Consider the following 129,672-nt stretch of genomic DNA (forward strand, 5'->3'; position numbering starts at 1 on the left):
CATATGACCCAGCAATCCCACTACTGGGCATATACCCTGAGAAAGCCATAATTCAAATAGAGTCATGTACCAAAATGTTCATTGCAGCTCTTTTTACAATAGCCAGGATATGGAAGCAACCTAAGTGTCCATCAACAGATGAATGGATAAAGAAGATGTGGCACATATATACAATGGAATATTACTCAGCCATAAAAAGGAACGAAGCTGAGTTATTTGTAGTGAGGTGGATGGACCTAGAGATTGTCATACAGAGTGAAGTCAGTCAGAAATAGAAAAACAAATATCATATGCTAACACATATATGGAATCTAAAAAAAGAAAAAAATCAGAAGAACCTAGGGGCAAGACGGGAATAAAGATGCGGACCTACTAGAGAATCGACTTGAGGATACGGGGAGGGGGGAAGGGTAAGCTGTGACAAAGTGAGAGAGTGGCATGGACATATATACACTACCAAACGTAAAATAGATAGCTAGTGGGAAGCAGCCATATAGAACAGGGAGATCAGCTCGGTGCTTTGTGACCACGTATAGGGGTGGGATAGCAAGGGTGGGAGGGAGGAAGATGCAAGAGGGAAGAGATATGGGCCGTATGTATATGTATAACTGATTCACTTTGTTATAAAGCAGAAACTAACACACCACTGTAAAGCAATTATACTCCAATAAAGATGTTAAAAAGAAAAAAAAAAAGAATGAATGGTGACCAGCTCTACATGTCAAGACAGTGAATGTATACTATTATGGACAGAATAAATGCACTGGATTATGCAGTGGACAGGGACATGACATTGCCGTGATTTGGAAAGATTCCCAAATTCCTTCCCCACTTCCTACCTTCTCTGCTTGGTTGTTGATGATGACCAGATGAGCACACTCCTCAGCCCAGTGATTCTTGGCCTTGATCCAGAAGTTTTTGCTTGTAGAAAAGTTACATCAGGAGACACCAAATTCAAGAAAGTCCTTGGGGCAGACGTCTCAGGAGACTCCTTGGGGATGGGAAACAGGTCAGCTCTGCTGAGACTGGTAGCTGTGCTGGCCACTGAATCGAGCTTTCAGTCAGGCAAAATGGTTTGAATACAACCCACCTCCTGCATCCTTGACACTTTGCAACAGGGAGCACGCTAGCTTCCCATGTATCCATTCCAGAGATGGGCATTATCAGAAGGTAACATAATGCAATGTAGCATGCCTCAAACTTTGTGTTAACATCAACTATAACGGGGGCAGGGGGGAGGCATTGGTTAAAATGTCCATCACACACTGACATACTGCCAGGACTGGTACTGTTAACCGTGGTGAAGAAAACCCAATATCCATCTCCCGAACCTTACTCCCCATCATCCAACTCTGTCCCCTGACTGCTTACCATTACCTGCCCACACATACTCCATCTGTTGGAACATTTCTCCCAAATGATGTCCCATTTACATCCAGCATCTGCCAGCTCTTGTAAGACTAACAGACTCATGAAGAAAAGCTGGTTAAGAACCAGGAAGGAGAAAAGGTTGATATGTGGGGCGGGGGGAAGGGAGTAATCCCATCATTCCTATCAGCACTCACATTTGATGTCCAGTTGCTTCAGTTCATTCTGCATCTGACATATGGACAGCAAGAGTGGGGGAAGCAAAGTGATATGTTCTAGACCTTTGGACCACTTCTTGGTTCTTCCTGCCACCCTAAAAATCCTCCAGGCTGAGAGGGGGAAGATAGTTTACTTCTAAAATCCTGCTGACCAGGAATGCAACCCACCCACCGCTGCTACTCCTTCTCTACCCTAGCCCCGTAAGACCCATGTCTGTAGACTGAAGACTATGGGCCTGTTTCCTTCTGATCCCAATGGTCTGGCCACCTCACCCTTGGCAAGGACCAAACCAAGGATAATGAACCACAGAAGCAGCACCAAGGTCGTTGCCAGGCAACAAGACTTCCAGAGCTCATCCCGGGGCAGGTTTTCATTCTGCTGAGCAGTGGGCAATGGGTCTAGGATCGATATACACAGACTCACAAGGGTGCTATGAGAGTCAAAGCTTCTAGGACTGGGGAGTGATGAGGTTGAATCACTCATCACTTTAGGGGTGAGATGGCGAATGACCATGAGAGTCCAGGAGGGGTCCCAAGGGTTATGAGGATCCTAAGCTTCCTCTCCCCACTATCGGTCAAACTACTCAAGTGTACCTAGTACCCAGCACATGAGAGTGGATAAAGATACTTTACCCTGGGCTTCCCTGGTGGCGCAGTGGTTGAGAGTCCGCCTGCCGATGCGGGGGACGCGGGTTTGTGCCCCGGTCCGGGAGGATCCCACATGCCACGGAGCGGCTGGGCCCGTGAGCCATGGCCGCTGCGCCTGCGCGTCCGGAGCCTGTGCTCCGCAACGGGAGAGGACACAGCAGTGAGAGGCCCGCATACCGCAAAAAAAAAAAAAAAAAAAGATACTTTACCCTGAGATTCTCGACTCACCTGATTACCTGGGCATGGGCAGAGATTGTCCCCCACTGGTGTGAGGTCTTGCGAAGCCTGCCACCCACTGTGCCCGCTCCATCACCAACATGCCATTCACCTCAGAGAAAAGTTACTCAAACTTCTAAACTTCCATTTCTTCATCTACAAGCTGGGTGTAATAACAGAGTTTAGCTGCCAGGGTGGTTCTGGTGATTAATTGTGTTCATATGAACACAATATATGCCACTTACTATGCCACCAGAAACTCTGTGTGTTACTATAGGACATTCAACCTCAGGCTTGAGAGTCTGGACTCTGGACAATAGGACAATTCTTGCCATGGAACTCTTGTAAGACAAGAGACATATACTGAGTCACTACTGTGTGTCCAGCACTGTTATTAGGCCCTGGGGACACAGAGGTGAATCACGCCCAGTCCCACATGCATAGTCCAGCAGCCAAAGCACGATGTGAAAGGCTGTGATGGAGACATCTACTGGTCACTAATGGAAAATGTGGAGGAAGAAATGTTCACCCAGGGAATGAATTTTTTTTTTTTTTTTTAAGCATGGATCATTCTTTTTTTTTTTTTTTAATTTTATTTATTTATTTATTTATGGCTGTGTTGGGTCTTCGTTTCTGTGCGAGGGCTTTCTCTAGTTGCGGCAAGTGGGGGCCACTCTTCATCGCGGTGCGCGGGCCTCTGACTATCGCGGCCTCTCTTGTTGCAGAGCACAGGCTCCAGACGCGCAGGCTCAGTAATCGTGGCTCACGGACCTAGTTGCTCCGCGGCACGTGGGATCTTCCCAGAGCAGGGCTCGAACCCGTGTCCCCTGCATTGGCAGGTAGATTCTCAACCACTGCGCCACTAAGGAAGCCCGGGAACGAAGATGTTTGAAAACATGTGATTTCAGAGAGAAAAGTAAGAGAGTGGAGGGGAAGTTCACTTACTGAATATGTGCTAACTGGCAATATCTGCGCTCACACATTGTTGCTAATTATCTCAGAAATCCAGGTTTCTGTCCCAAAAGCCTGCAACTTTGTCCTGCTACCCATGCTGAGTACTAGATCCTGCCTCAGAGCTCTGCTCCTATTCCCACTAAGCAGTAATGACAGAATCCACAAAAATATTTTCTCTCTTCCCCAGCCAGGGAGCAAGGCCAATGAGAGGGGCTCATAAAAACACCAGGAGGACTTGCACTCACCATTCAATCTCCTTAGGCTCACGGTTCCTGAGGAGCTCTCCCACCTCCTGCTGGCAGCGTTCCTGGTATTCTTGGTGCTTTACAAGGTTGCACAGGATCCAGGAGAGGCCGCTGGCTGTGGTGTCATGGCCTGAAGAGCATCCGGAAAGGCTTGGATATCTGGGCTACTTCAGCACCAGAGGGTGGACAGCACCTTCACAGTAAGGCCCATGGGGAGGATGGGGAGGGATGGCGTGGTCCAGGGTCCACACACCAAGTCCCTGGGATGGAGAGACACATGTCTCCTCTGTAGTCCCACACTGGGACCCTCACCCTCAAACATGAAGGTGTCAGCTTCAGCTCGGATATCTTCGTCTGACAATCCCTTCCCATCTTCATCCTGGAGAGAAAGCAAGATCCTCAGAATCACACTAGCATGGAGGGTCCCTGAGCCTAAACTGGGAAAATCTCTGAACCTCCATCATCCACCCAGAACCCCAAGCCCACCCTGAAATCCTAGACTTCCCTCTGTCACCAGAGGCCCCACCCCGTAGGTCTCCTCCTTGATCTCCTCGTCTCCTGTGTTTTCCCTGGCGAAAGGAATCAATGATCCATAAATATTTTCATGTTTCTTCATGATGAGGAATTTCTGAGAAAAAAGTTGCTGGCAACCTGGGTTACGGGATGATTGAATGGCAACTTGCCTTGGAAGCTAGAAATTGAGCATTGCCCCAAAGCCATTTGCTCACATGCTAGGATAGTAAATACAGAGATTCTTTATGTCTCCTGGAGATAAGGAATGGGTTATAAACCTATAGAACCTATAGACTTTGCCTTCTCACCACAGAGGATTTGTTTAAGCTCCAGAACAATCTCTCTCTCCTCTTCTCTTCTCTTCTCTTTCTTTTCTCCTCTCCTCTCCTCTCCTCTCCTCCCTCCCCTCTACTCTCCTCTTCTCTTCTCTTCCCTTCTCTACTCTCTCCATACCTCTATCCCTATCCCTATCCCTATTATCCATACAGAAAAATGGGCAGATATATCAGCTGTCCTGTATAAGTTCCAAATTTCAATATCTGGAGGTAATTCTCCTGTGATGCAACCATGGCTGCGTGGACAAATAAAAGCAGCATGGAGCCCTCAGAAGAATTCGGGAATGGGGGAAAAGAGCTAAATGCTACTCTGGCTACTGTTACTGCTGGGAGAAATAAATGCTCTGCTCTGATCCAGGGTTCTGTATGTATACTACTACAACAACACACACACACACACACACACACAGACACACACACACACGTAGACTAACTTATTAACTTGGAAGTAGAGTAAAATCTCAGGCCTTCAAGTTTCAGACTCAGCCATCCCCTGCAGGGGGATTCCACACACTCACCTCTAAAACTTATCTCTGACCCATCCCTCCCTCAAGCACCTCACATGGCTCCCCAGTACCCTCTGCATCCTGTCCAAGCTCTTTGATCAAATCGAGGTCCATTCTCATACTTCTGCTCAGATACTAGAGGAGCCTACCTTGGTCAGCAGGAGCACATCAATGAAGTCCAAGGTCTTGGACTTAGCCGTGGCCTTGAGGAAGTCATCAATGCCTTGACTGGGGAGGGTAGGCTGCCACTCCCGGATAACAGCATCTGTGAAGTCGTGAACCAGGCGGCAGGCCCTGCGGAAGCACCGCCCGTCGGGGGTGAGGTAGTACAGGAGGTCTACGTTCAGGAAGATCTGCTGGTGCCGCTTTGCCACTAGGGCACTGAGCTCCAAGATGGCAGCGATATATTCACTGGGCTTCCTGCAGGATGAGAGCATGAAGGAAGCCAACAACATAAAACACCTGAAACCCAGAAGCCAGGAGCCACCTCCCTTCAGGAAACTGAGTCTCCAAGAACAGATGGCCCACAGACACAGTGTGGGGTGGAGCCAGGACATGAGACTCTCCAGACTCTTCTCTCCTACATCCCATCTCTGTGAGCTGCCTCCATGCCCCAGGCACCCAGAGCACAGCTTAGATATCATGCTTCTCCCCTCTGTCTCTCAGCCAGTACCTGCCCCTTCTCCTTCCCCAAACTGTCCACATGGCTCAGAACTTACCCTCTGCTAGCTGGTCAATGGCCCAGTCCCTTCTCTATTCTCCTTACATCCAATGTCAACACCGTCCACTGTCTACATTATGGTCATTTTTCTCTTGAGTCAGATGTCCAAGCTTAGCTTTGACCACGACCCTCATTTGATCAAACACCTTCCATGGCTCCCTGGAAACCTCGGAATAAAGTTCATATCTTCTTTGTCTGGCTTCAGAATGTCCTTAAGATATAACCCTGCCCACTCTTCCAAACTTATTTCCAAGGTGCCTCCTCATTGTTGCACACACTTTGATCGTTCTAGGCTCCTGGCCTTTATCAAACAGTTCTACCTACCTGAAATGATCACTCCTCTTTCCCTTTCCCTGTCCTTCAATATCGAGCTTTGACCCACCTCCTCCAGGAAGGCCCTCCTGATAGCCCTGGTCAGTCCTCCCTCCCCCATCTACTCCCTTGGATCTATGGCTCATGTACCCAGGCCCTGGGCCAAGACTCACTCCTGGCAATTGCTGTCGAAACTGAAGACGCATTTCTGCAGACTGTCCAGGGTCATGAGGCTGATGTGTTCAAACACGTCCAGATGGGTGTGGCCCTCCGTGAGTAAGCGCTGCCACTTGGCCTGGACAGAGAAGGGGACAGGGTTAGGACTGGGAATTGCCTCCTCTGAGCCCCTACCCAATCCCAACCACCTGATGGGCTACCCCAGACCCTGCCTCTTGGCCCCAGGCAGCCATCCCCAGGGAAGACCAGGCTTGGGTAGGAGTAAAAGTTGTTACTGTTAGGACATGAAGTCCCCATGGCTCAGAGTTAGGAGATGTGGATTTTTGATCTTGGCTCTTCCCTCTACACTCTGTGTATCCTTGGTAAAGTTAATGAATAAAGTAAGTGCACAACAAATGTTAGCTTTCATCATCATCATTTTTATAAATTAATTAGGAAAATATCCCCTATATGGAGAGAGGTTGTTTTCCATGCGCCCTGAGCACCCCTGCCCTTTAATGCTGGGTATGCCAAAAAAAATTGCAAGACTCCTATGTTCTTTACCTGGGCCATTTCTCAGAGTTGTATTTGTAGAAAACAACCTCGAGGAGTGAGGTTATGTCTCCCCTTGGACAAATATCAAGCTCGCTTCTAATAACTATAAAAGTCACAGAGTCCCTAAACCTATACTCCTCCCTGCTATAACACAACATGCTACATGACTGGCATCTATAGAAGCCCACCTGTGTCATCCGCATGGGATTTGGTGACTTGGAGGAAGAATGCAAACCAATGAGAAGCACGTGCTCTTTGTTGCGCTGAGGGTAATAAACTGTCCTTGGTTTCTGACCCAGGAGTCTCATGTCTTCTGGCCAAATCGATGAAACAGTAACAAGCTCACTTGCAGCTCCCAAGTATGAAAAAAATCCCAACCTTCACTGTGTGTGTGTGTGTGTGTGTGTGTGTGTGTGTGTGTGTGTGTGTGTGTGTGTGTGTGTTTACTTACCACTGGTATCCATTCATTTCCCAGGCCAGTTCATTCCCTGGAACCACTGTCTTGGGCAGTGGGCTTCCCCACCCGAGGCTATGACCCCCAGCCCCTTGACCCCCAGCTTGGCACCTTCTGTCAAGAGCCGCTTATCCCATACAACTTCCTCTGCCCTCCTCCTGGGAGGCCTTTTTCCCTGGCTCGACCTCTGAACGAGGGGAGGCTGGGCTTAGCTGAGTCAGCCAACTCCCACAGTCTCTTTACCTCCTCCCCACCTGGCAGCTGTCCAAATAGATGGTGAGAAGAAGGGAGCTAGACTGTTATTGAGAGAGGACTGTAAACCAGCTCAGGGTCACAGTGTGAAAATTAGATCCTCAGGGCTCAACACCTCCCATGTTAACAAGTTAGGGGGTGGGCAAAGGTGACTCCGGATGCCAAGTTCACAGCCAGCCCTGCCCTTCCAAGGCCAGGGTACAGCAGGTAAAAGCATGAACATTCAGGTGCCAGGTGAGCAGGGCAAACATCTCCGGTGCTCATTTCCACATGTGGGCCAGGAGGACGTCATACACCATTTCTTGGCATAGAATCAAGAAAAGCTCAGAACCACGAAGCCTCTGGCCTCTGGGGCGCACAGCCTGGCGGGAGTTCGAGCCCTGCCTCCAAGCAACCGAAAGCCTGGATTGAGACATGACTGCTGGGAGCAGAAACAGAGACTCCAGCCTGGCAGGGGGTTACCTGCATCAGCTTCAGGGGATAAAGGGCCCAATCGGAAGAGGGCACCTGGAGCCAGGAGGGGTAAGGCTGCGAGGGGCTGAGAGAACAGGGTCCACACAGGGAAGAGCAGAGCTGGGAGACCCTGAGTGGGCAACCTCACTGTGACTGTGGGCTGTCCCGACCCTCTCTGGGCTCAGTCTTCCTATCTGGGAAATGGGACCTCAGATGAAATCCTGAGAGGTGGACAGCGGAGGATTGCATGGAAAGATGGGAAGAATCAGGAGCCCCAAAAAAGATGGAGTGAAGGAAAAGGGCTGGCAGTTAGTATTCTTGCTATTGTATGCCAGTACTCCACATAAAGTAAACCTAGTCTGTGCAGACAACTGTATGTAAAGAGGGCCTACTGTGTGCTGGGTACCTCAGAAAAACATGCCCCCAGTGTGTCAGAAACTACATAAATTGTGCCTACTATGTTCCAGGTATGCTACAGAAAGTGCATCTACTGTGTGTCAAGTACTCTGCATAAATCTTGTCTACTTTATGCCAGATGTTCTACATAAAGCACACCTACTATGTGCCAGGAACTCTATGTAAAGCGTACCTACTATGTGCTGGGTACTCTATGTAAAATGCACCTACTGTGTGCTGGATTCTGTATGTAAGGTATGCCTACTCTGTGCCAGGTGCCCTACATAAAGCACACCTACTGTGTGTCAGGTACTCTACATAAAGTAATCCTACTCTGTGAGAAGTAACTTTACATAAAGCATGCCTACTATATGCCAGGTCCTCTACATAAAGTGTAACCACTCTACATTGGGTACTATACACAAATCCTGTCTCCTGTATCCCAGGTGTTCAACATAAAGCATGCCTACTGAGTGCCCAACGTACTATGCAAAGAGCATCTACTATGACCTGGGTGCTGCATGAAGCATTTCTACTGTGTGCCAGATATCGTCCATAGAATACTCTGTGTGCCGGGTGCTCTACATAAAGTAATCCACTGTGTGCCAGATGTTCTGCCTGCAAGATAATATATCACCCTCCCCTCAGTGCTCTGGGCCAGAACCCTGGGATCAGGCAGAGAGATGCAAGTGATAGCAAGAGGAAAGATACCTATTTAACAGAAGAGCAAACTGAGGCTCAAAGAGAACAAGCCTCTAATCTAAGTTGCAGAGCTGGAAGGTACCCAGGTCTGTCCTACCACCAAGCCTAAGCCTCTTCCCTCTGCCAAGCTGCTCCCCTCCAACCATAAGGGACGATGCCCTATTAATCCAGGGACATTTACAATGGTGGAATCTCAGGCCATACGGTGACCCCAGTGGGGAGATGCCTTGAGGTCCTTGTATCGTCGCATGGATCATCTTCCCACATCCAGGATGCACCACCCAATGGATCTAGAGCTCCCCTCCTGGCCCTCTCTGGATCCTGTCCAGAACTGCCCTGTGGGGTAGTCTCCGGTGACAGAGAGCTTGAAGGATGGGGCTCCTGGCAGAGCTACTGAGCAGGAGAGTGGGGGAAGGACAGTCTTCCTTACACTGGTAGGATGCTGGGGAGACCCTGAAACTCCTTCCACCTCGATACTGGCTGGGGGATTGAGGTGGAGGATCCTAAAGCCCTCAGTGTGGTGGGGTGCACCCTCCCCCTAGAATCTCGTCCCCCTTCGCAGGGGTAGACTTTGCCTCCCGGCAGGTCCATTTCACATCAGGGTCAGGCAGGCAAGGCCATAATATAATAAATCAGGCAGAGTCCTGGGACACAGAGGAGAAAGAGTCCCAGTGCCCAGAGAGGTTCAGCTCACTTCAGACCTACTGTGTGCCGGGAACAGGCAGGCAGGCAGCCTAGAGCAGGAACGGCAACCACCGGACCCGCATTTGCCAACATAAGTCACTAAGCTGTTTTAAGTCTTTAAAGTATACGAACATTTTTTTTTCATTTTACAGATGAGAAACTGAGACTGAAAACTACACGAGTGAATCACCCAAAGTCACACAGGTGATGGAAACGGGCTGTGCCCCAGACTTCACACTGGGTACCCTGAACCATGAAGCTCTCCCTTCATATCTGTAAATGGGCATTTCATGAGCACCACCTCCCAAGATGGTGGGAATCATTAAAAGAGACAATGCATGGAAAACACATAAGACAGAGGAAGAGCTCAATAAATGCAAGTCATTGTTATTGTTGCTGTTGTTGTCGTTGTTGATGTAATCATCCAACAGCCCTGCAAGATCAATTTCATGAGCCCATTTTTACAGAAGAAGAGCCGGAGATTCAGAGAGGTGAAGCAACTTGCTCCAGCCTCCCAACGAATTAGGTAAATATGACAGTACAGGTGACAGCAAAGCCTGGCACATAGTACGTGCTCATTAAATATCTGGGGAAGAGAGAAAGGTTTGCAGCAGGGGGTTTTAAGGTTCTGGTGCTAATATTGTGTTCCTCTCTACCATCCCACCATCTGCATCACCTGACAGTTTGCATCAAATGCAGAATCTCACATCCTCACCCAAAATACTGACTCAGAATTGCATCTAAACAGGTCTGCAGGGGAACTGTGTGCACTTCTTCAAGTTTTAGCAAGTGTTGCTTTAAGACTCCTGAGTCTGGATTCTGCAAAGGAGGCAGGGAGCACAATGCCTTCACCTCTCTAATTCTCAGAGGGTTTTTTCGGTGATAAAATAAAGAGAAACATCTATACCTTCCAGAGCTGTTCATACATACAACCATGATTACTGATCATTTATTATGTACTGGACACTATTTTAGGCACTAGGAATGCAGTAGTGAGCACTGCAGACCTCTTCCTGCTGTCAAGGGGCTTACATCTTGTGAGGAGATGGGTGGTGATCGATAAATAATCAATGACTTGTCAGACAGTGGTGAGTTATGTGCCTGGAGAACATCCTACCTTAGTCCAGGGGTCAGGGTGGGCAGAGACCTGAATGAGGAGGGAGAGACTCCAAGAACAGACACTGGGTGGAACACCCAGGCTACACAGAAAGACGAGCGGTTTTTGACCCTGGGGCTAACATGCGAGATCATGCAATTGCTCCTTGGGGAGGCCAAAGTGGTCAGCAAATTCTGGCCCCATATGGAAGCTATAAGCAGCTTTGGAGCTTTCGCTAACTGTGACCAGATACTCAAACCCTAGCAGGTCTCTGCAGCCATTACTAGGGCAGGGTCTACCTCTGATTCCTAGATCAGGTGGTAGTGATAGGGACAGAGTAGGTTAGTTGCACAGCTAGTTTAGAAATCCTACTAGGGGAAGATAGATAGAGAAGGACTTTGGGAGATCACCGTAAGTTAGACATCAACCAGGAAATGCCCAGAACATCTGGTAGCTAAACAACGAGCGTAACACTTTAAAACTAAACAGACTTACTTAGGTCACTAATCTATATGATTAGGAACGAGGTGTACCACAGAACAATGGTAACAAGACTGCATTCGGCCTTGTGAGGTCTGCAAGACAATGGACCCTGAAAAACTGCTTTCTTGCACGTAGCTTACATAGGAATATGGGGGAAAGGTGAAAGAAACTAGGGGAAAGGTGACCTTATACTGAAACCTGAGATGACTCACCGTAAATTTGTATATGTTGCCACCCTTCTGCTCATTTACATAGCTCTATGACAGTCCCAGTTGGGCCATATAGGGTCAAAAACTCCCCCACCCGATATGTAGGAGGAGTTAATGATGAAAGCTTGATGTCTACTCAAAAAATGAGGAAGAAGGTGGTCTTCTCCCCATCCCCACTTTTCTTTCATTTATAAAAACTACTTAGTTGTCGGGACAGTTGCCTCTCACTGAATTCTTTCTGCACTGAGACAAAAGAACCTATGTTTCAGTAAGTCCTGACACAAGGTGTGTGGTTTCAGTAGAAGGGAAAAGGGAACCAGCACTGGAGCAGGAAACCATAGGTGGGGACCTTCTGTTCATCATTGGGGATGTTCTAGAGCATCATCAAACAAGTAATATCCCAGATGCCAAATCACACAAGCCTGCCTTATGGAATGTCCCCCAGCCAGTGCTGGAAGGAGGGGAGCCACTCACCCCCTGCCCCTTCTCCAGTGGTCCTTCCACCCAAACCCAGAGTCAGGCAGTGGGCAAGCCTGTGCCAGACCAGCGACGGTGGTCACTGTGAGTCACTAGCTTGGGCACAGCCCATCAACCCTTTAAACCTCACTCTTCATGTCTGTCAAATGGGCCTGATAAGACCTCACAGAGAGTTGCAAGCGTCCTATTAGACACAGGCAGAGAGAGTAGGGAAAAGTATGTTTCAAAATAGTATGTACATAAAGTTTGCATTTATAAACAAAACTTACAAATGTTTGTGTGCACATGTGTGTATATGCATTGAAAAACAATCCAGAAGAATCCACATGCCATGGTGGAATTGGAGGAAGTAGAATCGGAGTCTCTATAACTAAAACACAATTTAAGAAATAAGGATTTGGCACAGTGAGGAACACATAACTGGCACACAAAACAGATGAGCAGTTATTTAGTGTCATCATAAAGACACGCCTCCCAGGAATCCACGTGGGGTCTCTAGAACAAGCATGCAGGCTGCCTGCTGGCTGGAGTTTTACCTTTCCTTTCCTCAGCTGTTAGGAAGGAAAGGAACAAGTTCTGGATTCAGCAGAACTAAGTTCAAATCCCAACTCTGCCATTTCCTGGCTGTGTCACCTTGGGCAAGTCAATTGCCCTCTCTAAGCCTCATGTCCCCCTCTGTAAATGGAGAGGTGGATTTATACCTCCCAGGTAGTTCATTACTCAACAACAAACTGTGCTTGACCACCCAATCTGTACCAGGCACACTGCTGGGGCCCAAAACACGAGATGAACAAGACAGACAAGGTCTCTGGATTATGTGCTCATGTCTCATGGGAGAAGCCAATTGGAAATAAGCACGTCGGGTGGTGGCAGATATGAAGGAAATGAACAGCATGAGACATGCTAGAAAGTGACCAAGGGGGCTGTTCTGGACAGGGCAATCAGGGAGGGCCTCCCTGAGGAGGTGGCCTTACTACCGAGTCCAAGCTCATACTGCTTGATGCATGACAGGCATCAAGAGGAGTTTTGGGGCAAGGAACGGTAACCTTATTCCGAAAGCCAGAAGACCAAGGAATTGGTGGACTAGTGTCCCAAAGAACCATTCTAACCAAGATAGAATTCAGGCTTCTTTCATATTAAAAGGGGGGTTGGGGGTGTGACGGGTTGTTGCAGGCTTCTTGATGCCGGAATCCTTTGCTCTTGCAGCTGTCTACAGAGGTCCAGTCACAATGTTCCTGTAAACCTCTAATAAAACAAATGTTATTCTTTGTGCCACAACTTTTTATCTCTATATGAATAAAAAGTTTTATACCTTTAAAAGTCAAGCCTGGGAGGCACAGCATTGAGAATGGCTAGCATGTACATTTCAGGCTATAGGCAACATTCTTTTACAAAGGTGCAGAGCCAGCACCGACTAAGCACAGGCAACAGAGTACAAAGGTTAGAGACAAAGGACTAGATCCAATGTGGAGTCAGGTTTGTTCTTCCCAGTTTTAATAGGAGTCTGGCCACCTACCTGCAGCCCGAGTCATATAAGGAGATGATGTTTGGTCAATGGAAGGCACCTGCAGGCAGTCGGAGGGGATTAGAGGACAGACATCCATCCTCTGCCAAAGGCCACTGCTGCTTTCAGCTTCAGCTAATCCCTCTGGGTTCCAGGAACAGCTACTACCTGGCCTGGGGGTGGTGTCAGCTCTCAGCTGATGCTAGGCCCCAGGGGGCTGTACTAGCCTTGATGGTTTCCCTTGGCCCACTGTCAACTGAAATAAAAAATGCACAACGTCAGAGCAGTGAGATTCAGTTTTATTCAGGGACATTACTGAGGACTGTCGCCCAGGAGACAGCCTCTCAGATAGTTCTGAGGAACTGCTCCAAAGAGGTAAGGAAGGAGGTCAGCATATATGTGATTTTGGCTAAGGGGTATGTTGCAATCCAATATACAGCATGGTAGTCGTCGTGAGGAACAGATTTCTCAGTAATTTTAGTACTTTTCTAAGCATGGGAGGATGCAAGAATTCAGGCTCATAAAATTTTTCCTAAATATCTAAACTATCTAAAGGCCTGTTTTCCCAATGTGCAGAGTGCCTCATCCTGGTCTCTGTCCTGAATTAGCAACTGCAGTGGCTAATGATTTAATCCTCGTAGAACTAGATGGCAGGCAACATTCCTTATTTACACAGTCAATACTTTGTAAATGGCCCCTACTTAATGCCACTCTCATGTAGCCCATCTGAGGTCTCTGCCGGGACCTGACTATTACATTCCACAAATGGATGGGACACCTCAGCAATCCAGTTATGTGAGTGTTGATGTTTGTGTAGGCACAGAAAAAAATTGAAAAATTATACCCAACACCTGGAATGGGAGGGCAGAGTAGGAGGAAGAATGGTTCTGCTAAATGTCTACATTTACCCAACTGTTTCCTTTTCTTAGATGAAGTCTGCAAAGCATTTTTCGTTATAATTACTAATCTATGTAATTACAAATTATATATTTATATTTTTTAGATTTATTATTTATTCATTTTATTTGTTTTTGGCTGCATCGGGTCTTAGTTGAGGCATGCAGGATCTTCGTTAAGGCTCATGGGCTCTTCGTTGCGGCACTCGGGCTTTTCTGTAGTTGTGGCGCGCAGGTTCCAGAGCTTGTGGGCTCTGTAATTTGAGACACAGAGGCTCTCTAGTTGAGGCATGTGAGCTCAGTAGTTGTGGCGTACAGGCTTAGTTTTCCTGCAGCATGTGGGATCTTAGTTCCCTGACCAGGGATTGAACCCGCATCCCCTGCATTGTAAGGTGGATTATTTACCACTGGACCACCAGGGAGGTCCCACAAATTATATTTCTTTTTAAAAAATGCTTAGTGTTATATGCTTGCTGCATGCTTAGTGCCATGCCTGGCATGCAGCAGCACTCAAAATATACGACCTGTGAGAAGCCAGAAGGCATCGTGGTTAAGAACAAGGACTCCAAGTACCAGGGTTCAAATCAGGACCAGCTGAGATACTTTGGCAGGTGTCTTTACCTTTATGTGCCTCAGTTTTCTTGCCTGAAAATTGAGGGTTTTGACAAAGTGGTTGTGAAAATCAAATGAATTGAAATGAGAAAAGGGCTAACGGCACTCCCTGGCTCAGGGTCAGCACCAAGCATGAATAATTGGCATTTTCTCTTATTTTGTGACAGAATGAGGACAGGGCACCAACCATGAGCCCTAAGTCCCCCTGGCAGAGACATCAGCTATCTTGCAGGCTAGGAACATCCCCTGTTCTTTCCCTCCTCCCTTAGCAAGGAAGAGGCTCCCAGGAGAGGAGTAAGCACTGGGCTTGGGGTAAGATGGCTCATGGTCAAACCTGGGCTTTGCCACTCTCCAGCTGTGTGACCTTGGGCAAGTAAATTGCCCTCTCTGTGCCTCACATTCCTTCTCAGCAGAAAGGGAATAATAACAGGCCTTTGGGGATGGCAGGAGCAAGTTTTTGTGTGTGTCTTAGTTTGCGTTCTCTGGAAGTAGACCCCAGTGCAAGGACTCAAGTGCAAATACCTTATTTGGAGGTGACCCTGAGGCAAGAATTCAACTGCAAGTTGTTTCTTGGGGAAGTAATCCCAGGAAATGCCAGTTGAACACTGTGGAAGTGAGACTGGGAAGGGAAGGCAGCAGGAAAAGGGTACTTTAGCCAGAAAGCTCACACCTGGGGGCACCTGGGGCTCAGTCCCCCTGGGGGACAGCAGAGAACACACACCCACCAGTCCTTAGTCAGAGCTGCTTACAAGGGCATTACTTCTGGAGAATGTCCTGCCTGCACTGCACGGCTGAGGTCTGGGGACAGGGCCAGAGGCCTCCCACAGTAGTTGTTGCAAGGAACACAACTGGTGCAGACAGTTACAGCGGTTCAGTGACTTCAAAACACATACACTCCCACCCTTACCAATATACATACACCCACACATGCACACAATTGCATATACACTGTGTGCACATGGTCACACATAAGCACAATTACACGCACCCACATGTGCTTGCAGTTAGATACACACTCTTACACCCATGTTCATGTAAACACACATGCATGCACGTGCACACATACATGCATGTACGTGCACATGCAATTACATGCATACACTCACATATACACATGCTCACACATGTGTGCACACAGTCACACATACACTTACACACAATCACACACAGTCACATAGCCACACACACACACATTGAACTAATGGAGACCGAATTTCTTAGAGCCTGTTGTTTCTGAATCTTCCAGCAGAAGGAGCCTCCAACACACTCAGGAGAGGAACAGACACCCCCACAGCAGCCAGTGACTGGACCAGGCCTGGGGTGTGTATAGAGAATTAAACACACAGGTGCAGCAGCATCTGGGGCCCCACAGGCTCCATGCCTCCCCTCCTCCCTCTCTCTCATTCATTCACTATCATGGCCCTTAGTGGAAAGTCAAAGCCCTTTTCTAGTGAAAGAGGAGACATTTGACACCCAAGTATGGATAACTCTTGAAGGGGTTAGCTCCATGGTGGGGGAAAAAATCATGTATTAATTGATGGGAAAATGGGGTCAAGGGAAGGTTTCTTTTTTTAAGATTGAGGTAATAAAAACATTATTTTTATTACGATGAAAATGATCCAATAGACTCCAGGATACATGGTCAACATACAAAAATTAATTCTATTTTTATATTCCAGAGGTCAGCAAACTATGGTCTATGGACGAAATCTGGCCTATGGCCTGTCTTTGTAAGATATGCAAGCAAAGAATTGTTCTATATTTTTAAAGGATTGTAAAAGAGGGGGAGGAAGAGGATAAGGAGTTCCTGAATATGGCCTGCAGCCAATAAAGTATTTCTTATACGGGTCTTCACAGAAAAAATATGCCAACCCTGCTGTACAATAGCAATAAACAATTGGGAAATGTTTTCAAATACCATTTTTCAAGTGTCATTCACCACAAAAAGTGGAATACTCAGGTATAAATCTAACAATATGTGCATGATTTCTAGGATGAAAATTTCAAGACACTGGTGAAAGAAATCCAACAAGACCCAAATTAGTGGAGAGATATACAATGTTCATGGAGTGAAAAACTCAATATTGTTAAGATGTTAAGTCTCCTCAAATTGATCTACAAATTCAAGAAGTCACAATCCCAGGAGGACTTTTTGTAGAAATAGAGAAGCTGATCACAAAATTTACATGAAAATGCAAAGGACTTTAGAATAACCAAAATTTTCTGAAAAGGAAAAATGTAGTTGAAGGATTTACAAGACCCCTTTCAAGACATACTATAAAACAACAGTAATCATGACGGTGCAATATTGGTCAAAGACTGGACATATAAATCATTCGAACAGAATAGAGAGTCCAGAAATTTTAAAAAAAAATCATGCAGGGCAAATCAATGCACAAAGTATAGCCTTCTCAATAAATGGTACTGGAAAAATTAGATACCCACATGCAAAATTAAAAAGTCAACACATACCTCACACCTTATACAAATTTAACAGAACTAAATGATGTAAAATTGTAAAGTTTTTAGATGAAAAAATAGAAGAGAATCTTTGTAACCTTAGTTTAGACAAAGAGTTCTTATGTATAACACCATAAGCATAATCATAAAAAGAAAACATTGATAAACTGCACTTTAAAAACCTTTTAAAATTTTGCTCTGTGAAAGAAATTTAAGATAAAGACCAGCCATACACTAGGAAAAAAGACTTGCAAATCACATATCTGACAAAGGATTTGTATGTAAAACCCAACAATAGAAGGTAAAAATCCAAGGAAAATTAATGGGCAGAAGACTTGAACAGGTGCTTTACCACAGTAGGTATATGTATGGCAAATAGGCACATGAAAAAATGTTCAACATCATTAGTTATTAGGAAATGCCAACTAAAATCACAGTGATATATCATTGCCCACCCATAAGAATGGCTGGGGAAAAACTGACACCTCCAGGTGCCAGTGAGTATGGGCAGCAATCAGAACTCTCACACATTAACGATAGGAATTTTAAATGACACGGACACCTATGGAAAACAGTATGGAGGTTCCTCAAAAGTTAAAAATAATGCCGCCATATGATCCAGCAAAATGGAAATCAGGATCTCATAGAGATATCTGCACTCCCATCTTCACTGCAGCATTATTCACAATAGCCAAGATATGGAAACAACCTAACTGCATCAATGGATGAAGAAGATGTGGTGTACATATACAATGGGATACTCTTCAGCCAGGAGAAAGAAGGAAAACCTGCTTGCTTGTGACAACATGGGTGGACCCTGAGAGCATTATGCTAAGGGAAATAAGTGAGAGAAAGACAAATACAGGCAGAATTCCATGTCTGTGGGTTCTGCATCTGCAGATTCAACCAACCCCAGTTCAGAAATATTTCTTCCCCGGATATTTAATGATCATGTCCTGTGTGCCAGGCTTTGCTGTCACCTGTACTGTTGTATTTACCTAATTTGCTCTTGGGGGGTGGAGCAAGTTGCTTCAGCTCTCTGAATCTCCTGCTCCTCTTCTGTAAAAACAGGTCATGAGTCTGATCTTGCAGCGCTGTTGAATGTTTACAACAAAAACAATGACAACAGCAATAATGATTGTGTTTATTGAACCCTTCCTCTGTCCTGTGTGTTTTACATGCATTGTCTCTTTTAAGGATTCCCACCGTCTTGGGAGGTGTTGCTAATGAAATGCACATTTATAGATACAGAAGGAGCAGAGCGTAGTTGTTCAGGGTATTCAATGTAAAGCCTGGGGCACAGACTAATTCCAAGAGCTCTGTGGCTTTGGGTGAGTCACTCATATGATTTTCAGTCTCAGTTTCCTCATCTGTAAAATGAAAAAAAAAATTAATATACCTAAGGGGCTTAAACAGCTTCAGTGGCTTATGTGGGAAATGCTGGTGCGGTGGCTGCGGTTCCTGATCCAGGCTGCCTGCCTATTCCCGGCACACAGTAGGTCTGAAGTGAGCTGAACCCATCTGGGCACTGGGGATCTTTCTCCTCTGTGTCCCAGCACCCTGCCTGGTTTATTATATTCTGGTCATGCCCGCCTGACCATGATGTGGACGGACCTGCCAGGAGGCTAAGTCTACCCCTGCGGAGGTGGTAGAGATTTGGCGGGGATGGTGCACCTCACTCCACTAAGGTTTTTAGGATCCTCCATCTGAATCTCCCAGCCAGTGTCGAGGTGGAAGGAGTTTCGGGGTCTCCCCAGCATCCTACCAGTGTCAGGAAGACTGTCCTTCCCCCACTCTCCTGCTCAGTAGCTCTGCCAGGAGCCCCATCCTTCAAGTTCTTTGTCACCGGAGACCACCCCACAGGGCAGTTCTGGACAGGATCCAGAGAGGGCCAGGAGGGGAGCTCTAGATCCATTGGGTGGTGCATCCTGGATGTGGGAAGATGATCCAACTGATGATACAAGGACCTCAAGGAATCTCCCCACTGGGGTCACCGTATTGCCTGAGATTCCACCATTATAAATGTCCCTGGATTAATAGGGCATCGTCCCTTATGGTTGGGGGTGAGGCAGCTTGGCAGAGGGAAAAGGCTTAGGCTTGGTGGTATGACAGACCTGGGTATCTTCCAGCTCTGCAACTTAGGTTAGAGGTTTGCCCTCTTTGAGCTTCTGTTTTCTCTTCTGTTGAATAGGTATCTTCCCTCCTGCCATCACTTGCGTCTCTCTGCCTGATCCCAGAGTTCTGACCCAGTGAGGGGAGGGTGATTTATTATCTTGCTGGCAGAATATCTGACACACAGTGGGTTTACTTTACGTCGTGCACCTGACAAACACAGAGCACTTTATGTATAGTACTGGCACAGAGCAGGCATGATTTTTGTAGACTGCCCAGCACATAGTAGGCGTTCTTTGTGTAGTATGTCTGGCACTCAGTAGGCATGTTTTATGTAGAACACCTGGGATACAATAGACGGGATTTGTTTAGAGTACCCAGCTTATAGTAGGTACACTTTAGGTAGAGTATCTAGCATATAGTAGCATGCTTTATGCAAAGTACTTGGAACAGAGTCGGTTTATTTTATGTAGAGCACTTGACACACAGCAGGTATGCTTTATGTAGGGCACCTGGCACACAGTAGACATATTTACATAGAGCACCCAACACACAAGAGGTGTGCTTTGCATAGATTACCCAGCACACAGGAGGCATGCTTTATGCACAAGACCTAGCATAAAGTAGATAGGATTTATGCATAGTACTTCACACACAGTAGATGCACTTTACATAGAGCACCGGACACATAGTAGGCATGCTTAATCTAGCGTTTGTCACACACTTTAGGCATGCTTCTTGAGGTACCCAGCCCAGAGTAGGCACTTTACATACAGTTGTCTGCACAGAGTAGGCTTACTCTATGTGGAGTACGGGCACTCAGTAGCACGAGTACTAGTTGCCAGCACTTTTCCTTCCTTCCATCTTTTTGGGGCTCCAGATCCTTCCCATCTTCCAGTGGAACCCTCCCCAGTCCCTCCTCAGTCTCTCATCCAACATGCCATTTACCAGATGGGAAGACTGAGCCCAGAGAGGGTCGGCACAGCCCCCAGTCACAGTGAGGCTGCCCACTCAGGATCTCCCAGCTCTGCCCTCCCCTGTCTAGACCCTGTTCTCTCTCAGCCCCTTGCAGGCTTACCCCTTATGCCACGAGGTGCCCTCTTCCGACTGCGCCCTTTATTCCCTGATTCTGATGCAGTTAATCCCCAACCAGCCTGGGTTCTCTGTTCTCGCTCCCAGCAGTCATGTCTCCACCCAGGCCCTGGGCTGCTTGGAGAAAAGACTTGAACTCCTGCCAGGCTGTGTGCCCCAGAGGGCAGAGGCTTCACAGTTCTGAGCTTCCTGATTCTATGACAAGAAATGGTGCAGACACACTCCTGGCCCACGTTTGCCCCACTCACCTGGCACCTGAATGTTCATGCTTTTACCTGCTGCACCCTGGCCTAGGAAGGGCAGGGCTGGCTGTGAACTTGGGGTCCAGAGTCACCTTTGCCCACACCCCAACTTGCCAATGTAGGAGGTGCTGAGTCCTGAGGATCCAGTGTCCACACCGTGTGATCCTGAGCTGGTTCACAGGCTTCTCTCAACAACACTGTAACCCCTTCCCTCCACCTTCTATTTGGGCAGCTGCCAGGTGGGGAGGAGGTAAGCAGGCTGCAGGGATTGGCTGGCTTAGCCCGGCCCCTGGAAGCTTCCTCTAGGTCAGGGGTCAGCCAAAGCCTTCCCCAGAGGAGGGGAGAGGAAGTTGTGTGGGACAAGGCACTCCTGACAGAAGGTGCCAGGCTGGGGGTCTAAGGGCTGGGGGTCCTGGCCCGGGGCGCGGAAGGCCACTGCTCAAGGCAGCGTGGCTCCAGGGAAGGAGCTGGCCTGGGAGATGAGTGGATACTAGTTGGTTACTAACTCCTCTGACCGTCTCTGTCTCTCCTCCTCTGGATTTCTCTGGGTCTCCCTCCCCTCTCTGAGCCCTTCTTGCCCTGCCCCCAGCACTCACCATCCCTGCCCCTCACTCCCTCGTTCCTGTCCCTCTATTTGTCTCTGCCTCACAGCTCACCATCATCGCCCCCCCGCCGCCCATCCCTTCATCCTCAGGAGCTCACCCTCCACTGCGTCTGCCCTACAGGATGCTGCAGCTGAGCCTGTCCTGGCTGGGACTCGGGCCCGTGACAGCCTCCCCATGGCTACTCCTGCTGCTGGTCGGGGCCTCCCGCCTACTGGCCTGAGTCCTGGCCTGGACCTACAATTTACAAAATTTACTAAAAGTAAAGTTAGCTCTATTTGGTGTACAGTTCTGAGATTTGAAATGTCTAGCGTTGTGTAACCACCACTACCATAGTCACCCTTGATAGTCAAAAACTTTTCACCCCACCTCCTGCCAAACACTCATCTATTCTCCATCCCTGTAGTCTGGCTTCTTTCACGTTACAACACATTTATGATCCATTCATGTTGCACGCATCAATACTTTTTGCTTTTGTTTTTTTTTTGGTACGCGGGCCTCTCACTGTTGCGGACTCCCAACCACTGCACCACCAGGGAAACCCCAATACTTTGTCTTTTTATGGCTAAGTAATATTCCATAGTATGGTGAGCCACATTTTCTTCCCCAGTTGGAGGACATGTGGATTGTTTTCAATGTTGTGCTGTCATGAATAAAGCTACTATGAATATTTGTGTACAACCGTTCACTGCTCTTGGAATGGGAGGGCTGGGTCATATTACATGGGGACGTTTAACATTAGAAAAAACAACCAAACTTTTTCCAAAGTGTGCCACTTAAAATTTTTAATTTCATTAAAATTCCCAGCTTTATTGAGATATAACTGACACATACCATTTCCGTGTAAGGCGTACAACACGTTGATTTAATACATTTATACCTTAGAAAGTGATGCTACCTAGTATTAGCTACCACCTCTACCCCATCACATACTTACCATTTATTTTCTGCGGTCAGAACATTTAAGATCTACTCTTTCAGGAACATTCAAGTTTCTGACACAGTACCATTAGCTGTAGTCACCATACTGTACATTAGATCCCCAAACTTGTTAATCTTATAACTGGAAGTTTGTATTCTTTGACCAGTATCTCCCCGTTTCCCCAACCCCTGGTAACCATCACTGTCTACTCTGTTTCTTTGAGTTTGTCTTTTTTAGAATCCACATATAAGTAATATCATACAGTACAGTTATCCCTCGGTATCTGCGAGGGATGGCGGGATTGGTTCCAGGACTCCCCGTAGATACCAATAATTGGGGATGCTCAAATCCCTCATATAAAATAGTGTAGCATTTGCATACAACCTACACATATCCTCCTGTACACTTTAACTCATCTCTAGATTACTTATAATGCCAAATACAATGTAAATGTTATGTAAATAGTTTCTGGTACACAGCAAATTCAAGTTTTGCTTTTTGGAATTTTTTGGACTTCCCCCTCCCCCGAATCTTTTTGACCTGGGACTTGTTGAATCTGCAGGTGCAGAACCCGCAGATAGGGAAGGCTGCCTGTGTTTGTCTTTCTCTCACTTACTTCACTTAGCATAACGCGCTCAAGGTCCAACCACGTTGTCACAAACGAGCAGGTTTTCCTTCTTTCTACTGCTGAATAATATTCCATTGTGTGTGTGTATGTATGTGTGTATATATATATATATATATATATATATATATATATATATATCACATCCTCTTCATCCATTCTTCCACTTATGGACAGTAAGGTCGTTTCAATATCTGGGATATTGTGAATAATGCTGCAGTGAACATGGGAGTGCAGATATCTCTATGAGATCCAGATATCAATTATGCTGGATCATATGGTAGTTTTATTTTTAATTTTTTGAGGAACCTCCATACTGTTTTCCATAGGTGTCTATATCATTTAAAATTCCAATCATTGGGCTTCCCTGGTGGCGCAGTGGTTGAGAGTCCGCCTGCCGATGCAGGGGACACGGGGTTCGTGCCCCGGTCCGGGAAGATCCCACATGCCGCAGAGCGGCTGGGCCCGTGAGCCATGGCCGCTGAGCCAGCGCGTCTGGAGCCTGTGCTCCGCAGCGGGAGAGGCCACAACAGTGAGAGGCCCGCGTACCGCAAAAAAAAAAAAAAAAAATTCCGATCATTAATGTGTGAGAGTTCTGGTTGCTGCCCATACTCACTGGCACCTGGAGGTGTCAGTTTTTCCCCAGCCATTCTTATGGGTGTGCAATGATATGTCCCTGTGATTTTAGTTTGCATTTTCTAATGACTAATGATGTTGAACAATTTTTCATGTGCCTATTTGCCATCCATATATCTTCTGTGGTAAAGCACCTGTTCAAATCTTTTGCCCATTAATTTTCCTTGGATTTTTACCTTCCACTGTTGCATTTTACATACAAATCCTTTGTCAGATATGCGATTTGCAAGTCTTTTTTCCTAGTGTGTGGTTGGTCTTTATCTTAAATTTCTTTCACAGAGCAAAATTTTAAAATGTTTATAAAGTGCAGTTTATCCATTTTTTTGTTTTATGATTATGCTATTGGTGTTATATATAAGAACTCTCTGTTTAACCTAAGACCACAAAGATTCTCTTCCATTTTTTCTTCTAAAAGTTTTACATTTTTACATCATTTAGTTCTATGATTCGTATTAAGTTATATTTTGTATAAGGTGTGAGGTATGGGTTGACTTTTTTTTTTACATGTGGATGTCCAATTTTTCCAGTACCATTTATTGAAAAGACTGTCCTTTGTACATTAACTTACCCTGCATGTTTTTTTTTTTTTTTAAATTTCTGGACTCTCTATTCTATTCCACTTATTTATGTGTCTAGTCTTTGATCAGTATCGCACCGTCATGATTACTGTTATTTTATACTATGTGTTGAAAGGGGTCTTGTAAATCCTTCAGCTATATTTTTCCTTTTCAGAACAATTTTGGCTACTCTAAGTCCTTTGCATTTTCATGTAGATTTTTTAATCAGCTTATTTCTACAAAAACTCCTCCAGGGACTGTGATTTCTTTGAATTTGTAGATCAATTTGAGGACACAACATCTTAACAATATTGAGTCTTCTACTCCATGAACATTGTATATCTCTCCATTAATTTGGGTATTCTTGGATTTCTTTCATCAGTGTCTTGTTCATCCTAGAAACCATGCACACATTTTGTTAGATTTATACCTGAATATTTCACTTTTTCTGGTACATGAATGAGAGAGAGGGAGGAGGGGCGGCATGGACCCCATGAGTCCCTTGCTTAATTCTCAAGACACACCCAGGCCTGTTCTAGTTGCTGGCTGCTGTGGGGTGTCTGTATCTCTCCTTCTGCTTGAAGATTCAGAGACAACAAGCTCTAAGACATTTGGTCTCCATTGGTTCAATGTGTATGTGTGGCTATGTGACTGTAGGGGGGATTGTGTGTAAGTGTATGTGTGACTGTGTGCACACATGTGTGACTGTGTGCACACATGTGTGTATGTCAGTGTATGCATGTAACTGTGTGTGCAGGTACATGCATTGTGTGCGCATGTGCACACGTGTGTGTGCATGTGTATGTAAGAGTGTGTATGTGACTGCAAGCACACGTGGGTGCGTGTAACTGTGCTTGTGTGTGGCTGTGTGCACACTGTGGGTGTGTATATGTGATTGTGTATGCAATTGTGTGCATGTGTATCTGTGTGCGTATGTGTTTAAGGGTGTAAATGTATGTGTCTTGAAGTCACTGAACCACTGTGACGGTCTGCACCAGGCTGTGTTCCTGAAAACAACTGCTGTGGAAGGCTCCTGCCTCTGTCCCCAGACCTCAACCGTGCAGTGCAGGCAGGACATTCTGGAGAAATAATGCCTTTGGAAGCAGCCCTGACTAAGGACTTGTGGGTGTATGTTCTCTGCTGTCCCCGAGAGGGACTGAGCCCCAGGTGCCACAGTGTGAGCTTTCTGGCTAAAGTACCCTTTTCCTGCTGCCTTCCCTTCCCAGTCTCACTTCCACAGTGCCCTACTGGCATTTCCTGAGATTATTTCCCAAGGAAACAACTTGCAGTTGAATTCTTGCCTCAGGGTCACCTCCAAATAAAGGATTTGCACTTGAATCCTTGCATGAGGATCTACTTCCAGAGGATGCAAACTAAGACACACATAGGCTCGCTCCTCCAATCCCCAAGGGTCTGTTATTATTCCCTTTTTACAGAGGAGGAATGTGAGTCTCAGAGAGGGCAATTTACTTGCCCAAGGTCACACAGCTGGCGAGTGGCAAAGCCTAACGTTGACAAGGAGCCCTCTGATCCCAAGCCAGTGATTGCTACTTTCTAGGGAGCTTCTTCCCTGCTAAGGTCAGAGGGAATGAATAGGGGATGTTCATAGCCTGCAAGATTGCTGGTGTGTGTGCTAGTGCAGCCTAATGCTCATGGCTGGTGCCCATGTCCTCATACTGTCATAAAGTAATGGCAGTTATTCGTGTTGGTGCTGACTCTGAGCCATGGAGTGTTGTTACCACTTTACTCATTCCAATTCACTTGATTTTCACAACCACCTTGTCATTACCCTCAATTTTCAGGCAAGAAAACTGAGGTACAGAAAGGGAAAGAGACATGCCCAAATTCACTCAGCTGGTGCTGATTTGAACCCTGGCACCTGGAGTCCTTGTTCTTAACCATGATGCCCTCTGGCTTCTCACAATTCGTACGTATTGAGTCCTGCTGCCCAGCAGGCATGGCACTCAGCATGGTACTATGTATGGCACTAAGCATTTTTCCTTTTGAAAATATAATTTGTAATCACATAGATTAGCAATTATAATGAAAAATGCTTTGAAGGCTTCATCTAAGAAAAGGAAACAATTGGTTCCATGTAAACATTTGACAGAACCATTCTTCTTCCTACTCTGCCCTCCCATTCCAGAAAAAGTTTTCAACTTTTTCTGTGCCTACAGAAACATCGACACTCACATAACTAGATTGCTGAGGTGTCCCATCCCTCTGCAGAATGTAACAGTCGGGTCCTGGCAGCGGCCTCAGATGGGCTACATGAGAGTGGCTTTAAGTAGGGGCCATTTACAATGTACAGGCTTTGTAAACAAGAAATGTTGCTTGCCATCTAGTTCTACAAAGATTAAGGCATTAGCCATTGTAGTTGCTAATTCAGGACAGACACCAGGGTGAGGTACTCTGTACATTGGGAAAACAGGCTTTTAGATAGATATATTTAGGAAAAATTTTATGAGCCAGAATTCTTGCATCTTCCCGTGCTTAGAAAAGTACTAAAATTATTAACTGAGAAATCTGTTCCTCATGACGACTAGCAGTAACCATCTACCATGATGTATGTTGGATTGCACATCCCCCTTATCTAAAATCACAGACAACTGAGCCAAGGGAAACCATCAAGGCTAGTGTAGCCCCCTGGGGCCTAGCACCAGCTGAGAGCTGACACCACCCCCGGGCCAGGTAGTAGCTGTTCCTGGAACCCAGAGAATTAGCTGAAGGTGGAAGCAGCAGTGGCCTTTGGCAGAGGATGGATGTCTGTCCTCTAATCCCCTCTGACAGCCTGCAGGTGCCTTCCACTGACCAAACATCATCTCCTTCTCTGACTTGGGCTGCAGAAGGTGGCCAGACTCCTATTGTAACAGGGAAGAACAAACCTCACTCCACAGTGGATCTATTCTAACCTTTGTGCTCCGTTGCCTGTGCTTAGTCATGCTGGCTCTGCACCTTTGTAAAAGAATGTTGCCTGTAGCCTGAAATATCCACGATACCCCTTTCTCAAGGCTCTACCTCCCAGGGTTGACCTTTAAGTGTGTAACGCTTTTCATTCATACAGAGATAAAGAGTTGCAGGACATAAAATAACATTGGCCTTGTTGGAGGTTTGCAGAAACATTGTGACCAGACCTACAGGGACAGTTGCTAGAACAAAGGATTATACCATCCATTCCAGGGATCTGGCTAGCACCAAGAAGTCTGCAACAACCAGCCACACCCCCTCCCTTTCAGTATAAAGGAAGCCTGAATTCTAACTCCAGTATGATGGTTCTTTGGGACACTAGTCCACCACCTCCTTGGTCTGCTGGGTTTCAGAATAAAGTCTTTTCCTTGTCCCAGCACCTCGTCTCTCGATTTATTGTCTTGTTCTGTGGCAAGCAGTACAAGTTTGGATTCGGTCACATTGCTGTAGCCCCTTTTCTCAACCTGGGTCAGTGTCAGCTCCACAATGTCCCCGCAGATGGGGATTCATGAACCTCCTGTGCACCTGGCCAGTCCCTTTGCTCACTGACTAAGCAGACCCCTGAATGGGGAGCAAAATTCTGTCTCTCCCCTTTCAGACTTTTTCTCTCCTTTGGAGTGATGTTCTTGGGGCCTCCTTCCATTGGTTTTTGGATGAGAACCCTCCTTTGCCCTCCACAGGGATGTTCTCTTTTGAGCCCCACCGCAATCCCCTCACTTCTCAGTGGAGGGGGTGGTCAGGCTACTTTTCAGAACTGGCATCACCCAATAGGTCCCATTTAGGGCAACTATCATAGGTCTTCCAGACTTTCCTGAAGTTTTCCTAGTGCCTTATTTTTTCCAAAACCAGCTCATCCGTTTTCCTGGTACCTCTGCCAAAACGTTGGCAGCCCCAGCTTACAGATATGGCCTGGCTCAATGTGTCTTCAGGGGCTGGTGAGATTTCCTGATCTTTATTATGGTAAGTGAAATACAGCAACTGCTTCCTGCCTGAGGTCTGGCCAGACTTCACCATCAATGTGGTCTCCAGCACGGGTATTTCCTGCCTTCCCCCATGGATAGACAAGGAGGGAAACTGCCCCACTTGCTCTGTTTAATTCATCGCCTTTGAGGAAGGAAGCAAGAATCACACATTTTTAAAGTCCATTTGTTTGCTCCACTCTGTGCTGGGTCTTTCCAGTGCTAGCCAGGCTTAAGGGGAGGGAGGTGGGGTGAGCTTTATTCACTCGCTACCCAATTCTCCACATCATTCGGGTTTCTGCTCAAAGGTTGTAACAGAGAAGAACAAACCTAACTCCATATTGGATCTACTCCATTATCTCTATATAACCTCTATGCTCTGTTGCCTGTGCTTGGTCATGCTGGCCCTGCACCTTCATAAAAGAATGTTGTCTGTAGGCTGAGCTATACGTGATAGCCCTTTCTCAAGGCTCTGCTTCCCAGGTCTGGCTTTTAAAGGTATAACGCTTTTCATTCATATAGAGATAAAAAGTTGTGGCACAAAGAATAACATTTGTCTTGTTGGAGGATTACAGGAGCAATGTGACTGGACCTCCTGGAGAGCTGCAAGAACAAAGAATTCCAGCAACCAGTCACACAGACCTTCACCCCACTTTTAGTATAAAAGAAGCCTGAATTCTAACTCAGGTAAGATGGTTCTTTGGGACCCTAGTCCACCAACTTCTTGGTCTGCTGACTTTACAAATAAGGTCACCCTTCCTTACCCCAAGAGCTCATCTCTCAATTCATTAAACTTTTTTGCGTGGAGCAGTACAAGCTTGGACTCAGTCACAAGGCCACCTTCTCAGGGAGGCCTTCCCTGATTGCCCTGTCCAAAACAGTCCCCTTGGTCACTTTCTATTCTGTCTCAGGCTGTTAATTTCCTTCATTACTGCCACTATCTGACCCTGTCTTATTTCCTGATGGCTTCCCCCATCACACATGAGCACCTCAATCCAGAGACCTTGTCTGTCTTGTTCCTCCAATGTCCTGGGTCCAAGCACTCTGCCTGATACAGAGTAGGTGTTCAAGAACAGTTTGTTGTTGAGGAGTGAACTACCTGAGAGATAGAAATCCATCTCTCCATTTACAGAAGAGGACATGAGGCTTAGAGAGGGCAAGTGACTAGCCCGTCACATAACCATCAGGTAGCAGAGCTTGGATTTGAACTCAGTTCTGCTGATCCAGAACTTGATCCTTTCCAACAGCCCAGGAAGGGAAGAGGAAATGCCAGCCAGCAGGCAGCCTGCATGCTTGTTGTAGAGACCTCACGTCGAATCCTGGGATGTATAGTAGGTACACATTATGTAAGCACCTGACACACAGTAAGCATATTTACATAGAGCACGCAGCACACAGTCGGTGTACTTTACATAGAGTACCTGGCACACAGTAGGTACGCTTTATGTAGAGCACCTGAAAAATAGTACGCACAGTTTATGTGGAGTAGCTGACACACTGAGGGGTGCTTTCTGAGGTATCCAGCCCAGAGTAGGCACTCTTTGCATATAGTTCTCTTCACAGAATAGGGACACTTTGCGTGGCATACTGCACAGAGTAACACAAGTACTACTTGCCAGCACTTTTCCCTCATTCCATCTTTCTAGGAGCTGTTGATCCCTACCATCTTCCTGCAGAACCCTCCTTGATCCCCCTCTCAGGCTCTCATCTAGCAACCCATTTCCCAGATAGGAAGACAGCCCAGAGAAGGTCGGCACAGCCCACAGTCACAGTGAGGATGCCCACTCAGGATCTCCCAGCTCTGCTCTTCCCTGTGTGGACCCTGTTCTCTCAGCCCCTCACAGCCTTACCCCTCGTGCCTCCAGGTGCCCTCTTCTAGCTGAGGACATTTTATCCCCTGAATCTGATGCAGGTAACCCCCGGCCAGGCTGGGTTCTCTGTTCTTGGTCCCAGCAATCATGTCTCCACTCAGGTCTTGGGCTTCCTGGAGGCAGGACTTGAACTCCTGCCAGGCTGCATGCCCCAGAGGCCAGAGGCTTCACGTCTCTGAGCTTCCTGATTCTATGACAAGAAATGGTGCAGACACCCTCCTGGCCCACGCATGGAGAGGAGCCCCGGAGATGTTTGCCCTGCTCACCTGGCACCTGAATGTTCATGCTTTTACCTGCTGCACCCTGGCCTAGGAAGGGCAGGGCTGGCTGTGAACTTGGGGTCCAGAGTCACCTTTGCCCGCACCCCAACTTGCCAATGTAGGAGGTGCTGAGTCCTGAGGATCCAGTGTCCACACCGTGTGATCCTGAGCTGGTTCACAGGCTTCTCTCAACAACACTGTAACCCTCTATTTGGGCAGCTGCCAGGTGGGGAGGAGGTAAGCAGGCTGCAGGGATTGGCTGGCTTAGCCCGGCCCCTGGAAGCTTCCTCTAGGTCAGGGGCCAGCCAAAGCCTTCCCCAGAGGAGGGGAGAGGAAGTTGTGTGGGACAAGGCACTCCTGATAGAAGGTGCCAGGCTGGGGGTCTAAGGGCTTGGGGTCCTGGCCCGGGGTGGGGAAGGCCACTGCTCAAGGGAATGAGTTGGCCTGGGAGATGAGTGGATACCAGTGGGTAACTAACACACACACTTTCTGTGTGTGTGTGTGTGTGTGTGTGTGTGTGTGTGTGTCTGTCTGTCTGTCTGTCTGTCTCTCTGTCTCCGTGTCTGTCTCTGTCTCTCTGTCTTCCCCTTGATTTCACTGGGTCTCCCTCCCCTCTCCCAGACCTTGTCTGCCTTCTCTGAGCCCTTCTTGCCCTGCCCCCAGCACTCACCATCCCTGCCCCTCTCTCCCTTGTTCCTGTCCCTCTATGTGTCTCTGCCTCACAGCTCACCATCATCGGCCCCCGTTCCTTCATCCTCAGGAGCTCACCCTCCACCGCGTCTGCCCTACAGGATGCTGCAGCTGAGCCTGTCCTGGCTGGGACTCGGGTTGGTGGCAGCCTCCCCATGGCTACTCCTGCTGCTGGTCGGGGCCTCCTGGCTACTGGCCCGCGTCCTGGCCTGGACCTACACCTCCTACAACAACTCTCGCCGCCTTCAATGTTTCCCGCAGCCCCCAAAACGCAACTGGTTCTTGGGTCACCTGGGCCTGGTGAGTGTGGATAGCAGGATGAGTCCGGAGCATCAGGGTGGGTGGACTTCCTGCAAGGTCAGGAACGGGGCTCAGGGGCTCTAGGACAGCAGAGAAGCCAGGGAGGATGAGAAGCCCCCTTTTTCCTCACTCCTTCATTCCTCTGCTCTGCCATCGAGACCTTCCCCACGTCCTGTCCTTCTATCCCTAGCCTGCTTTGGGGTCCATTTCCTGCCTGTCTTCCACACATGAGGTGCGCTGTCCAGGGTCTGCTCTGCATGTGGCCCACTTCCTTGTGTCTTATTCTGGGCTACATCTTCCCCACAGGAAATAGCTATCACCTCCCCATTCCCACCTACAGGTGCACAGCTACCCACCCCCTCCCCTCTCCAGGACCCCTCCTTCTAATCTTACTCCCTTCCCCCTGCTCCCGCCAAGATGTCCCAATGGGCGCCTTGACCAATCTGGATAAAGTTGGCCACTCACTTCCTCTTTCAGAAGCCTTCTTACACTTCTGCATCCTCCATGCCTGCCTACCTTGTGCCCCAGACTTTGACCTTTGACTTGGCCCCACTCATCATTAATTAAACAGTTAATTGTCCAATTACTTGTTAACCATCTTTCCAATTTGATGATAGTTCTGGGGAGCAGACACTACAGTGCCCAGTCCAGGACTGGCATACAGTAGGCATGCAAAATAAATGTTTGATGACCAAGGTGAGGAACTTGCCATCACCCCCCTCAGTCAAGGTCAAAGGGATGGGTGTCCTCCTCCTATCTCCCAGACAGCTTTCCTTTCCTGCCTGGGAGGAGAACTACAACTTGGGGCGGGACTTGCTGCAATCACTGTTCATTAAGGCAAAGTTCAGAACGGGGGCATTCCGAAGTTCACCGTGAAGGTGAGATTCACAGTGCTGAGATTCTAGGTCTTGGAAGGGTTTCAGGACATCCTGGAAGCAGGAGGAATGTTACAAAGTTGCTGTAGTTCTGCCTTCCCCTCCAAGGGCTTGTCTGTAAGGGGCCGGTCTTGGTCACTTTTCCTTCCTCCAGCCCCTTTTGCTGTGTGACCTTGGCTGAGTCACTCTCCCTCTCCGGACCAATCTCATCTAGTGCTTTGAATCCTCACCTCAAGGTCCTTGGGGAGACAGGAGCAAGTCACAAAGGTGCAAATGACTTATGTTCACTTGTCTAGAGCACCTGGGGGTATTTGTCAGGTTTGAGTGGGGCATCCTGGGGAGAGGATGCTTCACCAGGAGGCAACCCACACTTCTTCCCCTTTGGGGGCATATGGCCTCAGTTTCCTCATTTGTAGATGGCACAATTGAAAGGCATGTCCATAGCTTGCAGAGAAATAGACGCGCAGGATGCACTCTGCATAGAGCATGGCCAGCAGAGGGGGTTCAGAGGGCAGAATTGCTATATTGATTGATGGGCAGAATTCACGACCGTCCCCGGGGTTGGCCAGGGCTGGAAGGTCCCAGGTCTGCAGACCCTTTACCATGCAAGGAACCAGAGGCCATGTGGACCAGCCAGAATATGAAAGGATGTGGGACCAAAACCCAGTCCACAAGTCCTGAGGCCACCCTGCTACCCACAAACCTCACCACTGGGGATGTCCTCCTGTGGTCGCCCCTGGGGCTGGGACCACTCCCAGGACAAGAAAAATTTGTCTTCTCAAGCCAAGGTCACCCTCCCTGTGGGCAGAGAGCGTGTCTTCTCCCTGTGCCCTGGGATACACTCTGGGGACATGAAGAAGCCCCCAGGACCCTCCTGCCCTCAGAGAGAAGGAACAGGAGGAAGCAGAGATTCCCTCCATCTGTGCAGAATCCCACACACTGTCCACTGCAGCGGTTCCTTCTGGGAATTGATGGCCCTTACCTTCCTTGCAGTACCCCCCCACGGAGCAGGGCTTGAGGGGCTTAACTCAGCTGGTGGCCAACTACCCCCAGGGATACATGATCTGGATGGGCCCTATCACCCCCCTGGTCATTTTCTGCCATCCTGACTTGATCCGGAATGTCGCCAATGCCTCAGGTACCCATGCAGAGCTTGTGGTGGTGGTGCTATGACACATCTGAGGGCTTCCAGCTCCTCCCTGACAAGCTTCAATGTGGCCCCTACAGGACCCCGGCCCTTTCTCCCCTCTTCTCTCTCAGCCATCTTCCTCTTTCCTTCAAGTATTCACCAGCCCCCATCTCACTGCCTCCTTCCTCCTGTCACTGCTGTCTGCACCCCCACCCTGGTGTTCTGGGTGAAGGACACCCCCAATCTTGAGGACACAGGTCTGGACAGAGAGATCCCTGACCTGGTGTGGTCAGGAATTGGCCAGAGGGAGATGGGCTGTGGCAACCCAGAGGAGAAGCAAGGTTTTCTGCTGGGGCATCCCGGAAGGCTTCTTGGAGGAGGAGTTGCCGGAACTGTGTCTGGATCGATGAGCAGACATTTTTTAAAGCAGAGGGTAAAGTGGTGCAGTGGAAATCCATAGCATCCCAGGCCCCCTGCCAGGCCTGCCCTCAGTCCCACCCATCCCCAGGCCCAGAGCAATGAACACTCGTGGCGGGTGGAAGATCTGGGCTGCTATTTCCATGACATCCACCTCTCTGGTGGGTCAGTTTCTTTGACTCTATCCTGCAGCTCGACCACTTCTAGTTCAGTGCCCTCCTTCTCCAGTCCCCAGGAATCTCCCTGAGGAGACTCCACCGCACCCTGTCTCCCTCCTCTTGTCCCCTGTTCCTCCCATCCCCAGACAGACCTGGCAAGCAGAGGAATGAACAGGCAGCAACTGACAGAGACCTTGGTTGAAACACCAGGATGCTCAGTGACTCTGGGAAGATCCCTGGCTCTCTCTGGCTGCTGAAGTCTCTTTCAGCTGTTAGTGGTGGAAATGCAACCCTGTATGTTCTAAGGAAAGAAAGCGACTCAATCAATAGTAAAGTCCAAGGAGGGTGTCTTCAGGCCCAGCTGGATCCAGGTCTTAAACAATGTCATCAGAAATCTGTCTTCGTCTTTCAGTTCTGTGTTCATCTGTGACGGCTTCACTCTCATCATGGTAGAGATGAATGCCAGAAACTCAACCCCCATGGAAAAGTAACCTCATTCACAACATTTCCAGGGAAAGATACAGGATTCCCTTTAATTTCCCTTGCCTGGGTCATGGGACCAATCTCGGTGTCCCCGAGACGCTGAGTGCCCTGAGAAGCATAGGGTCCTCTGAGCTATTGTTTTGGGGCTCAGAGCAGCTGGATGGTTAAGAAGTCAGACCCTGGATTCAGACAGACCTGGGCTGGAGTCTTAGGCTTAGTGTCTGGGAGACTGTTGGCAAGTGACTTCATCATTCAGAGCCTCAGTTCCCGTACCTGGAATATGAGGATGGAAGAGAAGTCAGGTGAACGTGGTATTTGGGATCCAAACAGGGAAAAACCCTTTCTATCCTTGCACCTGAGGGACCCCAATTGTCATGTATGGAGAGTGTGGGGAGGGAGCCCAGGAGGAGGCTGAGGACAGACGAGCGGCTGCTGGAGGTGATTCATAGGTTCAGGTCTGGATCCCTTCCTTGCAAGTCCTTCCCTCTGGCAGCCTGGAAGAGTGTGAATTGGGTCGTTTTTGTGCCTGTCCAGATTCAGAGCTCGGAGGAAGGTCTCCTGTACACACAGGGCCAGGCCAGCACCTATGGGATGTGTGCCGTTGGTGGGTTGGACCCTAGCACGTGGTCACCCACATCTTCCACCCCACCTGCACCAAGCCTGTGCTCTTTGCTCCAGGTAGACACCTCCCTGGCCACAGCTTGCCCACTGCCATGGTCTCTGTGTTGCCTCCAGGTGGGCAGGTGACCAAGGTGCAGACAGAAGGGGCTGTGGCAGAGATGCCACTGCCTCCCTCTCACCCGGACTCCCACCTGCCTGACCTGAGGTCATGTCTGTGCAATGTCTGCTGTATAGCCATGTCTGGTCACGTATGTTTCTACCTGGATTCTGGTTACAGCTGGGGTATGTTATACCTGGTGACACCTTGTGTATGTTTATACCTGAGCTCAAATGGAGATGGTCTCAGTCATGTCTGGGGCTCAGCTGTGGCCAAGGACATCTGAGCCATCTTGGAGTCTCTGATTCTTATGTGAGATGCCATTAGAGATTGTCTGGTTCTCCTGCTGGTCACGTCTGGGCCACATTTGGAGTTTGTGTGAGATCTGGGACTCAGGGTCACTCTGAGAAATGCCTGAGACCTTATGTGAGTCGTGTCTGATGCAGGTCTTAGAGTATGTCTTGGTCTTGCCTGTTTCAGATCTGTGATATAAGTGTATTAGGTCCTGTCTGGGGCACACTGAGGCCATGTCAGATTGTCTTCAGGTCCATGGCAGAGCACGTGTTGTCATGTCAGGTTGTGTCATGCATGTTGGGGCCCTGTCAGGTGTCTCAGGAGAGGTCAGAGTGCTGGGGCAGATGTAACGTCCTAGGTCCCTGTAAAGGCATTTTGTAAAGTGCTGGGCTATGTTTCGGTGTTTATAAGGGGCCATGTCAAGTCATGTTGGGGTATGTTGTGTCATGTTGGGGTGTGTCTAAGCATATAGAGTTGTGTCTATGGGCTCTGTCTTGACCGTATTCTGTGCTGCAGCCTGGTCTGTTCCACCCTCCCTTCCCCCCTCCTCCCAGTTTCCTGTGCTCTTGGCCCCATTCCTGCTATGCTGGGCTTGGAGGAGGAACGCAGGTTCCTGGCTGGGAGCCTCCACTCCCCACCAAAATCCCTCCCCTCCCCTTCTTCCTGGCCCCTGATGATCCTCATTCATGTCAGCCACCGTCGCACCGAAGGACGTGCACTTCTACGACTTTCTGAAGCCCTGGCTGGGTGAGTAACTGTGAGTGAAGGGCGTTGGGGACAACCTTGGGGGCCCGGGGGAAGGTGCCATCCTTGCCCACTCCCCGTGGCTGCCTCGGCTAGGGGATGGGCTCCTGCTGAGTGCCGGTGACAAATGGAGCAGCCACCGTCGCATGCTGACACCCGCCTTCCACTTCAACATCCTGAAGCCCTATATGAAGATTTTCACCAAGAGTGCAGACATCATGCATGTGAGTATCTTGAACTCAGGGTCCCAGCTGGAGTCTTGGGGATGACGGGGACTCAGACACATCTTGTCTGTAATTCTGGCTCTTCTGCGTGGCTTGGGCCATTGTTCTTTCCTTCTGAGCCTCCATTTCCTTGGCTATAAAGTGAGTATAATGTGATCCCTGCTTTGCAGTGTGGTAGAGATAACATAACGGAGCCATGTCCCTGGCATGTAGTAGGTGCTGAGAAGGTCATAGTTTCTATTTTACCTTCACAGAAACCATGGAATCTTGAGGCACGTTTGATGATAACGATGAATATCATGTAGTAGTTATTCCTGAGTCACAAATCACTTCAAAACAATAAGGGTTTAGTATGGACAGCAAGTCTGTGAGTCAGTTGGCTGGTTCCTCTGAATGTAGATGGGGTCACTCACGTATCTATAATCAGCTGTGGGTCAGATAGTGTTGGGCTGCACCCCACAGGCCTGCAGCCTCAAGACTGGAGAAGGAGCTGGAGTCAGTAACAGAGACATCAGTGGTTTAATGGACGGGGGCATCTTACACGTCTGAAGCAAGGTCCTGGGGTGACACCCCACCATGTGCGGCCCACAGCGGGAAGGACATGGCAGCAGTCTTCCTATGGGGGTGGATGGGTGAGAGGTTACCAGTTGTAGGGGAATTGACAACAGGTTGGCTCATAAGTTACCAAGGAAACCAGCAGAGGAGCATACCCCTCACTACCCCTTTGATAAGCTATCATGGTGGAGATGTTTTGATCTAAATATTAGAACAATGACTATCTGGGGCTGGGGGCCAGTATTTAGGCAATTACTGATTAGGCTCTATGATTAAGAGGGAAGGTCAGCCACGTGAATAGGGTGTAGGTGAAACAAGGACTGGTCAAGCAAGGGATGTACAGAGAACAAGAGGACAACTATCTTGGGCAGCCTGACCATACAGATACGAAGCATTGCTGATCTGGGGTCAGTCCTCTCACATGTTTGGAGCTTGGTTGGATGCAAGCTGACCTAGGATGACCTCAGCTAGGGCAACTAGACTTCCTTTCATGTGATCCTCTCCCTTCAGAAGACATCTCAGGCTGGTTCAAATGGCAGAGGCAGGGTTTGAAAAGACTGAGAGGAAGCTGCAGTGCCCGTGGGGTCTAGGTTTGGGATGATCACCTCATTATTTTCACCATAGTCTATTGGCCAAAACAAGTCCAAGGCCAGCTCAGAATCGAAGAATGGTGAAGTAGGCTGCACCTCCTAATAGAAGTTACTGAAAAAATACATTGCAAAAGGTTTGGATATATACATGGGAATGGAGTAGTGGACGTAGGATTTTGTGAAGCACCTCAGATTTTTCCATACCTGCAAGCTGACAAGGGAGCTTGTTACTCTTTTGTGGCGTCTGCCAGAAGTCCTGAGACTCCTGGGTCAGAGACAAAGGACAATGTATTACTTTTGGCACAGAAAGCAGCCTGTGCTTCTTGTTGGTTTGCATTCTTCTTCCAAGTCACCAAATACTCTGAGGATGACACAGGTGGGCTTCAATAGATGCCTGCTCGTATAGTATGTTGTATTACAAGGGAAGGAGCCCTAGGTTTAGAGACTATGACTTTTATAGCAATGAAAAGCAAGCCTGGTATTTGTCCAGGGGGAGACATGGAAACAGGAGGGAAGGGGGCAGGGCACAACCTTTAAATGAATGACATAGCCAGAGGACATGACATAAACGGATTAGAACCAAATAGATCCAAGATGGCGGACGAGTCGACTTCCACTAGACCTTGAGCCTCAATATACGCTCATTGTAACACATCAGCTCGCTAAATGACACACCCACAAGTGCCATGACAGTTGGAAGCCTGACCATAAAGGTCAAAAAGTGAGAAGTAGCCCAATTTCTGGAAATCCCCACCCCTTCCCCCAAATAGCTGGAATACTCCTCCCACTCATTAGCCTATGAAATGACCCACCCCTATAAAAACTGACAACCCAATACCCTGGGGCCGCTCTCACCTTCTGAGATGGCTCACACTTTGTCTGTGGAGTGTGCTTCTCCCAAGGTCTCTTGCCTTCTGAGATGGCCCACACTCTGTGGAATGTGTTTCTCCCTAAATAAATCCTCTTCTTACCGATCACTTTGTCTCTCACTGAATTCTTTCTACAATGAGACATCAAGAACCTGAGCTTCATTAAGTCCTGAGACCAAGCGTGTGATTTCAGTTAAAAGACCATGGGTTCAATCTGGGTTACAAGGTTTCAACATGACCTCACTCCTCAAGGTTGTTTGCTACAAACACAACTCTGAGAAATAGCCCAGGTAAAGAACATCAGAGTCTTGCAATTTTTTGGCATACCCAGCAAAAATGTGCAGGGGTACTCAGGACCCATGGAGGACTACCTCTCTCAACATAGGGGACATTTTCCTAATCAACTTATAACAATGAAGATGATGGAAGCTAACATTTGTTGAGCACTTACTTTACGCAATAAGTTGACCAAGGGTACAAAGAGTATAGCGGGCAGAGCCAGGATTTAAAAACCCAGATCTCCTGACTCTCAGCCATGGTAACTTCATGCCCTAATAGTAACAGCTTTCACACCTACCCAGGTCTGGTCCTCCCTGGGGTTGTGTGCCTGGGCCCAGGAGTCAGAATCTGGGGGAGTGCATCTTGGTGTTTAGGGGTTAGGGAGGGGTCAGGGGAGTCAGTTCCCAGCCACAGCTCTGTCCCCTTCTTTGTCCAGGCCAAGTGGCAGCACCTGGTCACAGAGGGCCACACCCATCTGGACATGTTTGAACACATCAGCCTCATGACCCTGGACAGTCTGCAGAAATGCGTCTTCAGTTTCGACAGCAATTGCCAGGAGTGAGTCTCAGCCCAGGGCCCGGGAACATGAGCCATAGACCCAAGGGAGTAGATGGGGGAGGGAGGACTGACCAGGGAAATCAGAAGGGCCTTCCTGGAGGAGGTGGGTCAGAGCTGGACATTGAAGGACAGGGAAAGGGAAAGAAAAGGAGCTAACCTTTCAGGTAGGTAGAACTGTTTGATAAAGGCCAGGAGGGTAGGTTGAGCAAAGTGTGTGCAACAGTGAGGAGACACCATGGAAATAAGTTTGGAGGAGTGGGCAGGGTTATATCTTAAGGACATTCTGAAGTCAGACATAGAGGATATGAACTTTATCTGAAGTTTCCTGGGAGCCAGGGAGTGTGTTTGAGCAGATGAAGTTCTTGGTTAAATTTGAGCTTGGAAATCTGACTCAATAGAAGACCAACTGTCATGTAGACACTGAATGTTGTTGATATTGGATGTAAGGAGAATAGGGAAGGGCTGTTCCATTGACCAGCTAGCAGAGGATAAGTTCTGAGCCGTGTGGACAGTTTGGGGAAGGAGAAGGGGCAGGTACTGGCTGAGAGACAGAGGGGAGAAGCATGATATCTAAGCTGTGCTCTGGGTGCCTGGGGCATGGAGGCAGCTCACAGAGATGGGATGTAGAAGAGAAGAGTCTGGGGAGTCTCATGTCCTGGCTCCACCCCACACTGTGTCTGTGGGCCATCTGTTCTTGGAGACTCTGTTTCCTGAAGGGAGGTAGCTCTCGGCTTCTGGGTTTCAGGTGTTTTATGTTGTTGGCTTCCTTCATGCTCTCATCCTGCAGGAAGCCCAGTGAATATATCGCTGCCATCTTGGAGCTCAGTGCCCTAGTGGCAAAGCGGCACCAGCAGATCTTCCTGAACGTAGACCTCCTGTACTACCTCACCCCCGACGGGCGGTGCTTCCGCAGGGCCTGCCGCCTGGTGCACAACTTCACAGATGTTGTCATCCAGGAGCGGCGGCGTACCCTCCCCAGTCAGGGTATTGATGACTTCCTCAAGGCCAAGGCTAAGTCCAAGACCTTGGACTTCATTGATGTGCTCCTGCTGACCAAGGTAGGCTCCTCTGGTATCTGAGCAGAAGTATGAGAATGGACCTCGATTTGATCAAAGAGCTTGGACGGGATGCAGAGGGTACTGGGGAGCCATGTGAGGTGCTTGAGGGAGGGATGGGTCAGGGATAAGTTTTAGAGATGAGTGTGTGGAATCCCCCTGCAGGGGATTGCTGAGTCTGAAACTGTGAAGTCCTGAGATTTTACTCTACTTACAAGCTAATAAGTTAGTCTACCACAGAGGCAGACTGTATATATACATGTATGTATATATACAAAACTCTGGATCAGAGCAGCCCATTTATGGCTTATAGCAGTAACAGTAGCCAGAGTAGAATTGTAGCTATGGTTCCCCATTCTTAAATTTCTCTGAGGGCTCCATAATGTTTTACCTATACATGCAGCCATGCTTGCATTGCAGGATAAGTACCTCCAGGTTTTGAACTTCAGAATTTATGCAGGACATCTGCCCCTTCTTCCTTACCAGGGGGAAGGAGAGGGGGAGAGAGAGAGAGAAGGAAAGGGAACAGGAGGGGAGGGGAGGGGAGGGGAGAGGAGAGAAGAGAAGAGAAGAGAAGAGAAGAGAAGGGAAGAGAAGGGAAGAGAAGAGATTGTCCTTGAACTTGAACAAATCCTCGTGGGAGAGAAGGCAAAGTCTATAGATTCTACAGGTTTATAACCCGTTCCTTATTCCCAGGAGAGATAAGGAATCCCTGGATTTACTATGCTAACATATGAGCAAATGGCTTTGGGGCCATGCTCAAGCTATAGCTTCCAAGTCAAGTTGCCACTCAATCATCCTGTAACCCAGGTTGCATCATGTAGAGACATGAAAATATTTATAGATCATTGATTCCTTTCACCAGGGACAATACAGGAGGCAAAGAGGTCAAGAGGAGGCCTGTGGGGTGGGCCCTCGTGTGATAGCAAGCAAACGAGGTCTAGGAGTTCAGGGTGGGCTTGGGTTTCTGGATGGATAATGGAGGTTGAGATTGTCTCAGTTTAGGCTCAGGGGCCCTCAGTGATTCTGGAGATCTTGCTTTCTCTCCAGGATGAAGATGGGAAGGGATTATCAGACGAAGATATCCGAGCTGAAGCTGACACCTTCATGTTTGAGGGTGAGGGTCCCAGTGTGAGACTACAGACGGGAAGGGGTCTCTCCCCCACCAAGGAACTTGGCGAGTGGACCCTAGATCACCCCATCACGCCCCATCCTCCCCATGGGCCTTACTGTGAGGGTGCTGTCCGCCTTCTGGTGCTGAAGTAGCTCAGAGACCCAAGCTTTTCTGATGCCCCTCAGGCCATGATACCACAGCCAGCGGCCTCTCCTGGGTCCTGTACAACCTTGCAAAGCACCCAGAATACCAGGAGCGCTGCCGGCAGGAGGTGCAAGAACTCCTGAGGGACCGTGAGCCTAAGGAGATTGAATGGTGAGTGCAAGTCCTCCTGGTCTTTTTCTGAGCCCCTCACATTGGCCTTGCACCCTGGCTGGGGAAGATGGGAAATCTTTTTGTTGATTCTGTCATTATTGCTTAGTGGGAGTAGGATAAGATCCTGGAGGCAGGGTCTAGTACCCAGTATGTATAACAGGGGAAAGTTTGCAGGCTCTTGGGACAGAAAGACCTGGATTTCTGAGAGAATTAGTGACAATGTGTGAGGGCTGATGATGCCACTTAGCACATATTCAGTAAGTGAACTTCCTCTCCACTCCCTTACTTTTCTCTCTGAATCACATGTTTTCAAACATCTTCATCTCTGAGTGTTTTCTGATCTCCTGTCCCCTAATTCTTCATATTATTTAGTCCAGGATTCACAGGGAATACCTGAGGACTAAAGTCATTCAACTCCTGTCCAGGAACAAATGCATCTTCATCCATCCAGTTCCCATTTAGGAAACACTACCAAACTGCCTTCTATCCCCAATTCTATGCCATTTCCAACTCTTTCCAGCCCCATTCTGTGTCCTGGAGACTCAGGAAGGACCCAGACCCAGTCTTTGCCTTCCAGGAGCTCCCAGCCTGGTGAGGAATAGCCCCAGGTCAGGACACTCCCAGTGTACATGGGCAGTGCTGGCGTTTAGAGTAAGAGAGGCAAAGTCGAGGGTGGAAAAAAGTGCCTCAGCTGAGACCCTGAAAGATGATCAGTAGATATCTGGATGCATTTGACATGCAGTTAGGTCAAAGAGACAGCCGGGCAAAAATGAAGTGATGTGGGGAAGGGGAGAAAGAGACAGAGAAAGAGACAGAGAGAGAGAAATGAGTGAGGGAGGAGGTTTAAATGAACATATGATTGGCTTGTGGAAAACAGATTACATCATAATATTAACACACACTACCCCAGAGTGTGGAATGAATACCCATTTTTGTATATTCAAATAATCTTTAGGTTTTTAATAGAGTTTAAAATTTTAGTATAGAGATCTTATGCAGCTTTTGCTAAATTAACCCTTAGATACTCTGGTTGCTATGGTGAATCATCTAGTCTGTCTGTATTGAGAAATATTTATAAGTTCATTTGGAATACATTCACATTTCTTGTTAATTTTAATCCAGATATTTTATATCATCATCATCATTTCTTTCATCATCTATTCTTTCTAATACAAAAACTAATAATTTATGGATATAAATTTCTTGTGCAGTGAACGTAGTAAATGCTAAATATGGAGTCCCATATCAATAGGAAAAATAAAGATCATTTAATAAAAACTTGGAACAACTGGAGAGCTACCTGGAAAAAAGTGAATTCAACCTGCTCTTATGTCATAAGAAAATAACATCTACATGAATCAAATATTTAAAATAAAAACTAAAGGAGTCTTAAAGGCTCTAGAGGAAACCATGGGAAATTATTTTATAGCTCCAGAGGAGGAAAGGCCCTGTTTTGGACACTGGGCCCAAGAGATGTACAAGAAGAGATTGTTATGCTGTTACATGAAAAAGATACAGAGCAGTGTGTATAGTACATAGTATGCTACTATATATATATTTTTTTAATGCAAAAAAGTACCTCTGGAAGGATACATATAAAATAATCACTAGGCAAACTGTGAGGAGGGGAAATGAGGGCTGTTGGGCCATGGGGGTGGTGTTTTGTAGTTTTCCAATTTTGAACTAGTTAACTGTATCAACTATTAAGAATTTAAAACACCACACAAAATGAAGGGGACTAAAGAAAAAGAATTCAGTCCCCTTACTGAATCTTATCTTCGATGCTTATAAAAGCTTTCCAGTGAATTCTCTCGTTTTCTAAGTATAAAATCATTATCTGCCGAAAATGATGTATTTACCCCACATTTCAAATGGCATTGCTCTCCTTTTTCCTTTGTCTAACTGCATTAGCTAGTATCTCTAATGCTGTAATAAATAAGAGTCAACAGTGAATCCGATCTTTTGTTTCTTACTCATTTGCCTTTTGATTTTGCTATCTTGCCGTAAAGAATATTTTATTTTTATAAGAATTTGTAAACGTTTTTATGGTTGGCTTTTCGATGTTTTGCTTAGAAAAACTTCTAAAAATATCTCACTAAATTTTGTCTGGTTCTTCTGTGATATTGCTTTTCTTTCTTTCTTTCTAAGAACCATTTTATTGAGGTATGATGGACAAAGAAAAAACTGTACCTATCTAATGTATACAACTTAATGTGCTTGGAGATATTTGATCCATCTGCAATTTTGTTATAGGGAGAGAGGATCTCATGGGACAGCAGGAGGGCTGGGGTTGGGGGAGGCGATGTCTCTGTTTTTGCTCCCTGGATAATTGTCATGGGGATTCCTTAGGGACGATCTGGCCCAGTTGCCCTTCCTGACCATGTGCATCAAGGAGAGTCTGCGGTTGCACCCTCCAGTCACAGTCATCTCCCGCCGCTGTACCCAGGACACTGTGCTCCCAGATGGACGGGTCATCCCCAAAGGTGCCCACGATGACTAGGGGAGGAGGTTCCTGGTCAGAAAGAGGGGCCCAATCAGGTGGCATGGACCTAGTTCTGACTGGTCCCTCCTCTCCCACAGGTGTTATCTGCCTCATCAGTATTTTCGGGACCCATCACAACCCATCGGTGTGGCCAGACCCTGAGGTGCTGCCTCCCCTACCCCCCACCTCCCTCATCCTAGCCCACTCCCCTCGGGGGCCCTAGAGGAGGGCACAGGGTTCTGGCTTAGTAAATCAGACATCACCTCCCCCCATTATAGAAACATCTGCCAAGTAGCCCTGTCTTGCGTTGCCCCCAGGTCTATGACCCTTTCCGCTTTGACCCAGAAAACATCAAGGGGAGGTCACCTCTGGCTTTTATTCCCTTCTCCGCGGGGCCCAGGTGAGGACGGGGCATCTGAGGTGGGAATGGAGTGGTGGGCGCAGGGGTCTGGGACTGAAATTCCAGCCTTGATTTTGGGGGCCAGGAAGAGGGAAAATTTAAGATGTTCAGAGTTTCCCTCCGCTCCATTGGACGTTATGGGTAAGGGTCTGGGGAATGGTGGTGGGCCCGAGGAGGGGTCCGAGGTGTGTTGAGAGCCCTGTTCCCCTGTCTGCTGATCGGAGTTCAGGACTTGGAGTGTGGGCTAAGCTCTGGGGATATGTAAACCCACGTGGGGGTTCCAGGCACGGTTAGCCTCCTTCTCCATCCCTGTTGGTGGGGATGGGGGTTGTGGGCCAGATACCCGGTGCGGTGGGGCCCGGATGAGGGTTCCAGGCGCAGTCAGAGCTCCCGCTCTCGCCCACAGGAACTGCATTGGGCAGTCATTCGCCATGACAGAGATGAAGGTGGTCCTGGCGCTCACGCTGCTGCGCTTCCGTGTGCTGCCGGACAAGGAGGAGCCACGCAGGAAGCCGGAGCTGATCATGCGCGCGGAGGGCGGACTTTGGTTGCGTGTGGAGCCGCTGAGTGCAAGTCAGCAGTGACCCGCCACCGTCTGACCTGCGATCCACCCTGACCCTAGACAACTCACTTTGCAGATTCCTAGGAATAAAACTGTGCTGCCATGTCTGCCCCAGTCTCATTGAGAGGGGGGCTTGGGGCCTGGGGGGATCCAGGCGGGTCTGAGAGGCTATGAACCTGGGGGGGCGGGGGAAGGGGGTGGGGAGGGGGTGGATATTGATGTGGTAGCTTGAGCTCCATCTTGGATCACAAGGTCAAGGATACTCTTTAGGGAAGGTGGAGCAGAGAGCTAGATGCCATCAGGTTCAGATGACGCTGGATCCACCACTCCCTCCTATAGTGGTCACCATCCCAGTCTGCCATTTATTTACTAGCTGCTTGGCTTGGGGAAAATCATGTCTCTCTCTAAGCCTCAGTGCCTTTATTACATAATAGTAGCCTCCTTATTGCGGGTTGTGGAGATTTATAAGCAAGCATTAGCAAAATGACTGACTCAGTATCTGGTAAGCATCAGTACTCAATAAGGGTTCATTTCTTCCCTTCTTTTTGCATCACTTTCTCAAATTTAAAATGTTTTAAAGTTATAAAAGTTATATTTAAGTTTTGGGACGTGCGGAAACCTGCCGTTGAAGGTAACTGTCATTAGAAGATTCAGTAAATTCAAAATCTCCATAGTTACATCTGTTACATAGTTACAATGGGCTTTGATGTGAAGCTGGTCCGAAGCTAGGAACCGAAAAAAAATTTTTTCCCTCGGAGAGGCATGACCCAGGACTTTATTTTCATCTAGGAAGTGGAGGTCAAGAGGGTCCACAATAGTGAGAGGAGGTGGAGGGGGCAGGAGTGGGGGCCACTTCCTTCAGCACCTGGGACAGCAGCTGCCTCAGGACTTGCCCCAATCAGGCTGTAGGAGGTCCTGGGATAGAGTCCTAGTCTCAGAGCCTTTCAGGGGCCAGAAGACTTCCTGGTTGCAAAATTAGAAAGAAACACTGTAACATGAAATGAGGAAATATTTACTATATTCTAAGCTGAAAATCACATATGTTTTCCTTTGCCTTCAGAGTTCTTATTCAAAATGTTTTTCTTTTCCCCCAAATGATACCTTGCCATAGAAGAAAATACAAATAATAAAAAGTAAGAAATAAAAATCATATCCGTAATCTAAGCATGTCAAAGCAATCACTGTTCATATTCTCTCACATATACTGCCAAATTTTAATTTTATATGTAATTCTTATACAAGTAAAATTTTGAATTTACATCTAAATGTATCACATTTACATATAATCTCCTTTTTAAAATTACTATTATACTGACTAAAAAGCACATAGAAAGATACTCAACATCATTCGTCATTAGGGAAATGCAAATCAATGACACAGTGTGATATCACTTCACACCCAGTAGGACGGCAAGAATATAAAACAATGGAAAATAACAAGGGTTGGTGAGGATGTGGGGTAATTGGAACCCTCATACACTGCTGGTGGGGATGGAAAATGGTGCAGCCACTGTGGGAAACAGCCTGGTGTTTCCTCAATAAATTAAACCTAGAATTACCATATGACCCTGCCATCCTGTGCCTAGGTATGCACCCAAAAGAATTGAAAGCAGGGTTTAAAGAAAAAGTTGTACATGGCCCTTCATAGTGGCACCATCCACAATTGCCAAAAGTTGGATATTTGGGAAACAGTTCAAATATCTGTTAACAGATGAATGAATAAATAAAATGAGGTATATCCATAACAAGAAATATTATTGGGTCATAAAAAAGGAGTGAAGCACTCATGCATGCTACAACATGAATGAACTTTAAAAACATTATGGTAAGTGAAAGGAGTCGGACACAAAATGTCATATGATTCCATTTATATGAAATGTGCAGAGATAGATTCAGGAGCTGGAGGGTGGAGGAGGAAATAATGACTGCTAATGGGTACAGGTCTGCTTTGCAGGTGATGAAAATATTTTGGAACTAGATAGAGGAGAGGTGGTGGTTGCACACCGTTGTGAATGTACTAGATGCATGGAATCGACACTTTAATGTTATGAATTTTAGGAATGAATGAATTTTATGTTATGTGAGTTTTATCTCAACATAAAACATGTTATTTTATCTTACATTTTTCTTGTTAATCTGGGGTTTTCATATAATAATGTATTGTGGACGTCCTTCAACAGCATAAAATCATCTTGGGGGTCTTTAAAACCTTTGCGTTAAGTATTCAAGCCACGCTTTATTTTTGTAAATAGCATTATGTCAGGAAATCATTTAGTTTGTCTCACTTTGCAAGAATTCTCTTTATGCACCTTAATAAGCTTGAGATATCACAACCAATTACATATTGAGTTACTCTTAATCACATAACTTTTGGTGTAGAAATTTCATTTTTATAGCAATAGATACACACGCATTCATGTAAGGTGTGGGTGTCATTAAACACTTTTCATACAACACATAAGGGTTGATGACTCCACAGACACTGATTTTGGTCCTATTAACAGAAGTAGATCACTGAGGGGAGAAGGTTATGACACTTCAGCTCCCCCAGGTAAACACTGATTTCATCCTCACACCAATCTTATAGATTGGAGAGATTAACTCACTTGCTCAAGGTCACTCAGTTGATGAGTGGTAGAGTGGGGGTAAGTTTGGTCAGCTTGGCTTCAGAATTCATGCCTTAGCTTCCAAGGAAGCAATTTTCAAGGTGTCTAAGCCCCAGGTGCATCAGATCACCTGGACAACCACTGCAGGATTACTAGAAGACGCTCTTGGATGAGTGGTGCCTAACTTTTTAAATGTAGTGTTTTTGACGGGGGATTCATTCACTCATGTACAAAATAAGATGCTCAGTGAAAATACTTGTCCTCCATATGTCCTTTGTTTTCCCAGTTTTTTTCACCTTTAGGTAAATACTTTTTGTATATCATTTCACAGTATATTTATGCAAATAATATATGTGCTTAGTTACCCTCAGCCTCATTTTAAAACTGTATGTAAATTTACAAAATTTACTAAAAGTAAAGTTTGCTCTATTTGGTGTACAGTTCTGAGATTTGAAATGTCTAGCGTTGTGTAAACACACTACCATAGTCACCCTTGATAGTCAAAAACTTTTCACCCCACCTCCTGCCAAACACTCATCTATTCTCCATCCCTGTAGTCTGGCTTCTTTCACGTTACAACACATTTATGATCCATTCATGTTGCACGCATCAATACTTTTTGCTTTTGTTTTTTTTTTGGTACGCGGGCCTCTCACTGTTGCGGACTCCCAACCACTGCACCACCAGGGAAACCCCAATACTTTGTCTTTTTATGGCTAAGTAATATTCCATAGTATGGTGAGCCACATTTTCTTCCCCAGTTGGAGGACATGTGGATTGTTTTCAATGTTGTGCTGTCATGAATAAAGCTACTATGAATATTTGTGTACAACCGTTCACTGCTCTTGGAATGGGAGGGCTGGGTCATATTACATGGGGACGTTTAACATTAGAAAAAACAACCAAACTTTTTCCAAAGTGTGCCACTTAAAATTTTTAATTTCATTAAAATTCCCAGCTTTATTGAGATATAATTGACACATAACATTTCTGTGTAAGGTGTACAATAAGGTGTACAACACATTGATTTAATACATTTATAGCTTAGAAAGTGATGCTACCTAGTATTAGCTACCACCTCTACCCCATCACATACTTACCATTTATTTTCTGCGGTCAGAACATTTAAGATCTACTTTTTCAGGAACATTCAAGTTTCTGACACAGTACCATTAGCTGTAGTCACCATACTGTACATTAGATCCCCAAACTTGTTAATCTTATAACTGGAAGTTTGTATCCTTTGACCAGTATCTCCCCATTTATCCAACTCCCGGTAACCATCACTCTACTCTGTTTCTTTGAGTTTGTCTTTTTTAGAATCCACATATAAGTAATATCATACAGTACAGTTATCCCTCGGTATCTGCGAGGGATGGCGGGATTGGTTCCAGGACTCCCCGTAGATACCAATAATTGGGGATGCTCAAATCCCTCATATAAAATAGTGTAGCATTTGCATACAACCTACACATATCCTCCTGTACACTTTAACTCATCTCTAGATTACTTATAATGCCAAATACAATGTAAATGCTATGTAAATATTTTCTGGTACACAGCAAGTTCAAGTTTTGCTTTTTGGAACTTTTTGGACTTCCCCCTCCCCCGAATCTTTTTGACCTGGGACTTGTTGACTCTGCAGGTGCAGAACCCGCAGATAGGGAAGGCTGCCTGTGTTTGTCTTTCTCTCACTTACTTCACTTAGCATAACGCGCTCAAGGTCCAACCACGTTGTCACAAACGAGCAGGTTTTCCTTCTTTCTCCTGGCTGAATAATATTCCATTGTGTGTGTGTGTGTGTGTGTGTGTGTGTGTGTGTGTGTGTGTGTGTGTGTGTATCACATCCTCTTCATCCATTCATCCACTGATATACAGTTAGTTTGTTTACATATCTTGGCTATTGTGAATAATACTGCAATGAAGATGGGAGTGCAGCTATCTCTGTGAGATCCTGATTTCAGTTTTGCTGGATCATACTGCAGTTTTATTTTTAATTTTTTGAGGAACCTCCATAGGTTTCCGCGTCATTTAAAATTCCTATTGTTAATGTGTGAGAGTTCTGGTTGCTGCCCATACTCACGGGCACCTGGAGGTGTCAGTTTTTCCCCAGCCATTCTTATGGGTGTGCAATGATATGTTCCTGTGATTTTAGTTTGCATTTCCTAATGACTAACGATGTTGAACAATTTCTCATGTGCCTATTTGCCATCCATATATCTTCTGTGGTAAAGCACCTGTTCAAATCTTTTGCCCATTAATTTTCCATGGATTGTTACCTTCCACTGTTGCATTTTACATACAAATCCTTTGTCAGATATGCGATTTGCAAGTCTTTTTTCCTAGTGTGTCATTGGTCTTTATCTTAAATCTCTTTCACAGAGCAAAATTTTAAAATGTTTATAAAGTGCAGTTTATCCATTTTTTCATTTTATGATTATGCAGTTGGTGTTATATATAAGAACTCTCTGTTTAACCTAAGGCCACAAAGATTCTCTTCTATGTTTTCTTCTAAAAGTTTTACATTTTTACATTATTTAGTTCTATGGCTCATATTAAATTAAATTTTGTATAAAATGTGAGGTACGGGATGACTTTTTTTTTTTTTTTTGCATGTGGTTGTCGAATTTTTCCAGTACTACTTACTGAGAAGACTATCCTTTGTACATTGACTTGCCCTGCAAGTTTTTAAAAAAAATTTCTGGACTCTCTATACTGTTCCATTGATTAATATGCCTTTGACCAGTATCACACTGTCATTATTACTACTGTTTTATACTATGTGTTGAAAGGGGTCTTGTAAATCCTTCAACTAAATTTTCCCTTTTCCGAAAAATTTTGCCTCTGATAAATCCTTTGCATTTTCATGCACATTTTGTAATCAGCTTCTCTATTTCTGCAAAAGTCCTCCTGAGATTGTGATCTCATAGAATTGTAGACCGATTTGAATAGACTTAGCATCTTAACAATATCGACTCTTCTCCTCCATGAACATTGTATATCTCTCCATTAATTTGGGTCTTGTTGGATTTCTTTTATCAGTGTCTTGAAGTTTTCATCCTAGAAATCATGCACATATTTTGTTAGATTTATACCTGAGTATTTCACTTTTTCTGGTACATGATCCTTGAAAAAATGGTATTTGAAAACATTTTCCAATTGTTTATTACTAGTGTAGAGAAGGGTTGGCATGCATTTTCTGTAAAGACCCATATTGTAAATATTTCAGGCCTTACAGCCCTCCTCCTCTTCCTCTCCTTCTTTTGTAATTCTTTTAAAATATAAAACAATTCATTGCTTGTATATCTTAGAGAAACAGGGCACAGGCCAGACTTGGCCCATAGACCATAGTTTGCCACCCCCTGGAATATATAAATACAATTAATTTTTGTATATTAACCATGTATCCTGAAGTCTATTGGGTCATTCCCAATGGAATACAAATAACGCTGCTATTTCCTCAATCTTTGAAAAAAAATCCTTGCGCTTGATCCCACTTTCCCACCTGTTAACCCACAGTTTCTTTCCCCCACCATGAAGCTAACCCCTTCAAAGAGTTATCTATACTTGGGGTGACAAATGTCTTTTCTCCCACTACAAATGGGCTTTGACCACTAAGGGCTGTGATGGTGAATGACTAAGGGACAGGTAGGAAGGGAGGCATGGACCCCATGGGTCCCCTGCTTAATTGTTAAGACACACCCAGGCCTGGTTCAGTCACTGGCTGTTGTGAGGTGTCCATTCCTCTTCTGAGTGTGTTGGAGGCTCCTTCTGCTAGAAGATTCGGAGACAACAAGCTCTAAGACATTCGGTCTCCATTAGTTCAATGTGTGTGTGTGACTATGTGACTGTGTGTGGGATTGTGTGTAAGTGTATGTGTGACTGTGAACACATATGTGTCATGGTGTGTGTATATGAGTGTATGCACGTAATTGTGTGCATGGTTACATGCATGCATATATTGTGCTTTGCACTCGTGTGTGTGCATGTGTGTGTAAAAGTGTGTATGTAGCTGCAAGCACACGTGGGTGTATGTAACTGTGTTTGTGTGTGTCTGTGTGTACACAGTGTGTATGTGTATGTGATTGTGTATGCAGTTGTGTGCATGTGTGGGTGAACATGTGTGTATGTGTGTAAGGGTGTAAATGTATGTGTCTTGAAGTCACTGAACCACTGTAATGGTCTACACCAGACTGTATTCCTGAAAACAACTGCTGTGGGAGGCCTGTCCCCAGACCTCAGCCGTGCAGTGAAGGCAGGACATTCTGGAGAAATAATGCCTTTGGGAGCAGCTCTGACTAAGGACTTGTGGGTGTGTGTTCTCTGCTGTCCCCGAGAGGGACTGAGCCCCAGGTGCCACAGTGTGAGCTTTCTGGCTAAAGTACCCTTTACCTGCTGCCTTCCCTTCCCAGTCTCACTTCCACAGTGCCCTACTGGCATTTCCTGGGATTATTTCCAAGGAAATAATTTCCAAGGAATTTCCAAGGAAACAACTTGCAGTTGAATTCTTGCCTCAAGGTCACCTCCAAATAAAGTATTTGCACTTGAATCCTTGCATGAGGATCTACTTCCAGAGGATGCAAACTAAGACACACATAGGCTCGCTCCTCCAATCTCCAAGGGTCTGTTATTATTCCCTTTTTACTGAGGAGGAATGTGAGTCTCAGAGAGGGCAATTTACTTGCCCAAGGTCACACAGCTGGAGAGTGGCAAAGCTTAGCCTTGACCAGGAGCCCTCTGATCCCAAGCCAGTGCTTGCTCCTTTCTAAGGAGCCTCTTCCCTGCTAAGGGCAGAGGGAAAGAACAGGGGATGTTCATAGCCTGCAAGACAGCTGATGTGTGTGCCAGTAGGGGCTAAGGCTCATTGCTGGTGACTGTGTCCTCGTTCTGTCATAAAATAAGAGAAATAAGACAATTACTCATGCTTGGTGCTGACTGTGAGCTAGGGAGTATTGTAAGCACTTTACTCATTTTAATTTATTTGATTTTCACAACCCCCTTGTCATTACCCTCAATTTTCAGGTTAGAAAATTGAGGCACAGAAAAGTAAAGAGACATGCCCAAATTCACTCAGCTGGTGCTGATTTGAACCCTGGCACCTGGAGTCCTTGTTCTTAACCATGATGCCTTCTGGCTTCTACAGGTTGCATATATTGCATCCTGCCACCTCTCTGGCATGGCACTAAGCATGCAGTAGCATGGTACTATGCATAACACTAAAAATTTTTCCCTTTAAAAATATAATCTGTGGGACTTCCCTCGTGGTCCAGTGGTAAATAATCTGCCTTACAATTCAGGGGACTCGGGTTCAATCCCTGGGCAGTTAACTAAGATCCCACATGCCGTGGGGCAACTAAGCCCCCACATCGCAGCTACTGAGCTCACGCACCTCAACTAGAGAGCCTGCATGCCTCAAACTACAGAACCCACGTGCTCTGGAACCCACGTGCCACGGCTACAGAGCCCATGGGCCCTGGAGCCTGCGCACCACAACTAAAGAAGAGAAAAACCCCATGCCACAACTAGAGAGAAGCCCGAGTGCCACATAGAAGAGTCCATGTGCCTCAGCGAAGATCCCGCATGCAGCAACTAAGACCCGATGCAGCCAAAAATAAATTTAATTAATTAATAATAAAGAAATAAATCTAAAAAATATATAAATAATTTGTAATTACATAGATTAGTAATTATAATGAAAAATGTTTTGCAGGCTTCATCTAAGAAAAGGAAACAGTTGGGTAAATGTAGACATTTAGCAGAACCATTCTTCCTCCTACTCTGCCCTCCCATTCCAGGTGTTGGGTATAATTTTTCAATTTTTTTCTGTGCCTACACAAACATCAACACTCACATAACTGGATTGCTGAGGTGTCCCATCCCTTTGCAGAATGTAATAGTCGGGTCCTGGCAGAGACCTCAGATGGGCTACATGAGAGTGGCTTTAAGTAGGGGCCATTTACAAAGTATTGGCTGTGTAAATAAGGGATGTTGCCTGCCATCTGGTTCTACAAGAATTAAATCATTAGCCACTGCAATTGCTAATTCAGGACAGAGACCAGGATGAGGCACTCTGTACATTGGGAAAACAGGCCTTTAGATAGTTTAGATATTTAGGAAAAATTTTATGAGCCTGAATTCTTGCATCCTCCCATACTTAGAAAAGTACTAAAATTATTAACTAAAAAATCTGTTCCTCATGACGACTAGCAGTAACCATCTACCATGCTGTATATTGGATTGCATGTACCCCTTAGCCAAAATCACATATATGCTGACCTCCTTCCTCACCTCTTTGGAGCAGTTCCTCAGAACTATCTGAGAGGCTGTCTCCTGGGCGACAGTCCTCAGTAATGTCCCTGAATAAAACTGAATCTCACTGCTCTGACGTTGTGCATTTTTTATTTCAGTTGACAGTGGGCCAAGGGAAACCATCAAGGCTAGTATAGCCCCCTGGGGCCTAGCATCAGCTGAGAGCTGACACCACCCCCAGGCCAGGTAGTAGCTGTTCCTGGAACCCAGAGGGATTAGCTGAAGCTGAAAGCAGCAGTGGCCTTTGGCAGAGGATGGATGTCTGTCCTCTAATCCCCTCCGACTGCCTGCAGGTGCCTTCCATTGACCAAACATCATCTCCTTATATGACTCGGGCTGCAGGTAGGTGGCCAGACTCCTATTAAAACTGGGAAGAACAAACCTGACTCCACATTGGATCTAGTCCTTTGTCTCTAACCTTTGTACTCTGTTGCCTGTGCTTAGTCGTGCTGGCTCTGCACCTTTGTAAAAGAATGTTGCCTTTAGCTGTTTTGCCAACAGTCTGCTTTCACTTTTAAGGTTCATTGGATTCGCTGGTAAAATAACCACTTGTCTCACACAAGTGAACAGCTTCAATCAAATCTTTAACAGGAGGAGCTTCAAGATGGCAGAAGAGTAAGACGCTGAGATCACCTTCCTCCCCACAAATACATCAGAAATACATCTACATGTGGAACAACTCCTACAGAACACCTACTGAACGCTGGCAGAAGACCTCAGACCTCCCAAAAGGCAAGAAACTCCCCACGTACCTAGGTAGTGCAAAAGAAAAAAAAAGAAAAAACAGAGACAAAAGAATAGGGACAGGACCTGCCCCTCTGGGAGGGAGCTGTGAAGAAGGAAAGGTTTCCACACACTAAGAAGCCCCTTTGCGGGCAGAGACTGCAGGTGGCGGAGGGGGGAAGCTTCGGAGCCGCAGAGGAGAGCACAGCAACTGGGGTGCGGAGGGCAAAGCAGAGAGATTCCCGCACAGAGGATCGGTGCCAACCGGCACTCACCAGCCCGAGAGGCTTGTTTGCTCATCCGCCGGGGCAGGCGGGGCCTAGAGTTGAGGCTTGGGCTTGGTCGGATCGCAGGGAGAGGACTGGGGTTGGCGGCGTGAACACAGCCTGCAGGGGGTTAGTGCACCACGGCTAGCCGGGAGGGAGTCCGGGAAAAAGTGTGGAGCTGCCGAAGAGGCAAGAGACTTTTTCTTCCCTCTTTGTATCCTGGTGTGCGAGGAGAGGGGATTAAGAGCGCTGCTTAAAGGAGCTCCGGAGAAGGGCGCCAGCCGCGGCTAAAAGCACGGACCCCAGAGACGGGCATGAGACGCTAAGGCTGCTGCTGCCGCCACCAAGAAGCCTGTGTGCAAACACAGGTCACTATGCACAGCCCCCTCCCTGGAGCCTGTGCTGCCCGCCACTGCCAGGGTCCTGTGATCCAGGGACAACTTTCCCGGGAGAACACACAGCACGCCTCAGGCTGGTGCAACGTCACGCCGGCCTCTGCCGCCGCAGGCTCGCCCCACACTCCGTACCCCTCCCTCCCCCCGGCCTGAGTGAGCCGGAGCCCCTGAATCAGCGGCTCCTTTAACCCCGTCCTGTCTGAGCGAAGAACAGACGCCCTCAGGCGACCTACACGCAGAGGCGGGGCCAGATCCAAAGCTGAACCTCAGGAACTGTACAAACAAAGAAGAGAAAAGGAAATTTCTCCATGCACCCTCAGGAACAGCAGATTATATCCCCACAACCAACTTGAGGTACGCTGCATCTGTGGAATACCTGAATAGACAACGAATCAACCCAATTGAGGCGGTGGATCTGGAAGCAACTGTAGCCTTGGGGTTTGCTGTCTGTGACTGACTTGTTTCTGATTTTTATGTATATCTTAGTATAGTTTTTAGTGCTTGTTATCATTGGTGGATTTGTTTATTGGTTTGGTTGCTCTCTTCTTTGTTTTTATTAATTTTTTATTTTAATATTTTTTTATTTTTTAATTATCTAATTTTATTTTTTTTTTAATATTTTTCTTTCCTTCTTTTTTTCCTCCCTTTTCTTCTGAGCTGTGTGGTTCACCGGGTCTTGGTGCTCTAGCCTGGTGCCAGGCCTGAACGTCTGAGGTGGGAGAGCCGAGTTCGGGACTTTGGACCACCAGAGACCTCCCTACCCCACGTAATATCAATCGGCAAGAGCTCTCCAGAGATCTCCGTCTCAACGTTAAGACCCAGCTCCACCCAACGGCCAGCAAACTCCAGTGCTAGACGCCACATGCCAAACAGTTAGCAAGGCAGAACACAACACCACCCATTAGCAGAGAGGCTGCCTAAAACCATAATAAGTTCACAGACACCCCAAAACACACCACCGGACACAGCCCTGCCCACCAGAAAGACAAGATCCAGCCCCACCCACCAGAACACAGGCACCAGTCCCCTCCACCAGGAAGCCTACACAAGCCACTGAACCAACCTCACCCACTGGGGGCAGACACCAAAAACAACGGGAACTATGAACCTGCAGCCTGCAAAAAGGAGACCCCAAACACAGTAAGTTAAGCAAAATGAGAAGACAGAGCAATATGCATCAGATGAAGGAGCAAGGTAAAACCCACCAGACCAAACAAATGAAGAGGAAATAGGCAGTCTACCTGAAAAAGAATTCAAAGTAATGATAGTAAAGATGATCCAAAATCTTGGACAAAGAATAGAGAAAATATAAGAAACGTTTAACAAGAAACTAGAAGAATTAAAGAGCAAACAAACAATGATGAACAACACAATAAATGAAATTAAAAATTCTCTAGAAGGACTCAAGAGCCGAATAACTGAGGCAGAAGAACAGAAAAGTGACCTGGAAGATACAATAGTGGAAATAACTACCACAGAGGAAAATAAAGAAGAAAGAATGAAAGGAATTGAGGACAGTCTCAGAGACCTCTGAGACAACATTATATGCACCAACATTTGAATTATGGGGGTCCCAGAAGAGGAAGAGAAAAAGAAATGGTCTAAGAATATATTTGAACAGATTATGGTTGAAAACTTCCCTAATATGGGAAAGGAAATAGTCAGTCAAGTCCAGGAAGCACAGAGAGTCCCATACAGGATAAATCTAAGGAGAAATATGCCAAGACACATATTAATCAAACTATCAGAAATTAAATACGAAGAAATAAATTAAAAGCAGCAAGGGAAAAACAACAAATAACATACAAGGGAATCCCCATAAAGTTAACAGCTGATCTTTCAGCAAAAACTCTGCAAACCAGAGGCGAGTGGCAGGACATATTTACAGTGATGAAAGGGAAAAACCTACAATCAAGATTACTCTACCAAGCAAGGATCTCATTCAGATTCAATGGAGAAATTAAAACCTTTACAGAAAAACAAAAGTTAAAAGAATACAGCACCACAAAACCAGCTTTACAGCAAAGGATAAAGAAACTTCTCTAGGCAGGAAACACAAGAGCAGGAAAAGATTTACAAAAACAAACCCAAAACAGTCAAGAAAATGGTAATAGAAACATACTTATCAATAATTACCTTAAATGTAAATGGATTTAATGCTCCAACAAAAAGACATAGACTGGCTGAATGGATAAAAAATCAAGACCCATATATATGCTGTCTACAAGAGACCCACTTCAGACCTAGGGACACATACAGACGGAAAGTGAGGGGATGGAAAAAGATATTCCATGCAAATGGAAATCAAAAGAAAGCTGGAGTAGCAATACTCATATCAGAAAAAATAGACTAAAATAAAGACTATTACAAGGCACAAAGAAGGATACGACATAATGATCAAGAGATTAATCCAAGAAGAAAATATAAGCATTGTAAATATTTATGCACCCAACGTAGGAGCACCTCAATACATAGGGCAAATGCTAACAGCCATAAAAAGGGAAATTGACAGTAATGCAATAATAGTAGGAGACTTTAACACCCCACTTTCACCAATGGACAGATCATCCAAAATGAAAATAAATAAGGAAACACAAGCTTTAAAAGACACTTTAAACCAGATAGACTTAATTGATATGTATAGCACATTCCATCCAAAAACAACAGAATACACTTTCTTCTCAAGTGCTCATGGAACATTCTCCAAGATAGATCATATCTGGGTCACAAATCAAGCCATGGTAAATTTAAGAAAATTGAAATCATATCAAGTATCTTTTCCAACCACAATGCTATAACACTAGATATCAATTACAGGAAAAAATCTGTAAAAGAGACAAACCCATGGAGGCTAAACAATATGCTACTAAATAACGAAGAGATCACTGAAAAAATCAAAGAGGAAATCAAAAAATACCTAGAAATAAATGACAAAGAAAATATGATGACCCAAAACCTATGGGATGCAGCAAAAGCAGTTCTAAGAGGGAAGTTTATAGCAATGCAGTCCTACCTCAAGAAAGAGAAACATCTCAAATAGACAACCTAACCTTAGACCTAAAGCAATTAGAGAAAGAAGAACAGAAAAACAAACAAACAAACAAAAAATACAAAAGTTAGAAGGAAATAAATCATAAAGATCAGATCAGAAATAAATGAAAAAGAAGTGAAGGAAATGATAGCAAAGATCAATAAAACCAAAAGCTGGTTCTTTGAGAAGATAAACAAAGTTGATAAACTATTAGCCAGACTCATCAAGAAGAAAAAAGAGAAGATTCAAATCAATAGAATTAGAAATGAAAAAGGAGAAGTAACAACTGACATGCAGAAATACAAAGGATCACGACAGATTACTACAAGCAACTATATGCCAATCAAATGGACAACCTGGGAGAAATGGCCAAATTCTTAGAAAAGCACAACCTTTCCGGACTGAACCAAGAAGAAAGAGAAAATATATACAGACCAATCACAAGCACTGAAATTGAAACTGTGATTTTAAAACTTCCAACAAACAAAAGCCCAGGACCAGATGGCTTCACAGACGAATTCTATCAAATATTTAGAGAAGAGCTAACACCTTCTCAAACTCTTCCAAAATATAGCAGAGGGAGGAACACTCCCAAACTCATTCTACGAAGTCACCATCACCCTGCTACCAAAACCAGACAAAGATGTCACCAAAAAAAGAAAACTACAGGCCAATACCACTGATGAACATAGAGGCAAAAATCCTCCACAAAATACTAGCAAACAGAATCCAACAGCACTTTAAGAGGATCATACACCATGATCGAGTGGGGTTTATCCCAGGAATGCAAGGATTCTTCACTATACACAAATCAATCACTGTGATAAACCATATTAACAAGTTGAAGAGGAAAAAACATATGATCATCTCAATAGATGCAGAAAAAGCTTTCGACAAATTTCAACACCCATTTATGATAAAAACTCTCCAGAAAGTAGGCACAGAGGGAACATACCTCAACATAATAAGGACCATATATGACAAACCCACAGCCAACATCGTTCTTAATGGTGAAAAACTGAAACCATTTCCACTAAGGTCAGGAACAAGCCAAGGTTGTCCACTCTCACCACTGTTGTTCAACATAGTTTTGGACGTTTTAGCCACAGCAATCAGAGAAGAAGAAACAAAAGGAATCCAAATTGGAATAGGAGAAGTAAAACTGTCACTGTTGGCAGATGACATGATACTATACATAGAGAATCCTAAAGATGCTACCAGAAAACTACTAGAGCTAATCAATGAATTTGGTAAAGTAGCAGGATACAAAATTAATGCACAGAAATCTCTTGCATTCCTATACACTAATGTTTAAAAATCTGACAAAGAGGGCTTCCCTGGTGGCGCAGTGGTTGAGAGTCCGCCTGCTGATTCAGGGGACACGGTTCGTGCCCCGGTCCGGGAAGATCCCACGTGCCGCGGAGCGGCTGGGCCCGTGAGCCATGGCCGCTGAGCCTGCGTGTCCGGAGCCTGTGCTCCGCACCGGGAGAGGCCACAACAGTGAGAGGCCCGCGTACCAAAAAACAAACAAACAAAATAAAACAAAGTATTATATTTCACCTAACAGAAAGCAAAATTTTAAGTTTTATGATGCACACTATCAGTGAGGATACAAGGAAATTGGCACTCTCAAAATCTGTAGGAGTGAATTTGCCAAGAACTATTAAATTGCAAAACTCAAATGGTCTTTGATCCAGCAACACCACTTCTAGGAATTTGTCCTAGAGACACGTCCACACATAGAAGCAAAATGGATGTTCACTACGTCATGTTTATTATAGCAAAAGGCTAGAAAACTATACACATGTCCATTGATGAGGGAATGTTTAAATAAATTATGGTACATTCATGTGGTGGAATACTATACAACGATGGAAAAGGTGAATATAGGGATCAACTAGTCCTATCACACCATGCAGGGTAAATCAGTACAGAGACACCAAAAGGCAATTTGGCAATATCTGTTCTAATTGAAAATGTTTACATAAATGTCCCCAGCAGAAGCAGCCTGGCTTAAGCAATGCTATGCAGCACTCAGAGAGAAGGAATCTAAGGCACATTATTGAGTGAAAAGAACAAGTGACCAAATGTGTGTGTATGTGTATTTATGTTAAACTGTAATAACTTAATCTTATGCAGGATGTTTCATTTTGTGCAAAGAAAAAAAAACCTATTCTCATTATTGAGTTTGCAATTCAAATTTAATTTTCCAAAACTTAAAAAGAAAAGAAAGGATCTTGAAGTTATATTGTCAATGTGCATGCCTGAATGCTCTGTATATACTCTCGGTTGTAGAGAGACAAGACAGAATGGATGATTAAGGTGAGAGGGACTGTGAACAGATAAATGTAGGAATAGACTGAACAACGTCTGGAAGGACACAGGAAACCATTGAAGGAAGGGATGGGATTGGGACGCTGGCATATGACAGAGGCTTATGTGAGGTGATGGATGTGTTAACTACCCTTATTGTAATCATTTTGCAATATATACGTATATCAAACCATCATGTTGTACACCTTAAACTTACATAATGCTATACATCAATTATATCTCAGTTAAGCTGGTGGGGGGAGTTGATGGGAGGTTTATATTCATTGTAAACCCCTCCGTGCTGTTTGGATTTTAACCAAGTGCATAATTTTTTTTGAAGTTGGGAGAAGCACAAAAACATTTTTCCACCTCACAGGACTGCTGTGCTGAGCAAAGCCTTGCAGTTGAGGAGGACACAACTTCCAAAGCGTTTGTCCAGCCCAGTACTTCCTTGTCATCCTTCAGTCCTTGGTCCAGAATCTACCCCTGGACCCCCAGACTGCAGCTCATCCCCTCCAGTTTGCCCCTGTAGCTGCAAAGAGTTATTTCTAATACTCATATCTGACCTGACCATCCCCTGCTCAAACATCTCCCATGGCTCCCCATTGCCCTCCTACTTCAGTCATGGATCTTCCTTCAAGAAAGGACTTGCTGTACAGCTGCAAGGAGAGCTATTAGCTGATAGCCTCCAGCTATAGGGTCTCTGGGCTCTGCTGTAGCATTCAAGCCAAGCCCACACTTTCCTGGGCAGCCCACAGCCAATGACTGAGCACGGTGGGCCACTGCTGCCTGACCGTTTCTGCCCAATGTGACACTCCCCTAATGGCAGCATCGCTGCCCATTTTTATCTTTTATCCAATATTGGCTTACCAAAGTACGTGAACTGACACCTTTGAAAACTCTTAACATGGTATCCAAAGCATTCCAAGAAGGGCTTCCATTACTAGCTCCAGCCTTACTGGGGGCCCCTCTGTTCCTCACACTGTATATTTCCCAAGGACCCAGCCACCTTTACTTCCTCCCAAACATTCCAGGCCCACTTCTGCATGCTTCCATCCTGGCCTTTGCACAAGCTATCCCCTTGGCTTTGGCACTGTCCACTACACACACCCAGAGTGGTGAATTCATATTCACTTTTTTACTAGCAAGCCTCATCTCCTTTCCTCTGTGCCCCAGCCTTGCCCATGTAGGACTCCAATGGGACTAGACACTGAGTTGGGTAAGGGCAGGTGGTGTAGACATGTTTACTGAACAAAAAGATGGATGACTTTTTTACCCCCAAAGATCTCCTGGGAATCCCTGGAATAGACTATTAAGTGGGAATTAGAGAAAAGAGCAAAAATTAAGGGAAATGAGGGTCTTTGGGGGAAGACCAAAGGCAGAAAAGCAAGAGAGGGGAAAAGAATTTCATATACTAAACATGTATTGGGTGGCATCTGTTCTACACATATTGTCACAATACTCCAAGTAGCACTGTAGGGGAGAGATTCCCCACCCCACCCCCAATTTATAGAGGAGAAAAATGATATTCAGATAAGGGAATTGGTTTTATTAAAGTCACATAGCAAGTTAGTGGGGCATTAATGTGAACACTCAGATCTTTGTGTCCCAAAAGACTACAAACTTTCACCTGCTATTCAGACTGGGTATCAGACCCTGCCTCTGGGCTCTGCTCCTATTCCCACTAAGCAATAATGACAGAATCAACAAAAAAATCTTTCTACTATCCCAGCTGGGGAGCAGAGACAATGAGAAGGGTTCAGGAACAGACCATGAGGACCTGCACCCACCATTCAATTTCTTTAGGCTCATGGTCCCTCAGGCGCTCTCACACCTCCTGCTGGCAGTGTTCCTGGTATTCTGGGTACTTTGCAAGGTTGTACAGGACCCAAGAGAGGCCACTGGCTGTGGTGTCATGGCCTGAGGGTCAGCCAGACAGGCTTGGGTCTCTGGGCTACTTCAGCACCAGAGGGTGGACAGCACCATGTTAAGCCCCGCCCCCCCACCGCCACCACCCCCCACAAAGACGATGAGAAGGATGGGCAAGATGGGGTGATCCAGGGCCCAGCTGCCAAGTCCCTGGGATGAAGAGACCCCTGCCTATTCTGTAGTCCCACACTGGGACCCTCACCTTCAAACATGAAGGTGTCAGCCTCAGCTCAGGTGTCCTCATCTGACAGTTCTTTCCCATCTTCATCCTGGAGAGAAAGCAAGATCCTCCAAATCACACCAGTTCTGGGGACACCTGAGCCTAACCTGAGATAGTCCCTGAGCTCCAGCGTCCAAGCAGGATTCTTCCCTTTTCATCTCCAGAGCCCACCCCACAGGACTCCTCCCTAGTCTCCTGCCTCCTGTTTACTCCTTCCAGATAGCCTTCTACACAGTCACATCTAAAACTTCTCTCTGACCTGTCCCTCCCTTCCTCAAGCACCTTCTATGACTCCCTAGCACTCTCTGGATCAAGTCCAAGTTCTTTGACCTGACATTTGAAAACAAGGTCCAGCCTATCTCTTGAATTTAGATCCCAGAGAAGCGTACCTTGGCCAGCAGGAGCACATCAATGAAGTCCAAAGTCTCGGCCTTAGCCTTGGCCTTGAGGAAGTCTTGGGAACCCTGACTAATGAGGGTGCAATGCCGCTCCTGATGACAGCCTCTGTGAAGTCGTGCACCAGGTCGCAAGCCCCATGGAAGTGCTGCACATCGCGGGTGAGGTAGTACAGGAGGTCCATGTGCAGGAAGATCTACTCGGTCCATTTCATCACAAGGGCACTGAGCTCCAAGATGGCAGCAATATATTCGCTGGGTTTCCTACAGGGTCAGACCAGAGAGAGCCTTAAGAAGCAGTATTGTGTATCTGTGGGCCATCTGTTCTTAGAGACTGTTTCCTGATAGGAAGTCTTGGGAACCCTGATAGGAGGAAGCTCCTGGTTTCTAGGCTTCACATATTTTAAGCTGCTGCCTCCCTTCATGATCTCATACTGCAGGAGCACGTCCAGTCAGTAACCCAGGACCACATCCCATCCAGAAAAGAATGCCCTTCAGTCATGTTTCTCTCTCTGCCTCCCATCTCTGTGAACTGCCTCATGTCCTAGATCTCAGAGCAGAGCTTGGGAATCATGCTCATCTCTCCACTCTCCCACACAACATCTAGACCTGCCATTCTTTCTCAGTTTCCCCCAAATCTGCCACATTTTCTCCACCAAGCTCAAGTTTCCTCCCCTCTGTGGTCTTCTCACATCCTGTGTCTACACAACAATCAGTCTTCTCTCAAGTCAGATGTTCAAGCTCAGCTTTGACCACAACTCTCATCTGGTCAAAGACCTTCTGTGGCTTCCTGGAAACATCAGGGTAAAGTCCATATCCTCTTTGTCTGACTTCAGAATGTCCTTAAGATATAACTGCCCACTCCTCCAACCTCATACCCAAGGCGTCTCCTCACTGTTACACATGTTCTGCTCATCCTAGCCTCCTGGTCTTTATCAAACAGTTCTACCTACCTGAAAGGATAGCTCCTTTGCTTTCCCTTTCCCTGTCCTTCAATGTCCAGCTCTGACACACCTCCTCCAGGAAGGCCCTTCTGATTTCCCTGGTCAGTCCTCCCTCCCCCATCTACTCCCTTGGGTCTATGGCTCATGTTCCCAGGCCCTGGGCTGAGACTTACTCCTGGCAATTGCTGTCGAAACTGAAGACACATTTCTGCAGACTGTCCAGGGTCATGAGACTGATGTGTTCAAACATGTCCATATGAGTGTGGCCCTCTGTGACCAGGCGCTGCCACTTGGCCTGGACAGAGAAGAGGGCAGAGCTGGGGCTGAAACTTCCCCCTCCTGAGCCCCTCCCCAATCTCAACCACCTGGATGGACTCCCCCAGACCTGGCCTCTTGGTCCTCTGCCCCAAGCACCTATCTCCAGGGAAGACAAGGCTTGAGTGGGAGTGGAAGCTGTTACTATCAAGACATGAAGACCCCACAGCTGGTAGTCAGGAGACCTGGTTTCAAGGTCCAGCTCTGCCTCTTATGTTCTGTGTGCCCTTGGTCAACTCATTGCTTTCCATTTGGCTTTTCCAAATGGAACTTTGGAATTCCAAATTCCAAGTGTCAAATTTTAGTAGCAGTTAAGATGACCTGCTTTGGTGTTGGACAAACGAAGTTAGAATTCCTGCCCCACCACGTACAACTCACTTACTAATGAGCAATCTTGGGCAATTTCCCTAATCTCTCTGACCTTCCATTTCATCATCCTTAATATGGCAATGACAATCATCTCTACCTCATAGGATTGTGAAAATAAATTAGACAACACATGCCATGGACTTGGCCCACAATTTCTGATATACAGTAAGTGTTAAATAATTGTTAACTACCATCATCATCTTCATCATTATCATAGTGGTAGACAATTGCAAAAATGTCCCCATTTCTTTATCCCTCCCTTTACCCTCAGTCTTTGCAGTGAGATTTTTCAGCTCTTCCATTAGGAGGTGGAACCTGTTTCTCTTCAATCTGCGCTGAGCTAGGACTTGCTTTGGTCAACAGGAGGTGGAAACTATCGTGTGCTAGTTCTGACACCAGGCTTCAAGAGGTACTGTATGTTTCTGCTCATTCTCTTGGAGCCCAGCCTCCACCATGTAGTCAAGCCCAGGCTAGCCTACTGGAAGATGAGAGACAAATACAGGAGTCCATTGTCCCACCAAGGCCATCCTAAACCAGCTGACAGCTAGCCGAGCCCCAAACATGTGCCAAAGCTGAACCTGGATCAGCAGAGCTGTCTTCGGAACCTACCCATGACCACGAACACATGAATAATTCCGGCTAGGATGAGAAGAATGACTCAACTGACCCATCATCTCATGAACAATAACAAACACTAATTCTTTCGAGTCCATGAGTTTTAAGGTGGTACCTAATGCAGAAAGAACTACTATGCAATCTTCATCATTTCTGTCCTGAATTTACAGAGCCTCCATGAAGCAGACTAGAAACTAAAGCCTTCTGAGCACCTACTATGTGCCAGGAACACGACTGCACTACATCATCTTGATGACTCTTTAAGAAGGGGTTATTATCCCAATTTTACAGATGAGGAAACTGAGGCTTGGAGAGGAAAATCAGTGACCCCCAAGGCCATCCAGCATGGCCAGGATTCCAGACCACATGTGTGTAAGCCCACTCCCCTTTTCCTAAGGCTCCAGCTGGGACCCGGAGTTCAAGAAACTCACATGCATGATGTCTGCACTCTTGGTGAAAATCTTCATATATGGCTTCAAAATCTCGAAGTGGAAGGCGGGTGTCAGCAGGCATCGATGGTGGTTCCACCTTTCACCAGCACTCAGCAGGAGCCCATCCCCTAGCAGAGGCAGCCATGAGGAGTGAGCAAGGGCGGCACCTTCCCCTGGGCCCCCAAGGTTGTCCTCACCCCCTTCACTCACAGTTACTCACCCAGCCAGGGATTCAGGAAGATGTAGGAAAACATATCCTTGGGTATGATGGTGGCTGACATGAGAGCTAGAACATGGAGAGGGGGAGGGAAGGACTTTCGGTGGGGGCTGGAAGCTCCCAGGGAGGGGTCTACATTTCTCCTCCAAGCCCAGTATAGCTTGGAATGGGACAAGGAACAGAGGAACAGGGAGGAAGGGGGAGGTGGGGGGGACCAGACAAGGCTGTAGCACAGAGTAGAGCAAAGGCAGACCCCAAAGACACAACCCTATATGCTTAGACACACCCCAACATGACACAACATGTCCCAGCATGCCTTGACATGGCTCCTACATGTCTAACATGTGCTAAACACACAAGCACAGCCCAGCAACCTACAAAATGCCTTTACAGGGACCAAGGACACCACGCTTGCCCCAGGACTCTCTGACATCTCCTGGAACATCCAACATGGTAGACCCCTCAACAGTGTTGAGTTTCCACCATTCAAAACTGAAAAAGTCTTTGGCAACCAGAGAGAGCCAGGGACCTGCCTAGAGTTACCCAGCAGGGCTCTGTCGATACTGCCCATTCCCCTGCTCAACCTGGTCTGTCCAGGAGTGGGAAGGGCTGGGAGCAGGGGCAGGGGAGAAGCTGGGGTGGGGGCTCCTGGGAGAGATACCTGTGGCCTGGAGCAGGGGGGCAGTGAAGTTAGGGTGGACAAGCCGCAGGATGGGATAGAAAGGCCCCATCCACCAAAGGTGGACCTCGCGGAAGTACTGGCCCAGATCTTCCACCAGCCGCATGCCCTCCTCATTGCTCGTCACCTGGGAATGGATGGGAATAAGGCCAGGCCTGGCAGGGGGCCTCAGAAACTACAACTTCTCACTACATCCCCCTACCCACCACACCCACTCACCCCCTTCTCCCCTTCTACCTGGATTATTGATCTATACTTCTCTCCATCTCACTAAGTCAGCTTCTCTCTGTTGGCTTCTCTTTTTTTTCATGTCTCTCTATGTACCTCTCTCTGTCCCCTTACTCTCTTCATCCCTGTGTTTTGACAGAAAGAGAGAGAGGAGGGATGCGGGAGAGAGAGAAAGAGGGTGAGGGAAAGAGGCGGGGAGAGATAATGGATGGATGGATAATAGATAGATAGATAGATGATAGATAGATAATAGATGAATGGATGGATGAGAGAGAAATGATTAGATGATGGGTGGGTAGATGGATGGATAGAAAGATGGATGGATGAATGGATGGATGGATGACTAGATGATGGATGGATAGATAGTTGTAGATAGATGATAGGTGGACAGATAGATGATGGATGGATGAATAGATGGAAAATGTATAGATAGATGATAAATAGATAGACAGATGATAGATAGATAGATAGATAGATGTGTTTGTATCTGTGTATATGTATGTTTCTTTTGCTCCATTTATGTATCCTTCTCTGTGTCCTTCTCTCTGTCTCTCTGTCTCTCTCCCTCACTCTTTCCTGTATCTCTCTCTTTCTCTGCCCCTATTTCTCTGTCCATCTCTCCAACTCCCCATCTCTGTTTCTCATCATCTCTACACCTTCCATGGCTCCCCATCGCTCTCAGAATCAATCCCCTGTCCCTACCTGGTCTTGAAGTCCTGCTCTCCCTACTCTCCTCTCCACCTTTTCTCTGCCTCTCACCTGCATCACTCTAGCTGCACTGAACTCCTCCCCATTGCTCAAAAGCCAAGTGTTCACTCTTTCACCTCCAGGCATTTGAGTGCGCTAGTCCTATCCAGAGAATACACTTTCTCTTCTTCACTTAAAAAATGCCTATTAATTATTCCAGACCCACTTCCAACAATTCTTCCTCCAAGAAACTTTCCAGTGTGCCCAAACAGCAGATGCCTTGCTTCCCCTCTGGGCTCCCCCAGCCCCTGCCTCTCCCTCAGACCCACCCTCACCACACAGGATTAGTGGTATCTCTAATTCTGTATGCCCAAGGTTGGAGGTTCCTCCGCGGCAAAGCCTGGGGCTGATTCTCCCCAAGAATCCCCAAGCGGTGTCCAGAACACCAGAATGGGGTTGGCAAATAAATGAAAGAAAGAAAAAGATGACCAACGGTGCCCAAGAGCCGGGGTGTGGGGTGCTGGGACGTGCAGGGGCTGCCCAGAAACTTGCCAGGGAGGGGCTCACAGCCCTCAGATGCTGCCACAGCACCCACTACCATGTGTTCCAGGTGGGCATCTGTGGTGCTGGTAACAGACCAGGCAATGTCAGGGTGGCAGAAAACGATAAGGAAGATGATGGGGCCCAGTCAGATCATAAGTCCCTGGGGGCAGGTGGCCATCAGCTGAGTTAAGTCCCTCAAGCCCTGCTCCACTGGGGGGACCTGCACGCAAGGCAAGGGCCATCACTCTCCAGAAGGACCCTCTGCAGGGGACAGTGTGTGGGATTCTGCACGGATGGAGGGAATCTCCGCTTGCTCTCGCTCCTTCACTCTGGGGGAGGGTCCTGGAGCCTCTTCAAGTCCCAATGATGTATCCCAGGGCACAGGGAGAAGACACGCTCTCTGCCCACAGGGAGGATGACTTTAGCTCGAGAAAATGGAGTTTTCTCATCTTGGGAGTGGTTCCAGCCCCAGGGGCGGCCACAGGAGGAGATCCCCATGGAAAAGGTTTGTGGGTAGCCAGGTAGCCTCAGGACTTGTTCCTGGGTTTTGGTCCCACATCCTTTCATGTTCTGGCCCATCCGCATAGCCTTCGGTTCTCTACATGGTAAAGGGTCTACGGTCCTGGGACCTTCCAGCCCTGGCAGACCCCAAGGGACACATGTGAACACTGCCCATCAATCAGGACAGTCCTTCTCACCTATGAGCCCCTTCTGTTGGCGAGGCTCTGTGCATAGTGCATCCTGTCTACCTATCTATCTATCTATCTATCTATCTAGTACATCCTGTCTATCTATCCATTTCTCATAGTACTACATCTGAGCCATCCATCTCTCTCTCCTGAACCCGTGGACACTCCCATAAGTCATGTCAATTACAAATGAAACTGAGGCCATCCATCTCTCTCTCCTGAACCCGTGGACACTCCCATAAGTCATGTCAATTACAAATGAAACTGAGGCCATATCCCCCAAAAGGGGAAGAAGGGAGGGTTGGTTTCTGGTGAGGCATCCTTTCCCGTCCTTCAGGACACCCTATCCAAGCCCCTGGGTGTTCCAGGTAGGTGAACATAAGTCTTTTTCACCTTTGTACCCTGCTCCCTCCTCCCTGAGGACCCTGAGGCACTTGATGAGATCAGTCCAAAGAGGGAGAGGGACTCAGCCAAGGTCATACAGGAAGAGAGACTGTAGGAGAGAAGAGCCATTGAGACCAGCCTCTGCCGTCAAGCCCTTGGAGGGAGAATCGGAACTGTGGTAACTTTGTAACGTTCCCGCTGCCTCCAGGGCTCTCTGAGAACATCCCAAGACCCATAATCTCAGGCAAACTTTACGATGAGCTTGGGACATACCCTTCTGTGACGAGCTGGTCTGGGGGAGGAGAGTAGAGGAGCTGGACGCTCCTGCCTTTGGCCTTGGATAACAAAGGGAAGTGACGGCAAGTTACCCAGGCCTCCACCACAACATTATCAAACATTTGCTAAATGCCTTCTGTATGTCAGCCCCTGGGCTGGGCCACTGTAGATATCGTGTCTGTCCCCAGAACTGCCATCTAGTGGGAGAGATGGATAATAAACAAATAATTGAACAATTATCTATTTAAGCATGAGCAGGGCTAAGCCATAGGTCAGGGTCTGGGGGCGGTGGGGGTCAAGGGAGGCTTAGAGAAGGTAATTATACTTGAGTCGAAAATGGATAAGGAGGAATCCACTGGGTAACCACAGGAAGGAAAGTGCTTCCACAAGCAAAAGCCCTGCGGTGGGAAGGGCTTGGTTCATTGAGGAGATAGAGCAGAAGGTCAGAGTGACCATGACATGCACAAGGCTGAGGAGGACAGCCGGGATGAGCCAGAAAACATTTAGTCTTTATCTTCAGAGCAATAGGGAGTCAGTGAACAGTTTTCAGCCAAAAAGTGGCATGATCTAAACTGAATTTCAGAAAAAGCTCTCCAGGGCTAAAGAGAGAGTGGATGAGAGGGTACAACAGTGGCAATGAAGAGATCAGAGAGTAGGCTGGGAGAGGCTTCCTGGAGAAAGATGATGGTGGATGGGGCCATGGGTGACAGAAGATGCAGAGAGGTGACATTGAGGAGAGATTTGGGGGGCAGCACATTAGGACCAGATGCATGGGTGAGAGGAACAGGCAGGCTCAGGGACCACAAAGTATGGGATGTGGGCAACTGGAAGGATGGACTAGACTGAGGGCAGGGGCAGGGTTGGGGAGGGAGACATGAGTTCAGATTCTGACCAAGGAATGAAGTGTTTATAAGACCCCCCACATGAGGAGAGGAGGAAGGAGCTGGATGCATAACCTTGGGCTCAGGAGAGAAGTGAACTTGGAATTCACTTATGGAGGGAACTGATGGTCCACTTAGGAGTTGGAGCTCTGGGTAAGGAGATGGCCTCAGGATAGAGAGAAGAAGGAGAAGGGGTTAGGATGCTGGGGCTTTCCCCACATGCAAAGGTGGAGCAAAGGAGCAGCCGAGAGGAAAAGGAGGTTCCAGGAGGAAAGGGTGGTCCACAAGCTCAGAGAGCTGCTGGGAGGTGGATGAGATGGGGCCCAACGGAGTCCATGGGATTTGGAGACCTAGAAGTCACAGCCATCATGCAGGAGCATGATTGAGGTGGGGACCAGACTGGAGCAGGTAGAGCAAGCAGAGAAAGGGAGGCAATGAGCAAAAGCATCTCTGTGCACAAGGAGACAGCAGCTCAAGCAGACCAGAGGTTTTGTGCAGAATGAAGTCCGTTGGAAATAGGCAGGTGGGGATGTACATGTCACCCCTCTGACCTGTTTTGTGACCTTCTCTCGTATCACCGTGGATAAGAGATCAGAGGACATGAAGGGTTGAGCTCACACAAGGCAAAGCTTTTCCAAAGAGCCATGAAGGAAAGCCCAAGTGGCAAGAGACTTCAGCCCATGTGCAAAGGATGAGAAACTAAGCTAGATGTATCCAAGGAAGTAGGATGGAAAGGAAGCCGTTAAACTGGGGTGTAGAGGGGACTGGACATCCTGGCAGGGTCTAGGACAGGAGAGGAGGGAAAAAAAGAAGATGGAAGGAAGAGGGGTTGTGGTCAGAGAATGTAGCCCTCAGATCAATGGCTTTGGAGGTGGTGCCTTTATGGGTGATGACAAAATCTTAAGTGTGATTGTGGATTGTGGCAAAAAGGAGGTTGATGCAGCACAGAGGAAGGGCCTCTGGGGATGAGGTTAAGAAAGTGGCCCAGAAGCCTCCGCCCAGGAATTTTGGCCATTAGGGCAGAGTGATTCCTTCTGAAAGGGGGAGTGGTTCACCTTTATCCAAATTGGGCAGTGGGGCTCACTGATATGTCTTGGGCGTGGAAGGCAAGATAAAAAAAGGAAGGTGCCTGAGGAAGGGGAGGAGGAGAGACTGCCCACACATCTCCAACACAGCTGTGCCCCCATGCGGGGAAGATGGGGGTGGAGATCTTAGTTAATTCTTGTGGGGAAGCAGAAGCCCACAGAGGAGCAGACACTGGCCTGAGGCCAACAGAGATGTGCCAGGCAGGGAACAGACCTCAGACAGTGGCCCTGAGGAGGCCTCAAGATGAGCAGCGGGGACTGTGAGGCCACCAGGGGACCCAGCTCTCTGCAGCCCACCCAGAGATCCCCTCAGATGTGCACTAATGTGGGGGAGACAGGGGGGAACATGACCCCAAACAGGCTTGGGTGAGGAAAGGTAAGAACAAGAAAAGCATTGGGCATAGAGTGAACAGAGAGGACAGGATTGGACCCAGTGGGGGAGTGAGGCAAGAGGTCTCCCTCACTTCTCTACCACCCTAGACCCCAGCCCAATCCCAGACCCCCAGATCCCTGAGCCCCATTCCTGAACCCTCAGGAAATCCATCCACCCTGATCCCCCAGACCGTCCTGCTATCCACACTCACCAGGCCCCAGTGACCCCAAAACCAGTTCCGTTTTGGGGGCTGCGGGAAACATTGGAGGCGGCGAGAATTGCTGTAGCAGGTGTAGGTCAAGGCCAGGTTGCAGGCCAGGAGCCTGGAGGCCCCGACCAGCAGCAGGAGTAACCATGGGGAGGCTGCCAAGGACCCGAGTCCCAGCCAGGACAGCCTCAGCTGCAGCATCCTATGGGGCAGACGCGGTGAAGGGTGAGCTCCTGAGGATGAAGGAACGGGGGCCGATGATGGTGAGCTGTGAGGCAGAGACACATAGAGGGACAGGAACAAGGGAGTGAGGGGCAGGGATGGTGAGTGCTGGGGGCAGGGCAAGAAGGGCTCAGAGAAGGCAGACAAGGTCTGGGAGAGGGGAGGGAGACACAGAGGGGGAGGGAGGGGAGGGGGAGGGGAAGAGGGAGAGAAGAGAAAGAAAGAACAAAAGGAAGAAAGAAAGAAAGGAAGGAAGAGACGAATGAAGAAATGCCCAAACTGAAACAGTGGTGAATCAATGGAAGGTTGTCAGGGACTCCAATTACGAGGAAACCATCATCCCTGGGGCCGGCTCTCTCCCGGGAGCCACCCTGTCTAGGGCAGCATACACTTCCTGCCCCAGGCCAGAATCCTCAGCCCCGCCAACACTAGCCTGGCACCTTCTGTCAGAGCAGCTTGTCCATCACAACTTCTTCTGCCCTCCTCCTGGGAGGCCTTTTCCCTGGTCCGACCTCTGAACTGAGGGAGGCAGGGCTTGAGTCAGCCAATCCCTGCACGCCTGGCTGCCTCCTCCTCGCCTGGCGTCTGCCCAAGACTTAAAACCCGAGGCTGCAGGCCAGAGAGGAACCAGCTCAGGGTCACATGGCGCAGACACTGCGCTCTCAGGACTCAGCACCTCCCACATGGGTTTGTTGGGGGATGGGCAAAGATGACCCTGCGCCCCCAAGTTTACAGCCAGCCCTGCCCTTCCAAGGCCAGGGTGCGACAAATAAAATCATGAATGTTCAGGTGGCAGGTGAGCAGGGCCTTGCCCAGTCTTGTCCCCAAACATCTCCAGGGCTCCTTTCCATGCGTGGGCCGGGAAGACGTCATGCACCATCTCTCAGCACAGAATTGGGAAGCTCAGAGGCGTGAAGCCTCTGCCCTCCAGAGCACAGCCTGGAAGGTGTTCAAGTCCTTCCTCCAAGCAGCCCAGGGCCTAGGTCGAGACATGACTGCTGAAGCAGGAAGAGAGAAACCAGCCTGGCTGGGGGTTACCTGCGTCAGATTCAGGGGATAAAGGGTCCAATCGGAAGAGGGCACCTGGAGGCACGAGGGGTAAGGCTGCAAGGGGCCGAGAGAGAGAACAGGGTCCATACAGGGGAGGGCAGAGCTGGGAGATCCTGAGTGGGCATCCTCACTGTGACTGTGGGCTGTGCCGACCCTCTCCGGGCTCAGCCTTCCCACCTGGGAAATGGGAAAAAGGACAAAAGGGAACACATCACATCCAGATCGTGCTCCCAAATTTCCCTGTAAAGTGGCCTCAGCCCCCATGAGGTCTCCTCGTGGTCAGGCTCCAAGATGAGGGTGAGTTTGAAGGATGGAGCTGCTGAATGAGAGGATTCGGAGAGTCTTCCTGCAACAAATACAATGTTGGGGAAAATGCCTAAATTTCCCCCCACCACCCCCACCCCCACCCCCACCCCACATTCCCTCCAGCAAGTTTGGGTGCGCTGCCCGAGATTCTTTCCCTCCTCTGCTGAGTTGGATCCACCTGCTGACAGGTCCATCCAGAGAAGAGCCAGGGGCGGGGCTAGGTAGGTGAGAGGCAGCAGGGCTAGCCAGATAGAGGTCGGGAGAAGCAGAGGGAAAGAAGAAGAAACAGAGGTCCAGAGAGGTGCAATAACTCCCTCCAGCCACACGGAGAAGTAATTCAACAAGACAGCACTAGTGAAAGTGAATCCTGGCATAGGATGGGTGCTCATTACGTGTTTAGGGAAGAAAGGGACCTTTATAGCCATGAACGCTAAGAACCAGCCCCTCAAAATGTGGTCCTCAGACCAGCAGCATTGGCTTTACCAGCAGCATCTAGGAGATGCAGAACTGGGGGCTCCAACCCGCAAAGGGGATGGCTGCAATTTTCTGCCCTTGTCCCCAATAAGAGGAGGAGCTTATTTCTCTTCTCCTTGGATCTCGACTGGCCTGTTACTGCTTAACTAACATTGTGTGGTCAGGCGGTGCCATGCTAGTTATGGGCCTCGAGGAGGACCTGGTGGCTTAAGTTTACATTTGCTCTTCAAACACTCCCCCTTAGAACCCAGTCGCCATGCGATAAGGAAGCCCAAGCCCCATGAAAAAGCTCTGACCAAGAGCCCCAGCTGATCTCTCAGCCAACAGCTAGTGTCAATTGCCACCCACGTGAGGGAGCCACCTGGATGGTCCAGCACAGCTGAGCCTCCAGATGACCACAGCCCTGGGTGACATCACATGGTACAAAAGAACCATCCATCTGAGCTCAGTCGACATGCAGAATCATAAGAAAAAATAGTCACTGTTTTAAGTCACTGAGTTTTGGGGGCTGTACATTACAAAGTGACAGATCATTGCTGCAGGATTATACCTACCGAATCAGAATTTATGTTTTAACCAGATCCCAGAGATTCCTGTGCTTGTTAAAGTTTGAGAGTCACTGCTTTAAGAGACCTGAGTCAGGCTCTGCAAGGTATCTTAGGAAAATTTACCCTGTCTGTTCCCTCAGTCTTTTCATTTGTAAAATGAGGAGAAAAATCTGTACTTGCCAGGTCTCTGTGGCTATGTGTTTATTGAGCATCTACTATGTTCCAGGCACAATTCTAGATGCTAGAATGAAGCAGTAAGCACAGCAGACATCCTCTCTTCTGTCAAGGGGCTCCTCTAAGGGGGAGAAGGGCAATGATCAGATAAATGATCAAGAATGTACCAGACAGTGATAGGGACATGAGGGCTTCCAGGAGGAGGTGACCTTTGAGAGGGACCCAACTGAAGAGGGAGAGTGGACTGTGTGGTTGAAAGGGCCCCATGGTCACAGGGTGAAGTGCCCAGAAGTAGACACAAGCAAGCCTGTCCTTGTTCTTTCAACACCCACACTGTGTCTGCAGTTGCTGAGTCCTTGGGAGAAACAGCTAAGGTGACAAAATTTGGTCCAACATTCAATCCAGAAGCAGGTGTTGAAGATTCCTTCATCATGGCCAAGAACTCAAAACCCAGCAGGCCTCTGGGGCCACCGGAGGGCAGGATCCATCACCTGGGTCTCCCAGCTTTCTGGATCAGATGGTAGAAGGGTAAAGGGAGACAGCATGGGGGGCGGGAAGCCTCAGGTGGGGACACTCTGTTCTGTGCCTGAGGAGGCTGGACTGTCCCCAATGGTTTCTCATCAAACAAGGAACATCTCAAATGCCAAATCACACAAGCCTGGCTTATGGAATGTCCCCCAGCCAGTGTTGGAAGGAGGGAAGCCTCTCACCCCCTGCCCCTTCGCCAGGGGTTGTTCTACCCCCATCCACAGCCAGGCAGTGGGCAAAGCTGTGCCAGCCTGGCGGGGGCAGTCACTGTGAGTCACCAGACTTGGGCACAGCCCACCACCCCTCTGAACCTCACTCTTCACATCCATAAAATGGGCTGATAAAACCTCACATCGGGGCTTCCCTGGCGGTCCAGTGATTAAGAGTCCATACTCCCACTGCAGGGGGCACAGGTTCAATCCCTGGTTGGGGAACTAAGATCCTGCATGCCATGCAACATGGCCAAAAGAATAAATAAATAACCTCACAGAGAGTTGCAAGAGTCTTACCAGACACAGGCAGAGAGAGTAGGGGAAAGTACCTTTCAAAATGGTATGTGAGTAGAGGTTCAATTATAAACAAAACTTGTAAACGTGTATGCGTGCACATGTTTGTATATGCATTGAAAAAATCCAGTAGAATCCACACAACACAGTGGAATTGGAGGAAGTAGAATTGGAGTCTCTAATGCATTTTTCATCCACACTGAGCTGCTATAACTTCTATCACTAAAGCACAATTTTAAAAAGAAATAAGGATTTGGCACAGTGAGGGGCACATAGCTGGCACACAAAACAGATGAGCAGTTCTTATTTGGTGTCACCGTAAAGACACACCTCCCAGGAGTCAGCCTGGAGTCTCTCTGGAAGAAGCATGCAGGCTGCCTGATGGCTGGAGTTTCACCTTTCCTTCCTCGGCTGTTGGGAAGGAACAAGTTCTGGATTCAGCAGAACTGAGTTCAAATCCAAGTGCTGCCACTCACTAGCTATGTGACCTTGGGCAAGTCAATTGCCCTCTCTAAGCCTCATGTCCTCCTCTGTAAATGGAGAAGTGGATTTATACCACCCAGGTAGTTCATTCCTCAGCAACAAAACTGTGCTTGACCAACTACTCTGTACCAGGAACACTGCTAGAACTCAGGACATGGGATAAACAAGATAGACAAGGTCTCTGGATTGTTGTGCTCATGTCTGATGAGGGAAGCCAAAAGGAAATAAGACCAAGTCAGATGGTGGTAGTAATGAAGGAAATTAACAGAGTGAGACATGCTAGAAAGTGACCAAGGAGGCTGCTCTGGACGGGGCAATCTGGGAGGCCCTCCCTGAGGAGGTTACCTTTGAGCAGAAACCTGAATGACAGGGAAAAGTGGGTCATCAATAAAGACTGTCCCCTGAAGCCATGCCAGGACTGTAAAGACCCAGCACAGAGTGGGGCACACATGTTCGTTCTTAAACATGTTCATTCTTACTTCTGTCCTTAAATGTGCTGAGATAATCAGGGCTGGTGGGGGCAGCAGGAACCAGCCATACTGGAGACCCATAGTGGCTGATGAAATCTGACCCAACTCTCAGCCCCAAAGCAGGTTTGAGATCAACAACAGACAGGCCCCTGAGGCCACATTGAAGGCAGGAACAGCTGGCAGAGTTGCCAGATTCCTGGCCCAGGTGGCAGATCAAACAAACTGGTTTGGGAGCCAGAAAGCCTGGAGGAAACTTAGGAAAAGTACAGAGGACACACACAGCTAGGAAAAACCACTAGGGTGTATTATTGTAGGCAATGTAATCATTAATAGTCTCCTTCCTCCCCTTCCTCCTCCTCATCTTCATACTCCTCTGCCCCCCTCTGTTTATTGGGTGATGATTGTTCACAAAAACTAGCCTGACCACCAAGGACCACCCCAAGCCACAGTAGGGAGGCTTGGAGAATGGACCATTGGGAAGTATACTGCTATAAAAAAAAGACCATTTAGGGCTTCCCTGGTGGCGCAGTGGTTGAGAGTCCGCCTGCCAATGCAGGGGACACGGGTTCGTGCCCTGGTCTGGGAAGATCCCACATGCCGCGGAGCGGCTGGGCCCGTGAGCCATGGCCGCTGAGCCTGCGCGTCCGGAGCCTGTGTTCCGCAACGGGAGAGGCCACAACAGCGAGAAAAAAGACCATTTGTCCCCCTCTCCTCCCCAAGTGGTAGATTAAAGATAGCAGCAAACTGTTTGCTGCCCCTCTCCTTAAGAGATTGTGATGGTTATTTTTTTTGTTTGTCAACTAGGCTAGACTATAGTACCCAGTTATTTAGTTAAACACTTACCTAGGTGTTGCTGAGAAAGTGTTTTGTAGATATAGTTAACATCTACAGTCAGTTGATTTTAAGTAAAGGAGTAAATTATACTCCTTTACTTAAATGTAAATTGGCCTAATGCAATCAGTTTGAAGGCCTTAAGAGCAAAAATTGAGGTCTCCCAGAGAAGAAATTCTGCCTCAAGACTGCAGCATGAACTCCTGCCTGAGTTTCAAGCTGTCCTACAGATTTCAGACTTGACAGCCCTCCCAGAATTGCATGAGCCAATCCTTAAAATAAATATCTGTATTATATATCTTAAGATAAATATATAAATCTCAAGACATAAATTTACAGATAAGATTTATATCATAGAGAAATCTTAAGATAAATATATATGTATAAACAGAGGATGGATAGATGATAGATGTAAATAGATATAGATAGATAGATAGATGATAGATGCTGTTCATTCTGTTTCTCTGAAGAAGCCAGACTGATACAGAGGTAAAGTCTAATTCCCCTCTCCTTGAACCTGATCTGTCCTCAGTGACTTTGGGGACTTGGGAGTCTAGATCATAAGAAGCCTTGCAGCTTCCTTCAAGTCCTCTTGGAATACACCCTCTTGGACCCAGCTGCCATGTTAAGAGGAAACCCAAGCCACCCCACTGGAGAGGCACTACGCTGAGAGGAACTGAGGCCCCCAGCCAATAGCCATTACCAAATTGCTATCTTGGAAGTGGATCTTCAGCTGCTCCAGTGGAGCCCTATCCAAATTATAAGTTTGTAAGCAAACTAAAGTTGGTCATTTTAAACTACTAAACTTTCTGGGAGTTCATTATACAATAAAAGTTCACAAACAGATATATTTCCCAATATATTTGGAGTCCTCAAAAAATAGTTATGTGTGCATAATGTTTGTACATACATTGAAAATGCTCGTATACACAATTTTTTAAAACTAAAAAGACATCACACCAAACTGCTGGGCTGGGGGTTGGGGAGCAGAAGCCGAGTGGAACTTTTTCCCAGGTAATATTTGGAGAGAGAGAGAGAGAGAGAGGAGATAAATAATAAAGTGCTTACAACAACATTCCCTGACACAAGGTCAGCACCAAGCCTGGTGTTTGCCATTATTTCTCTTATTTTATGACAGAATGAGGACATGGGCACCAGGCAGGAGCTTCGGGTCCCTCTGGTGCACACATCAGGGACCTTACTGGCTGTTTACAGGCCCCACCCCGTTCATTCCCACAGCCCTTAGCAAGGAGAAGGCTCCCAGGAGGGGAGAAAGCACTGGGTTTGGGGTCAGAAAGCCCAGTCAAAGCCCACCTTTGCCCACTCTCCAGCTGTGTGACCTTGGGCAAGCAACTAGCCCTCTCTGAGCCTCATCTCCTTCTTGGTAAAAAGGCATAAGACTAGGTCTATAGGAATTAGAGAAGTGAACCCATGTATGTGTCTTAGTTTGTGTTCCCTGGAAGTAAACTCTGATGCAAGGATTCGAGTGATAATACTTTATTTGGAGGTGTCCCTGAGAAAAGAAATCAACTGTAAATTGTTTCCTTGGGAGGTGATTCCAGGAAATGCTAGTAAGATAGTGGGGAAATGAGACAGAAAAGGGAAGGCAGCAGGTAAAAGGTGTTTTATCAAGGAAGTTCCCACCGTGGGCACCTGGGGCTCAGTCCCTCTGGGAGATAGCAGAGAACATGCACCCACCAGTCCTCCATCAGGGCTGCTTCCAAGGGCATTATTTCTCCAGAATGTCCTGCCTGCTGCAAGCAGAAGGGAGGGAGGTTTGGACAGCAGCTCCTGCGATGAACACAGCCTGATGTGGACAGTGGCAGTCATTTGGTGAGTGAGATTCTCCTCTCCTCTCTTCCCAACACACCCATCCACACACAGCCACACACACATGCACACACCGATGCATGCACACACAATCTCACACACAGCACACATGTACTCACACAATCACACACATTTTGACTCTTACATACACACACTCACATACTTGCACACACATGCATGCTCACATATTCACCCAAATGCACCCCAACATACCAAGTCACACAAGACTGAGCGTGCACACACGCTCACACACACACGCCGAACTAGTGGAGACCAGATGCCTTAGAGCCTGTAGTTCCCGGGCCCTCCTCCCTTCCTCCCTGTCTCTTTCATTCACCATCACAGCCTTTAGCGGAAAGTCGATCTACATTACAAGCATGATGATCCTGTAAAATCCACGTGACAGGGGAGAACGGAGGTGCAGAGAGGAGCAGTCACGTGCCGAGCCCACGGCTAATAAGGTGCAGAGCCGGGGTTTGAACCCACATGTGTCGCCTCCCAAGGCAAAGTTATTTTTGCTGGTGTCTGATGGAGTTGCAAGGGAAGGTGGGGTGGGGAGAGGCCGGTACAATGTTTAGGGAATGATGCGCGCTTGGAGACCCTGAGTCCGGACGAAGATGTGGAAGAGGCAGCATCGGCAAGAGCCGGGTGACTCCTGTAAGGCCAGGGATCGCACGTTTCCCGCTCAGTCCGCGAGCAGCTTCGGACAGGGGATTCCGGCCGACGATCCCACCACGCGCCACCTGGGGGCGCCCCAGGATCGGCATCCTAGGTTTGCCTTATCTCCTCCACGCCCCCCCCAACCCTACCCTATCCCTGCGGACACCCTCTTCTGGGCAAAGAGGGGCTAGGGACCCAGCCAGGACGAGGAGCCCGAGAGATGGGGAAGGAAAGAACTCAGGGCCCCCTCTGAGGTCCCAAGGATATCGCTGTAGGACCTTAGGTGAGTCATTTCACTGTGGGGAACTAAGTTTCCCCTTCTGTTAAATGAGATAGTGACAGTATCCATTTCATGATAAGAGTTCCCTTGAGAATTAAATGAGAATATCTGGGAAGGGCACACAGGAAGCATTCAATCGATTCATATCTCATTATTAACTCTGGAGACCCCTGGGGCTTGGTCCTTAAACCCCTCCTCTGTACACACACACACACACACACACATACACACACACACACACACACACACACACACACCCCAGATGATCTCACCCAGTCCTGAGGCTTTTAAAACAACATGTAAACACTGAGCCTCCCCAGATGTACATCACCAGCCCTGAACTCTCTCCCAAGTTCAGGACCCATCTATCCACCCGCCAGCCTGACATCTCCAGCTCCTCCTGGCTCAAACTAACAGGCTGATCTCACCCCCACCTCACTCTCCCCACCCACCAAAAAAAAAAAAACACCACTTACTCCATTTGGGATTCTCCATCTCAACTGATAGTGTTTCCATCTTTCCAGGTGCTCAGACCCAAACATGGGGTCCTCCCATCCTCCCAAACCCCACATTCCAACCATCTGCAGACCTGCCAGCACTACCTTCATGAAACAATCATTTCTCATCATAATCCAACCACCCCTTTGCACCTCTACAGCTCCCAGCTTGGGTAGAGGCACCATCATCTCACATCACCCCCCCACCAATCTGATCTCCCTCATCCCATCCTTGCCACAGTCTCTATTCAATGTAGCAACCCAAGACTGTAAGACAAATCTTGTCCCTCCTTTGCTCAGAACCCTCCATGGCTCCCCACTTCTGTCACAATAAAACTCAAAATCCTTTCAATGACCTCCAAGGCTGTGTGAACTTATTTATTTGCTTATTTATCACTTGTCATCTGTTTCCCCCTCTAGAATGTCAAGGACGCAAGGATTCAAACACTGCCTGGCTCACAGCAGATGCTCAAAAAATACTTGATGAATTAATATGATTATTATATGATTATTGTCATTGGCCCACCTTCTATAGCACCATATCAGGCACTACTCCTCCAGTCAAAGACTTGGCAATCACCCTTACCTCCTCCCTCCCCTCAGCCCTCACAGCTAGATAGTCACCCCTCCTCTCCCCACAAACTCAGCCTCTCTCTTCCCTGAGTTTCCAGCCCCCTGTACACCCTTTCCCAGCCACCTCCCTGACAGCCCAGATCTGACCATAACCTCCCCTGCCCCTGCTCACACACACTCTATAGCTCCCTATTACCCTCTGCATAAAGCCTGAACTGTGATGCGGCCCACAGTTCTTGTGCTGTTGGACCCTGCTCACCATTCCTCCACTCTGCCCCCACTCCCCAGATCCAGCCACCCTGGCCCCTTGTGAGTTCCACAAGCATACCACACTCTCTCCCACCTCAGGACATTTGCAGATGCTGTTCCTGCTGCCTGGAATGCTCTTTTCTCTCTTGTCACCACTCAACTTTTACTCCAACTTCAGCATCAGAGTAGTTTTCCTTGAGCCACCCTCCACCCCCATTATACTTGTGCAGCACCAAGGCCTCTCTTGTCACAGGTCGCAAATAATTTTACCCATGGAATTATTTGTCCAACATATGCCCCCCCCCCATCCTCCTGAGGGCAGGAATTTGCCTGGTGTTGTGCTCCTGGCCCAGTGCCAGCAGACACTTGCTATGCAGTATGTTGAAATAAATGAATGCACAAACTGTCCCCAAAAGTCTGAGTTTATGTCCGAAGACAAATGGCTTCCCAGCCTCCCAGCCCACAGCTTCCCAACTGTCCAGGACCCCTCATTTCCTTGCTGGAATCCAGGTGTAAGGATCTGACCTGGCTAGGGGATGGATGATGGGGGATGTCTGCATCCCTTGCTTTTATTCTGCAAAAATCAGGACACTCAGCAAAGGGCCTTTGAGCAAGGGAGGAAGGAAGGAGCTTGAAAGGGAGAGTCTGGGTTTACAAATCAACAACAAACAGCGTGGGCCCTGGGATGCAACCTAATTCCTGAGGAGTTCATCCACATGAGCTGGAGGCCTCAGGAAGGTGATGTTCGGTTCAAGGTTCTGATCTCAGGCTCCAGTTCTCAAATCCTCAGTTTAAAAGCCGGCCGGGATCTGAAGTAGACTGGGCTTGTATCCCGGAGGCCTTAGGTGTCAGGTCTTAGGTCCTTGGAAGGCTCAATGGGCGGAGCCTGAAGACCTGAATCCGAAGGATGCTGGGGCGGGGCCTAAACCCGAGGGGAGTGGCCAATCCTGGTCCTTCAAACAAGAGGGCAGAAACTGGCATTCAGCGGTCTGGACCTGGACCTCAGGCGGCGGGATCAGACCCTCTAGGGGCGGAGCCTTGCCTTAAGTGGGTGTGACCTGCTCCACCAGGCTGCTTAATGAGCCTGGACTTCGACGGGCGTGGTCTATGCCCTCAGGATCTTGAGGGCGGGGCCTGGGCCCTCGGGGGCGGAACCTGGGCCTCTCTGGGCGGGGCTTGGGCCCCCGGGGATCCTCAGGGGCGCGCCGACCCGCAGGCCCGCGGAGGCAGCGGCTCCACCTTGAGCCAGATGCCATCCTCTGTGCGCAGAATGAGCTCGGGCTTCCGCCGCACCTTGCGCGTTCGGTCCACGCTCAGGCGGAAGCGCAGCAGCGTCAGCGCCACGGCCACGCGCATCTCAGCCATGGCGAAGCTCTGTCCGATGCAGTTCCTGAATGACGGGGAACAGGGAGCTCAGGCCCAGCCTCTGTGTGTGCGGGGTCCCTGGGATGTGGTAAATGACCTCCCCCTCTGAACCTCAACTTCCAGACAAAGGCATCATAGAGCCATTAGGAGCATGTGAGCCCAGAACTCAGGGCCTGGCATACAGTAGATAGTTGGTACCCATGGATGATATAGCAGAGTCTGATTTGGGGGCTTCCTGGTGTATTGAGGGCACGAAAAGGGTACCGGATTGGCGGGGACACCCGAGTGGACGTGGTTTCTGCTCCTGATGGGTGCATCCCTGATCTTCCACTGACCTCGATGTTCCTCCTACGCTTCACCTGGACTGGGGAAAATAGAAGTTACCTGGGTCCTGCGGAGAAGGGCAGGTAAGCCAGCGGGGAGCGCTGCTGTGGGTTGTCCGGGTCAAAGCGATAGGGGTTGTACACCTAGGCAAGAGCAGACTGGGGGTGAGCCTGAGGGCTGGTTCAGCCATCCCAACCTGGTTCCCGCCCTCAGCCTCTGGGGACCAGACCAGCAGGACAGAGAGAACCCCATTACAAGCCAGCCACACCTGTCTCCTTCCCATTCCCACCACAGGGCCTTTGCACTTGCTGTTTCCTTCATGTGGAACACACTTTTCCCTGCTCCTCACTTTTCAGTGTGAATGTTTTCAGTTTCAGCTCAAACATCTCTTCTTTGGTAAGGCCTTTCCTCACCGTGTGAGCTAAAGTTCTCTCCCCCACCCGCCGACCCACTCCAGTTTTGTTTCCTTTGCGCATCTATCAATATCCAAAATGACCTTGTTTATCAGCTTATTTTATTCCTCTGCACTTCACTGTGAGCTCCGTGAGAGCAAAGACAGTATCTTCCTCTGGCCTCAGTGCCCAGCACTGGGTCTGACACACGGGAGATGCTCCATAAAGATTTGCTGATGTCATGAATTAAGAGTGTATGGGTGAATAAATGGGAGGAGGACTCAAGCCCTACACCCAGCCCTGCCATCTGGCTCCCTGGGGAGGAGGGGAGGGGAGGGGAGGCCTTGCTGACCAAGGACTGCCCCTTCTGAGAAGAAAGAAGCTGAGAGAAGAGAGGGTTGGGGCAGGAGCTCACCTTGGAGTCAGGCCACACTGTAGGGTTATGGTGGGTCCCATAGATGCTGACTAGGCAGATGATTCCTGTGGGGAGGGGTGGGGTCATTGGGTCAGTGGAACCGAGGGAAACCAGGATCTCCTCTGGAGACCTACGCCTCCCTGGCTCTCCCTGGAGCCATGCTATTCCCACAAGCCATCTGCCACCCTTTCCTGCCCATCCTTTCCTAAAAAATTCTGCTGCCCCATCCACTCCCCCTGCTTCTCCATAAGAGGTTCCCATCACCATCTTTCTAGCTGCCATCCTGGCCACACAGGGATCTTTCTCACTCATATATCTGACATTGCTGCTCCTCAGCTCAAATACCTCCCATGGCTCCCTACTGCCCTGAGGATCAAGTTCAAGTGCCTCAACCTGGCATTCAAGTCCTTTCACTGTCTGCACCCTGAGGCTCTGCTCCATAAACATGCTCTCATTTCCAACCCACAAGCCTCACCTCTCACGTTACCTCTTCCAGGCAGCCCTCCCTGCATTCCATCCCAGATACACTCATCTCCCTGCATCCCACCCCCAGATACAGCCATCGCTCCTTATTTGGGGCTGCTCCAGCCTCTGTCCCTCCCCTTAGCCCATTCCTCACCCCATGTGTCTGGGAATGTCTGTGCCCTGATGTATCTTCCCCAGTCTGGGTGGTACTCAAAGCTTGGGCCTGGGGATGAGGCTTCTCTAGATGCCCAGCATCACCCAGGACAGGACCTGGTCTCCAGGAAATATCTGGCAACGGAATGAAATCAACCCTTCCCTACCTGCACCCTCACAGGACCCACCCTGCCACACCCACTCCTTCCTTTCTGCTTGGACTCACCAACCTCTATCTCCCCAGCACACACACCACTGAGTCTCCCCCATCACCCCAGAAGCAACAGGCTATAAACTGCCTACAGAGACGGTGCACCTGGGGCAGGCATGGCCAGGACCCCACGGGCAACAGAGCAGGCAGGCAGCAGGAAGCACATAGAGGGCACCTTTGGGGATGATGCGCCCATCTGGGAGCTTAATGTCCTCCGTGCAGCGGCGGGAGATCAGGGTCACAGGTGGGAACTGGCGGAGGCTCTCCTTGATGCACAGGGTGGTGAAGGACAGCTGGGTTAGGTCATCCCTGGGGAATGTGGAACAGTGGGTAACTAGGGTCCAGGCCATGGTGCCACTCCCTTCCCCAGACACATATACACACACATGTGCACAGGCAATTAGGAGCAGCTGCAGGAAACCAGTCCAGGATCTCAGACTTGCCCCAACTTCAGGCATTTGCAGTTGTGCCCTGCACACACCTCTAACCCTCAGCAAGTAAAATATCTGACCCCTGACCAATCACAGCAGCACTAGCCAGACGTCTGTGAGCCCAGCATTAACCCTTTAACTGATGAATTATGTGGAGGTCAGGGGGCATCCCTGGGGAGGTGCCAGGACAGCCAGGGGGACCTGGGGTAGCAGCGATTTACCAGCCTGTATAGATCAATTTCAGTATTTATAAACCCATACATCCTCTTCTTACAGTACATTAGTTTTTTTTTCCTTTGGAATTCAGGGCAAAAAAAACTGGATTAATTATAACCCTTGGTTAATGATCTAGATTGTTTTCTTTACACTAACAGGTTATCTTTCATAGAAACTCTCTGTTGCTACCATAAAGGGCAAATGGCATGCCTGGCATAAAGGTATCCATAAATATAAACACCACTGGGAAAACAGAAGACAGGTGTTAAATTCTGGCTAGATACCACCTCCTGCCCAATTCTCAGAACCTGAGGTACCTTCTCCCTTTGTTAAAAAGGCAGATTAGCAAGGATTAGCAAGGTGTTAAAGACACAATGGTACCAACTGAAAGTGTCTCCCTGAGGTCATAATCCAAATGGCTGACAATGAACCAAAAGGAACTTTCTCACTGTTCAATGCTGTGTTTTCTTTGCATCACCCAGAATCAGCTCCACACAGCACACATCTGAAGTAAATCGGATTATTATTCCTGATTCTTACACTTCCCCCCACATTGGAATTTTACACTATGCCCTTTGCCATGTGATTCTGAGTATCTTCTGCTCGGATGGCTGGAGCATATGTCCCACCCCATTCATGGTGGGATTGGCCAGATGACTTGCTTTTTTTTTTTTGTGGTATGCGGGCCTCTCACTGTTGTGGCCTCTCCCGTTGCGGAGCACAGGCTCCGGACGCAAAGGCTCAGCGGCCATGGCTCACGGGCCCAGCCGCTCTGCGGCATGTGGTATCCTCCCGGACCGGGGCACGAACCCGTGTCCCCTGCATCGGCAGGCGGACTCTCAACCACTGCGCCACCAGGGAAGCCCTAGATGATTTGCTTTAGCTAATGGAATGTTACAATGCAAGCAGAGGTTTTAAGTTGTGTGGTTCTTTGTGCTTCTGGAGTCTGTCTTGAGGATAACATGCCCAGTGTGGCTGCTGGTCCATGAAAAATGAGGAGACGTGGAAAAAACCTGAACCCAAACCTAAGCTTGGAAGCATCTCCACTCAACTCAGTGCAGCCCCGAGTAACAAGAGTAATATGCAGACAAGAGCAAGAAATATGTGCAGACAAGAGCAATAAATAAATGCTTGCTGCAAATCACTGAACTTAGGGGGCTGTTTGTTAGGCAGCATTATTGCAACCATTGCTGACTAAGACACTCTTAACTCCTGCATTATGAGGTAGGCATACGCGTGACTTGTCATCCCCAATTTACAGTTGAAGAAGTTGAAATTCAAGAAGCTTAAGTGACTTGTCTGAGGTTAGACAGTCAGTAAGTGGTAGAGCAGAGAGATTTATACTCAAGGCTTTGAACTCAACCTGCCCCCACTACCCCCATGACCCCAGACTAACCACTCCAGTTCCTCCAGCTCCCGACCTTTCATGACTTCCTGGATCTCTTCCCGGCACTTCTCCTGGTACTCTGGGTACTTGGCCAAGTTGAACAGCACCCACGAGAGCCCGCTGGATGTCGTGTCATGACCTGCAGGCAGGTAAGGAGCTTAAATGGATGCTGCCCAAAGATAGAGGAGATGCTGTATTCAGACAATGGGGCCCCTTCCCATCCTTCCCCAGCCACACCCCATGTCCTCACCTTCAAACATGAAGGTGTCTGCCTCAGCTCGGATGTCCTCATCTGACAGTTCCTTCCCATCTTCATCCTGGAATGGGCAGCAGACTCTGCTCAGCTCACTTCATCCCACCCGCCACATCCTAGGAGTTCTTCCAAAGTCAAGACACCCCCTTCTTTATCTTAAGCCAAGCTGCAGGGGAAAGGATTCCAGGCAGATAGATGTATGCAACTTGTCTAAGAAAGATGGAAAGAGAGCCAAAGATAAGAGGAGGAAGGGACTTTGTATTTCTTCAGCAGCTCCTAGCGCCAAGCATCCTGCCAGATGCCTGACAACCATCTTGTGATCAGGTCTTACGATCATCATGCTGTAAATGAGGAAACTGAGGCTCAGAGGGAAGACTTAGATGACTAAGGTCAAACATCCATGAAGCAGCAGAGCTATTATCGAACCGGAATCCAGGACTGTCTGAATCCAGAACCCAGGTGCTGCTCAGAAACTCCACAGAAGCACCACAAATAGGTGACCACCTATCTCTGCCAGTGTCACATTTCTTCAAGGTCTTGTATTGCATCTTTGTATTGTGAACTGAATTCTGTCCCTCCCCAGCCCCACCCCAGAACCCTTAAGTTGAAATCCTAACCCCCAGTACCTCAGAATGTGACCTAATTTGGAGATAAGCCTTTTGCAGAGGTGATTAAGTTACAATGAGGTCAAATGGGCGGGCTCTAATCCAATATGACTGGTGTCCTTATAAGAAGAGGAGATGAGGACACAGACATGCACAGAGGGAAGACAATGTGAAGACACAGGCGAAGACAGCCAGCTACAAGCCAAGGAGAGAGGCCTCAGAAGAAACCAACACTGAGAAAATTTATTTCTGTCATTTAAGCCACCCAGTGTGTGGCGCTTTTTTACGGCAACGCTAACGAACGAATACAGTCTTACGTGTTTTGCATCTGCCTGCATTCTAAATCCATGTAAGTTTGGATGTTTATCATTTTGCACAATTGCTGCAACTCATGAGGAGGCTGTCCTGGGCAGAGCTCCACCCTCCAGGGTCCAGCCTCACCCTGGCCAGGAGCAGCACATCTATGAAGTCCAAGGTCTTGCCCTGCTTGGCCTTAAGCCAGGCCTCAGCCCCCAGCTGGTGTAGCGCCCGCCGCCGCTCCTGGATGACCTCCGTGGTGAAGTGATGCACGGTGTCACAGGCCTGCCGGAAACGCCGTCCGTCTGCTGTACGGTAATAGATGAAGTCAATGTGGTGATGCAGGCGATACTGACGCCGGACCACCAGTGCGCTCAGCTCAATGATGGCCGAGATGTAATCAGTCATCTTCCTGCCAGGGAGAAGAAAGGCCATGAGCAAAGCCCCGTACCCTAAGACAAGCTTCCTCTCCCAAAGGGCAGGTTACAAAGAGAGGCCCTGAATTCACTTTATTTCCTTATTTCTTTGTATACTTGATGCTCTGCCATCTGGGGCCTCACTGACTGGAGAGATACCACCCCTCCCAGGACTAGCCATTTCTTAGAGATAGCAAATGACTCACCCAGGAGCATGCCTTTCTTTTGCAAACCAGCCAATCCAGAGTCCATACTCCAAACATTATTGGGTGGAGCCACTATCCCCCTGCCTTAATCACCCCAGGGCCAGGCACTGGATAACTTGGGGGCACCCCTGTGCCCCAGAGCCTGCTGAAATTATTCAAACTAGCCAATCTTAAGCCTACATACCCTGCCTTTCTCAATGCTTCCCGTAGAACACCCCCAAAAATGTTTTGGCCATGCTTTCTTCTGGGGCTTCCCCATGTGGCTCTGTGTGGTGTGGCATGCCCCCTCATCTTGGGAGCAGTAAGTAACACACTGTCTTTTCCATGGCAATTTTTCTTGATCTGTTTCTAGGTACATTTTTAAAACAGGCCCAAAGAGGGATGAGGACTTCTAAATAGAGGTAGCATCACTAAAATTAAATGGCTACAATCCACAGAGCGGGAGAAAATATTTGCCAATCATATACCTGATGAGAAGCTTGCATCTAAAATATATAAAGCACTCTTAAAACTCAATGATAAAAAAGACAAATAACCCGATTTTAAAATGGGGAAAGAATATAATAGACATTTCTCCAAAGAAGACATACAACTGGGCAACAAGCATATGAAAAGATGCTTAAAAGCATTGGCCATTAGGGAAATGCAAAAAAAAACTACAGTGAGATACCGCTTTACCCCAACTGGATGGCTATAATCAAAAAGACAGATAATAGCAAGTGTTGATGAGGGTGTGGAGAAACTGGAGTCCTCACATACTGCTGGAAAGAATGTAAAATGGTGCAACCAGCTTATGGAAAAAGTCTGGCAGTTCCAAAAGAGGTTAAACATAGAATTATCGTATAACCCAGTAATTTTACTCTTAGGTATATACTCAAGAGAATTTAAAACGTTCACACAAAACCTTGTACACAAATGTTTATAGCAGCATTGCTCATAATAGCCAAAAAATGGAAACAACCTTAATGTCTATAAACAGGTGACTGGATAAGCAAAACGTGGTATTACGTGGTAAATGGAATATTATTCAGCAATTTTTAAAACGAATTATTGATAATTCAACTACAGCATGGTTGAATCTGAAAACAATATGTTGACTGAAAGAAACCAGAAACAGAAGTCTGTGTAATTCCATCTATATGAAATTTCCATAAAAGACAAATCTATAGAGACAGAAGGAAGATTAGTTATTGCCTAGATCTGGAAGGGAAGTGGGAAGTGGGAGATGAGTGCTAAAATGTACAGGGTTTCTTTTGGGTGAAAATATTCTAAAATTGATTATGGTGATGGTTGCACAACTCTGTGAATATACTAGAAACCATTGGTTGTATACTTTAAATGGGTGAATTGTATGGTATGTCAATTACATCTCAGTAAAGTTCTTATTAAAAAAAAAAGAAAGAAAAACTAAATTGCAGGGGGCAGGATTGCAAAGAGCTGTCCTTAGTTCTGAAGCATGCTTGTTGTTTTCATGCACTAATCACCAACTGGCATTTTCTTGTTTATTTGTTCATGGTTACTGCCTGTCTTCCCACTAAAATGTAAGTTCCAGGTGAGCAAGACCTTATCTGTTTTGTTGACCACTGTATTCTACTCTAGAGCTGGCACACAGTAGGCACTCGATAAATATTTCTTGGATCAATTAACGAATTAATTACTAAGGCCATCTCCACCTTACCCAACGGAAACAATACCACTAGAAGGCCCTGAGTAACAAAGTCAGCAGCTTGTTATTGAGGACCTACTATGTGCTACAAACTTGACAGGCATTATGTCCCTTATTCCTTATATCCCCACTTAGACTGTAAGCTCCAAGGAATTGGGCTTAGTGCTTACCACCATATCCCCAGTGGCTAGCATAGTGCCAGGCACATAGTAGGTACACAACAAATATTTGATGAATGAATGAATGAGCCAGAGCTATGGTTATTTCATTCATTCAACAAATATTCACTTGACATCCATCATGTGCCAGGGCAGTGCTATATCATTTTATGCTTTAAACGCCTCTCAGAAGGTCAGGGATTGTCATCCCTATTTCACAAAGAAACTGAGGCTCAGAAAGTGTGGGGAGGATCTTTCCAAAGACCACGTACCTTCTGTGGAGGAATGAGTGAAACTAGCGTCTACCGAGCACCTACTGTATGCCAAGCTATTGACTCACATTATCCCCTATAATTCTCATGCGATGACTGTGGGGATGGGATGGAGATGTGCATTTGGGGGATGAGGAAACAGGCTCAGAGAGGTGATGTCAGTTTCCCGGAACCACACAGCCTGTCAGTGACGGAGCACCAGCCGCGCAGGAGTGCCTAACAGCTAAGAGTTTCCTTTCTCCTCTCATCACCTCGCCCCTGGAGCAACTGACTCTATGTTCCCCAGGGAGGCCACACTCACTCCTGGCAGTTGCTGCTGTAGCTGAAGACACATTTCTGAAGAGTGTCCAGGGTCATGAGGCTGACATGCTCAAACATGTCAAGGGAGACTTCTGAGCCCTCTGCCAAGCGCTGCCATTTAGCCTGGAAGAGAAAGACACGTGGCAAATGGGTATGGAGACCACAGACCTTCAGCCGGGCTGACAATGACCCAGCGGCAAGTTCACTACAAGACTACTTTATAGATAAAGGAAGTGAGGCTTCCTGGCATCACGTGGTTTGCCCATGAGCTGGAGCCTGGACCAGCCTCACTTCCAGGATACCCTCTTCCCAAGAAACCTTGGGACTCACATGCATGATATCAGCGCACTGGTTGAAGATCTTCATGTAGGGCTTCAGTATGTCAAAGTGGAAGGCAGGTGTCAGCAGGCGGCGGTGCCGACTCCACTTGTCCCCTTTGCTGAGCAACAGCCCATCTCCTGGACCCAGAAGACCAAGGTTAAGGACCTCACCAACAAACCCCACACCCTGCCCCCTCTTTCCTGAAGCCCCAGCTCCAGGCTACCCAGTGTCAAGCTCACCCAGCCAAGGTTTCAGAAAGCCATAGAAAAGGTCATCCTTGGGGGCAACGGCAGCTGTGGAGAGAGAAGAGGTGATGATGTCTCAAAACAGAGTTCTGACCCTTGACCTCTGCTTATGACCTCCTTGGGCCTCCACCTTGGGCTCTCACCTCCCACGTCACTCCTCCAGTCCAATCCTCCACACCTGCCCCAAAGAGAGCCTTATAACATGTTGATCTGAACATGAGCCTTCCCTGCTCAAACACCTCCCATGGCTCCCTAAAACCTTTGGAAAAAAGGTCAAGCTCAGGCTAGCACTGAGGGCCCTGCCCTACCTTGCTGCTGTATGCCTCTCCCATCTCATCCTTCAGCATACACCAAATAACCCCACACGTTGTCTCTCACTTCCAAACCTTTGCCCAGGCTGTGCTTTCTCTCCAGTATGGCTTTCTTCACCTGATTCTTCTCCTAATCCACCCCCTCTTTTCTGCCAACTCAGGCCATCTGAATTACACCTCCTGTGCTCCCAGCCTCCAGCCTCGCCCTTTCCAGTCTGTCCTGTACCTTAGACCCAGGGGGATCTTACTTGACTCTAGATCTGACCATGTCCTTTTCTGCCCACACCCCCATCAGCCTCAAGCACAGCTGCTCAGCCCATTTACAAAGCCTTGAATGACGTATCCCAGTCCAGACCATTCTCAGAACACCTCTCTCCTCCACCACAGCCACCCCTTCCCACACACACCCAACTTGCTAACATCATAGAACTTTTCTCAGGTCCTTGAAAAGCTGTGTTCCCTCTCTGTTCTGAGTCTTTCCACCAGGCGTCCTCTCTGCCTCCAACACTCTTTCCTCATTCTTCCAGTCTCTCTTGGATGCCATTCCCTCTCCCACCAATCACTCTGGATTGTATCCATCCAGTTACAAGCGCTTTGAAGGGAGGGACCTTGTTGATCACTAACATATTGGTGCTAAATAAATTTTTATTGTATGAATGAATTAACCAATCAAAGGATGAATGAATGAGAACTATCAATGGGTAGTTGGATGGATGGTTGGATGATTGGATGGATGGATGGATGAATGGATAGATGGATGGATGATGGGGGGGTGGGGGGGTGGATGGATGAGTGAATGCATTCCCTTTCTATGTGCTGAATAGATCTGGGACAGAATGGGCAGGGCCCAGGAAGGAAGTACCTGAAACTCAAGTAATGTCACTTTTACCTGAGATATGATTCAGCCACCTACACTGCCCAGGCATTGGCCAATTGTATGCACAATCATCTGTCCACTCGTTCTCCCATTCTACACACCTCTGCTGCCACCTTTCTGTGCCCAACCCATGCTGGGGCCCCAGAGATGGCTCAGCTCCACACCCTGCCTGGAGGAGCTCTGGGTGTAGTGGGAAAGGGAAGCAGAGACATGCCATGTAATTAGCAAGAAGGTAGAATGTGTGCCAGGAGCAGAGGGAGGCACAGAGAAAGGGCTACTAGAAGTCAAGGCAGACTTCCAGGAGGAGGCAGCTTTGGAGGAGGAAGTGGGAGTCTAGTCACTCCTTTCCTCTCTGGGCTCTGGACTCCACGCTAGGCCCTTCAGGGGTCTTTCTGACACACAAACTTGTCCAATGGCTATCCTGCTCAAACACCTCCCATGGCTCCCTAACACCCCCAAGATAAAACACAAGCTCCTTCACTTTGTACATAGGTGCTCTGAGTCCAGCTCCTGTCTCATTTCCTACTTCTCCCCACATGTCATCTTCACTCCAGACACCCCAAGTCACCTGAATTCCCCTGGCATTTTCACACATCTGCACTTTTGCACTTAGGACCCTCTACCTGGGACCTCTCAAACTCCTATGCATCCTTCAAAGCCCAGTTTCACTGATGCCTCCTCCAGGAAACCTTCTCCAAACCTTCTCTCCAGCCAAACCCTTGCTCTGTCATCCTCAGGTCCCTCCTCTAATCCAACCCTCAGCACTCAATGCCAGGAGAGCCTGTGTCCAGGCTGCCTCTCCCATCACTTTCCCCTCCAGTAACAAGGAGGTGGTAACGTCTACCCTGAAGAAGGTCATATAAGAAAAGCCCCCACAAGTGCCCAGCAGGAAGCTTCATATTACTGTGATTGAGAGCTTGGCCTCTGGGCCGGCCAGGTCAGGGTTCAAATCCCAGCCTTAACTGGTTGCGTAAACTTGGGCAAGAAAATCGAACAATCTTGCCTACCTCATGGCAACCCTACAAAAACTCAATGAACCTATGTGCTCCTGGCACACAGTAGGTGCTCATTAAATATTCATGCACATAAATGAATAACTAACCAACTGTTGGCTATTTTTACTACTGTGACTATAATTATTGCTCAGTTGTGTCAAGAACTTGTGAGATGAATATCTGGGTCCCCAGCTCACAGCAGGACCCTAATAGGGAAAAATGAATGCACAGACACCATGGAAAACAGTTTGGTGGTTCCTTGAAAAGTTAGACATAGAGTTCCCACGTGACCCCACAATTCTACAACTAGGTACCTACCCAAGAGAAATGAAAATATATGTCCAAAACTTGTACACACATGTTCATAGCACCATTATTCATAACAGCCAAAAGGTAGAAACAACACAAATGTATGTCAGCAGATGAATGGATAAGCAAATATGGTATATCCGTACATCCATACAATGAAATATTGCTCAGCCTTAAAAAAGAATGAGGTCCTGATCATTGCTACAATGCGGATGAACCTCAAAAACTATTCTGAGTGAAAGTCAGCTGCAAAGGACCACACTTTGTATAATTCCTTTCCTATGATATACCCAGAAAAGGAAAATCCATGGGGACAGAAAGTATTTACCACTGGATGAAGAGAAGGGGGAATGGTAAGTGATAACTTAATGGCCATGGAGTGTTTTATGCGGTGATGAAAAGGTTTTGAAACTAGGGAGAGGTGACTGTTGCACAACATTGTGAACACACTAAACACCTTACACTTTAAAATAAGTAATTATATGGTATGTGATTTCCGCTCAATTTTTAAAATGAATATATGAAAACAAGCTACAATTAAATGCCTGTATATCCTGCCTTGTCTTCTATAAAGCATTCTCACCTACTTTCTCTGTATATCCCAAATGCCCCTTCAAAGATGAAGAAACAGAGGTTCTAAGAAGAGCCATGCCTTTCTCAGGGCCCATCCGCTATGTGGGTTTAAGCCTAGAGGAGCAAACCCCCGAGATGTGGTCCTAAGGAGGCCCCAATAGGGGATGGAATTTATGACTTAGGACCGGGTCTGTCCAGTCTCAGGCAGACAGGCATGGAGGGGCCCGGACACCTTGGGGCCGGGAGGCCTGATGCCAAGTTGCCTCTCCTGACTCACACAGCCCCACCCTCCCCAAGCTGGAGTCTACCATCCAGCTCCTCCAGTGGGGGAGGCACTAGATAGCCTGCCTGTCCTGAGAGAGGGCAGGGGAGAGGAGAAGAAGAGGCCTGAGCATCTACTAAATTGCCAAGCTTATGATGGGGGCTCTACTCCCTGGTCTGCTTAGAGTCTCATAACCATGCAGGGTGACACTCAGAAAACAGATGCTCTGAGCTGGTGGAGAGGGGAGGGAGGGGGAAAGAAAGAAAGAAAAAAGATATTAAAAAGGCAGAAGAGAGAAAACCTTTATCAGCACCAACCCACACTATATTACTGACTCTTCACAACCACCCTATTTTACAGATCAGAAACTGAAGCCCTGAGAAGCTACATGAATTGCTGGGTCACACAGCAAGTACATGCTCCAGCCTGGATTCAAGCCCAGCCCACCCAAGTCCTGGCCCAGGACTCTTTCCACAACTTGGTGCCCATCCCTTGGAAGAGTCACCCTTCCCAGCGTCCAGGTTTCCCTCTTTGTTCACTGGGGATGGTCATTCCCTTACAAATGCAATAATGCGGGACACTGAGGCATGAGGAGGGCAGAGCTGGGAAAGGGAAGGATGGCAGTCCCTTCCTCCTTCATAGCTCAGGGGGCAGCCTTGAAGGTGGTCTCCATACGTGTGTTTGCAGAGACCAAAGCTGAGGCCAGAGGTCCTAAAATTCCTGGAGCTCTTTATTTCCCATCCTTCCTCTCTCAAATGTCCCCTTATGCCTCTGGAGATGCCCAGGTACATGCAAGGCCACCCTGAGGGCCCAGAGCCCCTCTTATGAGGAAGATAGTGCTAGGCACAGACACATTCAGCGCTAAATGGTTAGGAGTGAGAATGGGAGAGTCTAGAGGAGAGACCTATGGTCTGTCTGGGGGAATCAAAGAAGGCTTCCTGGAGGAGAAGGTCATTAGAGCTGCATGTTGAAGCCTGAGCAAGAGCTTGCCAAGCACACTTGGGAATCCTGCATCTTGAAATAGGTGTGGATGGCAGAAGGGAGAAGCAATCCTTCTACCTCTCCCTCTCTGCCAGTCAGGGCCAGCCTGAAGGCTGCGATAGCCACAGTGGGAGTGTCAGAACCCAAATGATAGGAGTGCCATGGCTTAAAATTGAGCAACAACCATTTAACAAAAGCTTGGGCAAACAACTGCCTATCTGAACATGTCTGCTCTGACTCTGAGAGGTGAACATTCTCTAAAAGTTCCTGGGAATGTTATTGTCACGCCTTTTCGCATGCTGTTCCCATTATCTGTATTGCCATCGTGGCTTTGGTAAACTCCTATTCATCCTTCAAACGGCCCTTCTTCTGGATAGCCCACCTGCCTAGAAACCCAGGTAGGCTCTGGGAGTTGAGGGTTTACTCATCACTCAGAGGCCCAGCCCACCTACCTGAGGCGCCCACCAGGGGCTTGATGTAGTCAGGGTGCACCAGCACCAACAGTGGCAGGACAGGTCCTATCCACACCAGGATCACATGGTGCATGCTGTCCAGCACCTTCTTCTCATCTTGGAGGCCTGTCTCATTCGGGAGATACTGCAGAGGGTGGTAGAGAAGGCTAGTGAGAAGGTGTCCAGCCCTGGCTTCCCCCACCCCTTCCCTCCCACCACTTCCCCGGCCCTCAAAACAAGCCAGGAAGAGCTGTATGATTGTGGGCAGTTGGCTGCACCTCACTGAGCCTCCATTCCCTCATCTGAAAACGGGGGAAAAGTCAACTCCCCTTCTGAGGGTAGTTGAGAGGATTCACGGAATAGCAAAGTGGAAGAGCCCCAGCACAGGGCCTGACACACGGCGGGTGTTCAAGAAATAAAAGCAGTAAGAGTAAACACAATAATGATAACGGTTGGCACTTAATCTAGTACCTCTACGTTCATAATAAAATATTACTAGTATTGTTCTCTTTAACACGTACACATGCTTGCAGTTGGGTGCTGCTGTGGGCATTTTTCAGATATTCATGCATTCAACCCACACAAGAACACTATGACGTAGTTGCTACTATTTTCCCCATTTTTCTTTACTCCGAAGGGTCAAATGATTTGTCTTAAGTTACAGGTGAGTAAAGTCCTGGTTTGGGCTCCCCTAGAAGCAGGACCTGAGACAAGGGTTCTAGGGCAAGCAGTTTATTTGGGGGGTGATCCCCAGAAACACGGGTGGGGAGAGGAGAAGTGAGATAGAGAGGAAAGGCAGCCAGCAAAGAGTTGTCAAGGGAATTACTCCCATGGGCAACTGGGGCTCAGCCCCATTGGGGATCTCTGGGGGACATCCATCTCAGAGTCAACCCACCTGAAGGTGAGGGGGCTGGGGTGTTTTTATACCAACTCCCCTAGTCCCATAATCACCGGCTGAGGTTGAAGTTCACAGTCCGCCCGTGCAGAGTGGGCTTCAGCTGCTAGAGAAAGCCCTAGAACACGGGTGCTAGCAACTAGAAGTCAGCCCACTGAAGCCAGACATGGGCCGAGAGGATGTGCACAGACACTGGCATCACCTGCCATAGTGGTAAAGCCAGGATTTGAACACAGGCCCCCAAGCTCCAAAACGCCTGCTCTTAACCAACATGCTCTATGAGGCAGAGCACTTCAGGCTCAATGTCAGATGGATCTGAGCTCAAATCCACCCTCAGTGGCTGTGTGATCTTGGGCAAGTCACCTAACCTCTCTGAGCCCCAAAGATCGAATCCATAATATAGGGCAGGTCCATCCCTATTTCATAGGCTATGAGAATTGGGAGAGCTCAGATATAAAGGAGCCTAACCCAGTGCCTGGCCAATGGTAGGGTCCAGCAATTGTAGAATGAATGAATGAATGAACAAATGACTCCTCTCTGGTTTCTGTGTCTCCTTCTTGATCAGGTTCAGCCCTGAGCCTGTCCACACCCAAGGGAGATCATGGCGTCATCCAGGTCTCATGGCCTGGGAGGCAGGATGGGCCCATGGGGTCAAGGCTGGACTTCAGAACTGGTGCTGGCCAACCTCCCATGGCACCAGAGCCTGGCCACTATTTCCAGGACCACCATCCATGCCAGAGGGCTTCCTGGAGTAAGGGCATTGGATATGGGGCATGAAAAATGAGTAGAAGTTCATCTAACAGAGAAGGATATTCTGGGCAGAGGGCACAGTTTCGGCAAAGGCCATGGAGGTGGAAAGTCAGAGGCTTGTTCCAGGAGCAGAAAGTCATTCTATGGGACTAGAGGGAGATGGTAGAACAGGTGAGGAGGGTGGGGGTTGGAGTCTAAAGGGACTTGAACTCCAGCTGAGAAGCTGGGACTTTCTCAGGACAGCAGTGGGGAGCCATGGAGGGTGTATAAGCAGGGGAGGGACATGGCTGGATTCAGGAATCCTTCTGGGACCAGGATGAGGGATGGACTGGAGGGGTAAGACTAAAGGCAGGAGCCCAGGGAGGAGGCTGGACTATGGAACAGCAGGAGAGGAGGAGGCCTGAGCAGTGGTTGGAGAATGGGAAAGAGGGAGGAGATTCAGGTACAGCCAAAACTTGGTGAGTGCTGGCTGCAGGAGGATAATAAAATGAATGTTTCTTGCACTATTGAGTGGAAATGTCTCCTGCTTCCTTCTTCTGAGACACTCACTCCAAGCAGTATCTAAAATGTGTCTAGAATCACTTGTTACTTCCAGTCTCCGCAGGACCCGAGAATTGAGCACATACATCCACCGCGGCGTAGCAGGCTCAGTGCCCAGCATGCCACAGACACGACTTCAGGAATCGTTGAAACAATCCCACGAGATTATTAGGAATGATTATAGTTCCACGTTGCAGATGAGTCATCTGAGGCACAGGGAGGTGAAATAGCTTGTCAGGGTCACACAGGCAGCACATGGTAGAAACTGGCAAGTCCACACTGGTGACCATTGCCCCAAAGTGCCTCTCCAAAGTCTTCCTCCAAGTTCAGCATGAGGAAGGTCTCCACAACTGTCCCTCGGTTTCATCTAGGACTGGAAGGGGGATCAGCTGAGTCCAGCAGGGAAATAGGGGCTGGACTCTGGCCCCCAAAGCCTCAGCACCCTCAGGAGTCTGACTTTCTCTCTTCTGACCTCTGAAGCCCTTTTAGAAACGTCCAGCCTTTCTCATCCAGAAGCTAGAGGGGCAAGGGTAGACAGCTAAGATCAGGGACGCTGGAACCAGACAGCCTGGGCTTAAACCCAGACGCTGCCACTTACAAGCTCTGTGACCTAAGTCCAGCTACTTAACCTCTCTGTGTCATAGTATTCTCCGGAGAAAAATGGAGATAATCACAGGGCCTACCTTCTAAGATTGTCAAGAGACCAAAGGAGTTAATATTTATAAAGTTCCTGAAATAATACCTGGAATATATATGTGAAATAAGAAATGAAATGAAAGAAAAGGGTTGGAATCCTCACCTGGGACCACAGCATTAAAGAGAAAGAGAGAGTGTGTGAAACCACATTGTGGGGTAGGTGAAGCAACAAAATCTACAGGGGTGCCCCGCCTCCCACTCTGGGATTTCACAAGCACTGGTACCTGTTGCTACAGCAATAGCCTGGAATTGTAGAGAAAGCTTTAGAGTCAGCTCTGTCTCATCCAAGCTGTGTGATCCTGGGTTCCTGCTTGCCCTCTCTGAACCTCAGTCTCACTCAGATCCTGTAAAATGGGTCTGTTCATGGCTCCAACTAGATTCTTGGGGGGATGAGGGAAGCCAGCAGGTCCGTCATCCTTAGTGAACATCTGCACCTCCCCTGCCCTGCCCAGCCCACCTGCCCAGCCACACACACCATGCCCAGGTGGCCCAGCAGCCAGCTGCGCCGGGGCGGCTGGGGGAAGCAGCGCAGTCGGCAGCAGGTGATATAGAAGTGCCAGCAGAGCCTCAGGAACTGCAGCAACAGACGGAAGAGGAAGAAGAGCAGGGAGAGAAGGAGCCCGGACAGGGCATACAAACGGAACACCGTCTTCTCCAGTCCCAGGAGGTGCAGCAGGTGCTCTGTGATGGGCAGCATCCTGTGGGGACACATAGGGTGGGGGTCAGTGCAGGTGGGAACCACCCTCTGGCCACATGTGTGCCATACACATGATGACCTGTGGAGCCAAGCGTGATGTGCCTGGCACATAGTAGGCACTCAGTACATGTAAGTCCCAGACACCAAGGATGCTTCTTCGCAGAGCAGTGACCTCCAGCCAGCTGGCCCCGCCCATATGCCCTCAGCCTTGACTTCTCAGGGCATCCCTCCCAACGTCTCTGCCCATGCACAGGTGGCCAGAGTATTAGAAAATTGAAACAAACTCCCTCTCCTCCTTCTTGCCAAAAGTAGCTCTCAGTCAATGACTGATGAGCGTTGCTGGATAAATAACCCAGCTCCTTCTTTCCAGGGCAGTGACCCTGAGGTGTGGGTTCTGCATGCACTGCTAGGGTTCCCCAGCAGGATTAAACTTCAGCTGCCCACAAGAGAAACCTTCTCTGCTAGCTGCCTCCTTTCCCGTGTCTTCCTTCTTTCTTCTTCTTCTTCTTCTTCTCCTCCCCCTCCTCCTCCCCCTTCTCCTCCTCCTCCCCCTCCCCCTCCTCCCCTCCTCCTCCACCCCTCCTCCTCCTCCCCTCCTCCTCCCCCTCCTCCCCCTCCTCCCCCTCCTCCCCCTCCTCCCCCTCCTCCTCCTCCTCCTCCTCCTTCTTCTTCTCCTCCTCTTCCTTCATTTTTTAATTGAGGTAAAACTCACATGATATAAAATGAAGCATTTTAAAGTGAGCAATTCAGAGGCATTAATACATCCACAATGCTGTGCAACCACCACTTCTATCTAGTTCCAAAACATTTCCATCACCCCAAAGGGAGAACCCGTCTCCATTTAGCAGTCCACTCCCCGCTCCCCCCGACCCCTGGAAACCGCTAATCTTTTTTCTGTCTCTACGGGTTTGCCTATTCTGGACATTTCATATAAAGGGAGTCATACACAGCGACTTTTCATGTCTTTTGTGGCTTCCTTCACTCAGAATGATGTTTTCAAGGTTCATCCACTTTGTAGCATGGATCAGTGCTTCATTTCTTATACTGCTGAGTAATAGTCCATTGTAAGAATTTATCACATTTTGTTTATCCATTCATCTATTGGACATTTGGGTTGTTTCCACCTTTTGACTACTATGAAATGTGCTGCTATGACCATGCATGTCTATGTATTTGTTTGAGTCCCTGTTTTCAATTCTTTTAGGTTCACTGCCTTCTCCCTTATTCATCTTTTCTGTGATCACTTCCCACATAAACTACTTGCACTCAAATCCTTGCCCTAGCGTCAGCTCCTGAAGGAACCAAAACAGAGTGGGTGTGTACCAATAATACTAATAACACAGTGACCAGGTGTAGAGCACTTACTACCTGCCATGCACCACCATCAGGGTGGTGCCTCATTTCATGGAATCTTAAAGCAATCCTTGAAGGCAGGTCCCGTCATTCTCTCCATTTTCAAGACAATTCAAGCTCAGTGCCTCCAACTCACGGGAGTTGGGAGTTGGGAGCTGGCAGGGGTCCCCTGAACCCCCACCAAGGCCAACCTCAATCAATTTGAGGGCCCATGGATCTCAGACAACACCAAGGAGACTGCTGAAAATGCTCAGGTCCTGCTCTCATCAATCTTTTCCACTCAGTCCTATGAGCCAAGGGTTCCCTCTGTGCTCCCACCTCCTTGGACAACAGAGCTAAAGAAACCCTGCACTGCAGGTTCTCACCTGTGTCCTCAACACCCACCCACCCCTGCCAGGGGTGCCCCCTCCCAGGGCCTCCAAGCCACTGGCTCTTCCACCAGCCAAAGTCCAACCACATCATCCAGGCAGAGGTGAAGTTTCTATTGGTTGCTGTGTCCTGGGAAAGCAGGTGGATGGGTCGTTACCAAATGTGGAGGACCCCATTGGAATGGTCTGACTTACAAGGCAGATGACATGACGACTCATTAGGATGGCTACTATTAAAGAAAGAAAGTAAGAAAATAACAAGTGTTGGCAAGGATGTGGAGAAATTGGAAACCTATGCATTGCAGGAGTGAATGTAAAATGGTGCAGCCGTGCTGCAGAGAACAGTATGGTGGTTCCTCAAAAAATTAAACATAGAATTACCATATGTTCTAGCAGTCCCACTTCTGGGTAGATCCCCAAAAGAAATGAAAGCAGGAGCTCAAACAGATATTTGTACACTCATGTTCATGGTGGAACTATTCGCAATAGCCAAAAAGTGAAAGCAACACAAGCATCCATCAATGAAAAAATGGATAAACAAAATGTGGTCCATTCACACAGCGGAATATTATGCAGCCTTAAAAAGGAAGGAAATTGTAACACATGTTACAACACCGATGAACCTTGATGACATTATGCTCAATGAAATAAGCCAGACACAAAAGGACAAATACTGTATGATTCCACTTATATGAGGTCCCTGGACTGGTCAGATTCGTAGACACAGAAAGGAGGATGGTGGTTGCCAGGGTCTGGGGGAGGGGGAAATGGTGAGTTAATGTTAACAGATACAGGGTTTTAGCTGGGGAAGATGGATGGTAGTGATGGTTGCACAACAATGTGAATGCCCTTAATACCACTGAACTATACACTTAAATGGTTAAAATGGTAAATGTTATGTGTATTTTACCACAGTTAAAATCTTTTTTAAAATACAGAAAGCCTGGTGTAGGCAATATGCCCTCTGGAGGGCTGGAAGGGGAGGGGGAGGGGTGGGGAGTAAGCAACCTTCCAAAATGAAACACAGAGAGCTCCGAGTCATGAGTCCCAGGCATATGCTCTGAACTAAGACCACTGATGTGCAATTGGGCTGCCTCTCCCATGGGCAGCTCTAGGTGACACACTGCACAGGACACACTGCACACATTGCCATGGGTATTTATTTCTTTACCAATTTAATGATGGATAATGATTTTCGCCAGCAATATCGGGGAAGCCAGCTAGCGGTTACTACGAAGAATTGTGACCTTCCTCTGGCTTCCACAGGCCAGGACTTCCACTAAGGGTTCTACATGCTTCTCTTCACCATTCAGTTGGCAAATCATTTCTGAGCCCCTGCTATGTGTGTGACTCTGTTCTAGGCATGGGGATGTAATGATGGCAGGACAGACATGGCCCTGGCCCTTAGGGGTGGTGACCACCAACAGACATGCTAGGACACCACAGAAAGGCTACATGTTCTGAAGAAGGTTAAAGTGGGGATGGGGGAGTGGCTGAATATTGGCCCTGCCCATTGATATCCCATTCTAATCCCTAGAACCTGTGACCTTATATGGAAAAATCTTTGCAGGTGGGATTAAGGTGAGGATCTAGAGATGGGGAGATGATTCTGGATTGTCCAGGTGCGTCCCAACTGGAATCACAAGTGTCCCTCTAAGAGAGAGGCAGAGGGAGCTGAGGACCCGGGTTCAATCCTTGGTCAGGGAACTAAGATTCCGTAAGCCACGTAGCGCAGCCAAAGAAAGAAAGTGAGAGAGAGGCAGAGGGAGATCCGGCACACAGAAGAGAAGGCCGTGTGAAGACAGAGGCAGGGATTGGGGTGATGTGGCCACAAGCCAAAGAACACCTGGAGCCCCCAGAAGCTGGAAGAGACAAGGAAGGATCCTCCCCTAGAGCTTTCAGAAGGAGTGTGGCCCTGCCGACACCTGGATTGCAGACTTCTGGCCTGCAAATCCAAGAGCTAATAAATTGTGTTGTTTTAAGCCATCCAGTTCACAGAAATCTGTTACAGCAGCTACAGGGCACTAATACTCAGAGTAAGAGGATGGGGAGCAATTCTTTTAGATGAAGTGGTCCAGGGAGGCCTCTCTGGAGAGGGATATCTGGGCAGAGGCCTGAGTGAAGTGAGGAACCTATATGAAGGGGGCTTTCTTACTAAAATATGTACACACACACACACACACACCCCCACACACACACCATAAGCAGCTGGGTTCTAATCCTAACTCCTCCACTGACTGCTTTTACTGTCACCCCCAGTTCCCCATATGGAACTGGGGGTAGCTGTAAGAGATGATCTCTGAGTCCACCATGGTATGACCTTTCCTGTGTGTGGTCTGGAGTGGAGGGATGGGGTGGGGGTCACCATCCTGGCAGGCCCAAGACTTCTTGGGGTGGGCTGGAGTCAACATATTCAGCCAACAGGTCACATGGGTCACATCTAACCCCTGGGCAAGCTGGCTGTAGTCTGGTTTCCTCCCCATCCACTACAGATACCTTTCTAAAGGCCTGTCATTCCTCTGCTCTAACTCCCTCCAGGGCTCCCCACTCCCCCCAGCCTGGTATCCAAAGCCCTTTGGGAGGTGAACCCTGTCCATCCTCCACCTCAGCCACAAAGCTCCCCTTTCTCAGTCCGTTGTGGACCCCCCCTTTCTTCACCCAATTTGTAAATGTTGGTGTTCCTTAGAGCTTGGTCCTGGGTGGTCTCCTCTCCCTCTGTGCACACCTCCTGAGGATCTCACGCCCTCCCTTGGCCTCCGTGACTCATCTCTGAGGTGCCTCCCATGTCTCAGTGGCCCCCTTGATAGGTCCAGCCACCTCCTGGATATTCCCCCACGGGTATCAGATTCACCTCACCCCCACCTCCCTCCTTCTTCCTCCATTCGATCTGTTGCCAGCTGCTGCCAGTTATCCAGCCTAAACATCTTTCACATCCATTCATTTCTCTCCATCCATCATCCCAATCGATGTCAATTCACCACTGTGGTAGCCTCCTCCCATCGGTCCCGAGTTCCATGCTTGGCCCCTAGCAGTCCATTCTCCACACAGAAGTCAGAGGGCTCTTCCTAAAATTAAATCAGACATGACTTTCCCCTTCCTCCTATGGCCCCCCCATTACACTCTGAAAGCAATTCAGACTCCTTCCCAGGGACCCCATTGCCCTGTGTGGCCTGCCCCTGCTGACGCCTCCAACTCTGTCTCCCCCCACTCTCCCCCTCACTCACCCAACTCCGGCCACTCCAGCCACAGGCTAAGTTCATTCCTACCTCAGAGCCTCTACACTTGCTGTTCCCTCCGCCCTGCATGCCCCTCCCCCAGCTCTGCCCGCACCAGCTTCCCCTCATCCTCCAGGCCCAGCTCTGCCCTGACAGCCCATTTTGCACGGCAATCATCTACCTCCCTTCCTTTGCTCTCAAAAGAATTATTGAGCACCTGCTGTACGCAGTGACTTTCACAGTCATGCATGCCTTTCATCTTTCCAGTAACCCTCAGAGGAAGTTGGGGGACTTGGAGTCACAGCAAAAGCCCCCACCTCCACCCAGGAAAATCGCAGCTGATATTCTGACCAAAGAGATGTCTTCCTGAAGGATTGAAATGGGAAGGAATTGGAACAAGATAAAGTGTGAGCCCTGAAAAAGGGGTCCCTGCTCCAGGTGGGTGGGTAAATGAGAGGGCCAGAGAAACCCTGTGCCCACCTCACCATCCCTCAGGACAGGTGCAGGCTGCAGTCTTTCCCGGGACAGACACCAGCTCTACTCCTAGCAGAAAAAACACATGCTGTGGGTCCCCAACTGGCTCTCCCCCTGGGAGCCACAGTCTTCTCATCCACAAAATGGGAATAAAAGAAAGAGGTCCATCTGATGTTCATGGGAGGAGCTCAACACATGGGCGCATTGAGGACGTCCTCTACTTTCCACAGTTGGGTTCCTCCTCCCCTCAAACAGAGCAGTTCTGTCCAAATCCCCAAAGAAAGTGCTACAAAAAGTTTTTAGGAGGTGCGGCCGCTGTGGGAAACAATTTGATGGTCCCGCAAAAAGTTAACTATAGAATCATTCCATGACCCAGAATTCCACTCCTAGGTGTATACCCAAAAGAATGGAAAACAGGGACTCAAACCAATACTTGTGTACAAATATTCATAGCGGCACTATTCACAATCACCAAAGGGTGAAAGCAGCCCAAATGTCCGTCAACTGGTGATGGATGGATATCATATGGTGTATCTATACCGTGGAATATTATACAGCCATGAAAAGGAATGAAGCACTGACACAAGCTACAACACGGATGAACCTCAAAAACATCAAGCTGAGTGAAAGAAGCCAGACACAAAAGGCCATGTATTGTATAATCCGGTTTATATAAAATATCCAGGATAGGTGGGAGACAGAAAGCAGATTCGTGGTTGCCAGGGGCTGGGGGGAACGGGAGTGGGGAGTGAGGAGGTCTCCTTTCTGGGTGATGGAAATGTTTTGAAAACAGATACATGTGGTGATTGCACAACATTGTGAATGTACTAAATGCCACAGAATTGTTCACTTTAAAATAGTTATTTTATGTTAGATGAATTTTGCCTCAATTTTTTTAAATGCAGAAAAAAAGGTTTTGAAGACCCATGAGAAGTTTATCATGGTGGCTGCCTCTGAAAGGAGCCTGCAAAAACTGGGGGCAGGATTGGAAGGGAGGCTTACCTTTCTGTCTCCATCTTTGGGGACTTTTTGATTTTCTATACCCTGAGCACATATTGACCATTCAAAAGTGTTTTAACTATTAAAATTAATTAGTGAATTGTACAAGCCAAAGAATGAACTCTAATGTAAACTACGGGCTCTAGTTAATAACAACGTTCTAGGGACTTCTCTGGTGGTGCAGTGGTTAAGAATCCGCCTGCCAATGCAGGGGACACAGGTTTGATCCCTGGTCCAGGAAGATCCCACATGCCACGGAGCAGCTAAGCCCGTGAGCCAGAACTACTGAAGCCCAGCGCGCCCTAGAGCCCGCGCTCCGCAACAAGAGAAGCCAACGCAATGAGAAGCCTGAGCACTGCAAGGAAGAGTAGCCCCCGCTCGCCACAACTAGAGAAAAGCCCACGCGCAGCAACGAAGACCCAACGCAACCAATAAATAAATAAATAAGTGAAAGATGGGGGGAAAACCTAGCATGTTAAAAATAAAAATAAAATAATGTTCTATATTGGTTCATCAAGTGTAACGAATGCACCACACCAATGAGAGATGTTAATAACAGTCGAGTTGAGGGGGTGTGTTGGAACCCCATACTTTCTGGGTAATTTTTCTGTAAACCTAAAACTGCTCTAAAAAGTAAAGTCTGGGGCTTCCCTGGTGGCGCAGTGATTGAGAGTCCGCCTGCCGATGCAGGGGACACGGGTTCGTGCCCCGGTCCGGGAAAATCCCACATGCCGTGGAGCAGCTGGGCCCGTGAGCCATGGCCGCTGAGCCTGCGCGTCCGGAGCCTGTTCTCCGCGACCGGAGAGGCCACGGCAGTGAGAGGCCCGCGTACCGCAAAAAAAAAAAAAAAAAAAGTAAAGTCTGTTAAGATTTAATTAGTTGATAGCACAGGGAACTATATTCAATATCCTGTGATAATGGAAAAGAATATAAAAAAGGAAGGAATATATATGTATAACTTAATCACTTTGCTGTACAGAAGAAATTAACACAACATTGTAAATCGACTATACGTCAATAAAAAATTAATTAGTTGAAATTAATGAAAAATGAATTAAGATGCTTCAATGGGGGGGCATGTTTGGGGATGCAGGCAGTTATTCTCTTTCTTGATCTGGGTGCTAGTGACATGCGTGGGTTCAGTTTGCAAAAACCCCAGTTCTAGAATGTGCACTTTCCTGTATGTATATTACACTTCAACTTAAAAAATTAAAAATAAAATGAAGAGGTGTTTGGGGATTGCATTATTCTTTAAAAATGCATTTTTTGGATTCAAATCACAGCTCTGCCCCTCCCCAAGTAAGCAGCCTGGAGTGAGTCCAGTGCCCATCCTCAGCATCCCCATTTCCAATCTGTGAAATGGGTTAATAATAAAGGGACCTACTTCCTAAGTTTGTCTGGGACACTTCAGTGAGATGAGGCTTGGCACATAACATGCAAAATTTCAGCCATTATTCCTATTTCTCTTACAATATTTATAAAAGTGAGACAAATTCAAAGCTGACACTCTCAGGATGCTGTGGGAGGCTGGCATGCCTGTTCCTCCCAGCACCAGCCCCCAATCTCATCCCAGAAGCCAGGCAAGGGCCCCAGCAGCCCCGCCCTGGCAGAGGTGGCCCCGCCCACCCTACTGGGGTGGGCATTATCTGAAGATGGAGGTGACAGTGACTGGCTCTGAGGCCGGCCCACACCCATGGAGGGCTGGTTTGTCAAGTTAGCCCAGCCACCAAACGGGGACTCGTCATACAAGGTGTGTGGACTCCTGAGAACGAATGCAGTAACGTGGAACCTGGCCCACCAGAAACCATATATCTGCCTCTTCTTGAGCCACAGGCACCGTACATACTACCTCCACTCCCCACATGGTGGCCTGACAGCCAAGCACCCAACACTGGCCCCACTGCCCTACATCCCAGCCCTGCTCTCCGTTCCCTCTAGCAGCCTGTAGTCAGACAGCCTGCCCCCTACGCTGGCTCATGGTACCTTTTCGAACGCCTCTACGCCAAAGGGCTGTCGCATATTTTTCCAAAGTGCCAGACCCCAGACGTTATGAGCCGGGAGGGGGCCTACCCAAGTATCTGGGGTTCTGAGAGTTTCAGGGGCAGTTATGACGGCAGGGCCAGGTTGGCAGAACAGGATGTGGAGGGGTGAGTCTCACCACAGCTTTGGGCATACTTTAGGCATTTGCCTGCAGATTCTTTGGCCCAAAGGAGATCCTGGCAGAAAAAGAAGCTTAAAAATTACCAGTAAGGGCTTCCCTGGTGGCGCAGTGGTTGAGAGTCCGCCTGCCGATGCAAGGGACGCGGGTTCGTGCCTCGGTCCGGGAAGAGAGGCCACAAGAGTGAGAGGCCCACGTACCGCAAAAAAAAAAAAAAACTACCAGTAATCTGGATCATTCCAGGGCTGCAATTGTCTCTGCCCATCATCTCCATCAAATGTGGCCATGCTTGGATGTGCACCTCAGAAAGGACTCCTTGGAGCTCTGCATCTTAGCTGTGTGACCTCAGGTGAGTGTCTGCACCTCTCGGAGCCTAAACTTCCTCATCCATAAGACAGGAACCCTATTACCAACTTCATGGGGCTGAGATGACAACTAAGCGTTTTTTAATGTGCTCAGCTCAGTGCTTCATCAAGGACAGTAAGTCCTTGATCAAAGGTACCTCTCACGGCTGTTGGTACTACCCTCACATTCATTATTGTAACTCAGCCACCCAGGATTTCGAGAATCAGGCCCAAGTCTTTCCAGGGAGAAGAGATGGGGTCCCATACCGTCTGGATGACTCTTGAATGTCTCCAGAGTCAACCAAACCCCTCTGCGGATACCAACCAAGGTCACGGCTGCACACTAGCCCAGAGCTAATGTTACTGCTCAGAAACCCAAGCTGGGCTATACAGAGAGGCCAGAGCCTTCGGAAAGTGCCCAGGATTTTGGGGTCAGCCGGGGCTGGTTTGTTCAAATCCCAGCTCCCCCATTGTCTCCCTCCCACCTCCAGCCTGAGACTTATCAGCTGGTGGGCCTCAGTTGCTTTGCATGGTCCCTGCTGGCTAGCCCCGCTCTGGTCCAAGGGGGAAGGGCCAGGCCCCTGGGAGCATTATTTCAAACAAACATCCAACGAACATCAGCTGGGACCAACTGCAGGACCTCACGCGACCCTCACGGCCAACTGTGGGGACCCAGGCAGGCATCCTCTTTTCATAGAGGGTCAGGGAGGCTCTGCGCCTGTGATGTGTGTGAGACTGTGAAGGCGGCGGCACCACAAGCCTAAGGTTCATCAGTGGGGCGCACTGCCTCCCCTTTAAGACGATGTGGAGTGGTGAAATCCCAGTGACCCCAGCCAGCATTAAGCAGGCGTCACAGGGCTGGGCTTGGATCCGTCTAAGATGCCCTGATTCGGAGAGGTGTCTTCTTGAGGCCCTTCCCACCATGGACACCCAGAGAGAAGGATACACCCAGGACTCCGAGGCGCACATAGAAGAAACCTCACACAAATGCAGCGACGGTCGGGGGGACACACGCACACACACACACACACACACACACACACACACACACACACACACACACACACACACACACACACACACACACACACACACACGAGTCCCTCACAGGCAGTCCCGTCCTGGTTCCTGGGGATTCCCGGGGCCAGCAGTGCACCCGCCCGCCGCCGCCGCGCGCAGACCCTCGTACCCGCGCTACCAGCCCCGGAGCTGGTGCACCTCGGGTTACCGCGCAGGGCTGAGGCCGCCCTCAGGTTACAGTCCGCCACCCCACGCGCGCTCACCCTGCGGGTCTCGGCCTCCCTCCCTCGAACCAGATCCGCCTGAACCGAAACCTCGGCTCTGACTTGCCGTCAGGCGGCCCAGCTCTTTAACCCAGACCAGCCGGCCACAAGGAGAGGCCCGCCCCTGTCACGCCCCCGATCTCAACAGCCTCTGGGCGGGGACTGAGGTGCGGCCTCCAGAGATGGAGAAAACGAGATACAAGAGACATGGAGGCGTGGAGAGGGACAGAAAGGGAAAGACAACAGAGGATGAGTTGGAGAGTGACAGGTGGAGAGATGGAGAGAAAGACACAGAGACAGAGAAAGACACAGGCAAAGAGACAAAGACTTAAGATACCCAGAGGCCCCAACCATCAGGGTTCCTGCCACCCTGACTCCCTTTAGCACCCAAATCCCCCTCTGGACCACTCTCTACACCCTCCTCCCACACCAGCACCCCTCAGGGCCTCCAGTTCAGGGCCTGCTCCCAAGCTGGGACAGGGGTCCCTAAGCCAGCATCCCTGGTGCCCCACGGGCCACCAGAGCCTCCTCTGGGACCCCAGAAATCTTCAGACTCCACCTTGGGAGCCAGCCCTTCTGCTCCCTCTGGATCTTGGGTCCAACGCACCAGCCTGGAGCTCTGCAGCCAGCCTCTCCCTCCAGGAAGACCTCCAGCTTCAACAAGCACCACAGGGACTTCCCTGGTGGTCCAGTGGGTAAGACTCTGTGCTCACAATGCAGGGCGCCTGGGTTCGATCCCTGGTCGGGGAACTAGCTCCCCGCATGCATGCCACAACTAAGAAGTCCACATGCCACAACTAAAGATCCCTCATGCAGCAACTAATATCCTGTGTACTACAGCTAAGACCCAGTGCAGCCTAAATAAATAAATAAATATTTAAAAAAAAAAAAAAAGCAGGGCTTCCCTGGTGGTGCAGTGGTTGAGAGTCCGCCTGCCGATGCAGGAGACACGGGTTCGTGCCCCGGTCCAGGAAGATCCCACATGCCGCGGAGCGGCTGGGCCCGTGAGCCATGGCCGCTGAGTCTGTGCGTCCGGAGCCTCTGCTCCGCAACGAAAGAGGCCACAGCAGTGAGAGGCCCGCGTACTGCAAAAAAAAAAAAAAAATGCACCACAGACACTTTTTCTGCTCCTCCCACCCCACCCATCCCCTGCCAGCCACCTTGACCCCTCCAACTAGCAGGTTCTCCTTGGCCAGCCCATCTTCTCCAGATGTGCCCAGAGTCAGCCCTGCCCCCTAATGTGAGGCAGATACCATTCCCTGTTTGGTGAGTGGGCTGCTGATCTGGGCAAGTGGGCAGACAGGTTGGGAGAACTCACAGCTGGCCCCCAGCTCCCCACCGTCTCCCCAGGACCAAGCAAACGACCTTGCACATACCAGATGCGCAAAAATATCCATCAAAGCAGAGGAAAAACACTGGAGAGCAGAGGCCCAAGCTTTTAGTGCAGATCCATCTAGGAAAACTGAGGCACAGGATGCAGGCTTGAGGAGAGATATGACTGTCCAGGTTCTGGCAAGGGCCAGGTCAATTAGAGAAGCCTGAAGCTCTGAGAAGATAATACTCCCCTCTCAATGAGTTCCAGAGTTAGAACTGCCGTAAACCATAAAGAAGTTCAAGAGGGACTTCCCTGGTAGCACAGTGGTTAAGAAACCGCCTGCCAATGCAGGGGACACGGGTTCGATCCCTGGTCCAGGAAGATCCCACATGCTGCAGAGCAACTAAGCCCACAAGCCGCAGCTACTGAGCCCGCGCACCACAGCTACTGAAGCCTGCACACCTAGAGCCTGTTCTCCACAACAGAAGAAGCCACCGCAGTGAGAAGCCCACGAACCACAACAAAGAGTAGCCCCTGCTCGCTGCAACTAGAGAGACCCCGTGCGCAGCAACGAAGACCCAACACAGCCAGTCTCCCTGAGGGTGCCCCCTCCCAGGATCAGCTGGTCCTGAGCTGGGCAGTGATTGGCTCAGAATTAGTCTGTGCAACAATGGAGCACCCACTGTGCTCCAACCATTGTTTTAGGTGCTGGGAATATGGCAGAGAATAAAACAGACCAAATCCCTGTCCTCATGGAACTGAGATTCAAGTGGGAAAATAGATACAGATATTTCCATCAATGAAGGGATATAACAAAGGGTTTTGACATGAGGTAGAAGGGATTCTACTGTATGAGGTTGGGTATCAGGTCACTGGCTAAAACCTGAATAACAAGAATAAATGTTGAATCATGTTGTACATCTTGAATATACACAATTTTTATTTGTCAATTATACCTAAATAAAGCCAGAAAAGAATAAATTTTGAATGAATGAATGAATTTTTACAAGTCTGAACCTTACAGAAAATGCTCTGGCTGGTTCCCAGAGGCTGATACAAGTTATTTTAGATATTAAGCCTGGTTATTAAGCTATTAAGCCTGGTTATTTTAGCTATTAAGCCTGGTTATTTTATTTCATTTCATTTCATTTTAGACCAGAGAAAGGTTTTTTGCAGGGCCAAGTAAAGAAAACCGGTGGCTTCTGCTACAAAAAACCCGAACTCAAGCCCAGTAATTGTATATGGCACGTGGAGGAACATTTTCTATTCATTTTCTGGTTTATGTAGTTATATTAAATGAGAGATTCGTTTGGATATGTAGAAGAAAAATATATATTTGGCCTGAACATCAAATCTACAGTCTCATGGATATAATAATAGCATTATAAATTTTGCTTAAAATAATAAGGCTTAAAAGGAAGAGCCCCAAGAGAAAACTATTCATTAAGTAATAGAAAGGTAATAAGTACATAGGGCAAAAAGTGGTGACAGGTAATTGTGAATGGCTGAAATTTCAGAATCAAAAACGATCAGTCTGGATTAAGATAAAAACAGAGGAGGAGGCTGAAGATCTCTGAATTTGAGTTTTGGAAAAATACAAATTCCAGAAAACAAGAAGCAGAGGGCTCAAAACTTGAAGCAGGGAATTCTAGAACAAGTGTAAGATGCCCCGCTTTGCCCCAGCAGGTGGTAGACTTGGATGATTTCTTCATCCTTCATTTTCATGAAGTTCTCACTAGGCGGTGAGGGTGGGAGGGGACAGTGTTTCAAGGTGAAGAAGAGGAGATACAAATAATTGAAACTTTGCTGCTTTGGAGGAGACAGAAGGGAGGCCAAGAAAGGCAACATGAGGGATGTGACATCTGAGCTGGGACGGCAGGGAGAGGTTGGATTTCAACAGGTGCAGGAAAGGGAGTAGGGCTCGAGCACAGAGAAACCAGAGGGTGTGGCTGGGCGGGTGGCTTTCTCTGGCCTCGGGATGTGAGAGACAAAGAGGCTGGAGGGGTGCAGGACCTTGAAGGCCAATCCCAGTGGCTGAGGGTTGACCTGGGGAGCAGTGGGGAGCCATGGACAGTGCTTGAGCGGGGAAGAAGACCCCTGTTGGTTGACTTGTTTTTTGGCTTGTGGAATTTTACTTCCCCAACCAGGGATTGAACCCAGGCCCTCAGCAGTGAGAGCGCAGAGTCCTCACCACTGGACCACCAGGGAATTCCCGGTTGGTTGTTTTAAAGCACATTGGAGCTTATTTAGTTTTTAGGGTTGTGGAGGATGTCCACATGGGTGACTAGCTGGATGTGTGTTTCGAGAGAACCGAGGAGGAGAAGAGAGGGTGTCAGCCCAGCTTCTTTGCCTTTAGAGAGATGGAGAAAAGGAAGGAGGAGCAAGTTGAGGGGCCCGGGGATGGGGAAACACTTCCTGGCCACGCGACCTTGGGCAAGTCATGTGACCCCTGTAGGCCTCCATTCCTGACAGATAAAACGGGGGAGATGACCACAAGATGAGATGGTGTTTGCAGTGCGCTCAGCCCCATGCTTGGCGCAGAGCATGGGCTGGACAAACGACAACACTTCAAGTTTGTGGTTTGATTTGGGCTCTCCCAGCAGTTCTCAGCTGGGGCAGACTGTCCCTTCAGAGGACATTTGGCAATGTCTCAAGTTACTTTTGATTGTCACCCTGTGGAGTGAGAGATGCTACAGGGGTCTTTTGGGTGGAGGCCAGGAATGTTGCTCAACATCCTACAATGCACAGGACAGCCTCCACCACAGAGAATGATCCAGCCACAAATGTCAGCAGTGCCACAGTTGAGAAACTCTGGGTTACCTTGAGTCTAAAAGGCCTGTGGGCCATTCAGGGAGACACCCAGGAGGCAGCTAGGCCCATCAGGAGAAGTGCATCTGTGAGTCACCTGTACTGGGAAGACAGTGGATGCCAGCAGAGTGAGTCAGTGATGTTATTCCAGGAGTTGGACTGAGAAGAGGATGGGAAAGCAGAAGTGTTGATCACAACTGCACTTAGAAAGAGGACAGGCAGAGGCATGGGTCTGGAGGTGGAGATGGGTCACATCTGGGGGGGCTGAGGAAGCATGGTAATAAGTTCCATCAGCTGTGCCAGAGGTCATGGAGCTCAGGCCGTAGCAAGAGACAGAACTGTGTGGTTACCAATTCACCAGAGTCTTTAGCCTGGCTCAATAGACTAAGGTCAGAGTGGGAGGGGAGGAAATGGAGGCAGTGGCCAGACCAGGGAGATGGTACCAAAAAGACATCTGGAAGTGGGTAAAGGTGGAGCATGGCATGGGTGCTGGGAAGGGCTTTTCCTGGGGCTCCAGAAGCTCACATAAGACTTTTTTTTTTTAACATCTTTATTGGAGTATAATTGCTTTACAATGGCATGCTAGCTTCTGCTGTATAACAAACTGAATCAGCTATACATGTAAATATATCCCTATATCTCCTCCCACTTGCATGGGCGTGGAGAGGGACATCCTCCCTATCCCACCCCACTAGGTGGTCACAAAGCACTGAGCTGATCTCCCTGTGCTATGCGGCTGCTTCCCACTAGCTATCTGTTTTACATTTGGTAGTGCCTATATGTCCATGCCACTCTCTCACTTCATTCCAGCTTACCCTTCCCCTCCCCATGTCCTCAAGTCCATTCTCTACGTCTGCGTCTTTATTCCGGTCCTACCCCTAGGTTCTTCAGAACCTTTTTTTTTTTTTTTTGGATTCCATATATATGTGTTAGCATACGGTATTTGTTTTTCTCCTTCTGACTTACTTCACTCTGTATGACAGACTCTATGTCCATCCACCTCACTATAAATAACTCAATTTCATTTCTTTTTGTGGCTGAGTAATATTCCATTGTATATATGTGCCACATCTTCTTTATCCATTCATCTGTCGATGGACACTTAGGTTGCTTCCATGTCCTGGCTATTGTAAATAGAGCTGCAATGAACAATGTGGTATATGACTCTTTTTGAATTATGGTTTTCTCAGGGTATATAGTGGGAGTGCTGGGTCGTATGGTAGTCCTATTTTTAGTTTTTTAAGGAACCTCCATACTCTTCTCCATGGTGGCTGTATCAATTTACATTCCAACCAACAGTGCAAGAGGGTTCCCTTTTCTCCACACCCTCTCCAGCATTTGTTGTTTCTAGATTTTCTGGTGATGGCCATTCTAACTGGTGTGAGGTGACACCTCACTGTAGTTTTGATTTGCATTTCTCTAATATTAGTAATGTTGAGCAGCTTTTCATGTGTTTCTTGGCCATCTGTACATCTTCTTTGGAGAAATGTCTGTTTAGGTCTTCTGCCCATTTTTGGATTGAGTTGTTTGCTTTTTTGATATTGAACTGCATGAGCTGCTTGTATATTGTAGAGATGAATCCTTTGTCAGTTGCTTCATGTGCAAATATTTTCTCCTATTCTGAGGGTTGTCTTTTGGTCTTGTTTATGGTTTCCTTTGCTGTGCAAAAGCTTTGAAGTTTCATTAGGTCCCATTTGTTTATTTTTGTTTTTATTTCCATTTCTCTAGGAGGTGGGTCAAAAAGGATCTTGCTGTGATTTATGTCATAGAGTGTTCTGCCTATGTTTTCCTCTAGGAGTTTGATAGTGTCTGGCCTTACATTTAGGTCTTTAATCCATTCTGAGTTTATTTTTGTGTATGGTGTTAGGGAGTGTTCTAATCTCATTCTTTTACATGTAGCTGTCCAGTTTTCCCAGCACCACTTATTGAAGAGGTTGTCTTTTCTCCATTGTATATTCTTGCTTCCTTTATCAAAGATAAGGTGACCATATATGCATGGGTTTATCTCTGGGCTTTCTATCCTGTTCCATTGATCTATCTTTCTGTTTTTGTGCCAGTACCATACTGTCTTGATTACTGTAGCTTTATAGTATTGTCGGAAGTCCAGGAGCCTGATTCCTCCAGCTCCGTTTTTCTTTCTCAAGATTGCTTTGGCTATTCAGGGTCTTTTGGGTTTCCATACAAATTGTGAAATATTTTGTTGTAGTTCTGTGAAAAATGCTATTGGTAGTTTGATAGGGATTGCATTGAATCTGTAGATTGCTTTGGGTAGTATAGTCATTTTCACAATGTTGATTCTTCCAATCCAAGAACATTGTGTATCTCTCCATCTGTGCATATCATCTTTAGTTTCTTTCATCAGTGTCAGTTTTCTGCATACAGGTCTTTCGTCTCCTTAGGTAGGTTTATTCCTAGGCATTTTATTCGTTTTGTTGCAATGGTAAATGGGAGTGTTTCCTTAATTTCTCTTTCAGATTTTTCATCATTAGTGTGTAGGAATTCAAGAGATTTCTGTCATTAATTTTGTATCCTGCTACTTTACCAAATTCATTGATTAGCTCTAGTAGTTTTCTGGTAGCATCTTTAGGATTCTCTATGTATAGTATCATGTCATCTGCAAACAGTGACAGCTTTACTACTTCTTTTCCGGTTTGGATTCCTTTTATTTCTTTTTCTTCTCTGATTGCTGTGGTTAAAACTTCCAAAACTATGTTGAATAAGAGTGGTGAGAGTGGGCAACCTTGTCTTGTTCCTGATCTTAGTGGAAATGGTTTCAGTTTTTCACCATTGAGGACGATGTTGGCTGTGGGTTAGTCATATATGGCCTTTATTATTTTGAGGAAAGTTCCCTCTATGCCTACTTTCTGGAGGGTTTTTATCACAAATGAGTGTTGAATTTTGTCAAAAGCTTTCTCTGCATCTATTGAGATGATCATATGGTTTTTCTCCTTCAATTTATTAATATGGTGTAGCACGTTGATTGATTTGCGTATATTGAAGAATCCTTGCATTCATGGAATAAATCCCACTTGATCATGGTGTAGGATCCTTTTAATGTGCTGTTGGATTCTGTTTGCTAGTATTTTGTGGAGGATTTTGCATCTATGTTCATCAGTGATATTGGCCTGTAGTTTTCTTTTTTTGTGACATCTTTGTCTGGTTTTGGTATCAGGGTGATGGTGGCCTCGTAGAATGAGTTTGGGAGGGTTCCTCCCTCTGCTATATTTTGGAAGAGTTTGAGAAGGATAGGTGTTAGCTCTTCTCTAAATTTTGATAGAATTCGCCTGTGAAGCCGTCTGGTACTCACAGCAGACTTTAAGGGGCAGAGATGAAAAGAAGAGAAATCCCCTCGTATACTCTTGATGGGGATGTAAAATGGTACAGCCACCATGGAAAAACAGTGTGGTGATTCCTTTTTTTTTTTTTTTTTTTGTACAGCAGGTTCTCATTAGTTATCCATTTTTTACATATTAGTGTATATATGTCAATCCCAATGGTGGTTCCTTTTTTGAGGAATAGAATTACCATATGAACTCTCTAATTTCCACTCCTAAGTATATACCCAAAAAACCTGAAAACAGGGACTCAAACACATACATGAACACAGATGCTTATACCAGCATTATTCACAGTAGCCAGCCACTTGACACCATTTTTTCCAAACCAACCAAGGCCATCTCTCCCAACTCAAAGCCTTTGCACTGCTGTTCCTTCTGCCTAGAATTCTGTTCCCTCTCAGGGGTGACTCATCTCCCACCTGGGCAGAATCTTAGTGACCTAGTTACTGTGGAGAAGGCGAAATGAGCAGTAAAGAACAAGGTGTCCTTTCTGGCCTTTGTCTAGTGTGACCCAGCCCCCACCCTTCCTCTGCAAACACCTGTCTCCATTTCCCCATAGTTCCGGGAGGATTAATTTCCACCTCCCTGCATCAGGGCCCAGGGACACAGTATATGTGAAATAGAGGGTAAACGATACCACTGACATCCGCGGATACTTCATTCTACCTCCCTTAAGCCAATCAGACTCTCTCCTCCCACACCTTAGACAATTAAATGCTCTCCTATCCCTCAGCTGAACAAACTCCTATCTCCTGTTTCTCATCCAATTAGACTCCGCCCCCTTCCCCCCCCTCACTCCTAGCCCTCAGCCAGTCAGACTCTGCCCTCCCTCTCTTCAGCCAATCAGACACTCTCCTGCTTCTCAGACAACCAGACTCCACCTTCCTGCCCCTTGGCTAATTAAACTACTCACCTAATCCTCAACCAGTCAGACTCCCATAGCCTACTTCTCAGCCAATTAGACTCTTCCTGTCTCTCCAACTAACCAATTACTTCCACCTTCCTGTCCCTCAGCTAATCTGGCTCAGCCCGCCCCCTCCCCACCTCAGCCTGTCAGAACCAACCTTCTTGTCCCTCAATAAATAAGAATGCCCCTTTAGGTGAAGCCCGCAGTAGGCCTGGCTCTGCCAGTTGCCAGCTCTGTGGACTGGAGTGCTCTTCTTAGCATCTCTGTGTCTCATTCTTCTCTACTGTAAAACGAGGGCAGTCATCTCCTTCCCTGTTGGGGTGGTCCCGAGACTCCAACCTGAAAAGTGGATTCTCCCTTATATGCTGTATACATATGTGTTAATATTTCTCCTCTCTCCCTCAAATCCCCAAAAGCTGTTGCCTCTACTAGAATACCCTTTCCTGCCAGACAAACTCCTATTCATCCTTCAAAACCCAGCTGCAGCAGCCCCTCCTCCAGGAGCCTTTCTGTGCTCCTCTCCCATGCTGTACTCAAGCTCCCACTGTGGACCCTCCCAGCTAGCCTGGGACTAGGTCTTTTGGGACCCCAGAATCTCCCAGCATGAGACTGGGCACAGACTATTGCTGCCATTTGAATAACTGCTGACCAACTGAGTCCATGAACAAATCAATTTTAATACTGATTATCTGGAGAGGAAACCCAGAATTGGACTTTGGGGGAAATCATTAAATCCCTTAATATCAAGTACCAAATCATGAATTCATTTTTTCAGTGGAGACTGAGAGCGACAGCTTTCACCAGATTTTGACAAAAAAAGGGGATTAAGGACTTTGTTTTACAAATTGGAGCCCCACAGAGGGCCAGTGACTTGCCCAAGGTAACACTGCCTGGTGGTGAAAACAGAGTCAGGATATTAATTCCTGTGACCCATCTGAGAGTTCTGGGACTTGGATGCCCAGTGTGAAAAAAAGCCTTCACACTCATCACCCAATTTAGGAGGAAAGAAAATTCATATTTATAATGAAGAGCCAAGTGGTCACTCAGTTGACAGATGTTTATTGAACACCTGAATGCTGTGTGCCAGGCACTGGTCTCAGCCCTGAGGATGCAGCACTGAGCAGCACAGGTCCCTGCCCTCCTGGAGTTTCCATCCAAGTGGGGAAGGCAGCAGTAATTAAACAAATGAATAAGATAATGTCTGGTAAGGATCTTAGTAAATAGGATGTTCTTGCAGGGAAGGACTGGGAACCTAGTTTAGATAAGGTGGTCAGAGCTAGGCCTCTAGGAGGAAGTTATGTTTGAATGATCCCTGAATGATAGGAAGATATGAAGAAGACTGTTCCAAGCAAAGTGAACAGCAAGTGCAAATGCCCTGGGACTGAGTGAGGGTGGCATCCTCACGGAGCAAGAGGCCAGTGGGCTGGAGCAGGAAACGCACTAGGAGAGGAGATCAGAGGTGGGGGAAGAAGTCAATTGTGAAGATTCTAGTGTATGCAAGGCAGAAATGAGAGGGAAGCGGGGTGGGTGCCTCAAGGCAGAGGGACCTGCAGGAGCCAATGCCTAGAGGCAAGGAGGTGCCTGGTCCATGCCTGTTTGGGGCCCCAGAAGTCACCCTGCCTTCAGCTGTGCTGATATAAACTGTAGAGCAGGAAGGGAGTGAACAGTTTGCGGCAAAGTTGACCTCTGCCAGGGAATCTGTTGTTGTTCTTGACCGCAGGCCATCTTAGGCTGATTCAGCAAGATTCTGTGTTGTCAAAGGTCAGCTCCCCAAAGAACAAAGCAACGCAGCAGCAAACGCCTCCCCACAAGAGGACCTGCCTTATGGACCTCACCTCACTAGCTTCCAAAGGGGTTAAACTTCAGGAAACCTCAAAAATGCTTGCAGGCTGGATCTAGCTACCAATTGCTATGCGACTTTTGGCAAGTTACTTCACCCCTTTGAGCCTGAGTCGACCACTTTTTTGCGTGACTCATCTGTAAATCAAAGGCTTCATACATGCTCCATTGTCTGCCTACATTACCACACTCATTTTTCACATTAAGGTTGGGACTCAGATTATAAAGAGAGATGGAGGCTCAGAGTATAAGTTGCCCAAGTTAGGAGTTAAACTAGATCTGTCAGATTCCAGGGATGGTGAGGCTATGGGGGTCCAAACCAAAGACCCTCCTTAGGAAGTGTCTGGCTCCCAGTGGCCACTAAGCAAATGGGAACTATTCTGTGGTTATTAACCTCAGGATGGTGTGACACCACCTCTCCCAGCCTCAGTTTCCTTGGCTGCAAAATGGGGACTTAGAATTCTCTCTTCACTGGCTTTGGGAGGCATTAGAGATATCAAATGTGTAAAAATAAATGGTGGGGTTTGGTGATTTCTCAAAAAGTTAAACGTAGAGTTACCCCATGACCCAGTAATTCCACTCCTAGATATAGACCCAAAAGAATTGAAAACTGTACTCAAACAAGTGCATGTGCAGGCATGTTCCTAACAGCACTATTCACAGTAGCCAAAAGTGGAAACAACCAAAATGCCCATCAAATGATGACTGGATAAACAAAATATCAAATATCTATAGATTAGAATATTATTCAGCCATAAAAAGGAATGAAACCCTGACACACGCTACAACGTGGATGAAACTCAAAAAGCATTACGCTGAGTGGAAGAAGCCAGACACAAAAGTTCACATAATGTATGATTCACATAATGTATGTATATAAAATGTCCAGAGTAGGTAATTCTTAGAGACAGGAAGCAGATTGGTGGTTGCCAGAGGCTGGGGAGGAGCGAGGAAGAGGAAACGGGGAGTGATTACTTAATCAGTATGAGGTTTCCGTCTGGGGTGATGAAAACGTTTTGGAACTAGATAGAGATGATAGTTATACAAGATTGTGAATGTGCTAAATGCCACTGATGTTCACTTTGAAATGATTAATATTATGGTACATGAATTTCACCTCAATAATAAATAAATTAGATATAAATGGTGGGAAGCAGGTTGATGTGATTTCATATCACCCATACATTTGCTACAAGCATAAGATAGATACATTATTATTCTCATTTTAGAGATAGAAAAATCAAGGCACAGAGAGAGGAGGCGCTCCACCCAGGGAGTGGGCAAGTCTGAATTGGACCTGGGGTCTCTCTGACCTCAAGCAGTTTCCACTCCTCTGCCTGGGAGCCATGCAGGTGATAGATACCCACAGTGAGATCATGACCCTGGAAGCACAGGTGACTCAGCAAGAAGGCAAACAGAAGAACACAGGATATTGGCTAGCTTGACCTGGTTCTTTTCCTCTGGCCCAGGAGAACCAAGCCAGGGAGACCCAGAGCTAAGGGGCTGTCCTTTGTCCAGGCAGAAAACCTTTGTTATTGTCACCTCTCTGTTCCCAGTCCTGGGCTGAATGCCCCAAGAAGACTCATCCCTGGAGCCAGCACTCAAGGAGCTCCTAGTCTGGAGAGTATGGCGTTCGACATAGACACTCACAGACTCTTGGTGTCAGGGCTGAACCAGAGAAAGGACTCTGGAGCTGGGAAAGGCAAGAAGAGAAAGCCTGAGGAGAAGGGAAGGCTTCCTGGATACTGGGGATGGGTTTTGAAGTATGTATAGGAGTCCACTGGGTTGAATGAAAAAGTTTGTACTTTACACACTCACAGACTTTACTAGGGAAAATGCAAAGTGATATGAGCCCTGGAGAGGGGAAATTAGTAAATATCTGGCAAAATTATATAGGTATTTATCCACTTAGAGGAATATATCCCAATGGTTTTCTTGCAAAAATAAGAAAAGATGAATGAACAAGGTTATTCATAGCAGCACCATTTAAACTGTCAAAAGACTGGAAATGTCCATATGTCCAACAGTAGGGCATGGTCGAATAAACAAATTGTGGCACAGCCACATGATGGAGTACTATGTAGCTGTAAAAAGGAATGAGGAAGAGCTCCGTATATCAGTGTGGAAAGATCTCCAGGAAACAGTGTTAAATGGAAAAACAGCAAAATGGAATCTATCTATCTATCTATCTATATACATATATATATATATACACATATATGTGTGTGTGTATATATATATATATATATATATATATATATATATATATATATATATACACATGGAGAGAGAGAGAGGGAGAGAGAGAGTAAACCATGAAAAAAATTGTAAATTGCTATCTGAGAGGAAGGGAAAGAACATGATGGAGGGTACTGGAATAGAAGCTAGATATCTCTCTATATATCTTATTCTGTAGATTTGACTTTGGAACCATTTAAGTATTTACATAATTCTAAAATAATATTAGATTTAATAAATAATTTCCTCACTTCACACCCATTAAGATAGCTAATATAAAAAATGAAAATAACAGGGCTTCCCTGGTGGCGCAGTGGTTGAGAGTCTACCTGCCAATGCAGGAGACACGGTTTCGTACCCTGGTCTAGGAAGACCCACATGCCGCGGAGCGGCTGGGTCCGTGAGCCATGGCCACTGAGCCTGCGCGTCCGGAGCCTGTGCTCCGCAACGGGAGAGGTCACAGCAGTGAGAGGCCCGCTTACGCAAAAAAAAAAAAAGAAAATAACAAATGTTGGTGAGGATGTGGAGAACTTGGAACCCTGTGCACTGTTGGTAGAATGTAAAATGGTGCAGCCACTATGGAAAACAGTATGGGAGTTCCTCAAAAAAGTAAACATACAATTACCACATGACCCAGCAATTCCACTTCTAGGTGTATACTCAAAAGAAGTGAAAGCAGGAACTTAAATAGATATTTGTACACCCATGTTCATAGCAGAACTATTCACAATAGTCATAAGTGGAAACAACCCAAATGTCCATCAACAGATGAATGGATAAACCAAGTGTAGTGTATCCATACAATGGAATATTATTCAGCCTTAAAATGGAAGGAAATGGTGGCACATGCTACAACAGTGATGAACCTTAAAGACACTTTGCTAAGTGAAATAAGCCCGTCACAAAAGACAAATATTATATGATTCCACTTATATGAGGTCCCTAGAGCAGTCAAATTCATAGGGAAAGAAAATAGAATGGTGAGTGCCAAGGACTGGGGGAAACTGGAATGGGGAGTTAGTGTTTAACGAGGACTGAATTTCGGTTGGGGAATATGAAAAATTTCTGGAGATAGATGTGGTGGTGATGGTTGTACAACAATGTGAATGTACTTAATGCCACTGAACTGTACACTTAAAGATGGTTAAAACTGTAAAATCTATGTTATGTATATTCAACCCCAATAAAAAAAAGGTAAAGTGGCATTACCTTATTTGAATGACCCAGTTAGTCTAAGTTGCATTTGTTATAGTACAATATTCAGAGATATTTTTAAATGGGGGTGGTGGAATAGTGAGGTGAATTTTTCAATAATAATAACAGTTATTATAATAATATAAATCCTGTTATTTGAGATGTTTTCTAATCCCACATTTTTTCTAGTCACATAATTATAATGCACAATCTTATCATGAGGTGTTGTTTTTATTGTTGTTACGGTTTTAAAAAAAATAAAAACTTTCTGTCCTCCAAAAGAAATTTCCTAAAAATCAAAAGCTTCAGGCTAGGGGCAAAACTACAAAATGAAACTATTTCAAGAGACAATTGTGGGACAATAATTTGATGGCGTGTTCCCAATGGGGTATACCCAAAAGACAAAAAAAAAAAAACAGAAAAAAACGTCTTAAATGGATTTTCAACAATCACATTGTTTAAGGTACTGTTGTTATGTTATTCTGAGATGATATGTGTGTATTGTGGGGGACTGGGGCCAGTAGGGAAGACTTGACTTGGACTAGTACCCCAGATGCAGAAATAATAAATGACTGTGAGTCTGGACTCATCCAGGACATGGAGTCTGGCCATAACAGATTATCCTGTGGGCTGACCCTCTGCTGGGGAGGCTGGGGCAGTCAGGTGGATGAGCAGAAATGACTCTGCTTATTGAATGCTTTCCACACGCTGGCATGGTCCTAAACATTTTGCATGTATCTCCTTGTTTAACTCTCACAAAACCCCTATGAGTTTGGTACTATTATCCCATTTCAGAGATGGACAAAATGAGGGCTCAAGACTAAGGCTCTTTCTCTAGCTAGTAAGAAACAGTGTGAGAATAGGAATCTGGGTGGGATGGCTCAGCAGGGGTCAGCAAACTTTATTTAAAGGCCACATGAATCCAAATGAAATGAAACCACTACCCAGAAAGGTATCTGCACCCCATGTTCATTGATGCATTATTTACAATAGCCAAGACAGGGAAACAACCTAAGTGCCTCTCAATGGATAAAGAAAAGGTGATATGGATAGACAGATAGATAGATAGATATAAATATAAATAAATATACAATTCAGCCATTAAAAAATAAGGAAGTCGTGCCATTCGCAACAACCTGAATGGAAGTTGATGGCATTATGCTATGTCAAATAAGTCAGGCAGAGAAAGACAAATACTGTATGGTCTCGCTTACATGTGGAATTTAAAAAAGAAAAAAAAATAAACATATAGAAACAGAGTAGAACAGTGGTTGCCAAGGGCTGGGGATGGGGGAAATGGGGAGATGTTGGTCAAAGGGTACAGACTTCTAGTTATAAGATAAATAAGTTCTGAGAACCTATCATACAGCATGGTGACTATAGTCAACAATTTTGTATACTTCAAAGTTGCTAAGGGAGTACACCTTAAAGTTCTCACCACAGACACACAAAAAATAAATATGTGAAGTAAGGCGATGGATGTGTTAACTACCCTTATTGTGGTAATCATTTTGCAATACATTCATATAACAAATCATCACGTTGCACACCTTAAACTTATACAATGTTATATGTCAATCATATCTCAATAAAGCTGGAGGTGGGGGATGCACAGAGTAAGTATTTTCAACTTTTCAGGACAAATGGTCTCCATCACAATGACTCAACTCTGCCATTAGAGCATGAAAATAATCATAGACAATATGTAGACAAATGGGAGAGGATGTGTTCCGATAAACTTTCATTTTACATAAACAAACTGTGCTACATCCATAGAATGGACTATTATTCAGCCATATAAAGGAACGATTCATAATAAAATGCATTGATTCATGCTACAATATGAATGAAACCTGAAAACTTTATGCTCAATGAAAAAAAAGCCAGACACAGAAAGTCACATATTGTTTGATTCCATTTACATGAAATGACCAGAATAGGTAAATCCACAGAGACAGAAAGCAGACTGGCAATTGCCAGGGGCTGGTGGATGACAGAAAGTAACTGCTTAATGGGTAACTGCTTAACAGGGTTTTATTTTGGGGTGATGAAAATTTTGGAACTAGATTAGATATAGGTGATGGTTGTACAAAATTGTAAATGTACTAAATGCCACAGAATTGTACACTTTTAAATGGTTCACTTTATGTTAGGTGGATTTCACCTTGAAACAAAAAACAAAAAAAAATTGTTTACAAAACAGATAGTCCATCCATAGGCTGTGGTTTGCCCGGTCTTGCTTTAAAACATCTCTTCTATGTGGCACATATATACAATGGAATATTACTCAGCCATAAAAAAGAATGAAACTGGGCTTCCCTGGTGGCGTAGTGGTTGAGATTCCGCCTGCCAATGCAGGGGACACGGATTCATGCCCCGGTCCGGGAAGATCCCACATGTCACAGAGCAGCTGGGCCCGTGAGCCATGGCCGCTGAGCCTGCGCGTCTGGAGCCTGTGCTCCGCAACGGGAGAGGCCACAGCAGTGAGAGGCCCGCGTACTGCCAAAAAAAAAAGAATGAAACTGAGTTATTTGTAGTGAGGTGGATGGACCTAGAGTCTGTCATACAGAGTGAAGTAAGTCAGAAAGAGAAAAACAAATACCGTTTGCTAACACACATATATGGAATTTTAAAAAGCGGTACTGGTGAACCTAGTGACAGGGCAGGAATAAAGACGCAGATGTAGAGAATGGACTTGAGGACACAGTGTGGGAAGGGGAAGCTGGGAGGAAGTGAGAGGGTAGCATTGACAGATATACACTACCAAATGTAAAATAGCTAGTGGGAAGCTGCTGCATAGCACAGGGAGATCACCTCGGGGCTTTGTGACCACCTAGAGGGGTGGGATAGGGAGGGTGGGAGGGAGGCTCAAGAGTGAGGGGATATGGGGATATATGTATACATATAGCTGATTCATTTCGTTGTACAGCAGAAACTAACACAACATTGTAAAGCAATTATACTCCAATAAAGGTGTGAAAAATTTTAAAAATAATAAAAAACATCACTTTATGTTAGGTGAATTTCACCTTGAAAAAAAAACAAAAAATATTGTTTACAAAACAGATAGTCAATCCATAGGCTGTGGTTTGCCCAGTCTTGCTTTAAAACATCTCTTCAATGTGGCACATACATACAATGGAATATTACATCTCTTCACAAAACCCAGAGCTGAATTTTAAAATGTAGGCATATACAAAACATGGAAAAAACCTAAATGTCCATTGACAGATGAACTGATAAAGAAGAAGTGGTACATATATACAATGGAATACTACTCAGTCATAAAAAGGAATGAAATAATCCATTTGCAGCAACATGGATATGACTAGAGATTATCATACTAAGTGAAGTAAGTCAGAGAAAGACAAATACCATATAATATCACTTATATGTGGAATCTAAAATATGGCACAAATAACCTATCTACAAAACAGAAACAGACTCACAGACATAGGGAACAGACTTGTGGTTGCCAAGGGGGATGGGGGTGGGGGAGGGGAGGACTGGGAGTTTGGGATTAGCAAATGTAAACTGTTATATATAGGATGAATAAACAAGGTCCTACTGTATAGCACTGGGAACTATATTCAGTATCCTGTGATAAATCATAATGGAAAAGAATATTTTAAAAAAGAACGTCTCAGGACTTCCCTGGCGTTCCAGTGGTTAAGACTCCGCACTACCACTGCAGGGTGTACAGGTTCAATCCCTGGTCAGGGAAATAGGATCCCACATGCCATAAGGTGTGGTCAAAAAAAAAAAAGAATGTCTCTATGTGTATAACTGAGTCACTTTGCTGTACAGCAGAGATTGGCACGACATTGTAAATCAACTATATTTCAATTTAAAAAATTAAATTTAAAAAAAATGTAGGCATATAAAATCTTATCTCAGAGACCTGCACACAAGTTTTTATTATTATTATCAGGGTCTTCATTATTATTATCATTACTGTTACCAAAATGAATGTTATTAACTCTGATCTTGGCCCCAAGCCCAGCCCTGCCCCGCCCCAAGTTCCTTTTCCTCTGGCCTCTGGCCTCGATCCCAGGTTCACTTCAGATCCAAAGCCCAGGGTTCTGTCTCTCTGTGCCAATGCTACCTCCATTAGAGATGACCCCAGGCCCTGGGTACTCTTATGAGACTCCTGGTCTGTCTGCAGCCTGGAGGGGCCTTGGCATATCCTGGCAGTGGGCCTCATGAAGTGGGAGGGAAGCAGGGGCGGGGAATGACTCATCATGGGAATCCCAGCCTTTGTGCTGCCTCCCAGGCCCAGCCAAGACCAGGTGCATTGGTGTGTGGGTGTCTGCATGTGTGTGTTTCAGAGCCTAACCTCAAATTGACCCCACATCCTCAATCAGGTCTATGGTGTACTCAACAGTCACTCCCTGCTACCCATCTGGTCCCTGACCTGTGGTGGGCATTTCTGGACATCCCAAGAGAATTCAACATCTCCTAGTCTGGGGGAGATGGAACCAGACAGAGAAACTCTAGACCTTGTATGGACAGGTCTGGGTCAAAGGTAGGAATCCTGGGCTACGGAGCCAGAATGGGAGAAGTGGGGAGGCAGGGGTAATCAAGGAGCCTTCCTGAAGGAAGGGTCCTACCCAAGAAGGTCACAAATCCCAGATAGACCCTGAGGGAAATGTTGGCTGGCCATGACAGGTCCCTGACTCCAATACAACCCAGCTCCTACCACAAACTTCAGGCTTTAAACGGGTATCAAGGCTGCCCATCTGGCTGGCCCAAGAATTACTGGGTGTGAAGTTGCTCTGTAGCCAGTCTGCAAACACTTGCCCAGCATGAAGAGTCATAATTACTCTGACCCTGACCTAGCCACAGGATAGTGAAAACATGCACTGGGCTTGGAGCCTTCCCCAGGTTCTAGCTATGTGACCTTGCACAAGTTACTTAACATCTCTCAGCTCACCCTCCTGCTGGGTAAAATGAGCATAAATTGGCAGTTAAATAAAATTGTAAGGGTCTCTCCACAGCCACAATCAGTGGGAGAATCAGAGGGACAAACCCAAGGTCCATGATGCCGCATCAGGGTCATTCCCAGACCAAGCAGACATCAGGTGAGGATCTCACGTGACAGTTACCCCGCAACATCCTGGGGGCTACCCCCTGGTGGATGTAGGGCCTGGATGAAGTTAAGGCAAGGGAGGCACAAAGACAGGATCAGAATTCCTGATTTTTCCTTTCACTTCTGGCTGCAAGATGTCTAAGCACAGCACTGCCCCTGACCCTGTCTTTATTAAAATGTTGATATTTTGTTCATCATGGATTTTTTTTGCATTTCTTTTAGTCTTTTAAAGCATTGTGCTAGAATATTATTTATCTTGATGCTGAGATTTTAGGCACCACCTTAAAGTTTACACCCTCACTCTCCTCACGCTAGTCCTGCACCGGATGGACACACAGCCCACATCTTCCACGTGGTTCTATCAGGCAGAGCCCCTGACCCCAAATCCTCAGAAACTGGGACATGGAGGAGGAGGTTTCCTCAGAATCTCCTGGGGAGCAG

At 47.4% G+C, this 129,672-nt stretch overlaps 4 protein-coding genes across 9 annotated transcripts; 1 reads left to right on the forward strand and 3 right to left on the reverse strand.

Annotated features, from left to right (window-relative positions):
- Nucleotides 1-3,645: 3,645 nt before the first annotated feature.
- LOC117195675 (cytochrome P450 4F2-like) lies at nucleotides 3,646-72,874 on the reverse strand. Its single transcript, XM_033400726.2, is given in 9 exon segments — nucleotides 3,646-3,779; nucleotides 3,962-4,028; nucleotides 5,153-5,423; nucleotides 6,210-6,331; nucleotides 65,943-66,070; nucleotides 66,163-66,228; nucleotides 66,643-66,661; nucleotides 68,397-68,516; nucleotides 72,196-72,874. Coding segments are annotated over 9 exon segments (1,125 nt in total). The 5' UTR covers nucleotides 72,394-72,874.
- Nucleotides 30,577-45,180, forward strand: LOC101275454 (cytochrome P450 4F2-like). 4 transcript variants are annotated; one of them, XM_004277616.3, is made up of 13 exons: nucleotides 30,583-30,637; nucleotides 31,062-31,260; nucleotides 33,129-33,273; nucleotides 36,028-36,081; nucleotides 36,175-36,302; nucleotides 39,032-39,153; nucleotides 39,941-40,211; nucleotides 41,259-41,325; nucleotides 41,508-41,637; nucleotides 43,987-44,120; nucleotides 44,218-44,282; nucleotides 44,437-44,519; nucleotides 44,926-45,180. In XM_004277616.3, exons 2-13 carry the CDS (start codon nucleotides 31,063-31,065, stop codon nucleotides 45,101-45,103), a joined length of 1,575 nt encoding a protein of 524 aa, XP_004277664.1. In that variant the 5' UTR covers nucleotides 30,583-30,637; nucleotide 31,062; the 3' UTR covers nucleotides 45,104-45,180. The 4 variants fall into 4 exon arrangements, with proteins under 4 accessions (XP_004277665.1, XP_004277664.1, XP_033257461.1 ...); XM_033401570.2 differs by having other exon boundaries at nucleotides 30,602-30,637; nucleotides 31,031-31,260; XM_004277617.3 differs by lacking the exon at nucleotides 33,129-33,273 and having other exon boundaries at nucleotides 30,577-30,637.
- On the reverse strand, nucleotides 62,682-64,596 carry LOC101275866 (leukotriene-B4 omega-hydroxylase 3-like). The gene is made up of 3 exons (XM_033400727.2): nucleotides 64,386-64,596; nucleotides 63,263-63,532; nucleotides 62,682-62,922 (listed from the first exon to the last, which is right to left on the reverse strand). The coding sequence occupies exons 1-3, from the start codon at nucleotides 64,416-64,418 to the stop codon at nucleotides 62,884-62,886; spliced, it is 342 nt and encodes a 113-aa protein (XP_033256618.2). The 5' UTR covers nucleotides 64,419-64,596; the 3' UTR covers nucleotides 62,682-62,883.
- Nucleotides 72,875-79,259: 6,385 nt separating the features above from the next.
- Nucleotides 79,260-110,569, reverse strand: LOC101284429 (ultra-long-chain fatty acid omega-hydroxylase). Of its 3 annotated transcripts, XM_049707658.1 has the most exons (14): nucleotides 110,504-110,569; nucleotides 100,088-100,310; nucleotides 96,732-96,876; nucleotides 91,966-92,019; nucleotides 91,736-91,863; nucleotides 91,407-91,528; nucleotides 88,532-88,799; nucleotides 87,483-87,549; nucleotides 87,242-87,371; nucleotides 85,374-85,507; nucleotides 84,370-84,434; nucleotides 83,623-83,705; nucleotides 83,167-83,263; nucleotides 79,260-82,826 (listed from the first exon to the last, which is right to left on the reverse strand). In XM_049707658.1, exons 2-14 carry the CDS (start codon nucleotides 100,307-100,309, stop codon nucleotides 82,746-82,748), a joined length of 1,596 nt encoding a protein of 531 aa, XP_049563615.1. In that variant the 5' UTR covers nucleotide 100,310; nucleotides 110,504-110,569; the 3' UTR covers nucleotides 79,260-82,745. The 3 variants fall into 3 exon arrangements, with proteins under 3 accessions (XP_049563615.1, XP_033257464.1, XP_049563614.1); XM_033401573.2 differs by having other exon boundaries at nucleotides 79,265-83,263; XM_049707657.1 differs by lacking the exon at nucleotides 110,504-110,569 and adding an exon at nucleotides 108,963-109,041 and having other exon boundaries at nucleotides 79,265-83,263.
- Nucleotides 110,570-129,672: the final 19,103 nt, after the last annotated feature.

This window comes from Orcinus orca, chromosome 3, assembly GCF_937001465.1.
Source record: "Orcinus orca chromosome 3, mOrcOrc1.1, whole genome shotgun sequence".
NCBI lineage: Eukaryota > Metazoa > Chordata > Mammalia > Artiodactyla > Delphinidae > Orcinus > Orcinus orca.

Bases quoted from the DNA above. Each gene is read 5' to 3' on its own strand.
- LOC101275866 (XM_033400727.2), bottom strand. From the start codon at position 64,418: ATGTGTCTTCAGTTTCGACAGCAATTGCCAGGA. The intron at 63,533-64,385 runs GTAAGTCTCAGC...CTGACCCTGTAG, and splicing joins TTCGACAGCAATTGCCAGGA to GAAACCCAGCGAATATATTG. The intron at 62,923-63,262 runs GTACGCTTCTCT...CTTTCTCTCCAG, and splicing joins ATGTGCTCCTGCTGGCCAAG to GATGAAGATGGGAAAGAACT.
- LOC101284429 (XM_033401573.2), bottom strand. From the start codon at position 100,309: ATGCTGCCCATCACAGAGCACCTGCTGCACCTCCTGGGACTGGAGAAG. The intron at 88,800-91,406 runs GTGAGTGTGGCC...TCTCCCTGGCAG, and splicing joins TACAGCAGCAACTGCCAGGA to GAAGATGACTGATTACATCT. The intron at 83,264-83,622 runs GTAACTTCTATT...CCCGTCATTCAG, and splicing joins CCCTTCTCCGCAGGACCCAG to GAACTGCATCGGACAGAGCT.
- LOC101275454 (XM_004277616.3), top strand. From the start codon at position 31,063: ATGCTGCAGCTGAGCCTGTCCTGGCTGGGACTCGGGTTGGTGGCAGCC. The intron at 31,261-33,128 runs GTGAGTGTGGAT...CCTTCCTTGCAG, and splicing joins TCTTGGGTCACCTGGGCCTG to TACCCCCCCACGGAGCAGGG. The intron at 36,303-39,031 runs GTGAGTATCTTG...TTCTTTGTCCAG, and splicing joins AGAGTGCAGACATCATGCAT to GCCAAGTGGCAGCACCTGGT.